Source organism: Hordeum vulgare, chromosome 7H, assembly GCF_904849725.1.
Source record: "Hordeum vulgare subsp. vulgare chromosome 7H, MorexV3_pseudomolecules_assembly, whole genome shotgun sequence".
Classification (NCBI taxonomy): Eukaryota; Viridiplantae; Streptophyta; class Magnoliopsida; order Poales; family Poaceae; genus Hordeum; species Hordeum vulgare.
In genome coordinates, this window is record NC_058524.1 from 627,693,513 (window position 1) to 627,837,691 (window position 144,179).

Below are 144,179 nucleotides of genomic sequence, written 5' to 3' on the forward strand. Positions count from 1 at the left end.
GTGCTTCATCAACATAAACTTATTTGATGAATGCCCTATTTCTGATTATTGAACACGTGTGAACAATCATCATTGTTGGAGTAATCCTTTTGTATAAGGAACTCACTAAGTCGGTTGTACCAAATTTGTTCCGACTATTGTAAGTCATGAGGTGACTTATTGAGTTTACACTATGTATGTTGCAATTCATATTTGGATTCAGAATTGGAATTCCCACGGAGAACATATATATATGTTTGAATCAAGTGACACATGAATATATATGGTCACTACATCTATCAACTGCATAAATAGATGATTTGTGCTGCCATTTGAGACAAGTTATCGGAAAGTGCCATCACTTCTGTGTGGAGAATGGATTTTGGGTATCTGCGTGAACCCTTATGCTACATTCCTTGATATTGACTCACCACCTTGTAGTTCTCAATCCGTTTTTTGGACGAAAACTGGTGTAGGTATTCCTTTTGTGTATACCTTCCTTTATTGGGCAAGGATGTTTCTCCCTGGATTGCATCCTTTGACCGAGCCTAGTCCAAACGAGTGTTTTAACTCTGCCATGGCCATGGTCTTTGGATCTGGAGCTTGTTAAAGGTTGTTTGCAATATGGTGGAGAAGTGTATGTCGACAATTTTAGGCTTTAGTTATATGATTCTCCAGAATGTATATAGTTGGTGAAAATCTTATTTACCCTTGGTGACTCTTCGTGGTTTCCCAATACGGTCGAGTCTAGGTATTCCGATATCCCAGTCATTGTGTGCACTATTGAGCTGGGTTGTGGTGGTTTTCCATCCACTGGGTGTATACTACCCATTTTTGTGTCTATCAACGTGAAGTTGACTTGCATTTACTGATTATGAGGGTTTCTTCCTCAGTTTCCTTTGTTGCTTGCAAGAAGTTGAATCCTACTTTGTGGCCTTACTTCTCCCCCATTGTTTTGAACAAGGAGTTGAGTGGTTTTTGTTGGTACCTCCACTCATTTGGGCGCATTTTTGGCAGGATTATAGGATTTTGTAACACCTTTATAGCTAGTAAATGAATCTGGCAGGTTATTTGCAATGTGTTGCAAATCAATTATTTTCCAAACTTGAAGTTCAGTTTCTTGAGTACGTGGATCAGAGGAGGAAATGCCTTGGGCACTCCAATCGATTTCTGGACATTCTTTTTGGTACTTGATGTCTCCCCCTAATATCGAGAAATGGTCCTCATTGAAGATGCAATCAGCGTGACGGGCTGTGAATAGATCCCCTGTAAGGGGTTCAAGGTACTTGATTATCGACGGTGATTTGTACCCCACATAGATCCCCAGTTTTCTATGTGGGCCCATGGATGTACGCTGCGGTGGTGAGATGGGCACATATGTGGCGCATCCGAATTTACGCAGATGGGAAATATTTGGTAGATTTCCACGTACTAATTGCAAAGGGGAAGTGTTGTGATATGCAGTTGGTCGCAATTGAATTAAGTCAGCAGCGTGTAAAACCGCGTGACCCCAACATGAAGTTGGTAAGTTGCAATTTATTAGCAAGGGTCGTGTAATGAGCTTAATTCTCTCTAAAAATGAGCTTAATTCTCTTAATTAGAGATTCTGCCAATCCATTTTGTGTGTGGACATATGGGACCGAGTGTTGAACTTCAATTCCTAGGGCCATGCAATAATCATTGAAAGCACGCGAGGAAAATTCAGCAGCGTTGTCCATTCGAATTGATTTAATTCGATTTTCGGGATAATGAGCTTGTAATTTAATAACTTGCCTCACTATCTTGACAAATGCATGGTTTCGTGTGGATAATAGGCACACATGAGACCATCGTGTAGATGCGTCAATTAGAACCATGAAATACCTAAAAGGTCAAGACGATGGTTGGATAGGACCACAAATATCATCTTGAATGCGTTCAAGGAATTGTAGTGGTTCCGCTTTAATTTTAAGATAGGAGGGCCTTAAAATGAGTTTCCCAGTAGCACATGCGGTGCACATGAAATCCGAAGATTGTGGGAATTTATCTTCATTTAAGTCATGACCATTGGAATTGCAGATAATTTTTCTCATCGTCCTGATACCGGAATGACCAAGGCGATCATGCCAAGTTTGGAATGCATTGACATTCTGAAAAATTACCTTATACGCGACGTGTGCTACGGGTTTTATGTATGTGTAGTACAATCCAAATGATAAAAAGGGAATTTTCTCAAATATTTGTTTGCCATATCCATTGTCTTTGGTAAAGAGGAGATATTTCTCCTTGTTGTCTTCATGGGTTTCAATGTGAAAACCATTTTTTGCGGATATCTCTATAACCTATGAGGGTACGAGTTGAATCGGGATACAATAAAGCATCCTCAATTATTCTTTGTGTACCCATAGGGAGGGTAAATATGGCACGTCCAGTGCCAACAATTACCGCATCGCGTCCAGCGATTGTTAAAATATTTCCATTTAACTTTTTGAGGGTTTGGAAATACTTTATTTCACTAAGTATAGAGTTTGTGGTACCACTGCCCACAAGGCACATTTCCTCCTCCATTTGGATCGACTCCCGTAGAAATCTATATATTGAAATGTGGAATTTTCAGTAATGAAAACATTTCACGAATATATATAATACAAACAAATTTATTGATATCAAAGTGTTGATACAATATATATTGTGCTTTACAATATAGGCTGACGACAACAACAATAATAATATGTTTTTATTACAACAATAGAACCAGAGATTTGTAAATTTACGTGTACGTAAATTAAAATCATCATGGTTATATTGTAATAAAATTTGCAAAATTGTGAGTTCAAGTGAAGACTTGAATTTAGTTTGGGTTAGACCTCAAACATCTATCACTACATTTTCGAGATATCACCAAATAGACCATCTCGTTTCAAGATATCAACATTTGGTGTCCGTCTCGTTTCGAGATATCACCAAATGAGGTCCATCTCGTTTTGAGATATCAACATTTGGTGTCCGTCTCGTTTCGAGATATCACCAAATGAGGTCCATCTCGTTTTGAGATATCAACATTTGGTGTCCGTCTCGTTTCGAGATATCACCAAATGAGGTCCGTCTCATTTTGAGATATCAACATTTGGTGTCCGTCTCGTTTCGAGATATCACCAAATGAGGTTCGTCTCATTCCGAGATATCAACATTTGGGGTCCGTCTCGGTTCGAGATATAGTCACTTCACAATTTTTTTTGCATACCAATTCAATTCAAATAAAGTCATTTCGTGCCATTTCGGCATTTTTAGACTTAATTGATGATGAGTTGATATTTATTTATTTGCAAGAAAAATAAATCTCAATTGCAAAAACAATATTATTGTACCATTTGTATATGTTATAGGGATTGCAAAATGCAAACACATTGAACATATAATCATTTATCTAACACATCAATACACACAATAACTGAGTACATTATGTAACTGCACGGAGCTGCACAATCTTCCTTTTCTTGGTCCTTCCTTCTCCGGTGATTGCTCTTGGTAGAGCTAGCGTGGCTGATAACGTGTAACTAATGAAAAAGGAATGGAATCAACTCATTTCTTCATTGATCATCAATAGGGTATTTATACATGGATTGCCGCCTCTTAGCAGCGTCGGTTACAAGAGAGAGGACGCCCGTAGGAGGCGTCTGTTGCGTGGAGGCGCCTGTTCGGGGTGAACAGACGTCTATTACACTTGATAGCGTCCGTACGGGACGGTATGGTTTTGGGCAGAAAGTTAAATCCATAGGCAGTTAATATCTAATCCTAACAATATTCACCGAAGTGCTAGGTCATGCTCCGTTGAGGCGGCTAAACAATAATGACTAAAATATTTTACCAGAGTACTAGGTTGTGCTCCGTGGAGATGACTAAACAATGATGACTAATGTATTCAACCAAAGTACTAGGTCTTGCTCCATCGAGGAAACTAAACAATGATGACTAAAATATTTTACCAAGTAAATATGGCGGTAACTAACAACATGATTATTAGAGTGGTCATTAACAAAAGTACCTTGTATTGGTCTAAAGGCTTCGATCAATAGCCCAAAAGGCCAATAAAACGTTCCCATTTTTTTGTCCAAGTCTTCGATCAAAAGGCCAATAAAACGTTCCCATTTTTTTGTTGTTTCTTACTCTATTATTGCCCAAGAAATTGGGAACATTTACTTGTTAGCATCCCTACCAATAGCCCAAAGAAGTTCACGTTGACATGCTCCTTTAAATAAAACCATCAAGATCAATCACCCTTCTGCATGCTTTAAACCCATTTTTCATAGCATTAAAACTGACATATGATTTTTGGAAGATATTTTGATCCATATATTTAGGATATAGTCCAATAAGAATGGTACTATCAGGTGTAGTCCTCTTTCATCCCCTAACAACTTATGTGACACTATCTTCTTTTGCAGCCTTGCACTTTGAATCCTTGATGTTGATACATCAACAAATAAATCCTTCAGAACAATGGCCTTAATGTTGTTAGTCTTTCAAGTGGGGTTGACCCTTAAGGTATGCTCATACCTTCTACCAATGGCTTTTGCAGTTACGAGGCGATTGTCCCTGTTTGGAGAACACAAATGTTCATACTCATATGTTAGAACCTAAAGCATGGAACACCCGCTAGTCTTTGCACCATATATGGGACATGGACATCCAAGCCATCCACACTTATGCCTAATCCTTGCATTCTTTGGCTTTGGGAAAATAACACTCCTAAATGTCAGTAGCCCATACTTTATTAGTGTCTTCTTCATTTGGCTCTTGCTCCCGAAAACCGTTCCTAAACTGAACATGTGAATATCTTCTTTGGGGTTAAACCTGATGTTCTAGCTCTTCCTCCCGACAACATCGCCATCATAATCAGTCTCATCATCATATGAGTCAAAGTGATCGTCCCTATAACTTCATCCACATTTGCAACTAGATCTATTAGAACATCACCAGATGGATTTTCTCTCGGCCCATCTCCTTGAGTTTCTAATTCTCTTCTTAAAATCCATTGATTCTTCTTTCAGTTTCACATATTCATCATCCAAGCCACCATCATCACTTCCTACCGCATAATCCCTATTATCTTCCTCATTGTCAGAAAATGCTGAGCATTGTGGTTCCTATGCATGTTCTAACCATTGGGCGATTGGTTGTTGAGTTGTTGCACTCCCACTTTGTGATCCACGATTGAAGACCTGAGATCTACAAGTAATATGATCTTTTGGAGCATGAAATTCAAAACTCTGTGCCTAAACATGATAATTTTGTCTCAAAACTTGTGAACTTTCTTCTTTGTTTCCTAATGAAATTCCTCTTTGTAGGGCTACTGATCACTTGAGTAATAACACCACTCCCATGTGGTACGAGCACATTCTTAGGGCCAGTTCTTTTGGTAGCTTTTCTGGGCTTCTAGAATAAGTTGCCCCTACCCATCTTATTCTAGAAGCCTAACTAAAAATATATTTTTAGAAAAAAATAAATTTGGATGGGCTTCTAGAATAAGCTGGGTATGGGGAGCTTATTTCAGCTTATTCTAAAAGCCAATAAAAAATTGGTCATTAGTTCTAATAAAAGATGATGGATTTGCACTAACAATATGCACGACTTGTTCTGTGGTTATGGTTGCATCTGGTTTTGCATCTGTTAGAGCATATATCTCCATATGTGGTTTTGGTAATTGATGACAATTCCTATGGACTAATGGTTGCCTTAAGTTACATTTATAGGATTTGTCCATAGGCACTTCTTGAAGTCCATCTGTTGGGTTCAAGGAGTTTATATGATGACCAAGATGGTATTCAAGGTATTATCCAAAGAATGGTCATAGAGACACATGGTTGATCAAGATCTCAGACAAAGAGTAAATCAAGATGATCAACACACAAAACGTACAAGATGTACGGAGAGGGATCAAGTGATCCCATGGTATGGTAAGCATTGTCCATTACGTGTTTGTGTACTAACCCATGGTCTTCGTGAGAGTTCTATGTGGGGTTAGGTGTGTTTCCATGGGCTTGCGTCAAAGGGAAGATCTCATACAACCCATGAAGTATGACGTCAAGTTGTGATCGTCATCAAGATTGCGATGTGCAAGTTCAAGTGGATCAGCACGAAGGTATCATGCTTGAAGCTTGCCGTCCATTATGGTGGCAATGGACTTGTGAAGATATGCTGAAGAGTGGCTCACCCATAGTGAGTATGGGGGAGCAATCAACTAGTCTTCATCAAGCCAACGCAATCAAGAAAGATGGTCCATCTTGAAGAAGCCAAGATCATCATCATCTAGCTCAAGAGGACGAGGTGCAAGGTATATGTTTGCCCTTGATAGGTTTTCTGTTTAGGATATATTGTTGTACTATCAAGGGGGGCTCTCAAGTGAGTAGCTTGATCGTATCGTTCGTTGAGAGCTCAAACCATTTGCATCCTTGCATCATACTTCTTGGTTCTTGTTTGTGTTGGAATTATGCCCTAGAGGCAATAATAAATATAGTTATTATTATAATTCCTGTATCAAGATAATCGTTTATTGTCCATGCTATAATTGTATTGAATGAATACTCATTTACATGTGTGGATACATAGACAAAACACCGTCCCTAGCAAGCCTCTAGTTGGCTAGCCAGTTGATCAAAGATAGTCAGTGTCTTCTGATTATGAGCAAGGTGTTGTTGCTTGATAACTGGATCACGTCATTAGGAGAATCACATGATGGACTAGACCCAAACTAATAGACGTAGCATGTTGATCGTGTCATTTTGTTGCTACTGTTTTCTGCGTGTCAAGTATTTATTCCTATGACCATGAGATCATATAACTCACTGACACCGGAGGAATGCTTTGTGTGTATCAAACGTCGCAACGTAACTGGGTGACTATAAAGATGCTCTACAGGTATCTCCGAAGGTGTTAGTTGAGTTAGTATGGATCAAGACTGGGATTTGTCACTCCGTGTGACGGAGAGGTATCTCGGGGCCCACTCGGTAATACAACATCACACACAAGCCTTGCAAGCAATGTAACTTAGTGCAAGTTGCGGGATCTTGTATTACGGAACGAGTAAAGAGACTTGCCGGTGAACGAGATTGAAATAGGTATGCGGATACTGACGATCGAATCTCGGGCAAGTAACATACCGAAGGATAAAGGGAATGACATACGGGATTATATGAATCCTTGGCACTGAGGTTCAAACGATAAGATCTTCGTAGAATATGTAGGATCCAATATGGGCATCCAGGTCCCGCTATTGGATATTGACCGAGGAGTCTCTCGGGTCATGTCTACATAGTTCTCGAACCCGCAGGGTCTGCACACTTAAGGTTCGACGTTGTTTTATGCGTATTTGAGTTATATGGTTGGTTACCGAATGTTGTTCGGAGTCCCGGATGAGATCACGGACGTCATGAGGGTCTCCGGAATAGTCCGGAAACGAAGATTGATATATAGGATGACCTCATTTGATTACCGGAAGGTTTTCGGAGTTACCGGGAATGTACCGGGAATGACGAATGGGTTCCGGGAGTTCACCGGGGGGGGGGGGGGCAACCCACCCCGGGGAAGCCCATAGGCCATAAGGGTGGCGCACCAGCCCTTAGTGACCTGGTGGGACAGCCCAAAAGGGCCCTATGCGCCATACAAAGAAAAAATCAAAGAGAAAGAAAAAAAAAGGGAGGTGGGAAGGAAGGGAAGGACTCCCACCCACCAAACCAAGTCCAACTCGGTTTGGGGGGGGGAGCCTTCCCCCCTTGGACTCGGCCGACCCCCTTGGGGCTCCTTGAGCCCCAAGGCAAGGTCCCCTCCCTCCCACCTATATATACGGAGGTATTGGGGCTGATTTGAGACGACTTTTCCACGGCAGCCCGACCACATACCTCCACGGTTTTTCCTTTAGATCGCGTTTCTGCGGAGCTCGGGCGGAGCCCTGCTCAGACAAGGTCATCACCAACCTCCGGAGCTCCGTCACGCTGCCGGAGAACTCTTCTACCTCTCCGTCTCTCTTGCTGGATCAAGAAGGCCGAGATCATCGTCGAGCTGTACGTGTGCTGAACGCGGAGGTGCCGTCCGTTCGGTACTAGATCGTGGGACTGATCGCGGGATTGTTCGCGGGGCGGATCAAGGGATGTGAGGACGTTCCACTACATCAACCGCGTTCACTAACGCTTCTGCTGTACGATCTACAAGGGTACGTAGATCACTCATCCCCTCTCGTAGATGGACATCACCATGATAGGTCTTCGTGCGCGTAGGAAATTTTTTGTTTCCCATGCGACGTTCCCCAACAGTGGCATCATGAGCTAGGTTCATGCGTAGATGTCTTCTCGAGTAGAACACAAAAGTTTTTGTGGGCGGTGATGTGCGTTTTGCTGCCCTCCTTAGTCTTTTCTTGATTCCGCGGTATTGTTGGATTGAAGCGGCTTGGACCGACATTACTCGTACGCTTACGAGAGACTGGATTCATCGTTACGAGTAACTCCGTTGCTCAAAGATGACTGGCAAGTGTCGGTTTCTCCAACTTTAGTTGAATCGGATTTGACCGAGGAGGTCCTTGGACGAGGTTAAATAGCAACTCATATATCTCCGTTGTGGTGTTTGCGTAAGTAAGATGCGATCCTACTAGATACCCTTGGTCACCACGTAAAACATGCAACAACAAAATTAGAGGACGTCTAACTTTTTTTTGCAGGGTATGCTTGTGATGTGATATGGCCAACGATGTGATGTGATATATTGGATGTATGAGATGATCATGTTGTAATAGAAATATCGACTTGCACGTCGATGGTACGGCAACCGGCAGGAGCCATAGGGTTGTCTTTATACTAACGTTTGTGCTTGCAGATGCGTTTACTATTTTGCTAGGATGTAGCTTTAGTAGTAATAGCATGAGTAGCACGACAACCCCGATGGCAACACGTTGATGGAGATCATGGCGTGGCGCCGGTGACAAGAAGGTCGTGCCGGTGCTTTGGTGATGAATATCAAGAAGCACGTGATGATGGCCATATCATGTCACTTATGAATTGCATGTGATGTTAATCCTTTTATGCACCTTATTTTGCTTAGAACGACGGTAGCATTATGAGGTGATCTCTCACTAAAATTTCAAGACGAAATTGTGTTCTCCCCGACTGTGCACCGTTGCTACAGTTCGTCGTTTCGAGACACCACGTGATGATCGAGTGTGATAGACTCAACGTTCACGTACAACGGGTGCAAAACAGTTGCGCACGCGGAACACTCGGGTTAAGCTTGACGAGTCTAGCATGTGCAGACATGGCCTCGGAACACATGAGACCGAAAGGTCGATCATGAATCATATAGATGACATGATTAGCATAGGGATGCTTACCACTGAAACTATACTCAACTCACGGGATGATCGGACTTGAGGTAGTGTAAGTGGATCATGAACCACTCAAATGACTAGAGAGATGTACTTTTTGAGTGGGAGTTTAGCGAATAATTTGATTAAGTTAAACTCTGATTATCTTGAACATAGTCTAACTCCACTTTGAATATATTTGTGTTGTAGATCATGGCTCACGCGACAGTCATCCTGAATTTTAATACGTTCCTAGAGAAAGCTAAGTTGAAAGATGATGGAAGCAACTTTGTAGACTGGGCTCGTAATCTTAAGCTAATCTTACAAGCTGGGAAAAAGGATTATGTCCTTAATGCTGCGTTAGGAAATGAACCACCCGCTATGGCTGATCAGGATGTTAAGAACGCTTGGTTAGCACGTAAGGAGGACTACTCAATAGTTCAATGTGCAGTCTTGTATGGCTTAGAACCGGGACTTCAACGTCGCTTTGAGCGTAATGGAGCATTTGAGATGTTCCAGGAGTTGAAGTTTATCTTTCAAAAGAACGCCCGGATCGAGAGGTATGAGACCTCCGATAAATTCTATGCTTGCAAGATGGAGGAAAACTCATCTGTCAGTGAACATGTGCTCAAAATGTCTGGGTACTCAAACCGTCTAGCTGAGCTGGGGATTGAACTCCCGCAAGAAGCTATCACTGACAGAATCCTTCAATCACTGTCGCCAAGCTATAAAGGCTTTGTGTTGAACTACAACATGCAAGGGATGAACAAGTCTCCTGGCGAGTTGTTTGCGATGCTGAAAGTCGCAGAGTCTGAACTCCGTAAAGAGCATCAAGTGTTGATGGTGAATAAGACCACTAGTTTCAAGAGAAACGGCAAAGGCAAGAAGGGCAATTCGAAGAAGAGCGGCAAGCCTGTTCCCAATCCGACGAAGAAACCCAAAGCTGGACCTAAGCCTGAAACGGAGTGTTACTATTGCAAGGGTATGGGTCACTGGAAGCGCAATTGCCCCAAATATCTGGCAGATAAGAAGGCGACCAAAGAAAAATCAGGTATATTTGATATACATGTTATTGATGTGTACTTAACCGGCTCTCGTAGTAGTGCCTGGGTATTCGATACCGGTTCTGTTGCTCATATTTGCAACTCGAAACAGGAACTGCGGAATAGACGAAGGCTGGTGAAAGATGAAGTGACGATGCGCGTAGGAAATGGTTCCAAGGTTGATGCAATCGCCGTCGGCACAGTGTCACTTCAGTTACCATCAGGATTAGTGATGAACTTAAATCACTGTTATTTAGTGTCTGCGTTGAGCATGAACATTATATCTGGATCTTGTTTATTGCGAGACGGTTACTCTTTTAAGTCAGAGAATAATGGTTGTTCTATTTCTATGAGTAACATCTTTTATGGTCATGCACCGAATGTGAGAGGATTGTTCATATTGAATCTTGATAGCGATACGCATATACATAACATTGAGACAAAAAAAAGTTAGAGTTAACAATGATAACGCCATATTTTTGTGGCACTGCCGTTTAGGTCATATTGGTGCAAAGCGCATGAAGAAACTCCATGCTGATGGACTTTTGGAGTCACTTGACTTTGACTCACTTGACACGTGCGAACCATGCCTCATGGGCAAGATGACTAAGACTCCGTTCTCCGGAACAATGGAGCGTGCAAGTGACTTGTTGGAAATCATACATAACGATGTGTGTGGTCCGATGAGCGTGGAGGCACGCGGCGGATATCGTTATTTTCTCACCTTCACTGACGATTTAAGTAGATATGGTTATGTCTACTTGATGAAGCACAAGCCTGAAACATTTGAAAAGTTCAAGCAATTTCAGAGTGAAGTGAAAAATCATCGTGACAAGAAGATCAAGTTCCTACGGTCTGATCGTGGGGGTGAATATCTGAGTTTCGAGTTTGGTACTCACTTAAGACAATGTGGAATTGTTTCACAGTTAACACCGCCTGGAACACCACAGCGTAATGGTGTGTCCGAACGTCGTAATCGTACTCTATTAGAGATGGTGCGATCTATGATGTCTCTTACTGATTTGTCGTTATCGTTTTGGGGTTATGCATTAGAAACAGCTGCATTCACTTTAAATAGGGCACCATCAAAATCGGTTGAGACGACACCATACGAACTGTGGTATGGCAAAAGGCCAAAGTTGTCGTTTCTTAAAGTTTGGGGATGTGATGCTTATGTCAAAAAGCTTCAGCCTGAAAAGCTGGAACCCAAAGCGGAAAAGTGCGTCTTCATAGGTTACCCAAAAGAGACAGTTGGGTACACCTTCTATCTCAAATCCGAGGGCAAAGTGTTTGTTGCTAAAAACAGAGCTTTTCTCGAGAAGGATTTTCTCTCGAGAGAATTGAGTGGGAGGAAGATAGAACTTGACGAGGTTGTCGAACCTCTCATCCCTCTGGATGGTGGCGCAGGGCAAGGGGAAACCTCTGTCATTGCAACGCCGGTTGAGGAGGAAGTTAATGATGATGATCATGAAACTCCAGTTCAAGTTTCTGTCGAACCACGCAGGTCGACGAGACCACGTGCTGCTCTGGAGTGGTACGGTAATCCCGTCTTATCAATCATGTTGTTAGACAACAATGAACCTGCAAATTATGAAGAAGCAATGGTGGGCCCAGATTCCAACAAATGGCTAGAGGCCATGAGATCCGAGATAGGATCCATGTATGAGAACAAAGTGTGGACTTTGGAGGTACTACCTGAGGGTCGCAAGGCTATTCAGAACAAATGGATCTTTAAGAGGAAGACGGACGCTGACGGTAATGTGACCGTTTATAAAGCTCGACTTGTGGCGAAGGGTTTTTCACAAGTTCAAGGAGTTGACTACGATGAGACATTCTCACCCATAGCGATGCTTAAGTCCGTCAGAATCATGTTAGCAATAGCTGCATTTTTCAATTACGAGATCTGGCAGATGGATGTCAAAACGGCGTTCCTTAACGGTTTCCTTAAGGAAGAGTTGTATATGATACAACCCGAAGGTTTTGTCGATCCTAAGAATGCTAACAAGGTGTGCAAGCTCCAGCGATCCATTTATGGACTGGTGCAAGCATCTCGGAGTTGGAACAAACGCTTTGATGAGGTGATCAAAGCATTTGGGTTTATACAAGTGGTTGGAGAATCTTGTATTTACAAGAAAGTGAGTGGGAGCTCTGTGGCGTTTCTAATATTATATGTGGATGACATATTGCTTATTGGAAACAACGTAGAGCTTTTGGAGAGCATAAAAGGTTACTTGAATAAAAGTTTCTCTATGAAGGACCTAGGAGAAGCTGCTTACATTCTAGGCATTAAGATCTATAGGGATAGATCAAAACGCCTGATAGGACTTTCACAAAGCACATACCTTGATAAAGTTTTGAAGAGGTTCAAAATGGAACAGTCCAAGAAAGGGTTCTTGCCAGTTCTACAAGGTACGAGATTGAGTAAGACTCAGTGCCCAGCAACTGATGAAGATAGAGAGCATATGCGCTCCGTCCCCTATGCTTCAGCCATAGGTTCTATCATGTATGCGATGTTGTGCACTAGACCGGATGTTAGCCTGGCCATAAGTATGGCAGGTAGGTTCCAGAGTAATCCAGGAGTGGATCACTGGACAGCGGTCAAGAATATCCTGAAGTACCTGAAAAGGACTAAGGAGATGTTTCTCGTGTATGGAGGTGACGAAGAGCTCGTCGTAAAAGGTTACGTCGGTGCAAGCTTTGACACAGATCCGGACGACTCTAAGTCGCAAACCGGATACGTATTTATTCTTAATGGGGGTGCGGTAAGCTGGTGCAGTTCCAAGCAAAGCGTCGTAGCAGATTCTACATGTGAAGCGGAGTACATGGCTGCCTCGGAGGCGGCTAAGGAGGGTGTCTGGATGAAGCAGTTCATGACGGATCTTGGAGTGGTGCCAAGCGCACTGAATCCAATAACCTTGTTCTGTGATAACACGGGTGCCATTGCCTTAGCAAAGGAACCACGGTTTCACAAGAAGACCAAACACATCAAACGACGCTTCAACCTCATCCGCGACTACGTCGAGGGAGAGGACGTAAATATATGCAAAGTGCACACGGATCTGAATGTAGCAGACCCGCTGACTAAACCTCTTCCACGGCCAAAGCATGATCAACACCAGAACTGTATGGGTGTTAGATTTATTACAATGTAATTCACATGATGATGTGAGGGCTAGATTATTGACTCTAGTGCAAGTGGGAGACTGTTGGAATTATGCCCTAGAGGCAATAATAAATATAGTTATTATTATAATTCCTGTATCAAGATAATCGTTTATTGAGTTAGTATGGATCAAGACTGGGATTTGTCACTCCGTGTGACGGAGAGGTATCTCGGGGCCCACTCGGTAATACAACATCACACACAAGCATTGCAAGCAATGTAACTTAGTGCAAGTTGCGGGATCTTGTATTACGGAACGAGTAAAGAGACTTGCCGGTGAACGAGATTGAAATAGGTATGCGGATACTGACGATCGAATCTCGGGCAAGTAACATACCGAAGGATAAAGGGAATGACATACGGGATTATATGAATCCTTGGCACTGAGGTTCAAACGATAAGATCTTCGTAGAATATGTAGGACCCAATATGGGCATCCAGGTCCCGCTATTGGATATTGACCGAGGAGTCTCTCGGGTCATGTCTACATAGTTCTCGAACCCGCAGGGTCTGCACACTTAAGGTTCGACGTTGTTTTATGCGTATTTGAGTTATATGGTTGGTTACCGAATGTTGTTCGGAGTCCCGGATGAGATCACGGACGTCACGAGGGTTTCCGGAATAGTCCGGAAACGAAGATTGATATATAGGATGACCTCATTTGATTACCGGAAGGTTTTCGGAGTTACCGGGAATGTACTGGGAATGACGAATGGGTTCCGGGAGTTCACCGGGGGGGGGGGGGGCAACCCACCCCGGGGAAGCCCATAGGCCATAAGGGTGGCGCACCAGCCCTTAGTGGTCTGGTGGGACAGCCCAAAAGGGCCCTATGCGCCATACAAAGAAAAATCAAAGAGAAAGAAAAAAAAGGGAGGTGGGAAGGAAGGGAAGGACTCCCACCCACCAAACCAAGTCCAACTCAGTTTGGGGGGGGGGAGCCTTCCCCCCTTGGACTCGGCCGACCCCCTTGGGGCTCCTTGAGCCCCAAGGCAAGGTCTCCTCCCTCCCACCTATATATACGGAGGTATTGGGGCTGATTTGAGACGACTTTTCCACGGCAGCCCGACCACATACGTCCACGGTTTTTCCTCTAGATCGCGTTTCTGCGGAGCTCGGGCGGAGCCCTGCTGAGACAAGGTCATCACCAACCTCCGGAGCTCCGTCACGCTGCCGGAGAACTCTTCTACCTCTCCGTCTCTCTTGCTGGATCAAGAAGGCCGAGATCATCGTCGAGCTGTACGTGTGCTGAACGCGGAGGTGCCGTCCGTTCGGTACTAGATCGTGGGACTGATCGCGGGATTGTTCGCGGGGCGGATCGAGGGACGTGAGGACGTTCCACTACATCAACCGCGTTCACTAACGCTTCTGCTGTACGATCTACAAGGGTACGTAGATCACTCATCCCCTCTCGTAGATGGACATCACCATGATAGGTCTTCGTGCGCGTAGGAATTTTTTTGTTTCCCATGCGACGTTCCCCAACAGTTTGGTGTTTCTCTTTGTGAGTTTTAGAGCTTTTGGTCATCTTCGTGACAATCTCGAGTTCATCGAAAACGGAGTCCATATGCATCTACTATGATGTTTTCGATGTTGGAGTTTTTGCCGGTTCTTCATTCATAGAGGACTCACACCTTTATATCATTGGCATTTTCATATCTGCATGGTCTTAAGATTTCCATTCGGAGCTCGTATGCGAAAGTTATGGCTGTTTCAGTGGCGAGCGGTAGTACCGCTGGACCTAGCGGTAGTACCGCTAGAGTTGGCGGTAGTACCGCTGGCCCTAGCGGTAGTACCGCTAGAGCTGGCGGTAGTACCGCTCCAAGTTTTTAGTACCGTCATCTTTGCGGTTGTACTGCGTCGGACATTTTTGCGAAGACTTTCTTGGCGGTGGTTGGCCCGGTAGTATCTTTGCGCTACCATGGGCTGCAGCCAGCGGTAGTACCGCTGGAGGGTCAGCGGTAGTACTGCTGCAGCCAGCGGTAGTACCGCTGGAGGGTCAGCGGTAGTACTGCTGCAGCCAGCGGTAGTACCGCCGGAGGGTCAGCGATAGTACTGCTGGGCTCGGGATGTAAGTGGGGGTAACGGTCTGATTCCTTCCCCCACTATATAAAGGGGGTCTTCTTCCCCCTTGGCCTCATCTATCTGTTGAGCTCTTGTTCTACCTCCATTGTTGACATTCTTAGAGCTTGTTTACTCTCAATCCCTCCAATGATTCTTGCTTGTTCTTGAGGGAAAAGAGAGAGGAGACCTAGATCCACATCTCCACCAATCACTTTCTCCTCTATGTGAGGGGAACCCCTTGGATCTAGATCTTGGAGTTCTTTGTGAGCTCCTTGTTCTTCCTCTCATATTTCTCCATAGCTTTCGTTGTTGTGGAGGGATTTGAGTGTGAGGGACTTGACCACTTCATGTGTTCTTACCATTGCATTGGTTGCATCGGTTTGAGTTCTCCACGGTGATACGTGGAAGTGAAGTTTGAGAAGCTTATTACCTTTGGTACTTAGTACCCTAGATATTGTTCTTCGTGGATGCTTTGGCGTCCTAGAAGCTTGGTGGTGTCTCGGAGCTCAATCATTGTGGTGTGAAGCTCCGGGCAAGCGTCGGGGTCTCCAATTAGGTTGTGGAGATTGCCCCGAGCAATTTGTATGGGTACCGGTAACCGCCCCCAAGGGTTGCCACGTGTACGGGTTCGGTGACCGCCCCCAAGGTTTGCCATTTGTACGGGTTCGGTGACCGCCCTCAAGGGTCCCTTAGTGGAATCACGGCATCTTGCATTGTGCGAGGGCATGAGGAGATTACGGTGGCCTTAGTGGCATCTTGGGGAGCATTATGCCTCCACACCGCTCCAACGGAGATTAGCATCCGCAAGGGTGTGAACTTCGGGATATATCATCGTCTCCGCGTACCTCAGTTATCTCTTACCCGAACCCTTTACTTATGCACTTTACTTTGTGATAGCCATATTGTCTCTTGTCATATATTTTGCTATCACTTAGTTGTTTATCTTGCTTAGCATAAGTTGTTGGTGCACATTGGTGAGCCTAGTTGTTTGAGGTTTTGTGCTTGACATATTAAACGTTAGTTTTATTCCGCATTTGTTCAAGCCTAAACCTTAATTATTTTAAAGCGCCTATTCAACCCCCCCTCTAGGCGACATCCACGTCCTTTCAGCATCACTCTCTCCTGCTGACTCATTGCCTATCTCATTTTCAAAGTCATTACCACTTTCACTTGCACTTTCATCATCTTGCTCCCTATAATACTCCACATAAACCTTAACAACTCATCGTTTAGTTGTGTATTCATACATATTCATATAGTCAACATCATCACACATAAATAACAAGCCATCGAGTAGTTCTTTACGAGGCACCGAGAATTAAATCTTCATACTTCCTTTGAAAGGTACGTGATCACCAAAAAAGCCTTCCAGTTCTGGAAATGACAACTCGTCCCTTTCCATCTCTGACATTGCCTTATCTCCCCCAACATAGTTTAAACTAGGCCCAGTTCGAACAAATTGGCCACGGGAATGAAACCTCACATTCAGTAGATTGCACGAATCCATGATGATAGCACAGATTCTAACTGCATTGCCACACAATTTTTAACAAATATCAATGGATGGTATAACTCATCGAAACTAAACGCAAGTTCAAACCCAAATTCATTTCACAAACTAAACACCCTAAGAACCACAACTTTTCTTACTCAAACCCTAACTAGAGCCAATCAGTGGAGGGAGATGCAACTACCACAAGATGGAAGGAGGGAGGAAGGGATAACCGACAACTTTTTTCGGATGCCTCGATCTTCTTTCTTTTCTCGTGATCAACCATTGTCAGCCGCCAATGTTTTTTTTAGGTAGTCGGTCGCCATTGTTGCTATGAGGAAGGGGGGGGGGGAGAAGGGGGCAGGAGAGAAGGGCCCATGAGAGAAACAAGGGAGGGAGGTGGCTTGGTGCAGGGTTTTATGAGGGTGATTTTAGGGATTCAGAGGTCAGCTTCATTTTCAGACTTTGGCAAATTCAAGGGTTTTTTCAATCTTTTTGCCAATAAAAAAACTAAGGAATCGACTACAAATCAGGCATCGGATTTTTTACCATGACAAACCAAACGTTTTCTATGGCTATCTGTGTCTGCCGAGGATGCAAGTTTAGTTGGCGAGCACAACAAATCTACCTCAGTTATTTATTTTTCAGAAAGTTGTCGGGCTGTAAACTAAATTTGTCATAAAAAATGTTTGATTTGTCACTCCTAAAAATCTTACGTCAGGTTTTTTTTTACATTACACAAGACCTTTTTTGTAGAATTACAGAAAATTGCCATGCTCGTAAACTAAATTTTCCATCCACACGTCAAAATTTCTTGTGGTAGTAGTAAATAAAATCAAAAGTAATTGTGGTAGTAGTAAATAAAATCAAAAGTTGTTCATCACCCCCTTGGGTGCACCACCACGTGTGGGCGTAACAATTTCCCCTTCATTCCGTTGCTATCCGAACGAAATAACGGCGACTCCGCTCCCGCTAGCGCCACCCAGGGATCTCCCCACTCCTCCATGGCGTTCCCCTCCCTGCCCCCCTCCCCATCGTCGTCGGCGGCGACATGGCGGCGGCGCTCCGGCCTCGTCGCGCTCCTCCTGCTCCTCATCTTCCTCTCCTTCCAGGTACCCCTCCCGTCCGCGCACCACTCACCAGCCCGCACCGCATGCACACTCTTATCCCCTGCCCTCGCCGGCCGCAATGGCGGAATGCGGCGGCTCCCGCGGAACAAAGGGGTTATTTTTCTCCTTCCTTACTTCTGACCGTTCCTCCCGCTTCGGCCCCGCAGGTCGTCGTCCACGTCCCCTCCGTCAGATCGGCGGTCTCCCGGCGGCTCTTCTCCGACCACCGCCACCGAGCGTAAGTACCGCCGCCGCCGCCCGCGCCGCGCTGCGCTTAAATAGATGCCCTAACTCTGACGCTGCTGTGAATCCCCAGCGCCCGCGAGGCCGGTCACCGGAGCTGCCCTGGGTGCGGCGATTTGCAGGTTGTGCCTCACTTCCCAGCACAGGATATTTTGGAACCGTGTGTGTGATTGTGCAATGTGAAACAATGTGGGATTATTTTTGCCTGCGCAGGACGTGGAGGATTTCAACAAGACCATCGCGTACACGGACCAGGATGGCCGGATCAAGCTGTTCAAGGTCACCGCCAAGGAATTCGCGTCCTCCTCGATCTGGGAGAACCCTCTGCTGCCCAGAGATAGCCAGCCGCTTGCTGAACTTGTATGTTGCGAACAAACGTGTGTTTCGCCGTGAAGAAAAATTGCAAAAACTATTTTTAGGTTCTAACTCTCACCGGTGGTTCTTCTTCTTCTGAGTTATGGTAGAAAGAGAGCGCTGAGGAGCAGCCACTGGCCATTGGATCAGAAGCCAACAATCTTTCAAGTTCAGCGGTTTCAGCAACCCAGAGACCCGATCCGATAAAACTAAAGCGAGAGGTCAAACATTATTTGTCTTACGTAGTTGTTCTGTAAGATAGTGGATATTCATTCATCTTTACATCGCAAGTGTTTCTGGTTCACTCCCTAAATTGTTAAACTCCTATTCATTGCTGTCGCCTTGTTGTCAACATCACGGTTCCTGCAGGTATTTCGACGTAGAAGAAAGGAGCAACGGATTCAAGAGTTGCTTCAGATGGACAAGGAGGCTGAGCTCCAGATGCGAAACTTGGCCACAAACAGCTCGAGGAACTTTGATAATAAAGTCAAAGTCAGTTACAATATATGGAGGCAGGAGTTTCACCACACAAATACAGACTCCACGGTGAAGCTCATGAAAGATCAGATAATAATGGCAAAGGTGTACGCCACCATTGCACGTTCCCAGAACGAGCCTGACTTGTACGCATCACTCATGAAGTGCATAAAAGAAAGCAAAGCAGCTATTGGAGATGCACATATGGACAGTGAACTGGATTCAAGGTACTTCATTTAACACCTCTGAAAACTTCAGACTTTTCTTCAGTTTCTTGTTCGCATTGGCATGGAACGATGTAGTATCACCCTCTCTTGTTCTGCAGCGCTTTAGAGAGAGCAAAAGCAATGGGGCATGTGTTGTCTTCAGCTAGAGATGTTCTGTACAACTCTGATGAAGTATCGAGAAGATTGCGCGTTATGCTGCAGTCCGCGGAACTTAATATCGACACTGTGAAAAAGCAAAACACATTCCTGGTTCAGCATGCTGCAAAGACGGTTCCCATGCCCTTGCACTGCCTACATATGCAGTTGATAACCGATTATCATCTCCGTGATGGTGTGATCAAGGAGTATTTTCAAGCTGCTGCTTTGAAGGATGAAGAAGATAAAGCAAAGCTCGAGGACCGGTCACTCTATCACTATGCTATATTTTCTGATAATGTCCTTGCAGCCTCAGTAGTTGTCAGATCAACCGTGACAAATGCCAAGGAGCCAAATAAGCATGTGTTCCACATCGTCACTGACAAGCTTAATTTTGCAGCTATGAAGATGTGGTTCATCAGTCATTCTCCCCTCCCTGCTACTGTCCACGTGGAGAACATCGACAATTTCAAGTGGCTCAATTCGTCTTATTGTTTGGTTATGCGGCAACTTGAGTCAGCTCGTCTCAAGGAATTTTACTTTAAAGCACATGATCCGTCATCTCTCTCTGATGGGAATGAAAATCTGAAGTACAGGAACCCAAAATATTTGTCTATGCTCAACCATCTAAGGTTCTACATGCCAGAGATACATCCCAAGCTTGACAAGATACTGTTTCTCGATGATGATGTTGTTGTGCAAAAGGACTTGACACCCCTCTGGGATGTTGATCTTAAAGGGATGGTAAATGGTGCTGTCGAAACCTGCAAAGAAAGTTTCCATCGCTTCGACACTTATCTCAACTTCTCACATCCTAAGATCTCTGAGAACTTTGATCCACGTGCTTGTGGTTGGGCTTTTGGAATGAACATGTTTGACCTGAAGGAGTGGAAGAAGCGAAACATCACTGGAATATACCATTATTGGCAAAATTTGGTAAGTAATGAAGCAAAAAAATATTGTTATATTGTTGAACTACATTTATCCCACCATGTATGTTATGTCTACGGTGTCATCTTACAACAGTCACTTGTCAGTAGCTTTTATTGGTTTCACTTACTAAGAGAAGCTGTTTTGCAGAATGAGGATCGCAAGTTGTGGAAGCTGGGCACATTACCTCCAGGACTAATTACATTCTACAATTTGACACACCCATTGGATCACACTTGGCATGTCTTGGGCCTTGGCTATGATCCTGCTGTTGACATTGCTGAAATCGAGAATGCAGCGGTAGTTCACTACAATGGGAATTACAAGCCCTGGCTGGACCTTGCCATTTCCAAGTACAAGGCCTACTGGTCCAAGTATGTCGATGTTGACAGCTCACACATTCGGCATTGCTACGCAAGCAAACAATGATTCTGTTTTGGTACTTTTGTGAGAGCGAGTTAGGTAGAGCAGTGATATGTCTAACATTGTTCAGCATCATAATTTTGTCATTCTTGTGCTTAATAATCTAGCCTTTTCTCATGAATCAACTACATGCACAGTGATTTGTAAGTCACAGCATAGTAAATATTCTTCTGTTCATTCGAGGATACAAAAATGAATTGAAAGAACAGTAAATGTTTAACAAGGTAATAAAGAAACCCAACTGTTTATTATCTGGTATATGAATTACAGGCCCAATAAGTGTGGATTAATTATGCGTAAGAATGTGGAAAGAAATGGAGTAATTTTTCTATGCCTTCTGTAAGAAGAAAAGAGAAGCTGATAGTGGAGAATGAACAGGTGTCTGTTTGCGTAGAACTTGTGCTGGAAAAATTTTAGGGGAAAAGGAAGGTTCGGTGCTCGTTCCCTATGAAATAGAACTGAACCTGAAGTTGTTCCCTTTGAAATAGCACCAAACCTGAAGTTGCAGCAAGAAGCTGAGTCAACGAGGGACAGTGCTTCAACAAAGGGGGTTGGAAATGCAACAAAAGGTAACTCTGGAGAACTGAGTCAGTTATGTCTAGTGATGTGCTCATGTAGAACCTTTTTACAGCACCTCATCTGGTAGTGATATTTTTTGTTCGTTAACACAGTACCAGCTCATAGTTTAAATCACAATATAATACAGATTCAAGAATAAATTCAGAGAACCCTTGTTAATCAGCATATGGTAGTGGTTTGTTCATATGATCTGACATCAATTAATCACTGATTACTGAGGTAGGCATCTCTGATAGCATGCATCTCCTCAGCAGCGTCACTTGTTGACATTCTTTTTCTAGGCAATTGCTTCGAGCATAGGGCACCAAGTTGGATGATGGCAGCCAAACACTCCTCGGCTCTGGTTACATTTTCAGTATTAGTGCTATTGTTTGCTTCATCATGCAGCCAGATGTTGGAGTCTGCTATTTTCATGACATTCGCAGGAAGACTTGCTGGGGCTAACCCATCTCTGAACATATCGTCTGTCGGGTACCTTCTTGTAAACATCTCGATCAAGGTGATCCCGAGGCTGTACACATCACCATAAGTTGATACCGAAAGCCCTTCTCCATATTCTACAACGGATTGAAACAGTTCAGATTATAAACAGGTATGCACAGAAGTTATTTCATGAAAATATATCTAATTATATGTGATCATGTGAAGCACAGGGGGAGCATATTCAGTTACCTGGAGCAACATATCCGATGGATCCTCTTATTCCGATGGAGCTAAGGGAACTTGCAGAAGCTTCACTTGTGACTTCATTTAGAATTCTAGCAATGCCAAAATCCCCAACACGAGCCCTCATGTCCTCAGTGAGAAGAATATTGCTTGGCTTGAGATCGCAATGGATAATGGAAGGTTGGCAACCATTGTGTAGATAGTTTAAAGCATCCACGAGGTCAACAGCGATATCCAACCTCTGTGACAAGCTGAGTGTTCTGTTACTGTTTTGGCTTTCAATATCTGGGTGGATCCAGTGGTCTAAGCTGCCATTAGGCATGAGCTCGAAGACTAGTGCTCTGAAGTCTTGGCCTTGGTGATTGATGCTTGAACAACATGTGATGATCTTTACAAGGCAACGGTGCCTAACTCTTCTTAGTGCCTCACATTCATCCTGGAAGCTTTTGTAGGATCCAGATTGCTGCAGATTAAAGACCTTAATGGCCGCAACAAAATTCTCTAGAGTACCTTTGTATACAGTACCATATCTTCCCTTCCCGAGAAGATTGGCTTCTGAAAACCCATCCGTTGCTTTGAGTATGTCGTTGTATGAGACCATTGGAAGGTCACTCATGGTTGTCTGAGGTGACGGTAGTTCTTTCCTCAACCCAGACTTCAATTTTGTGTACAGAAATCCAACTAAAGGAAGAGCTGCAAGTAAGACCAGGATACCTCCTGTTGTAGGGACAATTATTCTCGGAGACTTTGGCAAGCCTTTCTTGGAGCTTTGGCATTTTCGCAGTTGAAGCTGTGGCATTCCACCACATAACTCATTGTTGCCAACAATTGATAGTCCAGTTAAATTCCAGAAAATCCCTTCTTTTGGTATCTCACCTTGTAAACTGTTGAAGGATATGTCGAGGTGGAGCAGCGATGTTGAACAACCTAGGAGTTCAGGGATTGACCCTGATAGATCATTATGTGCAAGGTGCAATTCCTGCAAGCTGGTAATACTGCTCAGGTCCCCTGGGATGCTGCCGTTCAGTTTGTTGTTTGTCAAATTCAGTATGGTAAGCCCTTTTATGTTCTTCAAACTGCGAGGGATGTTTCCTTGGAATGAATTGCGATCCAGCAAGAGGGTTTCAAGGACTACACAGCCACCAATGGTTGCAGGTATTTTACCAGACAGTTGGTTCCCGGATAGAAGAAGCTGCCCGAGATTTACCAAATTTCCAACTTCTGAAGGAAGAGGTCCCTCAAGCAAGTTATAAGACAAATCCAAATATATTGAGATTGATGATAGCATAATTTTGTTCGGGATTGAGCCAGAAAGATGGTTTGTGGATATATCTAGCAATGAAAGTTTGGTCAATTTTCCAATGCTTGATGGAATCGGTCCCTCCAAGCTGTTGATGCCTGCACCAAGCCTAGACAGACTGGTGAGGTTTCCAATGGAAGAGGGGATAAATCCTGATAAGTTGTTAGAACTCAGATATAACTCCTTCAATTGTGTAAGCTTCCCTATGCTCTCAGGAATGGCCCCAGTGAGCAAGTTGCCAGCAAGAACAAGCACCTCGAGACCTATCAAATTTCCAATATCCGATGGGATAATACCAGATATGCTGTTGTTAAAAATATTTAGATGTTGGATGTTTGTGGACAAGTTAGACAATGAGGTTGGTAATTGCCCGGAGAACCTGTTTTGTTCTATAGACATATGCCGCAACATGCTGCAGTTTGTCAAAGAAGTAAGGAACTTCCATTCTTGCTCATTGTGTGCCTCAAACTTGTTCCGAGTTAGGCTAAACCATCGAAGTTCCTGCAATGCACCCAATGCCGAAGGGACAACTCCACCAAATTCATTACTTGAAACATCAAAAAGCTGGAGTACGGACATGTTACTTAGTGATGGAGGCACAACTCCGGTGAATTGGTTGACCCCAAACAAAAAACTTTGCATCCTTGGAAGGCTTCTGCCCATATCAGTTGGTAAATGGCCGTGTAGGTTGTTGCTCATCACACAAAGTCCGTACAGGGATGACTGGTTGTACAGCGAAAGAGGAAGCAAACCTGAGAGGTTATTCATGGCCAGCTGAAGGAACCCGAGATGTGGATTGTTCCCAATGCCCTCGGGAATGGATCCCCCGAGATGGTTAGCTGCCAGGGACAAGATGGTTAACCGGGTGAGGTTCCCGAGTGATGATGGGATATTTCCAGTGAGGCTGTTGTTGTATAGCTGTACAACACGTAGCGACTGCATGTCGCCGATCTCATTAGGTATGCTTCCTTGTAACCCCTTGTTGTCAGCGATTGTCATCAACCTGAGGCCGGTGCAGCGGCTAATGTTGCTTGGAATCACACCGGTGATCATATTCCCTTGCAGGCCAAGGTACTCGAGGCGGCGGAGGGAGCCGATGCTGGGAGGTATCTGACCATACAAGGGGTTGAAGCTTAAGTTGAGCATATGGAGGAATGTGAGATTGCCGATGGCGGGGGAGATGGTGCCAGTGAGCCCCTGGGAGTTGAGGTCCAGAGCGACCATCCTCGACTGGTGCCTCCGGCTGCATGTGACGCCTTCCCATGAGCAGTAGCTGACGCTCCGGTTCCAGGAGGCCAGCACCCCGGAGTGATCGGAAATTCTTTCCTTGAAAGCTGCAAGAGCTCTCTCGTCACCGTCGTGTGCGCACGTCGCCCCCATGGTGGAGAGCAGGAGAAGCACAAGACATCTGAACCCAACGAGGCGCCGTGGCAGCGGTGTACCCCTCCACCACATGGTCTGCTGCGTCGTATTGCTTCTTCGTGCAGTTCTTTTCGCTCTCTGCTCCCTTTCCTTGGTTTGATTCATCGGAGGTACAAGATGATCTGCTTTTCCAGACGCGGAGTTGGCACGGTGTCCACAAAGCCTTTCTCCGTAGTAAAATATAGCAGCACCAACATTTTCCTGTTAGTGACCTCAGGCCGAATTTGATCATTCCCGCACCTTTGTTGACAGCCGCAATGAATAAAACAATCAGTATAATTTTTTCTATGCCCTTCTGTAAGGACAAAAGAGAAAGCTGAGAATGGAGAAGGAAAGAACAGGTGGCCGTTTTTTTTTTTTTTTTTTTTTTGGTGTGATGCTTCAACAAAGGGGGCTGGAAATGCAAGAAAAGTAACTTTGAAGAGCTGAGTCATTTACCAAAAGTTGTGGAAGTTGGGAACATTCCCTTCAGGGCTAGTTTAACAAATCCATTTGGTAACACTTGGCATGACTTGGGCCTTGGCTATGGTCCAGCTGTTGACATTACTGAAATCGAGAATGCACATACGTCATTACAGCAGGAATTACAAGCCCTGGCTGGACCTTGCCATTTCCAAGTGCAAGGCCTACTGGTCCAAGTATGGCAATGTAGACAGCTCGCACATTCGACATTGCTGCGCAAGCAAACAATGACATGTATCACTCTGTCTTCATATTTTTTGACCACGTGTTTTTTAGGTAGAATAATGGTATGTCTAACATAGTTCAGCAACATATTCTTGTCATTCTTGTCTTAATAATCTAGCTCTTACTCATGTATCAACTACACGCACAGTGATTTATAAGTCACAACATAGTAAATATTCTTTTGCTGACTCGAGAATACAGTGGGTGTTTTATGGAATATGAACTGACAGAACAATAAATGTTCAACAAGGTAGTATAGAAACCAAGCTGTCATTATATATGCATAAGAATGTGGAGGAAAATGGAGCATTCTCCATGTCAGAACTCAGAACCATGTATCCTAGAAAGAAAATGCACCCATAAAAAATATATTAAATTATGACCAGTCTCTCACAGTTAAAGGCTGATTGATTTAAGTACAGATTGACTTAATAAACTGATGGAGAGGAAATGTTGTCTTATTTACACCCAAATTACTAAATGCTGTCACAGATGTTGATGCATATAAAGTGCACAATACAGTACAGCTGATAGTTTACATCACAATATACTGGACTTAAGAATAGATTCAGATGATCCAACCGGCTCGTGGTAGTGGTTTGTTTATATGATTTGACATCAATTCATCTTTGATTACTGAGGTAGGCATCCCTGATAAAATGCATCTCTGCAGTAGCATCACTTGTTGACATCCTTTCTCTGGGCAATTGCTTTAAGCATAGGACGCCAAGCTGGATGATGGCAGCCAAACATTCCCGGGCTCTGGTTATATGTTCTGCATCAACACTATTGTTTGCTTCATCATGCAGCCAAATGTTGGAGTCTGCTATCTCCATGACATTCCCAGAAAGACCTGCTGCCTCTGCAAAGTATTGCAGGGTTAACCCATCTCTGAACATATCGTCTGTCGGGCACCTTCCAGTAAACATCTCGATCAAGGTGACCCCGAGGCTGTACACGTCAGGGATAGCGCTTCAATAAAGGGGGCTGGGAGTGCAACAAAAATAACTTTGTAAGATTAGCGGGCACAGAATATTCCATGTGCTCCGTCACCACCTTCAGCAAATGACTTTGCCAACTACTTGAAGATCAACTATCCACATTTGGCGAGTTCTGTGAGCGACAGCTCCATTACTGAATTATTAACTGTTATTATCTACTACTCCCTCCGTTCCTATATATAAGTCTTTTTAAAGGTTTCATTAAAAGACTATATACGGATGTATATAGACATACTTTAGAGTGTAGATTCACTTATTTTGCTCCGTATGTAGTCCTTAGTAAAATCTCTACAAAGACTTATATTTAGGAACAGAGGGAGTACATGTCTAATATCTGCACCCCCAACCAACTTTCAGGCTTGTACAGAGATAATGATACTGTTTAGGAAGGACAACGCAGTTGGTTCACAGCACGCCAGCACCTGGGAACGGTCGGAAATCCTTTCCTTGAAGGCTACCGGAAGGGACTCCCTCATCACCGTTGCCTGTACGAGCCCATCGTCGCTCCCATGGTGGGGAGAAGGAGAAGCACAAATGGCAGCAGCGGCATGCCCGCCCACCGCATGGTCTGCTGCGTTGGGTTTGTTCTTTTCGCTCTCTCCTCCTCCTTAGGTACAAAATCACTGGAGCTACAGGATCTGTCTTCCCAAATAGGAGCCTTTCTCCAGATTAAAATTGCAGTGCCAACCTTTTCCTGCCTGCTGGTGACCTCACCTCAGTCCGAATTCTGGCTTGTTGACCCTGATTAATTGGAGCTGTATCTGGTCCCACATGCATCCATGATGATGTTGAAACCCAAGGATCCATCAAGGCGTGGCGCAATGAATAGACAGCAAGAACTGCCTGACTGGAGGCAAGGATAAGTTTTTGTATGCCTTGTGCGGGAAGAGCAGGTGGCTGTTTTTTGTAGGGTGTCTGTTGGCTTTTCTTATCCAAGGGTGAGCAAGTTGAGTGATTATTCCCAGCAAGAGGTTGGGCAGTACTTCAAGAAAGAGCGCTGGAAATGCAACAAAAGTATTTCCTCCGTTCATAAATATAAGATGTTTTAACTTTTTTGTGAATCAACTGTACATGGACACGTTTTGGTTTTTTATTATTCAAGTGTCAGCAAGTTGAGAATGGAGAAGGGAAGAGCAGGTGGCTGTTTTTGTGGAGTGCCTGTTGGTTTTTTCTATTCAAGGAAAAGGGAAGTTGAGTGATTATTCCCTGAACCTGCAGCAAGAAGCTGAGCCGAGGTGCTTCAACAGAGCGCTCTGGAAACGCAACAAAAGTACTCGTGCCAAAAAAAAGGTCTTACATCATGGGACGGTGAAGAGCCGACTCCAGTGCTTATTTACCCCCCCCTCTGAATCAGCCCTCAACCTGAAACTGCCGCAAGAAGCTTAGCCAACAAAATGGACTGGAAATTCGACAGAGGTAACTTTGAAGAAGCGAGCCAGAAAAGAGAAGTTCATGTCTTGTGATGTTACCATATAGCAACCTTTTTTTATCACTTGATTATGTAAAGAAGTCATTTTTTTTATATACCTGGCAGTGTGGTGGCCGCTTTTGCAATGTTATTATCTTTTGTCGGATTAATAGCTGGAGTCTTTTTTCTTTTTCCCTGAAAAAGTTTTAATTGTATTTCGGAAGATGCCGCGTGGGCAGCACGTTTCGAAGCAATGGCCGGGTGTTGTTACTAATACTCCCTCGTATAGATACATCCTGTTTGAACGACAAGTTAATCACGGACGAACGAACGAACGAACAGGGATAAGAGGAGTATGCTGAAAAGACAAGTTGAAGCTTTTCATGCATTCACGGAAAATATATATATGTTTATCAGTCGCATACTACTTAACAAAAAAGAGAACAAATCTTTTTGCGAAACAAAAATCGAAATCACAGGGAGGGAAGGAAAAATGACAAGCTTTTCTTATAGGCAAAGGAAGAAAAAAAAAACTGGTTGCAACGAACAAGGAAAACAAAAAGCCATACGAAACAAGCACGTACGTACTTCTCAGATGGGCCGAGCTCTGTGTGGGTATGTCGCTCAGACGGGCTGCGCCGTGTCGTCCATTCTGCAGCCCAGCGCCCACGAGCCCTTCTAAGCCGCGCGAGACGAGAGGCAGCTGCTACGCCAAACATTTAGTCCCACCTCGGAAGTTGGCAGGGAGAGAGACCTGTTTATAAGGCGGGGCGCAGCGAACGGTGACACGACCTTACTTGAACAGGATCTGTTCTATAGGCTCGTACCGCTGCATCCTTTACCAATAAGGAGGCAAGCACTTCAGTCTGGTTGATGCATTCTGACCTCTGGGCCAGAGCGTGATTAACGGCCAGGATCACCTGATGGGTGCCCATCCGACGGCTGTAGAGGATCGTTCCTGCCTGGTGCAGGGTGGCCCAGAGGTTGTCTGACAGACTCCACAATCATTTTTTTTCTTTCCTCTGCTTATGTACATCTTTTTTCTTCTAGCTGCGAGATCTAGAAATTAGCTACGCCTTTGTTTATGCAAATCTTGTTTCTGCTGCTTCCTCAATGAATTTTTAGCAGCACAAAATCCCTTTTTCATCTACTAAAACGTCTGGAAAAATAGCTGCACATCTGAAATTATGAGGTCATAACACGGCAGTGACGGTGGCAGGGAAGCCAAACAAAGATGGATCATTCAAAGCTTTTCTGCTTCAGACTGAAGATGAAACACACCAACATTAACCAATCACATTATTGTCTATTATTATTCTCTCTTTTGCACAGACAAAGTATCACAGACGAACCCGGCAACGCCGGCTGACGACACCCCACCATCATCGGTATTACATTTTGATATTCATTTCGCTGCTGCACATTTTTATTCAAGGCTACACGCACACAACGACAGATTCAGTTCATGCTGCACCCCTCCTTGGCTCCGTCGATCGACGCCAGCTGAGGCGGGCGAGCGACTGCCTCCCTCCTCCTTGTCCATCTTACATGTTCGGCTTAATCTTGAGCCGCGACGCCAGCTTCTGCCCGAGGGACGCATCGCACTGCAAACAGCATTGGTAAAAAACATGGTTGGTTTCATATGATCTAGGTACACGCATAATAACAGTATAACAGTGCATCGTCACCCGCTGGCAACTGAGAGTGAATGAACAACACAAGGATGTACCTGTGACCAGTATGAGACCCAGATGCTCTGGATTTCATGGGTGACACGAGCATCCGTGAGCGCATCAACCCACCGCTGGAGGAAACGGTCTTGCCTATGTTTTCATATAAGAAACAACTCGGTTAGCAACGCTGCTTGATTTCTTCTATCCGTCTGAAAAGACTTCAAACAAATCAAACGGAGTATTTGATGAACATGGGTCCCGCATGATGTGTATTTAATGTAGTCTGGGCTTGGGTAACTAGACTTTAGTCAGTACATACTTTACTAATTTGTAGAACATAGTAGACAACACATCAGTTTATGTTTAGACTTAGCCAACATCGGTATACCTTAGTGTTTAAATAAATAAAGCAACGAGCCAACTTAATATATGAGAGGAACCAAAATTGGATGGACAACGAATCAAAAATGCAGATTTAGAACAATATATAACACCCCTATAAGAAAACAATATCTTTTGTGATCTGAAAAGTGGAAATATCTTGCATGGCCACAAACAATATCAACATCTATTGTCCCATCATTTTCTAGTTTTGCCATAAATCAAACTGTGTGAATATGGAGCAAAGCCAAATCATACTTTTACAAAAGAAAAGTAGGCAATATAATCCATTGATTTTGAAATGTGTATATCATATGGTGTAATATTCCTCACTATCACTCATTGCACCATACGGAGATTCATGGTGGAAAATCAACGGTTCGATCCCTAGCTCTAGTTTGTGTGTAAAGATAACTTGTTCTCTTTGTCATTTCCAATGTCGAACCATGGAGGATCAACATGGAATGAAAAAGACAACTTGACTGTGTGTGCCTTGGTCCAAGATGCCAACCCAACCCATATTTATTCCCCTGCCAACTAGTAGCATTTGAGCCCTTAATTGGAATTTAGTCCTTACAAAAGAGTTTGTTGTTGCCAGGTGCATTATATGCCAGTAAAAGATGCAAGTGAGGTGAGTGTTGAAATACACTAGACAACATTGTTCGCTTTCTTAGGTAAATTGTTTATGTGCTTGCAATTAAATATGTATCAAGCAAGGAGGAATCGAGTTAAGAACTAGGTCACTGCACTGATAGCGTACATTGACCCCATGACTAGGCTTATCTAGGCTTCAGACGAGCCTAGACTAGAGACTAGACTAGAGAGGTATGTGGAAATATGTTGCACAACCTTCTTTCTCAACTTAAGCTTCTAGGGGACTAGTTAACATCATGAATTCAGTAGATGCATACCCATTGAAATATTGTACACATATCTCTTAAGCCCTGAGTTTTGGCTTATTTTGATGCACACACAATAAGATTTCCCATGAATTCACATTATTGACATGAGTTTCTCCAATACTCCAATTTAGAGTTGATTTTTTATTTGGAAAGATATATGTGTAAATAAATAACACATGAATCCAACATGGTTGCTTGAATCCATCACAAATTTAGGTAGCCAAATTCAAAGCGATTTTTCTTCCTGTTAGCGAGGCCGACATATGAGTCACTTCCTTTACTATGATTGGTACAAAAAAGCTTAGAGAAATGTATTCAATATATCAAGTCACCATATGGGGGTATATCTGGTTAAGTAATACAGAGGACTTCTAGATATCCTAGTAGTGGAACCGCAATGACGCATCTACACCAACCTGGGTTCGACTTGACGGAGGCGATTAGTTTCGCAATGTCAATTAGTTGGGAATATCGTCTCTTCTTGACTAAAAATGTCACCTCGCTCCTCCCCATCAGTATATGTGACTATCAAATTCACCATATGGGGGAACAACCTAGGAGTTCAGGGATTGACCCTGATAGATCATTATGTGCAAGGTGCAATTCCTGCAAGCTGGTAATACTGCTCAGGTCCCCTGGGATGCTGCCGTTCAGTTTGTTGTTTGTCAAATTCAGTATGGTAAGCCCTTTTATGTTCTTCAAACTGCGAGGGATGTTTCCTTGGAATGAATTGCGATCCAGCAAGAGGGTTTCAAGGACTACACAGCCACCAATGGTTGCAGGTATTTTACCAGACAGTTGGTTCCCGGATAGAAGAAGCTGCCCGAGATTTACCAAATTTCCAACTTCTGAAGGAAGAGGTCCCTCAAGCAAGTTATAAGACAAATCCAAATATATTGAGATTGATGATAGCATAATTTTGTTCGGGATTGAGCCAGAAAGATGGTTTGTGGATATATCTAGCAATGAAAGTTTGGTCAATTTTCCAATGCTTGATGGAATCGGTCCCTCCAAGCTGTTGATGCCTGCACCAAGCCTAGACAGACTGGTGAGGTTTCCAATGGAAGAGGGGATAAATCCTGATAAGTTGTTAGAACTCAGATATAACTCCTTCAATTGTGTAAGCTTCCCTATGCTCTCAGGAATGGCCCCAGTGAGCAAGTTGCCAGCAAGAACAAGCACCTCGAGACCTATCAAATTTCCAATATCCGATGGGATAATACCAGATATGCTGTTGTTAAAAATATTTAGATGTTGGATGTTTGTGGACAAGTTAGACAATGAGGTTGGTAATTGCCCGGAGAACCTGTTTTGTTCTATAGACATATGCCGCAACATGCTGCAGTTTGTCAAAGAAGTAAGGAACTTCCATTCTTGCTCATTGTGTGCCTCAAACTTGTTCCGAGTTAGGCTAAACCATCGAAGTTCCTGCAATGCACCCAATGCCGAAGGGACAACTCCACCAAATTCATTACTTGAAACATCAAAAAGCTGGAGTACGGACATGTTACTTAGTGATGGAGGCACAACTCCGGTGAATTGGTTGACCCCAAACAAAAAACTTTGCATCCTTGGAAGGCTTCTGCCCATATCAGTTGGTAAATGGCCGTGTAGGTTGTTGCTCATCACACAAAGTCCGTACAGGGATGACTGGTTGTACAGCGAAAGAGGAAGCAAACCTGAGAGGTTATTCATGGCCAGCTGAAGGAACCCGAGATGTGGATTGTTCCCAATGCCCTCGGGAATGGATCCCCCGAGATGGTTAGCTGCCAGGGACAAGATGGTTAACCGGGTGAGGTTCCCGAGTGATGATGGGATATTTCCAGTGAGGCTGTTGTTGTATAGCTGTACAACACGTAGCGACTGCATGTCGCCGATCTCATTAGGTATGCTTCCTTGTAACCCCTTGTTGTCAGCGATTGTCATCAACCTGAGGCCGGTGCAGCGGCTAATGTTGCTTGGAATCACACCGGTGATCATATTCCCTTGCAGGCCAAGGTACTCGAGGCGGCGGAGGGAGCCGATGCTGGGAGGTATCTGACCATACAAGGGGTTGAAGCTTAAGTTGAGCATATGGAGGAATGTGAGATTGCCGATGGCGGGGGAGATGGTGCCAGTGAGCCCCTGGGAGTTGAGGTCCAGAGCGACCACCCTCGACTGGTGCCTCCGGCTGCATGTGACGCCTTCCCATGAGCAGTAGCTGACGCTCCGGTTCCAGGAGGCCAGCACCCCGGAGTGATCGGAAATTCTTTCCTTGAAAGCTGCAAGAGCTCTCTCGTCACCGTCGTGTGCGCACGTCGCCCCCATGGTGGAGAGCAGGAGAAGCACAAGACATCTGAACCCAACGAGGCGCCGTGGCAGCGGTGTACCCCTCCACCACATGGTCTGCTGCGTCGTATTGCTTCTTCGTGCAGTTCTTTTCGCTCTCTGCTCCCTTTCCTTGGTTTGATTCATCGGAGGTACAAGATGATCTGCTTTTCCAGACGCGGAGTTGGCACGGTGTCCACAAAGCCTTTCTCCGTAGTAAAATATAGCAGCACCAACATTTTCCTGTTAGTGACCTCAGGCCGAATTTGATCATTCCCGCACCTTTGTTGACAGCCGCAATGAATAAAACAATCAGTATAATTTTTTCTATGCCCTTCTGTAAGGACAAAAGAGAAAGCTGAGAATGGAGAAGGAAAGAACAGGTGGCCGTTTTTTTTTTTTTTTTTTTTTGGTGTGATGCTTCAACAAAGGGGGCTGGAAATGCAAGAAAAGTAACTTTGAAGAGCTGAGTCATTTACCAAAAGTTGTGGAAGTTGGGAACATTCCCTTCAGGGCTAGTTTAACAAATCCATTTGGTAACACTTGGCATGACTTGGGCCTTGGCTATGGTCCAGCTGTTGACATTACTGAAATCGAGAATGCACATACGTCATTACAGCAGGAATTACAAGCCCTGGCTGGACCTTGCCATTTCCAAGTGCAAGGCCTACTGGTCCAAGTATGGCAATGTAGACAGCTCGCACATTCGACATTGCTGCGCAAGCAAACAATGACATGTATCACTCTGTCTTCATATTTTTTGACCACGTGTTTTTTAGGTAGAATAATGGTATGTCTAACATAGTTCAGCAACATATTCTTGTCATTCTTGTCTTAATAATCTAGCTCTTACTCATGTATCAACTACACGCACAGTGATTTATAAGTCACAACATAGTAAATATTCTTTTGCTGACTCGAGAATACAGTGGGTGTTTTATGGAATATGAACTGACAGAACAATAAATGTTCAACAAGGTAGTATAGAAACCAAGCTGTCATTATATATGCATAAGAATGTGGAGGAAAATGGAGCATTCTCCATGTCAGAACTCAGAACCATGTATCCTAGAAAGAAAATGCACCCATAAAAAATATATTAAATTATGACCAGTCTCTCACAGTTAAAGGCTGATTGATTTAAGTACAGATTGACTTAATAAACTGATGGAGAGGAAATGTTGTCTTATTTACACCCAAATTACTAAATGCTGTCACAGATGTTGATGCATATAAAGTGCACAATACAGTACAGCTGATAGTTTACATCACAATATACTGGACTTAAGAATAGATTCAGATGATCCAACCGGCTCGTGGTAGTGGTTTGTTTATATGATTTGACATCAATTCATCTTTGATTACTGAGGTAGGCATCCCTGATAAAATGCATCTCTGCAGTAGCATCACTTGTTGACATCCTTTCTCTGGGCAATTGCTTTAAGCATAGGACGCCAAGCTGGATGATGGCAGCCAAACATTCCCGGGCTCTGGTTATATGTTCTGCATCAACACTATTGTTTGCTTCATCATGCAGCCAAATGTTGGAGTCTGCTATCTCCATGACATTCCCAGAAAGACCTGCTGCCTCTGCAAAGTATTGCAGGGTTAACCCATCTCTGAACATATCGTCTGTCGGGCACCTTCCAGTAAACATCTCGATCAAGGTGACCCCGAGGCTGTACACGTCAGGGATAGCGCTTCAATAAAGGGGGCTGGGAGTGCAACAAAAATAACTTTGTAAGATTAGCGGGCACAGAATATTCCATGTGCTCCGTCACCACCTTCAGCAAATGACTTTGCCAACTACTTGAAGATCAACTATCCACATTTGGCGAGTTCTGTGAGCGACAGCTCCATTACTGAATTATTAACTGTTATTATCTACTACTCCCTCCGTTCCTATATATAAGTCTTTTTAAAGGTTTCATTAAAAGACTATATACGGATGTATATAGACATACTTTAGAGTGTAGATTCACTTATTTTGCTCCGTATGTAGTCCTTAGTAAAATCTCTACAAAGACTTATATTTAGGAACAGAGGGAGTACATGTCTAATATCTGCACCCCCAACCAACTTTCAGGCTTGTACAGAGATAATGATACTGTTTAGGAAGGACAACGCAGTTGGTTCACAGCACGCCAGCACCTGGGAACGGTCGGAAATCCTTTCCTTGAAGGCTACCGGAAGGGACTCCCTCATCACCGTTGCCTGTACGAGCCCATCGTCGCTCCCATGGTGGGGAGAAGGAGAAGCACAAATGGCAGCAGCGGCATGCCCGCCCACCGCATGGTCTGCTGCGTTGGGTTTGTTCTTTTCGCTCTCTCCTCCTCCTTAGGTACAAAATCACTGGAGCTACAGGATCTGTCTTCCCAAATAGGAGCCTTTCTCCAGATTAAAATTGCAGTGCCAACCTTTTCCTGCCTGCTGGTGACCTCACCTCAGTCCGAATTCTGGCTTGTTGACCCTGATTAATTGGAGCTGTATCTGGTCCCACATGCATCCATGATGATGTTGAAACCCAAGGATCCATCAAGGCGTGGCGCAATGAATAGACAGCAAGAACTGCCTGACTGGAGGCAAGGATAAGTTTTTGTATGCCTTGTGCGGGAAGAGCAGGTGGCTGTTTTTTGTAGGGTGTCTGTTGGCTTTTCTTATCCAAGGGTGAGCAAGTTGAGTGATTATTCCCAGCAAGAGGTTGGGCAGTACTTCAAGAAAGAGCGCTGGAAATGCAACAAAAGTATTTCCTCCGTTCATAAATATAAGATGTTTTAACTTTTTTGTGAATCAACTGTACATGGACACGTTTTGGTTTTTTATTATTCAAGTGTCAGCAAGTTGAGAATGGAGAAGGGAAGAGCAGGTGGCTGTTTTTGTGGAGTGCCTGTTGGTTTTTTCTATTCAAGGAAAAGGGAAGTTGAGTGATTATTCCCTGAACCTGCAGCAAGAAGCTGAGCCGAGGTGCTTCAACAGAGCGCTCTGGAAACGCAACAAAAGTACTCGTGCCAAAAAAAAGGTCTTACATCATGGGACGGTGAAGAGCCGACTCCAGTGCTTATTTACCCCCCCCTCTGAATCAGCCCTCAACCTGAAACTGCCGCAAGAAGCTTAGCCAACAAAATGGACTGGAAATTCGACAGAGGTAACTTTGAAGAAGCGAGCCAGAAAAGAGAAGTTCATGTCTTGTGATGTTACCATATAGCAACCTTTTTTTATCACTTGATTATGTAAAGAAGTCATTTTTTTTATATACCTGGCAGTGTGGTGGCCGCTTTTGCAATGTTATTATCTTTTGTCGGATTAATAGCTGGAGTCTTTTTTCTTTTTCCCTGAAAAAGTTTTAATTGTATTTCGGAAGATGCCGCGTGGGCAGCACGTTTCGAAGCAATGGCCGGGTGTTGTTACTAATACTCCCTCGTATAGATACATCCTGTTTGAACGACAAGTTAATCACGGACGAACGAACGAACGAACAGGGATAAGAGGAGTATGCTGAAAAGACAAGTTGAAGCTTTTCATGCATTCACGGAAAATATATATATGTTTATCAGTCGCATACTACTTAACAAAAAAGAGAACAAATCTTTTTGCGAAACAAAAATCGAAATCACAGGGAGGGAAGGAAAAATGACAAGCTTTTCTTATAGGCAAAGGAAGAAAAAAAAAACTGGTTGCAACGAACAAGGAAAACAAAAAGCCATACGAAACAAGCACGTACGTACTTCTCAGATGGGCCGAGCTCTGTGTGGGTATGTCGCTCAGACGGGCTGCGCCGTGTCGTCCATTCTGCAGCCCAGCGCCCACGAGCCCTTCTAAGCCGCGCGAGACGAGAGGCAGCTGCTACGCCAAACATTTAGTCCCACCTCGGAAGTTGGCAGGGAGAGAGACCTGTTTATAAGGCGGGGCGCAGCGAACGGTGACACGACCTTACTTGAACAGGATCTGTTCTATAGGCTCGTACCGCTGCATCCTTTACCAATAAGGAGGCAAGCACTTCAGTCTGGTTGATGCATTCTGACCTCTGGGCCAGAGCGTGATTAACGGCCAGGATCACCTGATGGGTGCCCATCCGACGGCTGTAGAGGATCGTTCCTGCCTGGTGCAGGGTGGCCCAGAGGTTGTCTGACAGACTCCACAATCATTTTTTTTCTTTCCTCTGCTTATGTACATCTTTTTTCTTCTAGCTGCGAGATCTAGAAATTAGCTACGCCTTTGTTTATGCAAATCTTGTTTCTGCTGCTTCCTCAATGAATTTTTAGCAGCACAAAATCCCTTTTTCATCTACTAAAACGTCTGGAAAAATAGCTGCACATCTGAAATTATGAGGTCATAACACGGCAGTGACGGTGGCAGGGAAGCCAAACAAAGATGGATCATTCAAAGCTTTTCTGCTTCAGACTGAAGATGAAACACACCAACATTAACCAATCACATTATTGTCTATTATTATTCTCTCTTTTGCACAGACAAAGTATCACAGACGAACCCGGCAACGCCGGCTGACGACACCCCACCATCATCGGTATTACATTTTGATATTCATTTCGCTGCTGCACATTTTTATTCAAGGCTACACGCACACAACGACAGATTCAGTTCATGCTGCACCCCTCCTTGGCTCCGTCGATCGACGCCAGCTGAGGCGGGCGAGCGACTGCCTCCCTCCTCCTTGTCCATCTTACATGTTCGGCTTAATCTTGAGCCGCGACGCCAGCTTCTGCCCGAGGGACGCATCGCACTGCAAACAGCATTGGTAAAAAACATGGTTGGTTTCATATGATCTAGGTACACGCATAATAACAGTATAACAGTGCATCGTCACCCGCTGGCAACTGAGAGTGAATGAACAACACAAGGATGTACCTGTGACCAGTATGAGACCCAGATGCTCTGGATTTCATGGGTGACACGAGCATCCGTGAGCGCATCAACCCACCGCTGGAGGAAACGGTCTTGCCTATGTTTTCATATAAGAAACAACTCGGTTAGCAACGCTGCTTGATTTCTTCTATCCGTCTGAAAAGACTTCAAACAAATCAAACGGAGTATTTGATGAACATGGGTCCCGCATGATGTGTATTTAATGTAGTCTGGGCTTGGGTAACTAGACTTTAGTCAGTACATACTTTACTAATTTGTAGAACATAGTAGACAACACATCAGTTTATGTTTAGACTTAGCCAACATCGGTATACCTTAGTGTTTAAATAAATAAAGCAACGAGCCAACTTAATATATGAGAGGAACCAAAATTGGATGGACAACGAATCAAAAATGCAGATTTAGAACAATATATAACACCCCTATAAGAAAACAATATCTTTTGTGATCTGAAAAGTGGAAATATCTTGCATGGCCACAAACAATATCAACATCTATTGTCCCATCATTTTCTAGTTTTGCCATAAATCAAACTGTGTGAATATGGAGCAAAGCCAAATCATACTTTTACAAAAGAAAAGTAGGCAATATAATCCATTGATTTTGAAATGTGTATATCATATGGTGTAATATTCCTCACTATCACTCATTGCACCATACGGAGATTCATGGTGGAAAATCAACGGTTCGATCCCTAGCTCTAGTTTGTGTGTAAAGATAACTTGTTCTCTTTGTCATTTCCAATGTCGAACCATGGAGGATCAACATGGAATGAAAAAGACAACTTGACTGTGTGTGCCTTGGTCCAAGATGCCAACCCAACCCATATTTATTCCCCTGCCAACTAGTAGCATTTGAGCCCTTAATTGGAATTTAGTCCTTACAAAAGAGTTTGTTGTTGCCAGGTGCATTATATGCCAGTAAAAGATGCAAGTGAGGTGAGTGTTGAAATACACTAGACAACATTGTTCGCTTTCTTAGGTAAATTGTTTATGTGCTTGCAATTAAATATGTATCAAGCAAGGAGGAATCGAGTTAAGAACTAGGTCACTGCACTGATAGCGTACATTGACCCCATGACTAGGCTTATCTAGGCTTCAGACGAGCCTAGACTAGAGACTAGACTAGAGAGGTATGTGGAAATATGTTGCACAACCTTCTTTCTCAACTTAAGCTTCTAGGGGACTAGTTAACATCATGAATTCAGTAGATGCATACCCATTGAAATATTGTACACATATCTCTTAAGCCCTGAGTTTTGGCTTATTTTGATGCACACACAATAAGATTTCCCATGAATTCACATTATTGACATGAGTTTCTCCAATACTCCAATTTAGAGTTGATTTTTTATTTGGAAAGATATATGTGTAAATAAATAACACATGAATCCAACATGGTTGCTTGAATCCATCACAAATTTAGGTAGCCAAATTCAAAGCGATTTTTCTTCCTGTTAGCGAGGCCGACATATGAGTCACTTCCTTTACTATGATTGGTACAAAAAAGCTTAGAGAAATGTATTCAATATATCAAGTCACCATATGGGGGTATATCTGGTTAAGTAATACAGAGGACTTCTAGATATCCTAGTAGTGGAACCGCAATGACGCATCTACACCAACTTGGGTTCGACTTGACGGAGGCGATTAGTTTCGCAATGTCAATTAGTTGGGAATATCGTCTCTTCTTGACTAAAAATGTCACCTCGCTCCTCCCCATCAGTATATGTGACTATCAAATTCACCATATGGGGGAACAACCTAGGAGTTCAGGGATTGACCCTGATAGATCATTATGTGCAAGGTGCAATTCCTGCAAGCTGGTAATACTGCTCAGGTCCCCTGGGATGCTGCCGTTCAGTTTGTTGTTTGTCAAATTCAGTATGGTAAGCCCTTTTATGTTCTTCAAACTGCGAGGGATGTTTCCTTGGAATGAATTGCGATCCAGCAAGAGGGTTTCAAGGACTACACAGCCACCAATGGTTGCAGGTATTTTACCAGACAGTTGGTTCCCGGATAGAAGAAGCTGCCCGAGATTTACCAAATTTCCAACTTCTGAAGGAAGAGGTCCCTCAAGCAAGTTATAAGACAAATCCAAATATATTGAGATTGATGATAGCATAATTTTGTTCGGGATTGAGCCAGAAAGATGGTTTGTGGATATATCTAGCAATGAAAGTTTGGTCAATTTTCCAATGCTTGATGGAATCGGTCCCTCCAAGCTGTTGATGCCTGCACCAAGCCTAGACAGACTGGTGAGGTTTCCAATGGAAGAGGGGATAAATCCTGATAAGTTGTTAGAACTCAGATATAACTCCTTCAATTGTGTAAGCTTCCCTATGCTCTCAGGAATGGCCCCAGTGAGCAAGTTGCCAGCAAGAACAAGCACCTCGAGACCTATCAAATTTCCAATATCCGATGGGATAATACCAGATATGCTGTTGTTAAAAATATTTAGATGTTGGATGTTTGTGGACAAGTTAGACAATGAGGTTGGTAATTGCCCGGAGAACCTGTTTTGTTCTATAGACATATGCCGCAACATGCTGCAGTTTGTCAAAGAAGTAAGGAACTTCCATTCTTGCTCATTGTGTGCCTCAAACTTGTTCCGAGTTAGGCTAAACCATCGAAGTTCCTGCAATGCACCCAATGCCGAAGGGACAACTCCACCAAATTCATTACTTGAAACATCAAAAAGCTGGAGTACGGACATGTTACTTAGTGATGGAGGCACAACTCCGGTGAATTGGTTGACCCCAAACAAAAAACTTTGCATCCTTGGAAGGCTTCTGCCCATATCAGTTGGTAAATGGCCGTGTAGGTTGTTGCTCATCACACAAAGTCCGTACAGGGATGACTGGTTGTACAGCGAAAGAGGAAGCAAACCTGAGAGGTTATTCATGGCCAGCTGAAGGAACCCGAGATGTGGATTGTTCCCAATGCCCTCGGGAATGGATCCCCCGAGATGGTTAGCTGCCAGGGACAAGATGGTTAACCGGGTGAGGTTCCCGAGTGATGATGGGATATTTCCAGTGAGGCTGTTGTTGTATAGCTGTACAACACGTAGCGACTGCATGTCGCCGATCTCATTAGGTATGCTTCCTTGTAACCCCTTGTTGTCAGCGATTGTCATCAACCTGAGGCCGGTGCAGCGGCTAATGTTGCTTGGAATCACACCGGTGATCATATTCCCTTGCAGGCCAAGGTACTCGAGGCGGCGGAGGGAGCCGATGCTGGGAGGTATCTGACCATACAAGGGGTTGAAGCTTAAGTTGAGCATATGGAGGAATGTGAGATTGCCGATGGCGGGGGAGATGGTGCCAGTGAGCCCCTGGGAGTTGAGGTCCAGAGCGACCACCCTCGACTGGTGCCTCCGGCTGCATGTGACGCCTTCCCATGAGCAGTAGCTGACGCTCCGGTTCCAGGAGGCCAGCACCCCGGAGTGATCGGAAATTCTTTCCTTGAAAGCTGCAAGAGCTCTCTCGTCACCGTCGTGTGCGCACGTCGCCCCCATGGTGGAGAGCAGGAGAAGCACAAGACATCTGAACCCAACGAGGCGCCGTGGCAGCGGTGTACCCCTCCACCACATGGTCTGCTGCGTCGTATTGCTTCTTCGTGCAGTTCTTTTCGCTCTCTGCTCCCTTTCCTTGGTTTGATTCATCGGAGGTACAAGATGATCTGCTTTTCCAGACGCGGAGTTGGCACGGTGTCCACAAAGCCTTTCTCCGTAGTAAAATATAGCAGCACCAACATTTTCCTGTTAGTGACCTCAGGCCGAATTTGATCATTCCCGCACCTTTGTTGACAGCCGCAATGAATAAAACAATCAGTATAATTTTTTCTATGCCCTTCTGTAAGGACAAAAGAGAAAGCTGAGAATGGAGAAGGAAAGAACAGGTGGCCGTTTTTTTTTTTTTTTTTTTTTGGTGTGATGCTTCAACAAAGGGGGCTGGAAATGCAAGAAAAGTAACTTTGAAGAGCTGAGTCATTTACCAAAAGTTGTGGAAGTTGGGAACATTCCCTTCAGGGCTAGTTTAACAAATCCATTTGGTAACACTTGGCATGACTTGGGCCTTGGCTATGGTCCAGCTGTTGACATTACTGAAATCGAGAATGCACATACGTCATTACAGCAGGAATTACAAGCCCTGGCTGGACCTTGCCATTTCCAAGTGCAAGGCCTACTGGTCCAAGTATGGCAATGTAGACAGCTCGCACATTCGACATTGCTGCGCAAGCAAACAATGACATGTATCACTCTGTCTTCATATTTTTTGACCACGTGTTTTTTAGGTAGAATAATGGTATGTCTAACATAGTTCAGCAACATATTCTTGTCATTCTTGTCTTAATAATCTAGCTCTTACTCATGTATCAACTACACGCACAGTGATTTATAAGTCACAACATAGTAAATATTCTTTTGCTGACTCGAGAATACAGTGGGTGTTTTATGGAATATGAACTGACAGAACAATAAATGTTCAACAAGGTAGTATAGAAACCAAGCTGTCATTATATATGCATAAGAATGTGGAGGAAAATGGAGCATTCTCCATGTCAGAACTCAGAACCATGTATCCTAGAAAGAAAATGCACCCATAAAAAATATATTAAATTATGACCAGTCTCTCACAGTTAAAGGCTGATTGATTTAAGTACAGATTGACTTAATAAACTGATGGAGAGGAAATGTTGTCTTATTTACACCCAAATTACTAAATGCTGTCACAGATGTTGATGCATATAAAGTGCACAATACAGTACAGCTGATAGTTTACATCACAATATACTGGACTTAAGAATAGATTCAGATGATCCAACCGGCTCGTGGTAGTGGTTTGTTTATATGATTTGACATCAATTCATCTTTGATTACTGAGGTAGGCATCCCTGATAAAATGCATCTCTGCAGTAGCATCACTTGTTGACATCCTTTCTCTGGGCAATTGCTTTAAGCATAGGACGCCAAGCTGGATGATGGCAGCCAAACATTCCCGGGCTCTGGTTATATGTTCTGCATCAACACTATTGTTTGCTTCATCATGCAGCCAAATGTTGGAGTCTGCTATCTCCATGACATTCCCAGAAAGACCTGCTGCCTCTGCAAAGTATTGCAGGGTTAACCCATCTCTGAACATATCGTCTGTCGGGCACCTTCCAGTAAACATCTCGATCAAGGTGACCCCGAGGCTGTACACGTCAGGGATAGCGCTTCAATAAAGGGGGCTGGGAGTGCAACAAAAATAACTTTGTAAGATTAGCGGGCACAGAATATTCCATGTGCTCCGTCACCACCTTCAGCAAATGACTTTGCCAACTACTTGAAGATCAACTATCCACATTTGGCGAGTTCTGTGAGCGACAGCTCCATTACTGAATTATTAACTGTTATTATCTACTACTCCCTCCGTTCCTATATATAAGTCTTTTTAAAGGTTTCATTAAAAGACTATATACGGATGTATATAGACATACTTTAGAGTGTAGATTCACTTATTTTGCTCCGTATGTAGTCCTTAGTAAAATCTCTACAAAGACTTATATTTAGGAACAGAGGGAGTACATGTCTAATATCTGCACCCCCAACCAACTTTCAGGCTTGTACAGAGATAATGATACTGTTTAGGAAGGACAACGCAGTTGGTTCACAGCACGCCAGCACCTGGGAACGGTCGGAAATCCTTTCCTTGAAGGCTACCGGAAGGGACTCCCTCATCACCGTTGCCTGTACGAGCCCATCGTCGCTCCCATGGTGGGGAGAAGGAGAAGCACAAATGGCAGCAGCGGCATGCCCGCCCACCGCATGGTCTGCTGCGTTGGGTTTGTTCTTTTCGCTCTCTCCTCCTCCTTAGGTACAAAATCACTGGAGCTACAGGATCTGTCTTCCCAAATAGGAGCCTTTCTCCAGATTAAAATTGCAGTGCCAACCTTTTCCTGCCTGCTGGTGACCTCACCTCAGTCCGAATTCTGGCTTGTTGACCCTGATTAATTGGAGCTGTATCTGGTCCCACATGCATCCATGATGATGTTGAAACCCAAGGATCCATCAAGGCGTGGCGCAATGAATAGACAGCAAGAACTGCCTGACTGGAGGCAAGGATAAGTTTTTGTATGCCTTGTGCGGGAAGAGCAGGTGGCTGTTTTTTGTAGGGTGTCTGTTGGCTTTTCTTATCCAAGGGTGAGCAAGTTGAGTGATTATTCCCAGCAAGAGGTTGGGCAGTACTTCAAGAAAGAGCGCTGGAAATGCAACAAAAGTATTTCCTCCGTTCATAAATATAAGATGTTTTAACTTTTTTGTGAATCAACTGTACATGGACACGTTTTGGTTTTTTATTATTCAAGTGTCAGCAAGTTGAGAATGGAGAAGGGAAGAGCAGGTGGCTGTTTTTGTGGAGTGCCTGTTGGTTTTTTCTATTCAAGGAAAAGGGAAGTTGAGTGATTATTCCCTGAACCTGCAGCAAGAAGCTGAGCCGAGGTGCTTCAACAGAGCGCTCTGGAAACGCAACAAAAGTACTCGTGCCAAAAAAAAGGTCTTACATCATGGGACGGTGAAGAGCCGACTCCAGTGCTTATTTACCCCCCCCTCTGAATCAGCCCTCAACCTGAAACTGCCGCAAGAAGCTTAGCCAACAAAATGGACTGGAAATTCGACAGAGGTAACTTTGAAGAAGCGAGCCAGAAAAGAGAAGTTCATGTCTTGTGATGTTACCATATAGCAACCTTTTTTTATCACTTGATTATGTAAAGAAGTCATTTTTTTTATATACCTGGCAGTGTGGTGGCCGCTTTTGCAATGTTATTATCTTTTGTCGGATTAATAGCTGGAGTCTTTTTTCTTTTTCCCTGAAAAAGTTTTAATTGTATTTCGGAAGATGCCGCGTGGGCAGCACGTTTCGAAGCAATGGCCGGGTGTTGTTACTAATACTCCCTCGTATAGATACATCCTGTTTGAACGACAAGTTAATCACGGACGAACGAACGAACGAACAGGGATAAGAGGAGTATGCTGAAAGACAAGTTGAAGCTTTTCATGCATTCACGGAAAATATATATATGTTTATCAGTCGCATACTACTTAACAAAAAAGAGAACAAATCTTTTTGCGAAACAAAAATCGAAATCACAGGGAGGGAAGGAAAAATGACAAGCTTTTCTTATAGGCAAAGGAAGAAAAAAAAAACTGGTTGCAACGAACAAGGAAAACAAAAAGCCATACGAAACAAGCACGTACGTACTTCTCAGATGGGCCGAGCTCTGTGTGGGTATGTCGCTCAGACGGGCTGCGCCGTGTCGTCCATTCTGCAGCCCAGCGCCCACGAGCCCTTCTAAGCCGCGCGAGACGAGAGGCAGCTGCTACGCCAAACATTTAGTCCCACCTCGGAAGTTGGCAGGGAGAGAGACCTGTTTATAAGGCGGGGCGCAGCGAACGGTGACACGACCTTACTTGAACAGGATCTGTTCTATAGGCTCGTACCGCTGCATCCTTTACCAATAAGGAGGCAAGCACTTCAGTCTGGTTGATGCATTCTGACCTCTGGGCCAGAGCGTGATTAACGGCCAGGATCACCTGATGGGTGCCCATCCAACGGCTGTAGAGGATCGTTCCTGCCTGGTGCAGGGTGGCCCAGAGGTTGTCTGACAGACTCCACAATCATTTTTTTTCTTTCCTCTGCTTATGTACATCTTTTTTCTTCTAGCTGCGAGATCTAGAAATTAGCTACGCCTTTGTTTATGCAAATCTTGTTTCTGCTGCTTCCTCAATGAATTTTTAGCAGCACAAAATCCCTTTTTCATCTACTAAAACGTCTGGAAAAATAGCTGCACATCTGAAATTATGAGGTCATAACACGGCAGTGACGGTGGCAGGGAAGCCAAACAAAGATGGATCATTCAAAGCTTTTCTGCTTCAGACTGAAGATGAAACACACCAACATTAACCAATCACATTATTGTCTATTATTATTCTCTCTTTTGCACAGACAAAGTATCACAGACGAACCCGGCAACGCCGGCTGACGACACCCCACCATCATCGGTATTACATTTTGATATTCATTTCGCTGCTGCACATTTTTATTCAAGGCTACACGCACACAACGACAGATTCAGTTCATGCTGCACCCCTCCTTGGCTCCGTCGATCGACGCCAGCTGAGGCGGGCGAGCGACTGCCTCCCTCCTCCTTGTCCATCTTACATGTTCGGCTTAATCTTGAGCCGCGACGCCAGCTTCTGCCCGAGGGACGCATCGCACTGCAAACAGCATTGGTAAAAAACATGGTTGGTTTCATATGATCTAGGTACACGCATAATAACAGTATAACAGTGCATCGTCACCCGCTGGCAACTGAGAGTGAATGAACAACACAAGGATGTACCTGTGACCAGTATGAGACCCAGATGCTCTGGATTTCATGGGTGACACGAGCATCCGTGAGCGCATCAACCCACCGCTGGAGGAAACGGTCTTGCCTATGTTTTCATATAAGAAACAACTCGGTTAGCAACGCTGCTTGATTTCTTCTATCCGTCTGAAAAGACTTCAAACAAATCAAACGGAGTTGGGACAACGTACCTGGCAGGGTCGAAGGACCGATATCTCTCACCAGCCTGCTTGAAATTGTTCTCCTTGTCGATAATGCACTGCAGTTCCAAAAGTACAAATGTAGCAAAACCATTTGTTAAACACATGGTGGGCGTTTAATCCCCGGAGTATTTAAGTCACCACTCTTAACAAAATAGCTGGAAACAGTTCTAATGGGCTCAAGGGCTGACGAATGGCTGTGGTGAGACAAGAATTCTGACATTCCAAGCTGCATACCTTCTCCCGGCAGCCAGATAGAACACGCGGAGGCATAGGGTACTTTTCAGCATGACGAGTAGGATCAAACCTTGAAGGGAAGTAGTTCACCTGAAAATCAAGCAAAATACATGTAAATGCAGTGAAGTTGAAACATAACTACACATTATTTCTGTCAATTGGAGGAAGTACTGCATCATGCATGCAGAATGGGATGAAAAGCTCTAAAGAAGAAAGTACCTCCTCATCCCTGTGAATGAAATTCATTAAGCCATCATGATGGTTGTTGTGGTGAGCACATTTCGGGGCATTCACGGGGAGCATCAAGTAGTTTGGACCAAGACGGTGCCTTTGGGTATCAGCATATGAGAAGATCCTTGTCTGGAGCAGCTTATCATCAGAGTAGTGGATTCCAGGGACAGTGACTGCTGGGCAGAAAGCAAGCTGTTCATTTTCCGCGAAGAAATTGTCAATGTTCTTGTTCAGTACCATCCGTCCAACTGGTTGCAGTGGGATGATGTCCTCTGGCCAGGTCTTGGTGACATCAAGAGGGTCAAAGTCAAATCTATCCTCGTGATCAGCATCAATGGTCTGGATGAAAAGCTTCCATTCTGGGTAATTCCCAGCTGCAATAGAATCAGTCAAGTCCTTTGTGGCATGGGTGTGGCAGGTGCCTCCAACAGTAACAGCTTCATCATCCAAGAGGCACTTCACACCACATGTAGGTTTCCAATGGAACTTAACCAGGTGAGCCTTTCCATCCCTGCTGATTAAGGTGTAGGTGTTGACACCAAAACCGTCCATGTGCCTGTAGTTGAGTGGAATGCCAACATCGTCAAATAGGAAGGTGAACATGTGCAGACTCTCCGGGTGGTGCGAAAAGAAGTCAACTACTCTCCAGTTCTCCTGCATGTTGGTCTTCGGACTTGGCTTGAAAGCATGGACCATGTCAGGGAACTTCATCCCATCTCGGATAAAAAACACAGGCATATTGTTCCCAACAAGGTCAAAGTTACCCTGAAAATGCATGCCAGCAGATGTCAGTCAAACTTACAAATTGACTTAAAAGGTCTGCAGCCATAATTATCCACAAGTGCAGCCGATAAACAGTTTATTACATAGAAGGGAAAATAAGGCAGGGCAAAGGATTCAATCCTTATAAACAGTGTCAGATTTTATACTACTACATAAGGGAATATGTGCTATGGTCTCAACTTGCAAAGCAGCCAGAATTTTAGTGCTTAAAAGGCTTGGACAAAAAGGCATTATGGCGAATTGACATGCTACTGGAAGATAAACTGCTCGAACGTGATTGTACACGGCATAAAGTAGCTTTAACAACAATCTCATCTCAAAAGGAAAAACATGAAATACGACATTAAGAATGATCATCAGTACCTCTCTGGTGTAGAACTTCACTGCAAAACCACGTGGATCCCTGAGGGTCTCAGGGCTTCCACGCTCATGCACAACGGTAGAGAACCGGACAATAACCGGGGTCTGAACCCCAGGAGCCCGGAGAAAGTCAGCACATGTGAGCTGAGAAACATCATGAGTCACCTCAAAGAACCCCTTTGCACTGGCTCCCCGTGCATGAACAACACGTTCAGGTATGCGTTCCCGGTCAAATTGTGCAAGCTTTTCAATCAGATGGTAATCCTCAAGGAGGATAGGTCCTGTGAAATGAAGAGTTCATCATCAGGTCAAGGCACAAATTAATTAACCATGGGAGAAAGATAAGAAAAGGAGAAGCTTCTGGGCATAGCTACAGAAACAAAAGAGGAAAAATCACACTGGAAAACTTCAGATAGCTTTTACCATCACTTTCATGAAAATCGGGAATTTGCTACGACAAACAGCCATGTTTGGAGTTTGGAATTCCAATCGCTTTCAAAGTTGGGGAGCTATTCTGAACAATCAAACTTTGGTTTTGGAACCAGTTTAGAAGCTTGGGCTATGCTGAACATAGATGAAGTGTTGTTGTACGATTAATGTGTTTTTGTGAGTACAGAAACCGCTCCTACCTTACATCAACATCAGGTTAGTGCCAAGAGCAAAATCTACGTAAGAGTAACGGACCACCGCGCGGTCCAGACAGATCGCAGTCTTGGAGCCTCCAATCATCTCACATGATGGGATAACCACTATGACTGGACGGCGACATGGCATGCCGTGTGAAAAAGGTGTTGCTTGTTATCTTCCCCGTTGAGCAACCCTATGGCACGACGGCGACGGGCGAAAAATATGAATCCTTCTTGTATGTTTGCTAGAAAAGTTTTTGTGAGGCTGGACCGCGGAGAAGGGCACGTTGTGAATGAAGCTAGTACAAATTCATTCAAGCGCTTGCAGGAACCAAAGCTAGGCCGGTAGGTGAATGTAATGGACGGGTACAAACGGTGGAGCAAGACAGAGCAGGAGGATGAAAATAGGCGGTCGTATCGAATATGCTAGCAGTAGCAGAAGATGTACAAGGGCATGTGAATTGACAGCGCAGATCCAGAGAGAATCGAGGCGAGCACAGGATGGATTTCAATTTCGCTACCAGAGCAGAGAGAAGCGATCTAAGGTAAGCTAAGGTGAGCATAGGGCGGAGGGGATCGGCAAGAAGAGGAGATGGGGGTGGGGGTGGGGGTTACGGACCTCGGTGTCCGACGGTGAGGGCGTTGTTGTTGTTCCAGACGGGGGCGCCGGAGTTGGTGGTCCAGTAGGCGGAGTTGGCCCCGCTCGTGGGCCGGTGCTGCGAAGAAAGCAAGAAAAGCGAGCGGTGAGATGAGCGAATCGGCGATCTGGTCCGGCTGGCGGAACCGGATCGCTGGGGGGAAGAAGGGGAGGGAGGTAGTACCTTGTAGGGATCCATGGCCGGGGCCGGCGATCGATCCGGGCGGTCGCTTGCGTGTCCGGACGGGGACGGGGGAGGGTGGTGTGGTGGGCGATAAGGTCGAGAGGGGAGTTGGCGAGGAAGAAGGAAGAAAGCTGGTGGAGGAAGGAAGCGGCGGGTCGGGTCGGGTCGGGTCGGCCTTTTGTAGCTGTTGGGCCGGTTCGCGCCCACCTTATCAGCTCCGGTGGCCGGCGGGCCGGCGGGTGGGCGGGGCCCGCGCGCAGCCGCAGTGCGCCGTAGACTGCGCGATTGGTGGTGGTGTCCGTCACGTACTCCTCCTCAGTTTGCTTGCATCATCGCGCCGGATGGGGATGGAGATGGAGATGGAGGATGGAGGCGTCGGTTAGAGATGGATCATGGATATTTCTTTATTTATTTCCTCTCTCGTCTCGTCACGTCACGGCACGGCACGGCGCATCAGATGGATGTAGAGATCGGCGCCGCCGGTGGGCATCAATCTGGACTAGTTCACACCACATGGATGGGCTCTTCTCTTCTCTTCTCTTCTGGGTCACGGCCCATCTTCCCTGGACTGTCAAGGGGAGTCCTGGAACCACTAATCAAAGCACATCCGACTCAACGGAACAAGGACACCCTCCGTACCTACATAACTATAGTGGAGTTCTCTCCAACTACAAGTAAAATGTTCAGTGAACTTACCGTCCGTCTATTAGGGTGTAGGGATGAGTCACTAAACCTGAGTTCGTTTTCAAGTCGTGCCAATATTTCCCTTTCAAAAAAAAATCATGCCAATATTTTTCTTCTTTGTAGAAGGCCTAAGGCATATGCCCCGAAAGCCCATGGAAGTGGTAATTAGGCCATAAGTTCAGTTTAAAAGGTTTGCGTGGCTTAATCTCTTTATTACATGCATACTTTCTACTCCCTCCCTACCTACATAACTATAGTGCACTTCTCTCCAACCACAAGTAAAATGCCCACTGAACTGATCGTCCGTCCCGCAGGACCGTTGTGCTCCGACGATTGCGAGGGCGATTAGGGTTCTGGTTGTCTGCTTCTCGTTCCCATCCCCTTCCGGCAACTATTAATCCCAGGCGGCTTCAACCACAACCCATTCACATCACAACCTTCTGCGCAATCCTAGGGCGCGCGGTCGTAATACACCTTCAACCCTAGGCGGTGGCGTGGTGACAGGAAGATGCAGGGAGTCGGGAATATGGTGCGTACACTGAAGCTCTCGGAGGAGGAAAGGAAGTGAGTCAAGATCATGATGCCAGCAAAAGAGAAGGGGAACAACTCGGAACCACTGGCTGTTGGCAATGTGTTGTCGGAGATGCCAACCCATCCGGATGCAATCAGCCTATCACTTGGTCGTGTCTGTTTGTGACAGCCCGAGACCGACGCCCCAGAAGATTTCCCCTTTATTTCCGTTTCCGTCGTGTGGTTAGTTTTATTTGTTGCATCATCATGTAGTTTGCATCATGGCATCATGTCATCTGTGCTTGTCTGGTGTGGCTAGTTGCACCTCATTGTTTGAGTGTGAGCGCATGTGTGTATGTGTCTTAGGGCCTTGCAACATGATTGGGTGCAACAAGTTCAAGCTCGTAACCCCTGTGGCACCATGTTTTCAAACTCCTTTCCTTCCATTTAGTTGAGGCAGATTTAAAAGTTCATGTTTTGGTTCAAAACAAAATGTTCCTCCTCTTCAAAATTTCTTTGTATTAATTGTGGGGTGCAACACTCATTTATTTGAATTTTTTTTCCTTTTGGTTTTATTCAAAAACAGAGCCCCATTTCATTTAAAAGTAATTTTTTTTCCTTTTTCTAAAAATGTCCCACTTATTTTCTTAAACTTTGGCAACATTTTAGATGCCCAAATGTGTTTCTATTTTTGTTTTACTCCTTTTATTTTATCTTCTGGATTTATTCAAAATCCATTTATTTTATTTTTGCAAAAACATTTCCTTTTAGTTTCAGAGAGAGAGGAGAAAGCGGAGTGGGCTTCCTGGCCCATCTCCTTTCTTTCTCTCGCGAGCCCACCTCCCTCTTCTCTCCCCCTCGTCTCGATCCGTCTCCTCCGCCCTGCGTAGCCTCGCCCGATCCCCTCGTCGGGCATCCCAGCGCTCAAGTGGCTCAAAGCGGAGTTTGGTAGCTATGCATAGCATGCTCAAGGTTAGAGTTGGAAAGGAAGGAACAGAGGAGGGGAGAACCATAGGAGCTATGGATTCAGCCGATCAAGTGGCAAGTCTGGTAGTGGAAGTGATAGCTTATCATGGCGTAAGGAGGGGGACGCAATAATGGTGGAAAGGAGGGGGTCACAGAGAAAGGAGACGAAGTAACATACCCTCACAAATTTGCGATAGAACCTACCAGGTGAGGGAACTCAAAAAAGCTCACTATGGAGGCTGCGGCTTTACAGGAGGTTGTAGGTCAGGAGAAGACAGGGAAGGAGTCGGAACAGAGTGAAGGAGCAGGTGGTGGGGACAACAAAAAAGCTATGATAGATGATAATACCCACCTGTTGGTGATTGAGATGCAGCAGAAGGGGGACGGGAGCTAGTCTGAGAAGCTGGAGAAGGGGAAAGGTCAGGGAGGTGATGGTAACAGGCAAGTTCAGGGGATGAAGAGGTACAAGAAAAGTCACAAGGAGGAAGGGAATGGAACGCCTGGCAACCGAAACCGTGAACAAGTGCTTGGTCAGAAGAGGAGCAAGGAAGGAGAGACTGATCTCATGTCAGAGGCAAAAAGATGGAAGACAGAGGGTAGGGGACTAGTGGTGGGGGAGGCTACGGTGATTAGTGACAACAAGGAGGACAATAGCATATCGGCCAGGCTACAAGTTTGTAACTGCTAGGGACTCGGGAATGGCCTGACAGTTCAATCTCTTCTTGAACTAGGAAGAGTGGAAGATCCTGACATTTTGTTTCTGTCAGAGATAAGGTTGTATGAAAGGGAACTAGAGAGTTTTAGGTGGAAGTTAGGGCTCGCTAACATGTTTGTGTGGAACCCGATGGACAGAAGCAGGGGGGTAGCTATGTTCTGGAGGTGGAGAATAGATGTGACACTTAGATCATACGGAACGAGAAACATGGATGTCGATGCTAAGGAGGAAGATGGCTCGGTTCGGCGACTAACAGGGATGTATGGAGAATCAAAATCTGGGAGAAATAAGGAAACATGGAGGACATTAAAACTCCTCAAGCAATAACATCAACACGGGCGGTCGTGGCTATGTTTGGGTGACTTTAATGAAATCCTCTAAGAAGTGGAGAAAGGGGAGGTGCCCCTAGAGCGCAACACATGATGGATGGTTTTAGGGAGGCTTCGGAGGTGTGTGAGCTATCGGATCTGGGCTTTGAAGGCGATATATTCACATGGCGAAACCACACCACGAGTGTGAACACCTACATCTGCGAGAGACTGGACATGGCTACTAGAAATGAGGCATGGAAAATGAAGTTCCCTCCGCAGAAAGTTGTGAATCGGCTGCCCGGTCACTCTGACCATAGACCAGTCATTATTCAGACACAAGGTGATGATATGGGTGGATGAGGGGAGATAGAGGATTCATATTTGAAGCTCGTTGGCTGCAAGGGGAGGGCTGTGAATATGTCATACAGGAGGCGTGGGAGAGAAGCTGGGTGAGTAGAATATCGAATTCACTCACCACCATGGCCGCCGCCGCCGAGAGAGGGCTCCTCCGCCGTAGCCGCCGCCGGAGCTGAAGAATGGAGCGCGGGCAGTTTCGAACAGTTCTGGTCGGGCAGTTTGACGGGATGCGGTGCTAATTAATTTGGGTCCAAATTAGTTAAGACATGTCTTAACACAAGTTGGACTAGTTGACTAAGGTTTTAACGCATGTGTGGCCGTGAGCTATTTTCTCCCTTCAAACCGTCGCACGAGAGATATTTCATCGAAAGATGTCGCACTGCTTCCAATTAGATGGAAAGATGTCGCATCTGAGCTATTGGCCCGTGCAGATGCATGGCGCCGGCGATCCAGACGAGCGCCGCAACGTGTACCTGGCGGAGCTAGAGCCTAGAGGGGATATAACCTAATTAAATCATGGTCCAAAAAGCATGTCAGTCCATATTATGGTCCAACTATAGATGCAATTTTAATATGTGACGCGCGTTGCGTCAAAAAGAAATACTGTGTTCAGAAGAAAAAAAAAGGAATCATGGGTACAAGACGGGTTCCCTTTTCTTTCAGGAAAGAAAAGGGAGTCTCCCCCGTCGACGGCTCCCCTCCGCACGCAACCTCGGTCGTCGATGATGAGGAGATCGTCCAATCCATGCATGTGGATAGTTTTTAGACTATCGTGGTTTAGATTTTTAAATTGTTCATCATCATGGCTTTGGTGAAGGTAATGGCTGCACAACATAAAATTTCTTTAGATCCTACTCCGACAAGGCGATCTATCCTATGGTTGGGGATAGATTTTAAAAACTATTCTGTTCAATCAAGGATAGAGTGGGAGCGGTGGTATCTTCATGGTGGACCCGTGTCCTTGGATTTCTCCGTTGTGACGATGCTTGGTCTAGCGCCGACACACAACTTGAAAGGTAGTCCAGGACCGGATGTAAATCGTGGTCTGCATAGTCACGAGCTGAAAGATGGTGGTTCGTGGATGAAAGATATTGTTTTCTCCTCCGACATCTTAGTTGTGTGCGGGTGCTAGATCTGGAGTTTGATGGCGTTCCGGGGTGTCGTCTCGGTCTGATTCCTTCATAGATAATGGTTTCGTTTCTGACGAGCCATATTGAAGGTCCGCAAAGTTGCATTTCAGAGATGAAGCCATGGTGAGCTCGAGTGTGAAAATGATCCGTTATTGTTTTTCTATAAATAACTATGTGTGTAAATGCTGGGCATATTAAACGTTGGGGATATACTTATGCTCACGAAGATGTGTCTTAGTACAGTTATTTGGATGTTTGTGTCTTCCTATGGAGAGCCCAAAAACATCAAGGGAATTTGCTTCTAAAATCTGTTGGATTTAATTTACATGTAACACAAAATTAAACACGGACATGGCAGAAAAGTGTCTCTTCCGAAAAAAGGGTTTCCCCCGCTTTGTATTACAAAGCAACAAACCGATACAGTCAACAACAGATGCTGGGGCGGAAGCAGCACAATCACACCCAAAAGAAACTCCAGGAAGGTCCGGCGGAACCCACAAGCGTCGCCGCGTCGGTGTCGGCCAGGCCGACAGGGGTTTCCCCCGATCCCAACCTTCACCTCGGATGCTCCAGAGCCTGCCACCAAAGCGAACACCATCTTGCGCCACCGCGGTCATGAAGCCTCCACGCCGTCTCACCACGGCACCATGAAGTGAGGCCTGCACAGCGGGGAATAGGAGCCGGGACTAGGGCCACAACACCGTCGGCACGCGGGAGGGTACAACCTCCACTGTCGACGACGACAGCCGACCGGGCACAATAGCAGGAGCATACCAGGCCCGTGGGCCCACAGGCCCGGTCGGGCTCTCCACGCCCGTAAAGCTCCCGCCATCGCGCTGCAGCAGGCGTGCCTTCGACGTCGCCGCCCCACGTCTGAGCTGCTCCTCCTCCTCACCACACAGACGTCGATGAAGCCACATCGGGAACCGGCCCGCTAGGACCCAGATGGCCCCCACAGGGCCTAGATTTGGGCCGGGGACGCGCCACCGGCCAACCTGCGTCACCACGCCGTCTCATCGCCAAGGGGCAACACCACCACCTCACGCGTCGCCGGCCACTGCTGCCGGGTCGCCGGACCGTCGTCGAGCCGAGGAGCACCGCCGCCCCCCATATCCCGGGCAAGGAGGCGCGCGCGGGACCTGCCGCCGCCAACACCACCCGGCCAAGCGCCGGGGGCGGCCGTCGGCGGCGGCAGGAAGGGAAGGAGGAGGAGGGAGGCCGAAGAGGGGCGGAGCTCGCGCCGCCCCGGCCACCTCCCGGGGAGGCGGCCCGGGACGGATCCGGGAGGGGGACGGGGGGGGGGGGGGGGGGGGAGGGTGGCGGGGACGGACGACGGATCCGGGAGGGGACACCACTTTTCTCAGTCGTCTCGTTCGAGCTTCAGAAAAGTGTCTCTTGTCAGGTTGTTCTAATGTTTCAGGGATTTTTTTCTCATTTGGTAAAACCCAGTGGCGGAGCTAGCATCCAGACTATGGATGTAAGTATTTCTCTAAAACTCACAATTTTACTAGGGTTTTAAATTTAATTATTGCATATGTGTAGGTATCTTAGATAGTTAGTCAACGTTCTTGCCAAAATAATGGATGTATATTTGTACACCCAAGTACCCAAGCCTAGTAAACCACTTCGTCCCTATAGCAACTAATGGCCAGTTTGGCCCAAGAAAAACATGTTTTGTTGACTCAGCTCTACGGACGAACATTCTCTAGTATCGGAATTATTAATTTCCCTGAGAAATATCAACACATCTTTCACATATTTACCATATAATACTCCGTATCACTTACAACAAAATTCAGTGCCAGCAAATGAAGGAAGTAAAGTACATCTCCTTCATTTCTCTATTTCTTCAAGTTCCTCAATTGATGAACAATATTAACTGTCACAAATATTTCACTTCTGTATGTACACCATCTTCATTCCAGTTAGAAACTTACCTCACAGCCATCTCTATGTAGATTCTTATCCCATGAGTCTACATAGCTCTTATCCATCTCTTTCCAAGACCAAGGCAATTCAAGAAAAAAACCATCATGAGATTTACTATGGAGTTGAGTTCATCATGAGATTTAATTCCACCGTGCATAATCCTTCTTCTACGATTGGCACTTCCGGGCAAGCTGAATCAGAGAGTTTGCCTTCCTCTGTGCTCTGCTCGTGCCGCTCTTGGCAATTTCCGTGAGATGCTCCTGGAGGCCGAACCCGAGGGCGTGCACCATAAGGGCATTATTACATGATCCAAGCTCGAGGATAACAGACAATGCACACTCCTTGTTCTTGGGCGTCCCCTCTTTGATGATCCGCACAAGGGTCTCGACGAAACTCTCTGTCCCAATCGTGGCCCGACAAGCAGAGTTGGAACCAAGCAGGAGGAAGATAGAGAGGGCCTCATCAACCATACTGAGCTTCGCGTCGTCGAGAATTTTGAGCAGCACGGGGACAATGCCGGCCTCAATAGCTCTTAACTTGTTCTGGTGGTTCAGCAATAGGTTGAAGATGGCGGTGTTAGCGTCCTTCTTCCCTCTGATCGTGCCATTCTTGAGGAGGTTCACCAACGGAGGCACACCTCCCAAGGCCCCTATGACCACCTTGTTCTCGTCCACCATGGACAGGCTGAAGAGCGCGGCCGCAGAGTTCTCCTGCCCCTCAACACTGCCGTTCTTGAGGACTTCAATGATTAATGGGATGGCATTTCCCTTGGCAATCAACACCTTGTTGGCCTCGTCGATCGAGAGGTTGAGCAACGACGTGACCGTGTTGTCCTGGATCTTCTTGTCCGGGTACTGCAGGAGGCCGACAAGGGCCGCGATGCCACCACTGTCAGTGATGAGTGTGCGGTTCTCCGGGCTCTCCTTGGAGAGCGACCGGATCTTCTTGACGGCCTTGCGCTGCACGTCGAGGTTTGGCGATGACAGGTCCTTCACCAACGACGGGATGAGTACCTCCTTACTCACTTCCTCGACAGGAGGTTCGTCAGCTCTTGTCTGGATCTCTACCTTGTTATTCTCACACCACTGCAGGATCAAGTTCTTGAGAGCAAAATTGGGCGCCAGCGACAGATGCGCCAACGGCTGCTGCGTCTTGGGACACGTTCGCTGCCCCGCGTCCAGCCACTTCTGGATGCTTCTCCTCTCGTAAGTCTGCAGGATAATTAGAGCATTCAGATTATGATGGGCTGATCGCCAAGATGAAGAAGAATTCCCCACACAATCGTGTGCGACTAAAATGTCCTGTACGTAATGAGGAGCACGGACCCGGCCGCTGGCGATGATGACGGGGTCGGTCATGATCTCGAGGGAGATGGGGCAGAGGAAGTCGTTGGGGATCATGAGGGAGGGGCACTTCTCCAGGTACTTGGGGATATGGACCTCGCCGAGGATGTTCTTCTCGTCGATGCCAGCAACGTCCTTGAGCTTGTTGAGAAGCTCGATGATCTGCTCTGTGCTCTCGGGTTGCTGCCCGTTGCGCTCGTTGATGAGCTTCTTGATGGCCATGGTCTCGGCGCGCAGGTCGGCCAGGCTCTGCAGCTCGAGCTTCTTGGCCAGCCGCTCCAGGATGACCCTGTCGGCGCTGCGGTCCTCCTTGTCCTGGAGCACCACCAGGAAGTCCATGGCGAGCTCCATGTCCTGGGTGTCGGCCCTCTTCTTGCTCCGCTTCAGCTGCGCGTTGATGAGCTCCACCTGCACGCGCATTGGTCGTTTTAGTTGGTTATTAGAGATCAGACGCAGCATCCATCCATCAACAGACCCACAATTTAACTTCTTGCAGGCGGGGTGCGTCGGAAAACGTACTTGCTCCTTGACCTCGTCGGAGATGCCGATGTCCGAGTAGGGCATGCCGTCCAGGGCGAGGTTGACCTTCTCGTAGACGGCCCGGAACCTCCCCTGCACGGCCTCGCTCTCCAGCGACTGCACGCGGCCATGAAAACGAAAGACGAGTCAGAAAAATCCGATTCTTTTTTGACGGCGGGAGAGACGCGGGCCAAGACTAGAGGGGAATACGGACGAGGAAGATCTTGCTGCCGTCGTGGCAGCAGCGGAGGAGGCGGCGGGCGGCCTGGAAGGCGCGGCTGAGGAGCGCGAGGCGGCGGTAGGCGTCGTCGGTGAGGGGGCGGGGCGGGGAGGCCTCGCGGAGCTCCTCGATGAGCGGGAGCACGAGCTGGAGCCAGCGGAGGAGGGTGAAGCACTCCTTGCGCTGCGAGCGGCGGAACTCCTGGAACGCGCGCGCGGCGCCGACGGTGGCGAGCAGCTCGTCCAGCAGGTCCACGTCGGAGAGATGCCGCCCCGACGGCTCCGGCGGGTCCGGCTCCCCCGCCGGCCGCGCCCCGAACATGGACGACAGCATCGGTGGGCAGGCACTGATGCGGAGGGCGGGAGGCGAGAGCTTGGCGGGGGTAGGAAATGGCGATGGATCAGGGGAGCGGAGGGGGATGAAGGCCGTTGTTTTGGCGGGACGACCTCCTGAATTCCAGGAACCCAACGACTATATAGGCTTCTAAAATAGCAAACATGAAGACGTCACCCAAAAAGACTTGTGGAGGACGAGCACCTCGTACGACTTTATCCCAGCCATTCACATGCAATCACACAGATTGATATTCTTGCCATTCCAATGAATAAAATGAAGCATGCATGCATGCATTTCAAAATATAACATTTAGCATTGATTAGATGGACCAAAAGTGGGGTATAAGTTGCAAAAGAAAAAAATACCGATAAGCTCGTCTTTGAATGAGGTTTTCTAGTTTGTGATTAAAATTGTTTTCTTAATATATTGAACACAGTGCAGTACGCACATACATTCGTCCATACGAACGCACGCATGCACACTATAACGTACGAGCATCTTCGAGAGACTGGATCAGCACATCATGTTGAGATTGAAGTAGTCGCCACATACACCTTCATAGTTGATGAGAACGTCTTCTTCCACTGAACGTACATCGCTGAAAGATCTTAAATAAATCCAGAAGAACGCGTGCGGGCTCATCGCCTCTCGTGCGGAACGTATTGCCTTTTGCGCATTCTACCCCCGCTTAAACGATTGCTATTCCCCGCTTTTTCGACTCTTCCTCTGTCAAAAGTGACCTAGAAGCTAAACATTAAGTCTGAGACATGAACTCTGGTGGGGAGAGGATACAACTGTCCGCCTAACAATCCAATAACAAGTTGGTTTACATAAATGGCATATAGTTAGCCTCTTTGAATGCAAAAATGCTTATATATATGAGGTGCTAAGTGCTTTAACTGACTTAACAACTCAAGTCTCTGATGCTTATCTTTTTGTTGCTATATAAGATTTCCTCATTTGATTAGTTCTAAACTCGTAATTATGTTTTCACCTAGGTACACCTACTTAGCATTATTCTTTTCTTGGGCCACCAAACTACTCTCTCCATTCATAATTAACTTGCCACGTCAAATTTCATCATCAAAACAAATGACTCTCTACAATATTTAGCACCACCCTTCTCTAGATGATATACACATTATAGCGTGTTATATTTGAAAATAACATTTTCGCATAGAAAATGTTAAATAGTGTCTTATATTTAGCGCCACCCTTCTCTAGAACTATTCAAAGTGCACAATTTTTTTCAACATCCAGAACATTTTAAAAGTTGAATAGGGCCAACAAATTTTATTTAGAATACAAAAAACTTTTTGAATCATGTGAACATTTTATTCAACCTATGAATTTTTTATTTTGCTTATTTTACTTGCTACCATGTTAGGAAATATGTTTAAATATTGAAAAATAATTGGACCCTCTTCAATACAGAATGTTGCCTAAGAAATGATGGCCATTTTCAATATAGTTCGGTAATTTTTTAAATGAATCATGATTATTTTTTCAATACACGTTAACATTTGAAACAAAGTATGGTTCTTGCTAAAATACCAGATGAAAATTTTATAAATAAAATTTCAAAACTTAATACATGATGGGCAGTTTTTACACACGACGTTTTTGTAAATACATAATGAAAATTTTCAGTACACAATAAATATATTTTTAAAATAAACCTTGCGTAATTTTGATTACATAAATAAATGTTTTAATGCACGATATGTCTTACTTAGATACATGATGAATATTTTAAAATTACATGTTTATCATATTATTTTTCATACAAGATGAATATTTATTGATTACACGATGAACATTTCTTAAATGCAAGATGGGCTTATTTTAGTTAGAAGTTGAACAATCTTCAAACACACATTGATCATTTAAGAAATATAAAAAACATCAAGAAACAAGATTCATATTGATTATAAGTAATTTAGAAATAACACAAGTATATTTTTAGCAGCGAAATTTTCGCACAAGTATCTTTTTGAAAAGTTAATATATATCTGTTATATAATAAAAATTCGTGAATAATTTAGAACATGCAGGAACATTTTCCTTGTTTAAACACGCGATATTTATATATTTTACACACACAAAATGATGCAAAGGGAGGGGGTACAACTATGTGCACTCCGCATTCTAGTAAAACATAGTAATGAGCTAACCAGGTGGCACCCTTGCATAGCTTTGGGGAAACATGAATCCTATTTGGTGCTTCAGCTGCTGGTTACAATGTGCATGGTTTTGTTGAGCAATACATTGAGGAGATCAGCTCCTGTAAGTCTTCTACGGCACCTCAAACCCCCACGGCACAAGCAACTTGCCGACGGGTTCCACATGCTATGGGGTTTTCAAAACTAAATGTTGATAGGGTGGTTTCAAAAATACAAATCTTGGAACGATCGGTGTGATCTTTAGTAACAATGAAGGTTCATACTTGTGGGCCTCCACCAGAGTTTTAAAAGGTGTGAATGATCAGACAACTATCAAAGCCTTAGCATGCGGGGAAGCTTTAGGCATTGCAAGTGATTGACTGCAAACACAGGTCGTTGCCGGTTCGGACTATAAAGAGATTGGTGCAAACATCATGGAAGGAAATGGAGGGAGGCATGGACACACCATGCAAGAAATTCAGATCACGTCTTCGGAGATTCCGTCTTGCCCTTTCTTGTTTGAAGGAAGGGGCTCAAATATTGGGGGACATAGCCTAGTTTCAAACACACTTAGTCTCTTTGTAGGTCACCATTTTTGGCTCCGGCAGCCCGCTGATTTAAGCCGTATCCCTTGAAACATTGTTAATCAATTAATAAAGTGTGCGGTTAGCCTAAAAAACTTGTTAGTTATGATGCAAACGCCAGGACTATATCTCGCTTATAGGGAGATGTATTCCCTGCACATTGAATGTTTTTCCAAGCTCGCTACGGTATAGGGCAGCCCGTTCGTTCGCACTCATTGCACCCGCTGCGTTTGATCCATTCACTTTGCTAGTTCGCTTCAGTTTTTTCTCTCTCGGTTTTCTATATTTCTTGAGTTGCATTCTTAGGTGTTTGGTTTTTCTTTGCTTTTATTGTTTTCACCACTATTCTTCGTTTATTTATTGATAATCACTTTTTCTTTTTTTCTTTTTCCTTTATTTTATGTGTTTCTCTGTTTGCTATTTTCTTTCTTTTTATTTTTTTCTTCACCAGCTTTCTTTGTTATAAATTTGGTTTTCTTTTGTTTTCACTTGTTTTATTCCATTCTTCATTATACCTTGGGTTTCTTTGTTTCTTTCTTGTTTTTCTTTGCCTTTTCTCTTTATTTCTTTTTTTGTTGGATTTCATTGGCTTTCCTTCTTGCTCAAGATATGTTAACTTTTTTGGAGTGAACACATACATTATACATTTTTAAATACATAATTGTTTTTTTGGCATATTTTATGTCTATTTTTTTCATTCACATTGGAGTTGTTTTTGCATATTTCTACTACATTTTCCAATATACGGTTAACATTTTTTGAATAAAGATTAACATTGTTCGAATACATGGTCAAATTTTTATCCATACTCATTTTATTTATTCTGATGCTAGATTAAGATTTTTTTAATACAATATTAACATATTTTGAGTACATGATCATCATTTTATCAATACATATTAAACCTTTTCAAATGCTTAACTATCATTTTTGAAATACTAGATAAAGAATTTAAATAATGATCAACAATTTTTCTATTCACGTTTAACATTTTCAAATGCTTGATTAACATTTTTGAAATAATGGATTAACAGTTTTTGTATGCATGGTCAATATTTTTTATACACATTTAAAATTTTCAAATGCAATATTAACATTTTTCTAATACATGGTAAAAGTTTTTTATACACATTAAACATTTTCCCAATGCTTGATTAAAATATTTAAGTACAAGATTAATATATTTTTCAAATGCTTGGTTAACATTTCTTAAATATTTGATCAACTCTTGTCATAGACATTTTTAGTTTTTTTTGGTATTTTTTTTGTATACATGGGAAATACGTTATATATACACATTTGAAATTTTTGAAATGCAGGTCAACATTTTTCGCAAATGTTTGTATGCAAAGTGTTTGTTTAATATATGTATTTAAAACATTTTGAATTATAAACAAAAGTTAAAATTAGTTGAGAAACAAATATATAAAAAAGCGAGGCAATGGCCTCCTGTGCGTCGGTGCCCTTCCATCTTTCGCCTCCCTTCTAACGAGACTTCCCCCCATCTCGCTAGAAGCTGCGTGGCATAGCTGCGTCCTCCTTCTCCACTTGGGCATGGTCCATTTTACTTCTTTTTCCTTGTTCGATGGAAGCTAAGCCGTTTCATTTTTCCTCAGAATCGGACCCTGCAAGTTTTGTGCATCTTCTACAAGCTTCTGGGTAGTTTTTGGACAGCGATTCATTGTAGTTTTCTTTTATTTTTTTGGTTTTATGGATGGTTTTCATTCTGCATTTCCTTTTTCATTTATTTGCTTTTCTTTATTTTCTTTTTTCTATTTTACTTTTTCATTTATTATATTTTTACTTTTCCATCTTTAAATAGGCGACCTTTTCAATTTCTAAAAGTTTTAGGAAATTTGTGAACTTTTATTCCAAATTTGTGAACCTTTCTTTTAAAACACAGGAAGTTTTTCTGAATTCGTGTATCTTTTTACAGTTCTGTGAACTATCTTGAAATACATGAATATATTTGAACGACACTATTTCCACATTTATGATGCTTTTTGTAAAATCTATGACAATTTTCAGATGCATACAAAAAAATTCAAATCGGTGATCTTTTTCCTAGTCCATGAACGTTTATTTTAATCCCGGTCTTTTTTAGAATTCCTGATTTAGCTTTAAAAGTCAATTTTTTAAAAACTTGTTAAGTTTTTTCTCCAAATCTATGATATTTTAAAATTCATGAATTATTTGAATTTGTGCACTTTGCTTTGTAATCCATTAAAAAAATTGAAGTCATAAATTTTCGAATTCATGAACTTTTGTTTTGTATCGTAATTTCTTGAAACCATTTTTTTCTCGAAAAGTCAATAAAAGTTATTGTGGACCAAACAGGGAAGTCAATTTCAAGAAAAGACTAAATAAGGATTTCTCTCAACAAGTAATGAATGTGATTGTTTGGATTTCATTTTCGACAGATTCAACTATGGACTTATTGTGTTGGCACAACTGCTTCGCTGAGGAAACGACTGTACTGAATGTTAGTTGTTTGGCAAGATAACTGTGAAAACGACCATGAGCTGGTGAAAACGCTATGTTTCAGGTGGAGGGGGATAGGTTGCGCCTGCGGCGGTATTTATGACAAAATTACGACCAAACACCAAAGTTAGAGTGGATAGGGAATAACTTTGGTTGTGAACTACACGGAGACATGGTTTGGGCTGTTATAAACAGGAAAATAACCCAAAACAGTTTTGAGTTGTGGTTCCACATCCGTTCTAAAATAGTTGTCTGTTTCAGCTCCAGCCTGTTTGAATCCACAAATTTCCCCTACAGCTGTTGTAAAAATCATTTGGTTGCATTGACACAGAACAATTTATATTTGCAAAAACACAAACAAAAGAATATCCAGCTCTATCTTGTTTCTTGATACCATTCAATACTGCATACAATCAAACCAATGTCTGTCCTATTGTGAAATGGCGGAAATCAAACAAGACTTCTAAAAGGAAATTAGGATGCTATAGATGGTGCTAGATCTACTCTCTAGGTAGGTGGGGAGGCTGACGGAGGAGCGGTCGGAGAGGGACTACGTAGGCGTAGCATTTGTAATACATACTAATCAACAAGCCATCGTAATAAGAGAAACATACCTTTGTTTATTAGTAGGTATGTAGATATAGATATGGATGACGAAACCTGGCTCCAAGTTCGGAAGACGTGTAGACTTGTGAAAAAATAAATACTAAAAACTCCTTTGATTGAAAGGACTTGCAGGATTTTTGGAGAACTAGAATTCTTTGGAAGTTTTAATACGTTGGTCGTTTGATTTGTAGGATTGGATTTTATAGGATTTTTTCCCAATAAATCATGTGTACTACAGTTCATAGGAAATCTAGCAGTGACTCCAACCTCCTTTTACAATTCTTTTGTTTTTCCTCTATCATCAAACATTCTTTTGTTTAAATTCCTGTGGTTTGCTAATCCTACAGGATTCAAGTGGGCATACTACTTTAATCCTATATTTTCCTATTCACGCATTTTGAAATACCTGCTAATCTTAGAGACCATAAACAAAAGCTTCTTCTTTTCATCGGTACCCTGTACAAATGTAGATTTTCTTCATGCTGCATGCATTGCATTGCATACTCCATCGATGTATCCTACTCCCTCCGTTCCTAAATATTTGTCTTTCTAGAGATTCAATTATGAACTACATACGAAGCAAAATGAATGAACTTATACTCTAAAATATGTCTATATACATCCGTATGTAGTCCGTTGTGAAATCTTTAGAAAGATGAATATTTAGGAACAGAGGTAGTATTTTGCATGTACTTAGTTCTTCCTCCGCCTCAGTCCTTTCGTGAAAATGAGGTCCCTTTTTTGCTTCTCCTTTCCAACCTACGGCTCCACACAACCATGATAGGATGAGGATGTGCGTTGACGTCATGTATTCGACATGCAACTCCAGAACGAAAATGTAGTAGCGACCCAACATAAGGAGAAACTTCACACATAAGCTGATTTTAGGACTTAGACTTGACGCTAATAAACATGGAAATGGGGCACCTACGTTATGCATCTTGCATTTGCATGCCTGCTATCTTAATCGCCAAAGACATCCAATGCTCTTGGCAAGCATTGCTTGTTTTCTTCCCCGTGTTGCAAATTTGAATTGCAACTTCACAAGAGCCAAAGCACAAGTTTCAGCAGATGCGAACATCAAACCTAGAGGAGCAACGACACACAGCTCTTGCCCAAACAAAATAACATTTTCAAGTGCGAGATTGTGAATAACGGACCCACCATGAGAATTTAATGGGAACAACAATGACAATAAAATGTCAGCATCATATTCTGTAATGCTGCTGCAAGCATGCAACCATTCAAAAATGTCTTGCGGACTCTTTAGCATGGCAATGTTTCATCCATATTATTACTAATGGTTTCAAAAACTCCCCTTTATTTTCTACCATGCCTGACCCCTCACCTTTACATCAATCATAAGTTCACACCCATCCAGGTTCAAGCTCCCAAGGTTCGCGGCGCGGTGGCACCGATGCACGGAGTGTTTGCTCTGCAAGCATAGTTCGATGTCAAATGATGTTTTTGCGTTGCAAGCATAGTTGAACGCCAAATTAGATACAACACTCTCGGTTTCATAATATTGTACGCTGAAAATAAATAAAACCAGTTATAGATATGAACGAACTTTTCAGAAAAGAAAAACTTGACTAGTGTCCCCATTTCTATCTAAGACACCTTCTACAGAGTTGCCCTACTAAACACTAGACTACCAAAATACAAAAATCAAAGTTGCATGTACCTTGGGAGACTCCATAAGATAATTCTACGATGAACATGTGGAAACATGCTTCAAAAGTTAGTAATAATTGATACTAACATTTTTTATATGGGAGTCAACTATAAGATAAGTCTTTGATGAACATGGGTCCCGCATGATGTGTATTTAATGTAGTCTGGGCTTGGGTAACTAGACTTTAGTCAGTACATACTTTACTAATTTGTAGAACATAGTAGACAACACATCAGTTTATGATTAGACTTAGCCAACATCGGTATACCTTAGTGTTTAAATAAATAAAGCAACGAGCCAACTTAATATATGAGAGAAACCAAAATTGGATGGACAACGAATCAAAAATGCAGATTTAGAACAATATATAACACCCCTATAAGAAAACAATATCTTTTGTGATCTGAAAAGTGGAAATATCTTGCATGACCACAAACAATATCAACATCTATTGTCCCATCATTTTCTAGTTTTGCCATAAATCAAACTGTGTGAATATGGAGCAAAGCCAAATCATACTTTTACAAAAGAAAAGTAGGCAATATAATCCATTGAGTTTGAAATGTGTATATCATATGGTGTAATATTCCTCACTATCACTCATTGCACCATACGGAGATTCATGGTGGAAAATCCACGGTTCGATCCCTAGCTCTAGTTTGTGTGTAAAGATAACTTGTTCTCTTTGTCATTTCCAATGTCGAACCATGGAGGATCAACATGGAATGAAAAAGACAACTTGACTGTGTGTGCCTTGGTCCAAGATGCCAACCCAACCCATATTTATTCCCCTGCCAACTAGTAGCATTTGAGCCCTTAATTGGAATTTAGTCCTTACAAAAGAGTTTGTTGTTGCCAGGTGCATTATATGCCAGTAAAAGAAGCAAGTGAGGTGAGTGTTGAAATACACTAGACAACATTAATATTGTTCGTTTTCTTAGGTAAATTGTTTATGTGCTTGCAATTAAATATGTATCAAGCAAGGAGGAATCGAGTTAAGAACTAGGTCACTGCACTGATAGCGTACATTGACCCCATGACTAAGCTTATCTAGGCTTCAGACGAGCCTAGACTAGAGACTAGACTAAAGAGGTGTGTGGAAATATGTTGCACAACCTTCTTTCTCAACTTAAGCTTCTAGGGGACTAGTTAACATCATGAATTCAGTAGATGCATACCCATTGAAATATTGTACACATATCTCTTAAGCCCTGAGTTTTGGCTTATTTTGATGCACACACAATAAGATTTCCCATGAATTCACATTATTGACATGAGTTTCTCCAATACTCCAATTTAGAGTTGATTTTTTATTTGGAAAGATATATGTGTAAATAAATAACACATGAATCCAACATGGTTGCTTGAATCCATCACAAATTTAGGTAGCCAAATTCAAAGCGATTTTTCTTCCTGTTAGCGAGGCCGACATAGGAGTCACTTCCTTTACTATGATTGGTACAAAAAAGCTTAGAGAAATGTATTCAATATATCAAGTCACCATATGGGGGTATATCTGGTTAAGTAATACAGAGGACTTCTAGATATCCTAGTAGTGGAACCGCAATGACGCATCTACACCAACTTGGGTTCGACTTGACGGAGGCGATTAGTTTCGCAATGTCAATTAGTTGGGAATATCGTCTCTTCTTGACTAAAAATGTCACCTCGCTCCTCCCCATCAGTATATGTGACTATCAAATTCACCATATGGGGGAACATTTGATTATATTAAGGACTCCAAGATAGCCTTGAGGTGGATTCTAGTGGTACATCTCTATGGTTGTGGCTTCGATTCGTGGGAGCCGGTTAATTTCGCAATGGTGATTATTTAGGCTTATCATCTCTCTTGGACACAAAATGCCTAATCCATCCTCTTTTTGGGTACATGTGACTATCAAAGTCAACACATGGGGAGCATGAAAAAACAAAATACAGATGACTTCGAGTGATGGAATTGCAATGGCACATATTCATCGTCCTGGGTTACACTTACGATGTAGGTTGTTAACTTTGCATTTTCAATTATTACGTATGTCGTCTCCGCTTGACACAAAAGCGTTTAAAATTCCTCCCTGTTGGCACATGCCATTATGCAATACTCATTGATTTTAGAGTAGGCAATACAACATATATGACCATAGATGATGCGTTGGGCACATCCATCTTGACCTTCGATTTGACAAATGTGGATAATATTCAAGGTCAATGATTATCTCACCACCTATTATATTAATTTAAGTAAGAGAGGAGCTTAGTTACCTTTCTAGTCGCTTGTCAAACAAGTGGACACAAAAATACTAGTTAACATTTCGTGCCCACCAACAGGTAGAGACAAAGCATAGGAAGAAGGTGACACACTAGAGTATAGAACCGATACCAACTACTACAAAATGAATTAAAAGAACCATTTCGGGAAACAATTTCTTGACAAATATCTTCATTAACTAGCCTTCGACAACTATTTGCTCCATGTCCATTGGCCTTTGCAATATAGACCACATAGCTTGTCCATAAAGTGTAAGTCCATCCAAATCCCAATGACCATTAATGAGGTGGATTTGAATCACATGTAGGATAGTTGATGTATGTTGAATCCTCTATTCAAAGTTCAACAAATTATCAAGTTGTGTCTCCTTTTTTACTGGTCTTTCGAATGTGGCTTTAAGAAATAAGACAACTCAAGAATTGATATATGCAGTTTGTTCTGAAGAATATCTTTATCCTTGAACCACTCTATCTAGATAATGATACAAGTATCTCTCAATCACGAGAAGCATATCCCAATAGTAGTGTCAGATTAGGGTCCTACGCCGAAGGTGAAGGAAACTCCAGCAAGAAATAAATGAGATGGTATGTTATGCATACTCATCCTCGGTTACGCTTTGCATACATGGTTCCCTCCAGTTTCATCTTGTATGGAAGATCATCCATATGTTATAATTAAATCTTCACTAGTCTTGGTCTATTGGTAGTAATAGGAAGTAACTCAAGCAACATGTTGGGCGTTTTTGTGCTTCCTACGAGCCTCCTCCATTTCCATATTATCTCACTAGACAACTAGATGCAAGTACACCACCATGTTGGATGTTTTCATGTTCGCCTATACCCTCTCCATTTACACCTTGCCTCAGTAGAGTATTTTAGATTCTATTATAGGAAAATATCCTCATATGGTTATGACTACCCTCCCACCAGAATATGCACCGAAGAGAAGTTAATACTGTATTGCACTGGGTGCTTCGTGTCTGGTAAGGTGCCAAGTTATTACATACATATATATACAATTATTAATCGCAATCTAGTTAGGACATGAAGTTAACATCGATATATGACAACGTGGCTCCTCGAACATATTGTGTGGGTGCATAGCATCAGTTCACATCCACCAAACATGTAACTTCCATATCGTTTGTACCTCCTCTTAGCCGTGTTTTTATCCATTTTTGTTGGTCATGCAGGTCAAATAATGCAGTTCATTTTGAATCCAAACATGCATTCCAACCTTTTCTCATACAACCAATGGTGCCAACGGATGAGAAGAACAACATAGAAGATATATGATCTCATGGACCAATACACCTCGTAAACTATTGTATTTTTACATGACTCAAGACCTAGGTCCATTTTTAATGTTTCACAAAGCTTTACCAGATGAATAAATTCTTTTCAAACAATCCAGATATTAAACTCATCATGGGAAATTAATAGAAAAGCCATTATGAGTGGCTAGAGTGATCATGAGGTAATATGCCAACTCTCTCCCTCAAGTTAGCAATTTTGTGAGTCAATTGCACAAAAAATATGAAGCGGGAAATTCAAAACTTCCTCACGAGCCTTTCCATCATTCAAGGGATAGGTATATTCTTCCGATAATATCTTACACGACTATGCTTCTTGCCAAGAGTTCTTCTGGCTGATAGAGGAATAGTTAAGCTGCCTCCAGCCATTGTGAATGTGAAAACTGATCATGTTGTGCCATGGGTAGTTCCTCCAGCTGCACGAGCGGCTAAACCTTCTCGAGCTGCTCATCCTTAGGTGGTGGCTCATTTAGATCAAAGTTCTGATTGTTCATCAAGAAGACTTCGACCCTTGCAGGTGTCTTTTTCCCTGCTACCAAGCTCCCCATTATTTCACTCTCAACCCCACCTAAATAAAACACATGTTAGGGCTAAATGATATGTCTCCATGCACAGGAAATCACTAATAAAATAACAAAGAAACAAATGTGCACTACGCTAGAATTCTGATGTAGTTATTGATCAAAAGTGGTGGGCCAATAAAGGTAGTCAACAGTGGTAGTTAACACAAATGACTGATGGGATTGTTATGAATCCGACTATAACCCACGACGGAAAAGGCAATGGAGATGGGCCCAATATCTGGTCCAATAATGATGCATTTTTACCCGTGCCGGAGGACTGTAGGAGGCTAAGCATATGACTTGTTAGTCAGTATAAAACCGACCACTTACAAGACCAAGCCACAGCTCAACAATGACTAAATATTTACCTAGTCATTTAGATCACAACTTAAAAATAGTAGTTCCACCCGATAAGCTCAATATCCCTTCATGCTAGCATTAGTTTCTTCTCTAGATACTAGTACAGTTCTCCTTCGCGATATATACTCCATGGGCACACACACACTTCCATTGTTAACCCATCATCACGTTGTACCCCTTCCCCTCGTCAAAAATAATCCCTTCAAGCAAGAAATAGTGTGCTGCCTACACCTCCTCAATGGTGTCATCCCTATGGATTCTGGCATTGGTGTTGGGAAGACACCGGCTCAAGTCACTTTGCCACCCTCCCCAAATGATGATGATGTTTACTTCTGCCCCGGTCCTTGTGCTGTACGACTCAATGCTCACTAGGCGATGATACACCATATCCACATCAAGGAGGAGCAGCTTCAAGTGGTAGTTAATAACCCATTGTTTGTAGGTGTGGATTGGGTTTGGCCCAAGACCTGATTTATTTCCAATTTGATAAAAATTGGCGGGCTCTTGACAATAATTTGTTTGTTACTTCTCCAATAAGTTTAGACTACTAATGGGTGTTGAACCCGTCACCGTTCAGTGTTTCTAAACCATCACCAGTTGGGCATTATAGAGTAGCATGGAAAGTTCTGGAATATTTAATCTACATAGAGAAAGGGTGGAGAGAGAGGTAGAGATATAGCATGAAAAGAGGAACTTATAGAGGGAGAATCATCATGTAGTATGTTCCTGTTTGAGGTGGAACAACATACTGTAAAATGCCTAACGGGAACATGAAGTTGTTCTGATTTGAAAATACAAAACAATGATAGGATTCCTTAAAACTGTGGTGCGGTGATGACTTTTCCTCATGCATTTACTCGCCTTGTTGTTTCCTCTTTTGGCATGACAATCGCAGAGCGGATGAGTCATGGATTGAGGACTAGTGACGCGTGTGACCGATGGATCGATGATGTGGGAACTTTCGAAGTCCCCGATAGATGGAAATGCTTCTGAGGAGGTAGAAAATCTATTGGCACATCTAGAAGTCCTAAACATGATGGAAATGGAATCAACATGTTTAATATTTGAGGATCAGGATTCTAGACTAACCGAGGCCTACTTGGTAGTCGGTGGTTGGAAAGGTGTGCTCACTCCAGCCAATCAACATCAGTACGTTCGCTATGGCTATGCAGGAGGTATAGGGACTCTATCAAGAAGCATAGAAAAAGCACATTGGCAATAATATCATCGTCTTGAAATTCAACTACTAAGGACTCTGGAAGCACACCCTATTTAATTGGCCATTGTAATTTTGTTTTAGTGCGGTATTTGTTTTTAATTATCATGATGGTAAAACCAAGCCACTAGTCATAGTGTTTTATATGATGGATCCATGGCTGATAATTACTAACCTTCCCCTAAATAAATGACCGGGCACTTTTGGGAAGGCTCTATGGAATTAGTTTCTTGAGGTGTCAAAGGTTGGTATGGAGAAGGATGGATTTTCTGGGGGAAACTTCTCAAAGATAGAGCTAGAATTTTAATATGTGATCTGTTGGTCCTAGGTTTCTCTCTCCACTATACAACGAAGACAAGGAGGGGACTTGGTTTGATTTCCAATTTGAAAAGGTATCTCATGTTGATGGGAGTTTTCTCAGGTTTCTCTCTCCACTATATAACGAAGACAACGAAGACAAGGAGGAGACTTTTTATCTTATTGTGGTAGACTATATCATGTTGATGGGAGATTTGAACCGCATGCTGGTTCCTCATCCCATGGGATCAATGCTTCAGGGCGCCTCTCGAGTATATCTCCTCACAAAAAGAATTATGCTAGAAGCTAACATCAAAAAGCAGGAACATCAATTTTGGGAGCACTACGTCAACCAAGGGTGACTATGATTGCATGGGGCTTGTAGCGATGCATGAACTCCCAACCAGGCGAGTGCTATATAGTGATTATACACCCTCGGGTAACTCTCGTACTCGCAAGGATCCTCGAGATTATCATGCAGTGGGCAACTCTCTAAGCAAGAGATAGTGTACAAAATACTAGTGTAGACAAGATCAATGACATGATTTTCATTTATAGAATAATCTGCTACATAAGAGGGGGAATGAGAAAAGGAAGGTTCTTGTAGTAGGACATAAAAAATTATATGGGAAAGGGTGCAAGGCAGTCATGCAAAGATGACCCATCTACCTCCAGGAAACGTAGATTAGGCACTTCTCTGTGTAAGACAAGTTAGGGTGATGGTGATCACCAAAGGCGTCACAAGGATTATCACCTAAAGCTACTATATAGGAAGAGAGACTGAAGCAAAATTTGGTAGCTAAGCGAGGCTCCAGGATACTGGTTCCTAATGATACATTTATATATGACAAATGAAACCTCAATAATGTACAACTAGGAGATAACTTGAGGAACTTCACACAAATGGAGCTCTTTAGAAAGAGCATAACCATCAAGAGATTTTAAAACCTTTGTTTTAGTAGCTACTAGTCGTACACACTGACAACAAAAGCGAGGGTGATGAGAACATTTAGGTACGTGTGGATAGGGGCGCATGCAATGATGATTTCATGCAGTACTTTTAGGATAGATAGATTGAGCATGTTCTCATAGAGGATAAGTCCAGTACCATAAGGAATCAGAACAAGGCACAAAACTTTAGGGAGATTTGGATGCTTTGTAAAGGCATGGAAGCTTTACCGGAAGCTTAACAATGCCATCAGTGATATCCAACATTGGAGTGGCTTGGTTTTTTTTTTTTGAAAGAAATGGGTCTCCCCCTGCCTCATTTTATAGAAACGAAGCAGCCAACATCCACATTACAACTCAAACACTACCAGCAAATAAGAAAATCAAAGGACCTTGGTTTTTGTTTGGTACTCTGTGAGTTCACTATGCACAAGGTCCAGCTTCAGGATGCAAAGAAGGATGTTGGGTTCTAGATCCTAATGGAGGTCGACGACATTGAGACGTAGCTTCATGTGATTCATGCACATGAAGAAATAATGTATATGAAAGTTTCTCAACGGGAATGGCTCAAGGCCGGCTATCAAAGCATGTAATACTTTCCAAACCTGGCTTCATATCACAAGTGAAAATAACTATTCGAGCCCTTGTGAGGGCGGATGGCAAAAGATCTCCTACAGATGATGATATGTCGAATAAGTCGAGCGCGTGATTTCTACACGCGTTTTTTTTGGAAGGCACTAGTGAAGTTGACCTCATCTTAGATAAGATCTAACTATGTGTGACTAAGGATATAGGGGAGAGGGAGTTCGTAGACATGTGATAATGTCTACAACGTATCGATAATTTATGAAGTATTCATGCCATATGCACCTATGTTTACAACACTTTTATATGTTTTTGATGCTCTTTATATGGTTTATTTAGAACTAACCCGGATTGACGTTGTTTTCAGCAGAATTATCGTGGTTTTGTTTTTGTGCAGAAAATGAAATTTCTCGGAATCGCCCGAAACTTTTTGACGGTTTTTTATGGACGAGAAGACACCCGGGGGACTAAAGAAGCAGGCCAGAAGAGCCACGAGGAGGTCACCACCCACCACGGCACATAAGAGGGGTCCGAGGTGCCCTTGTGTCTTGTGCTCACCTCGAGGCCCATCTTCGCGTGAAACCAAGGCGAAAAATTCCTATAAATACGGAAACCATCAGAAATAACCCTAGAAAAGAAGTTATGCCGCCACAATGCCTCTATATTGACGAAAAACCAATCTCCGTTGGACATCTTCATCATCCCGGTGGAGGCCATGACGAGGAGGGATTAATCCACCCTCGGGGCTGACGGTTTGTACCAGTAGCTATGTGTTCAATCTCTCTCTCTCTCTCTCTCTCTCTCTCTCTCGTTCTTGAGATGGCATGATCTTGACGTATCGCGGACTTTGTTAATATAGTTGGATCATATGGTCTTCCCCCTCTATCTTGTTGTGATGAATTGAGTTTTCCCTTTGAGATTTCTTATCAGATTGAATGCTTTTATGGATTTGAGAACACTTGATGTATGTCTTGCTATGAATACTCGTGGTGACAATGGGGTATCATATTGATTCACTTGATGTGCGTTTTGGCACTCAACTTGCAGATTCCCGAGGTGGCATTGGGGTAATCTATGCATAGGGATTGATGCATGTTTTTGTCCTACTTTCTCCAGTAGAAATTTTGGGGCACTCTCTTTGAGGTTCTTTGTGTTGGATTGATTATTATGAATCTGAAATTGTTTGATGCGTATCGTATAATTAACTCATGGATACTTGTGGTGACATTGGAGTATCTAGCTGACATTAGAGTTGGTTGATGCGTATCATATGGTGTTATTTTAGTACGAACTCTTGAACAAATCGATCGGAAAGGATATCTTATTATCTTAGTACGGACTCTTGGATAGATTGATCGGAAAGCATATCTTTAAGGTGGTTTCGTACCCTACAAACAATTTCTTCTTACGTTCTCCGCTAGATAAGAACTTTGGAGTGATTCTTCGTTGCACATTGAGGGATGGATATGTGATCCAATTATATTAACATTGTTGAGAGATTGCACTAGCGAGAGTACGGACTATAGGCCTTGTTTTCAAGCATTGCAATACCGTTTGTTCTCACTTTTGTCACTTGCTACCTTGCTATTTTTATATTTTCATATTATAAAAATATATATCTACCATCTATATTGCACTTGTATCACCATCTCTTCGCCATTGTATTGGGGTGTTTTGGGGGCACAAGAGATTTCTTGTTGGAATTATGCCCTAGAGGCAATAATAAATATAGTTATTATTATAATTCCTGTATCAAGATAATCGTTTATTATCCATGCTATAATTGTATTGAATGAAGACTCATTTACATGTGTGGATACATAGACAAAACACCGTCCCTAGCAAGCCTCTAGTTGGCTAGCCAGTTGATCAAAGATAGTCAGTGTCTTCTGATTATGAACAAGGTGTTGTTGCTTGATAACTGGATCACGTCATTAGGAGAATCACGTGATGGACTAGACCCAAACTAATAGACGTAGCATGTTGATCGTGTCCTTTTGTTGCTACTGTTTTCTGCGTGTCAAGTATTTATTCCTATGACCATGAGATCATATAACTCACTGACACCGGAGGAATGCTTTGTGTGTATCAAACGTCGCAACGTAACTGGGTGACTATAAATATGCTCTACAGGTATCTCCGAAGGTGTTAGTTGAGTTAGTATGGATCAAGACTGGGATTTGTCACTCCGTGTGAACGGAGAGGTATCTCGGGGCCCACTCGGTAATACAACATCACACACAAGCCTTGCAAGCAATGTAACTTAGTGTAAGTTGCGGGATCTTGTATTACGGAACGAGTAAAGAGACTTGCCGGTAAACGAGATTGAAATAGGTATACGGATACTGACGATCGAATCTCGGGCAAGTAACATACGGAAGGACAAAGGGAATGACATACGGGATTATATGAATCCTTGGCACTGAGGTTCAAACGACAAGATCTTCGTAGAATATGTAGGATCCAATATGGGCATCCAGGTCCCGCTATTGGATATTGATCGAGGAGTCTCTCGGGTCATGTCTACATAGTTCTCGAACCCGCAGGGTCTGCACACTTAAGGTTCGACGTTGTTTTATGCGTATTTGAGTTATATGGTTGGTTACCGAATGTTGTTCGGAGTCCCGGATGAGATCACGAACGTCACGAGGGTTTCCGGAATTGTCCGGAAACGAAGATTGATATATAGGATGACCTCATTTGATTACCGGAAGGTTTTCGGAGTTACCGGGAATATACCGGGAATGACGAATGGGTTCCGGGAGTTCACCGGGGGGGGGGGGGGGCAACCCACCCCGGGGAAGCACATAGACCTTGAGGGTGGCACACCAGCCTTTAGTGGGCTGGTGGGACAGCCCAAAAGGGTCTATGCGCCAAGAAGAGAAAATCAAGAGAAAAGAAAAAAAGGAGGAGGTGGGAAGGAAGGGGGACTCCCTCCCACCAAACCAAGTCCAACTCGGTTTGGGGGGGGGGGAGTCCTCCCCCCTTGGACTCGGACGACCCCCTTGGGGCTCCTTGAGCCCCAAGGCAAGGTCCCCTCCCTCCCACCTATATATACGGAGGTTTTAGGGCTGATTTGAGACGACTTTTCCACGGCAGCCCGACCACATACCTCCACGGTTTTTCCTCTAGATCGCGTTTCTGCGGAGCTCGGGCGGAGCCCTGCTGAGACAAGGTCATCACCAACCTCCGGAGCGCCGTCACGCTGCCGGAGAACTCTTCTACCTCTCTGTCTCTCTTGCTGGATCAAGAAGGCCGAGATCATCGTCGAGTTGTACGTGTGCTGAACGCGGAGGTGCCGTCCGTTCGGTACTAGATCGTGGGACTGATCGCGGGATTGTTCGCGGGGCGGATCGAGGGACGTGAGGACGTTCCACTACATCAACCGCGTTCACTAACGCTTCTGTTGTACGATCTACAAGGATACGTAGATCACTCATCCCCTCTCGTAGATGGACATCACCATGATAGGTCTTCGTGCGCGTAGAATTTTTTTTGTTTCCCATGCGACGTTCCCCAACAGTGGCATCATGAGCTAGGTTCATGCGTAGATGTCTTCTCGAGTAGAACACAAAAGTTTTTGTGGACGGTGATGTGCGTTTTGCTGCCCTCCTTAGTCTTTTCTTGATTCCGCGGTATTGTTGGATTGAAGCGGCTTGGACCGACATTACTCGTACGCTTACGAGAGACTGGTTTCATCGTTACGAGTAACTCCGTTGCTCAAAGATGACTGGCAAGTGTCGGTTTCTCCAACTTTAGTTGAATCGGATTTGACCGAGGAGGTCTTTGGATGAGGTTAAATAGCAACTCATATATCTCCGTTGTGGTGTTTGCGTAAGTAAGATGCGATCCTACTAGATACCCATGGTCACCACGTAAAACATGCAACAACAAAATTAGAGGACATCTAACTTGTTTTTGCAGGGTATGCTTGTGATGTGATATGGCCAATGATGTGATGTGATATATTGGATGTATGAGATGATCATGTTGTAATAGAAATATCGACTTGCATGTCGATGGTACGGCAACCGGCAGGAGCCATAGGGTTGTCTTTATACTAACGTGTGTGCTTGTAGATGCGTTTACTATTTTGCTAGGATGTAGCTTTAGTAGTAATAGCATGAGTAGCACGACAACCCCGATGGCAACACGTTGATGGAGATCATGGTGTGGCGCCGGTGACAAGAAGATCGTGCCGGTGCTTTGGTGATGGAGATCAAGAAGCACGTGATGATGGCCATATCATGTCACTTATGAATTGCATGTGATGTTAATCCTTTTATGCACCTTATTTTGCTTAGAACGACGGTAGCATTATGAGGTGATCTCTCACTAAAATTTCAAGACGAAATTGTGTTCTTCCCGACTTTGCACCGTTGCTACAGTTCGTCGTTTCGAGACACCACGTGATGATCGGGTGTGATAGACTCAACGTTCACATACAACGGGTGCAAAACAGTTGCACACGCGGAACACTCGGGTTAAGCTTGACGAGCCTAGCATGTGCAGACATGGCCTCGGAACACATGAGACCGAAAGGTCGATCATGAATCATATAGATGATATGATTAGCATAGGGATGCTTACCACTGAAACTATACTCAACTCACGTGATGATCGGACTTGAGCTAGTGTAAGTGGATCATGAACCACTCAAATGACTAGAGAGATGTACTTTTTGAGTGGGAGTTTAGCGAATAATTTGATTAAGTTAAACTCTAACTATCTTGAACATAGTCTAAGTCCACTTTGAATATATTTGTGTTGTAGATCATGGCTCACGCGAAAGTCATCCTGAATTTTAATACGTTCCTAGAGAAAGCTAAGTTGAAAGATGATGGAAGCAACTTTGTAGACTGGGCTCGTTATCTTAAGCTAATCTTACAAGCTGGGAAGAAGGATTATGTCCTTAATGCTGCGTTAGGAGATGAACCACCCGCTACGGCTGATCAGGATGTTAAGAACGCTTGGTTAGCACGTAAGGAGGACTACTCAATAGTTCAATGTGCAGTCTTGTATGGCTTAGAACCGGGACTTCAATGTCGCTTTGAGCGTCATGGAGCATTTGAGATGTTCCAGGAGTTGGAGTTTATCTTTCAGAAGAACGCCCGGATCGAGAGGTATGAGACCTCCGATAAATTCTATGCTTGCAAGATGGAGGAAAACTCATCTGTCAGTGAACATGTGCTCAAAATGTCTGGGTACTCAAACCGTCTAGCTGAGCTGGGGATTGAACTCCCGCAAGAAGCTATCACTGACAGAATCCTTCAATCACTGCCGCCAAGCTATAAAGGCTTTGTGTTGAACTACAACATGCAAGGGATGAACAAGTCTCCCGGCGAGTTGTTTGCGATGCTGAAAGTCGCAGAGTCTGAACTCCGTAAAGAGCATCAAGTGTTGATGGTGAATAAGACCACTAGTTTCAAGAGAAACAACAAAGGCAAGAAGGGCAATTCGAAGAAGAGCGGCAAGCCTGTTGCCAATCCGACGAAGAAACCCAAAGCTGGACCTAAGCCGGAAACGGAGTGTTACTATTGCAAGGGTATGGGTCACTGGAAGCGCAATTGCCCCAAGTATCTGGCAGATAAGAAGGCGGGCAAAGAAAAATCAGGTATATTTGATATACATGTTATTGATGTGTACTTAACCGGCTCTCGTAGTAGTGCCTGGGTATTCGATACCGGTTCTGTTGCTCATATTTGCAACTCGAAGCAGGAACTGCGGAATAGGCGAAGGCTGGCGAAAGATGAAGTGACGATGCGCGTAGGAAATGGTTCCAAGGTTGATGCAATCGCCGTCGGCACAGTGTCACTTCAGTTACCGTCAGGATTAGTGATGAACTTAAATCATTGTTATTTAGTGCCTGCGTTGAGCATGAACATTATATCTGGATCTTGTTTATTGCGAGACGGTTACTGTTTTAAGTCAGAGAATAATGGTTGTTCTATTTCTATGAGTAATATCTTTTATGGTCATGCACCGATGTGAGAGGATTGTTCATATTGAATCTTGATAACGATACACACATACATAACATTGAGACCAAAAGAGTTAGAGTTAACAATGATAGCGCCATGTTTTTGTGGCACTGCCGCTTAGGTCATATTGGTGTAAAGCGCATGAAGAAACTCCATGCTGATGGACTTTTGGAGTCACTTGACTTTGATTCACTTGACACGTGCGAACCATGCCTCATGGGCAAGATGACTAAGACTCCGTTCTCAGGAACAATGGAGCGTGCAAGTGACTTGTTGGAAATCATACATACCGATGTGTGTGGTCCGATGAGCGTGGAGGCACGCGGCGGATATCGTTATTTTCTCACCTTCACTGACGATTTAAGTAGATATGGTTATGTCTACTTGATGAAGCACAAGTCTGAAACATTTGAAAAGTTCAAGCAATTTCAGAGTGAAGTGGAAAATCATCGTAACAAGAAGATCAAGTTCCTACGGTCTGATTGTGGGGGTGAATATCTGAGTTTCGAGTTTGGTGCTCACTTAAGACAATGTGGAATTGTTTCACAGTTAACACCGCCTGGAACACCACAGCGTAATGGTGTGTCTGAACGTCGTAATCGTACTCTATTAGAGATGGTGCGATCTATGATGTCTCTTACTGATTTGCCGTTATCATTTTGGGGCTATGCATTAGAAACAGCTGCATTCACTTTAAATAGGGCACCATCAAAGTCCGTTGAGACGACACCATACAAACTGTGGTATGGCAAAAGGCCAAAGTTGTCGTTTCTTAAAGTTTGGGGATGTGATGCTTATGTCAAAAAGCTTCAGCCTGAAAAGCTGGAACCCAAAGCGGAAAAGTGCGTCTTAATAGGTTACCCAAAAGAGACAGTTGGGTACACCTTCTATCTCAAATCCGAGGGCAAAGTGTTTGTTGCTAAAAACGGAGCTTTTCTCGAGAAGGAGTTTCTCTCGAGAGAATTGAGTGGGAGGAAGATAGAACTTGACGAGGTTGTCGAACCTCTCATCCCTCTGGATGGTGGCGCAGGGCAAGGGGAAACCTCTGTCATTGCGACGCCGGTTGAGGAGGAAGTTAATGGTGATGATCATGAAACTCCAGTTCAAGTTTCTGTCGAACCACGCAGGTCGACGAGACCACGTGCTGCTCCAGAGTGGTACGGTAATCCCGTCTTATCAATCATGTTGTTAGACAACAATGAACCTGCGAATTATGAAGAAGCAATGGTGGGCCCAGATTCCAACAAATGGCTGGAAGCCATGAAGTCCGAGATAGGATCCATGTATGAGAACAAAGTGTGGACTTTGGAGGTACTGCCTGAGGGCCGCAAGGCCATTCAGAACAAATGGATCTTTAAGAGGAAGACGGACGCTGACGGTAATGTGACCGTTTATAAAGCTCGACTTGTGGCAAAGGGTTTTTCACAAGTTCAAGGAGTTGACTACGATGAGACTTTCTCACCCGTAGCGATGCTTAAGTCCGTCAGAATCATGTTAGCAATAGCTGCATTTTTCGATTATGAAATCTGGCAGATGGATGTCAAAACGGCGTTCCTTAACGGTTTCCTTAAGGAAGAGTTGTATATGATACAACCCGAAGGTTTTGTCGATCCTAAGAATGCTAACAAGGTGTGCAAGCTCCAGCGATCCATTTATGGACTGGTGCAAGCATCTCGGAGTTGGAACAAACGCTTTGATGAGGTGATCAAAGCATTTGGGTTTATACAAGTGGTTGGAGAATCTTGTATTTACAAGAAAGTGAGTGGGATCTCTGTGGCGTTTCTAATATTATATGTGGATGACATATTACTGATTGGAAACAACGTAGAGTTTCTAGAGAGCATAAAGGATTACTTGAATAAAAGTTTCTCTATGAAGGACCTAGGAGAAGCTGCTTACATTCTAGGCATTAAGATCTATAGGGATAGATCAAAAACGCCTGATAGGACTTTCACAAAGCACATACCTTGATAAAGTTTTGAAGAGGTTCAAAATGGAACAGTCCAAGAAAGGGTTCTTGCCAGTTCTACAAGGTACGAGATTGAGTAAGACTCAGTGCCCAGCAACTGATGAAGATAGAGAGCATATGCGCTCCGTCCCCTATGCTTCAGCCATAGGTTCTATCATGTATGCAATGCTGTGCACTAGACCGGATGTTAGCCTGGCCATAAGTATGGCAGGTAGGTTCCAGAGTAATCCAGGAGTGGATCACTGGACAGCGGTCAAGAATATCCTGAAGTACCTGAAAAGGACTAAGGAGATGTTTCTCGTGTATGGAGGTGACGAAGAGCTCGCCGTAAAAGGTTACGTCGATGCAAGCTTTGACACAGATCCGGACGACTCTAAGTCGCAAACCGGATACGTATTTATTCTTAATGGGGGTGCAGTAAGCTGGTGCAGTTCCAAGCAAAGCGTCGTAGCAAATTCTACATGTGAAGCGGAGTACATGGCTGCCTCGGAGGCGGCTAAGGAGGGTGTCTGGATGAAGCAGTTCATGACGGATCTTGGAGTGGTGCCAAGCGCACTGAATCCAATAACCTTGTTCTGTGACAACACTGGTGCCATTGCCTTAGCAAAGGAACCACGGTTTCACAAGAAGACCAGACACATCAAACGACGCTTCAACCTCATCCGCGACTACGTCGAGGGAGAGGACGTGAATATATGCAAAGTGCACACGGATCTGAATGTAGCGGACCCGCTGACTAAACCTCTTCCACGACCAAAGCATGATCAACACCAGAACTGTATGGGTGTTAGATTTATTACAATGTAATTCACATGGTGATGTGAGGGCTAGATTATTGACTCTAGTGCAAGTGGGAGACTGTTGGAATTATGCCCTAGAGGCAATAATAAATATAGTTATTATTATAATTCCTGTATCAAGATAATCGTTTATTATCCATGCTATAATTGTATTGAATGAAGACTCATTTACATGTGTGGATACATAGACAAAACACCGTCCCTAGCAAGCCTCTAGTTGGCTAGCCAGTTGATCAAAGATAGTCAGTGTCTTCTGATTATGAACAAGGTGTTGTTGCTTGATAACTGGATCACGTCATTAGGAGAATCACGTGATGGACTAGACCCAAACTAATAGACGTAGCATGTTGATCGTGTCATTTTGTTGCTACTGTTTTCTGCGTGTCAAGTATTTATTCCTATGACCATGAGATCATATAACTCACTGACACCGGAGGAATGCTTTGTGTGTATCAAACGTCGCAACGTAACTGGGTGACTATAAAGATGCTCTACAGGTATCTCCGAAGGTGTTAGTTGAGTTAGTATGGATCAAGACTGGGATTTGTCACTCCATGTGAACGGAGAGGTATCTCGGGGCCCACTCGGTAATACAACATCACACACAAGCCTTGCAAGCAATGTAACTTAGTGTAAGTTGCGGGATCTTGTATTACGGAACGAGTAAAGAGACTTGCCGGTAAACGAGATTGAAATAGGTATACGGATACTGACGATCGAATCTCGGGCAAGTAACATACGGAAGGACAAAGGGAATGACATACGGGATTATATGAATCCTTGGCACTGAGGTTCAAACGATAAGATCTTCGTAGAATATGTAGGATCCAATATGGGCATCCAGATCCCGCTATTGGATATTGATCGAGGAGTCTCTCGGGTCATGTCTACATAGTTCTCGAACCCGCAGGGTCTGCACACTTAAGGTTCGACGTTGTTTTATGCGTATTTGAGTTATATGGTTGGTTACCGAATGTTGTTCGGAGTCCCGGATGAGATCACGGACGTCACGAGGGTTTCCATAATAGTCCGGAAACGAAGATTGATATATAGGATGACCTCATTTGATTACCGGAAGGTTTTCGGAGTTACCGGGAATGTACCGGGAATGACGAATGGGTTCCGGGAGTTCACCGGGGGGGGGGGGGGCAACCCACCCCGGGGAAGCCCATAGGCCTTGAGGGTGGCACACCAGCCCTTAGTGGGCTGGTGGGACAGCCCAAAAGGGCTCTATGCGCCAAGAAGAGAAAATCAAGAGAAAAGAAAAAAAAGGAGGAGGTGGGAAGGAAGGGGGACTCCCTCCCTCCAAACCAAGTACAACTCGGTTTGGGGGGGGGAGTCCTCCCCCCTTGGACTCGGCCGACCCCCTTGGGGCTCCTTGAGCCCCAAGGCAAGGTCCCCTCCCTCCCACCTATATATACGGAGGTTTTAGGGCTGATTTGAGACGACTTTTCCACGGCAGCCCGACCACATACCTCCACGGTTTTTCCTCTAGATCGCGTTTCTGCGGAGCTCGGGCGGAGCCCTGCTGACACAAGGTCATCACCAACCTCCGGAGCGCCGTCACGCTGCCGGAGAACTCTTCTACCTCTCCGTCTCTCTTGCTGGATCAAGAAGGCCGAGATCATCGTCGAGCTGTACATGTGCTGAACGCGGAGGTGCCGTCCGTTCGGTACTAGATCGTGGGACTGATCGCGGGATTGTTCCCGGGGCGGATCGAGGGACGTGAGGACGTTCCACTACATCAACCGCGTTCACTAACGCTTCTGCTGTACGATCTACAAGGGTACGTAGATCACTCATCCCCTCTCGTAGATGGACATCACCATGATAGGTCTTCGTGCGCGTAGGAAAATTTTTGTTTCCCATGCGACGTTCCCCAACATTTCTTGTATTTGATTACAGGGTTGTTTGAGAGAGACCATCTTAAACCTGCACCTCCCACGGATTGATGAACCTTAGGTCATCCACTTGAGGGAAAATTGTTGTTGTCCTACAAAACTCTGCGCTTGAAGGCCCAACATAGTCTACAAGAACAAAGTGTGTAGTAGACATCAAGCTCTTTTCTGACGTTGTTGCGTGGGAGGTTAGGTAAGCGGCACTCACATCCCATCAACAAAGCTCTTTTCTGGCTCCGTTGCCGGGGTGGTGAGTGCTTGAAGGTATATCTTTAGATCTTGCAATTGAATCTTTTAGTTTCTTGTGTTTCACTACTTTGGTTTTATAAATAGAAAATAAAATAAAATGGAATTGAGGTGGTCTCATATTGTACATCTTTATCATGTCTTTGTGAAAATGATGGAAAGGAAAATTGTGCTCAATTGCTAGGGGAAGAATATATGAATATGCTTAATCTGAATTCCTTCAATGATGAGCATGATAGTAATATTGTTAGTATGAATTCTCTAAATATCCATGATGCTAATGATATGCAAATCCACAAGCTTGGGGATGCTATGTTTGATAAAGATGATATTTTTAGTCCCCCAAGTTTTGATGAGAAAATTTATTATGTTGAAAGCATGCCTCCTAGCTATGATAACTATATTGCTGAAAGTGGGTTTGGAAGCGTGTCAACTTTAGGTACTAATGATCCCACTATTTTGGAGGGTGTTGAATATTTTCATAGAGATAAAAGTGGATTTGGAGAGGTCATGACTTTATTTAATGATGAGTCCACTATTTTGGAAGAGGTTCTAATTGATTATGACAACAAAGTTGCTATCTATGATGATTATGGTGATGACATGTATGCTATAAAGAATAATGATAACCATGAAACTTGTCATCATGATTTTAATTTTCAATTGGATTATGCTTCACATGATACCTATTTTTTTGAGTTTGATCCCACTATTATGAATGAGAAGAAGTTTGCTTATGTGGAGAGTGATAAATTTTCTATGCTTGTGCATCACGAAAAGAATGTTGTATGTGATAGTTATATTGTTGAATTCCTTCATGATGCTACTGAAAATTAATATGAGCGAGGAACATCTGCTTGTAGGAATTGCAATAATATCAAGTTTCCTCCCTGTGTGCTCAAAGTCTTGAAGTTATGCTTATTTTGCCTTCCTATGCAAGTTGATTCTTGCTACAATAAATTGTTTTCTTTCAGGATCTCTATGCATAGGAAGTGGGTTAGAATTAAATGTTCTTTCCATGTGATCCATGATGCTCTCTTGCATGTTTCAATTACTACTCTTTATGCGAGCATCATTCAAATAATCATGCCTAGCTAAAAGGCATTAAAGAAAAGCGTTTGTTGGGAGACAACCCAACCCTTTTACCTTATGTTTTTGTGTGTTAACATGATTAATATTCTGTATTAATCATGTTTTATAGCTTTTATTTCAATAAAGTGCCAAGTAAAGCCTTTGGGATAGTGTGGATACTTGCTTGTTTGAATCTGTGCAAAAACAGAAACTTTTACGTCCAGATCAGAATTTCTCTGATTTTACTGGAGTGTCCAAAAATTATGAAATTTTAACACAGATTAGGTATGCAAATTATGTATGTTTTACTAATTTTCAGAAGTTTTAGAGTCAGTTATGTATGGTTTTAAGGCAGATTTTCACAGACTATTCTGTTTTTGACAGATTCTGTTTTTCGTGCATAGTTTGTTTGTTTTAGTGTTTCCATAACTTATATTGAGTGATATAAATTATGGGAATGATATAATACAGTAGGTATTATGTTAGAATAATTATGAATCTTGTCTTGGCAGTACCTAAGCGAATGATCTATATTTTTCATACTAACCTATCTCATGAAGTTCCGTTAAGTTCTGTGTGATTGAAGTTTTCAAGTTTTGGGTGAGATACCAATATGAGGAGAATAAGGAGAAATAAGAACCTAAGATTGTGGATGCCCAAGGCACCCCAAGGTAATATCCAAGGAAGACTCAAGCGTCTAAGCTTGGGGAGACACCCATATGAGGAGAATAAGGAGTGAAAAGAACCTAAGCTTGGGGATGCCCAAGGCACCCGCAAGGTAATATCTAAGGAAGACTCAAGTGCTTAAGCTCGGGGATGCCCCTGAAGGCATCCCCTCTTTCGTCTCCAACATTATCGATATATCTTACTTGGAGCTATATTTTTATTCATCACATGATATAAGTTTTGCTTGGAGCATCATTTCATTTTGTTGTTCTATGTTATATGTTATTTATAATCTTGTTTTCCAATAAAAAGCTCCAAGAATTGCCTTTTAGTATGCTTGAGTTACATGTTTGATATGTGTTGTGTAAAAACAGAAACTTTTGCTATAGTGTTTGAATTTTCATATTTTACTGGAACATGGAAATGTTGTGAACGTTTTACACAGTGTCGTCAGACAAATTATTTATCACGTCCTAAATTTTAAGAATTTTTGGAGATGCATAAGTAAACTTTTTAAATAAATTACTACGGACTGTTATGTTTGGATGGATTGCTGACGTAGTTTTGTTATCTACTTATCCTGTAGTTTCCATGGCTTATATTGGTAGATATAAATTGTGTAAATGATAGTATACAGTACATAATATTTGAAAATTATCAGGCAACTTGTCTTGGCAGTACATGAAGTGTTTATTATTCCTATGTGTACTAACCTATCTCACGAGTTCTTTTCAAGTTTTGTGTGGATGAAGTTTTTGAGAAGATGTGAAACCGTGATATGAGAGGATTGAACGAGACACAAAATCTCAAGCTTGGGGATGCCCAAGACACCCAAGTAAATATATCAATAAGTCTCAACCATCTAAGCTTGGGGATGCTACGCATACCACCTCTCTTCATCAACAAATATCGGTTAGCCTATGTTGAGCCTAAAATTATATTTGTCCACATGATTTGTGCTATTCTTGGAGTGATATTTTTATTTTTCTTGCTGTTTAATAAAATATTCAGATCTGAAAATATTTATTGAGAGAGGGAGTCCACACATATCTACTTAATTGTTTGACTACTCATTGATCTTCACTTATATCTTTTTGAGAGTAGTTTGATATTTAGTCTTGATCTTCACTTATATCCTATGAGTAAATTATTGAATGAATTGAATAACATGAAGATGTTCATATCATGCCTAGTAGTAGCTTCACTTTCGATTTAGAAAGTGAAATCTTTTGAAGCTTGGCAATCACAGTATTGGTCATACAAGCAATTCATGAATGATTAGTATAAGGAAGAGAACTTTGACGTACAAATATATTACCTTGGACATCATCTATGATTGTGAATACCCATTAATTATTTTCAAACTTGAGAAAGTAGTTGAAGTTGCACAAGGAAGACAACATAATGAGTTATGGTTGTGTATATTTGCATAGAAGTTATATTGTTATGGATCCTCCAACATGTGGTGCTTGCTTAGGATCTTTTGCTAGCCAAAAATTCGTACTAAGTAGAAATACTACTTGTGTTAGAATTATGCCCTAGAGGCAATAATAAATGTATAGTTGTTATTATAATTCCTGTATCAAGATAATAGTTTATTATCCATGCTATAATTGTATTGAATGAAGACTCATTTACATGTGTGGATACATAGACAAAACACCGTCCCTAGCATGCCTCTAGTTGGCTAGCCAGTTGATAAATGATAGTCAGTGTCTTCTGATTATGAACAAAGTGTTGTTGCTTGATAATTGGATCACGTCATTGGGGGAATCACGTGATGGACTAGACCCAAACTAATAGACGTAGCATGTTGATCGTGTCATTTTGTTGCTACTGTTTTCTGCGTGTCAAGTATTTGTTCCTATGACCATGAGATCATATAACTCACTGACACCGGAGGAATGCTTTGTGTGTATCAAACGTCGCAACGTAACTGGGTGACTATAAACATGCTCTACAGGTATCTCCGAAGGTGTTAGTTGAGTTAGTATGGATCAAGACTGGGATTTGTCACTCCGTGTGACGGAGAGGTATCTCGGGGCCCACTCGGTAATACAACATCACACACAAGCCTTGCAAGCAATGTAACTTAGTGTAAGTTGCGGGATCTTGTATTACGGAACGAGTAAAGAGACTTGCCGGTAAAACGAGATTGAAATAGGTATGCGGATACTGACGATCGAATCTCGGGCAAGTAACATACCGAAGGACAAAGGAAATGACATACGGGATTATACGAATCCTTGGCACTGAGGTTCAAACGATAAGATCTTCGTAGAATATGTAGGATCCAATATGGGCATCCAGGTCCCGCTATTGGATATTGACCGAGGAGTCTCTCGGGTCATGTCTACATAGTTCTCGAACCCGCAGGGTCTGCACACTTAAGGTTCGACGTTGTTTTATGCGTATTTGAGTTATATGGTTGGTTACCGAATGTTGTTCGGAGTCCCGGATGAGATCACGGACGTCACGAGGGTTTCCGGAATGGTCCGGAAACGAAGATTGATATATAGGATGACCTCATTTGATTACCGGAAGGTTTTCGGAGTTACCGGGAATGTACCGGGAATGACGAATGGGTTCCGGGAGTTCACCGGGGGGGGGGGGACCCACCCCGGGGAAGCCCATAGGCATTGGGGGAGCCACGCCAGCCCTTAGTGGGCTGGTGGGACAGCCCACAAGTGCCCAATGCACCAAGAGAAGAAAAATCAAGAGGAAAGAAAAAAAAAAGGGAGGAGGTGGGAAGGAAGGGGGACTCCTCCCACCAAACCAAGTCCAACTCGGTTTGGGGGGGGAGTCCTCCCCCCCTTGGCTCGGCCGACTCCTTGGGGGTCCTTGGACCCCAAGGCAAGGCCCCCCTCCCTCCCACCTATATATACGGAGGTTTTAGGGCTGATTTGAGACGACTTTCTCACGGCTGCCCGACCACATACCTCCACGGTTTTTCCTCTAGATCGCGTTTCTGCGGAGCTCGGGCGGAGCCCTGCTGAGACAAGGTCATCACCAACCTCCGGAGCACCGTCACGCTGCCGGAGAACTCTTTTACCTCTCGTCTCTCTTGCTGGATCAAGAAGGCCGAGATCATCGTCGAGCTGTACGTGTGCTGAACGCGGAGGTGCCGTCCGTTCGGTACTAGATCGTGGGACTGATCGCGGGGCGGATCGAGGGACGTGAGGACGTTCCACTACATCAACCGCGTTCTCTAACGCTTCTGCTGTACGATCTACAAGGGTACGTAGATCACTCATCCCCTCTCGTAGATGGACATCACCATGATAGGTCTTCGTGCGCGTAGGAAAAATTTTGTTTCCCATGCGACGTTCCCCAACAACTTGTGCATCCAAAAACCCTTAAACCCAGTTTCTTGCGATGAGTGTCTACCATACCTACCTAGGTATCGAATAATATCCTTCAAGTAAGTTGTCATCAGTGTATAAAGCAATAAAAATTGCTCCTAAATATGTTTGATCTTGTCATCAAGGGAAAATAAGCAGTGTACAAACTTGTGATGGTAAAGTAATAAAAGCGACGGACTGCATAATAAATGTTGCTATCATAAGTGGCAATATAACGTGACGTTCTTTTGCATTAATCGATTGCACATCCAAAAATAAAAAGCGCATGACAACCTCTGATTCCCTCTGCGGAGGGCCTATCTTTTACTTTTTGAGTATTTACTTTTATGCAAGAGGCAATAATATGCATTCTCATTTCAACCTCAATTATTCTCTAGTTGGCAAGCATCATGTGGTGGGGAAAGATCTAGCCACATATGGCCAGTCGAATATATTTGATCATGATTTATTATTCTTGAAAATTATCTCTATAATAAATGAGTTGGGAGGCGAAACATTAAGCCCCTATCGTTCTCTATGTTCAATGGATGCCATTTGTTCTAAGAATATTCTTTGAGTACTAGCAATCATGGAAGATTATATGATGATTGAGTATGTGGAGCTCTTACTTAGACGTTGCTGAAAATAATTTGAATTGCAGTTGTTTGGTGACTAAGAAACATAGGTTGTTAAGTTTCAAGAGAATTCATTATTTGAACCATAACATGTGAATTGGTTGCTACTTTAACATGAGAAGTTTTATGAGAAAGAATTGTTGTTATGATGCTAGGAAAAGTGATTGAAATTATCATTGATCAAACTTATACACTTTGCTAGTATTCACACTTCATAAATTATTTCTTTTATTATTTACCTGCTCGAGGACGAGTAGGAATTAGGATTGGGGATGCTGATACGTCTCCAATTTACCGATAATTTATGAAGTATTCATGCCATATTCACCTATGTTTACAACACTTTTATATGGTTTTGATACTCTTTATATGGTTTATTTAGAACTAACCCGGACTGACGCTGTTTTCAACAGAACTACCGTGGTGTTGTTTTTGTGTAGAAAATGAAAGTTCCCAGAATCGCCTGAAATTTTTTGATGATTATTTCTGGGCCAGAAGACACCCGGGGGGACCAAAGAAGCAGGCCAGAAGAGCCACAAGGAGGGCACCACCCACCACGGCGTACCAGAGGGGGGCGGGCTCACTAGTGTCTTGTGCTCACCTTGATGCCCATCTTCGCATGAAATCAAGGCCAAAAATTCCCATAAATATAGAAACCATCATAAATATTCCTAGACGAGAACTTCCGCCGCTGCAAGGCCTCTATATCGATGAAAAACCAATCTGGAGAGAAAACAATACCCTGCCGGAGAGGGTAGATCATCTCCGGTAGCGATCTTCATCATCCCGACGGAGGCCGTGACGAGGAGGGAGTAGTCCACCCTCGGGGCTGACGATTTGTAGCATTAGCTATGTGCTCAATCTCTCTCTCGTGTTCTTGAGATGACACGATCTTGATGTATCGCGGGCTTTGTTAATATAGTTGGATCATATGGTGTTTTTAACTCTCTATCTTGTTGTGATGAATTGAGTTTTCCCTTTAGATTTCTTATCGGATTGAATACTTTTATGGATTTGAGAAAACTTCATGTATGCCTTGGTATGAATACTCGTGGTGACAATGGGGTATCATATTGATTCACTTGATGTGCGTTTTGGCACTCAACTTGCGGATTCCCAAGGTGACATGGATGCATAGGAGTTGATGCACGTTCTTGTCCTACTTTCTCCGGTAGAAATCTTGGGGCACTCTTTGAGGTTCTTTGTGTTGGACTCAATGTTATGAATCTGAAATTGTTTGATGCTTATCGTATAATTAACTCATGGATACTTATGGTGACATTGGAGTATCTAGGTGACATTAGAGTTGGTTGATGCGTATCATATGGTGTTATTTTAATACGGACTCTTGAATAGATCGATCGGAAAGGATAACTTATTATGTTAGTACGAACTCTTGGATAGATTGATCATAAAGGATAGCTTTAAGGTGGTTTCGTACCCTACAAACAATTTCTTCTTATGTTCTCCGGTAGATAAGAACTTTGGAGTGATTCTTCGTTGCACGTTGAGGGATGGTTATGTGATCCAATTATATTAGCATTGTTGACCGATTGCACTAGCGAAAGTACGAACCGTAGGACTTGTTTTCAAACATTGAATACCCTTTGTGCTCACTTTTGACACTTCCTATCTTGCTGTTTTTATATTTTCAGATTATAAAAATATATATCTACCATCCATATTGCACGTGTATCATCATGTCTTCGCCAAACTAGTGAACCTATATAATTTGTCATTGTATTGGGTGTGTTGGGGACAGAAGAGATTTCTTGTATTTGATTGTAGGGTTATTTGAGAGAGACCATCTTCAACCTACACCTCCCACGGATTGATAAACCTTAGGTCATTCACTTGAGGGAAAATTGTTGTCGTCCTACAAAACTCTGCGCTTGGAGGCCCAACATAGTTGGCAAGAACAAAGTGTGTAGTAGACATCAACATGATGGATGAAGAAATTGCGAATGTGCTATTCCAAATTGGACAGATGATATCATTGGGCTAGACGACCTTTCGACTATGTTGTACAAATTTTTGTAGTCATTGCTAAAAAGGATATTGGCAAAGTAACATGGGATTTTTAATGGATTTTGGTACAGTGAAAAAAAATCAATGAGACCGTTCTAGTCTTGATTCCAAAACTTAACTCACTAGAGTTAATTTCTCAACCCAGATAAATCTGCTTATGTAGCACACTTTACCATATTGCTTCAAAGGTCCTCGAAAATAGAATGAAAGATGTCTTACCGATAATGATATTGCTGGAGTAAAATGTGTTTGTTTCAAGTTGGCTTATAACATCCGATGTGTCATTGGAATGTTTTTATTTGTTGCAAAATGGTACATCAGTGCTACAAAGTTGGGGTTAACTTGTGTTGCAAGGTCATGGTTGGTGTTTTAACTTGTAAGACCGGCCACCGATGCATTTTCACTAGCCTACCATGGCCAAAGTGGTGGCCTCCAAGTTGGTCTATTGTTTATAAATATGCTTGTATAGGGTGGTTACATTAGACTATAGGGACAACCAATTTGGGGGTTGATTGGGCTGTAAGGTGTGATAAAATCGAATGGCTCGGAGATGAGTGTAACCTAGGAAGAGTCGGATGATGCATGCCACTGATACGTTGGTTCATGCGTATATACATTGTCGATTTCCAATGATTAGTTGCAATTAAAAAGAGAGCGTCCGATCCCTACTATTTTTGTATAGACATGCTGGAATGTTGCAACATTTTCACGTGGTTTCTCAAAATAAAATAGAATTAGATTCAACATACTAGTTTCTGGAGGAAATGAATGAGCTCAGTCTAGCACCACATGCCCCACATGCCCCACGACTCTCTCTTCACCTTATTACTTCACTTTCTTTCCACCACAGGTAGATCCACCATTCGACATCCTTTCTCTATGACAAATTGATAGTGTGGTGGGCTAGCACCACCACCGGCTGAGTGTTGTGACTCTCCGTCTATCGATGTTGTTGCAATCTCATGAGGTCAGCCACCACAACTGCAAGGGCAAGGGACGGTTCTTGTGTCACACTTCTGCAAGCCAGATCTCAACAATGGAGCATGACGATAAGGGTCACTATCCTAAATGAGACAATGCGCACTATGCTGTGAGACCGCAAGAGTGCTCGTCAATGTTGCATCTCGACATCTGATGTTGCAAGGCAGAAGTTTCTCGTGGTGCACCAAACGCATACTTTTGTCTGTTGCTACAACCATCTCCTCATTGGTGCTCCAAGTACGGACGAAGTTGCAGAGAATGCTCACATAATCACTGATGTTAAAGGATTAGCCACCACACTTCCTAAATTTCATAGCTCACAGTGGTGCAACCATAGGTTCTCGTTGGGGTTAATTTAGCCAACGACTGGTGCTGCAATCCATGGCCCGTGCTGCAAGGGTGGGAGGGGTTCACATCAAATGCCTTGGATGTAAGACAATGCTGCTAGGACACCACCTTGCTCGTGCTCTGTAATAATGCTCGTAGGAAACGCAAGTGACATCGCAGATGATACAGTGCACATATGTCAAGTTCTACAAGGGGTTGACACAATCGTCTGTTGCAATGATGATGGAGATGTTGATACTCAGGTTTTTCAGATGTTATGGAAGAAGATGTGTTCCGCTCTCTCTGCTCCTGTCTGGTGTGACCTAATGCCCCGTGTGTTAGTTCTAATGTGAAACACTCTCTCTAATAGAATGCATTGAGGCCCTCATGTTTCTCTCCGGGGTGACAGGAGTGGTGCTTGCATCGTGCACCAATGGGCCACCTCCTCCATGCTTCTCTTCCCGGTCGCCGCCGGCCGGAGTTGTTGGGCAAAGCCATGTGCAGCTGGTGGTGGTGGCGGGATCTTATTTTTCCTCCGCCCTAGCCTCGTCCTTCTTCTTCCACCTTAGTCTGGTATGCCATCACCGGGCAGTGCTCCTCCATGTCTGTTGATATCCTCACTTGTCTATGGCAGGATGGATAAGATCGCGAGGGCCAGGGGTCATCTCATCCAGCCCATGGATGTGAGGTATGGCCTAGAGCTGTCCCTGCCCAAATATGGGGTTGGACTTGGGTCGCCATCTAGGTGGGTGACCACGGTCGGTGCCCCACGTAGTGCGGCATGCATGCTGGACTAGCGGCGTGAAATGACTATCAAAAGGTTTTCATGAAAATTCCTCCTTTCAAATCCGATGGTTGACTTCATGGTGAGATACAAATTATGGAAGATGGCTTGACACAGAGGGATAGTTTCACAATAGCGCTGGTATCACATCGCATGTAGTTGCAGTGATTGCAGAAATGTGGTAGCGACAACACATGAGTGACATTGATGGTGGTTCTACTCGAGTATCCAGTCTAGATCTATGGGGTCAAAGCCTAGGTTGGACTCGAGTTGATTATACCTAGGAATGATGATGTTTTTAAGTCGTTACCTTGTTAAAGACATTGCTCATATATGGTCGACTAGTTCTTTAGGGTGAAAACCTAGATTCTGACCTTGGATAGTTGGATACGTGACGGAGGTGCTTGAGTGCCGCTGCTTTCCTGAAGGCGTTGTTGTTGAAGAACCTCGTCGTCTGTGTAGAATCATGAGATGGTTGGTGCAGATATGGTCAATGTTTTAGTTTGCCAACCGGAGATCTAATCTCCTTGTTTTTTTCTTTTTTCTTTCCAACGCATAGTTTTGGTCTTATACGACTTTCCTATTTTTGGTGTGTTATTGTGTGGGCGTGTTGGTGTTGGTAGAGTGCAGTTTAGCTATGGAGAGGTTGGGTGTGTGTTCATTGTTTTTGTATCCTCTTGACGACATTTTGAGTTAATAAAGTATATACTTCTTCAAAAAATGTGTCAGATCCAATAGGAATAAGTTTGTTGACACATAAAACGTTCCAAAAAGAGAAATGATTTATGTATGGTCCATGGAAGACGTGTGCCGTGGTGGGGTCCATGCAACACCACCCCTTCCTTAGTTTATCCTTTCGATCTATCACCCATCACCACACATTTGCCCCCAACCTCTATTTGTATCATCTTCTAGGTCCTGCCATGTGGCGCGCCGTCTCCCTCGGCTGCTTATATGTCTTGCCCTCCCTTGCAGAATACCACCATGGGGTGCAACAAACGGATCCTTGTGTCATCCCTCTCCTGGATTGCTACAAGGGGTCCCTCACCTACCTCCTCCCATCACCTACCTATTACCATCCTTCTCCACCGAAGACTCGGTGCCGCGATTGATGGGTTTTTGCCGAGCAAGATGTAAATGTATAACGAGACCCTGCTAGAACCGGTGACAGAAAAAGCTACAATTGGTCGACAGCTTCCCCTTGACAGCGAGATCGTCTGTGCTGGAACTAGTAGTGGAAAAGATGCAACCAATAGATGGAGGGGAAGCTATTCCTGGACGACGAGCTGCAATTGGTCAATGGTGTGGCATGACCTCCTAGTAGCGAGCTGCAACCATACAACAAGTGTGCTGGAACCTTACAACAACGGAGCTACAACCATTCCATGATGGCTGAAAATCATGGTACTCATGCTCTAACCTCTTTATGGTGAGGAGGTTCAACCACAAGCCACACACGGCCCAATTGGTAGATCTCAATTGCGTCGCTGATAGTGAGATAGTGGGCTTGAGTTAGGAGTGCTATGATATGGGCGCGGTTGGGTGTGGGAGGAAATACCTAGCAAAAACATGCGCTTCGAGGGTGATCAAGAGCCGCATGAGATGGACATGAAGGACAAATGAATCGTGCGGCTGCAAAGGTTTGAATCAAACGGCTGAAAAGGGCCTGGCCGAAGCTTTTGTCTAGGCGACCAATGGCTAGTACTGGCCAAAAAATAGTTTTCCCTGAATACCCTTGAGAGCGTATCTTTGCATTCATAGGATAAAGAAAGCTGAGGGTCGAATCATGGTTGCGTAAACAAGATGGCGTGACCATGATGCTCAAACAAGCGGAAGACTAGGGGCATGTTCAGCCCCATACATACGTTCATGTTATAGGATAATATTGTAAAGACCTTTAGCTCCAGCAATGGACCAGGAGCAAGCATCCTCCTTGATCGCAGCAACAAGTGATGAGGAAGAAGGCACAATTTTGTTGAAGATAATGGCATTGTAGTGGCGCCACAAGGCCCAAGTAGTAAGAACGATAAATGGTGGTCAATCCTCGTCGCAATGCAGAAGGTACTGTGAGCAGAATCCTGGATAGCCAAGCGAAGAATCCCAAGGACTCATATGGTGCGGGGATCATAGGGAAGCACCAAGAAAGGATTTTGTGCCAGGTAACACATGCAAAAAACGCATCCCAGCAAAATGTGATGCAAGGTCTCGGGCTCGTGGGAGCATAGGACGCGAGAAGGCTCATGTTGTTAAATTGTGATCCAAATTCTACCGTATTGGACTAGACGTAGTATAAACGGTGTGAGCCTTTGCGTTGGTACCGACGCGTACGAGTACAACTCGTTTACTTGTCCTCCAAGGACTCTCATGTATTGCCCCTCATATATACTCCATGTAGTCGCACCTAAAGACGGCATGTCGTCTCGTGCTTGTAATACTCCTCCTCATAGTGATTGCGTCTTCGTGCGTCCGTGGTTTTCTCCCGCAAGGGTTTCCACGTAAAAATCCGTGTTTCTCGTGTCTCGTTGATCTCGTTTTATCTAACACATGTGGCAAACCACGACGGGTGAGGTGACCGGCTGATCCACACTTGTTCATGGAGGCCAGATAGATGAAGAACTTGACTGACAGGGGGCTCCAGTCTTCCACACCAAGCACCATTGCTCGGACGTCGTTGAGCCAAAGAATAGGGCGTTATAGCACGAGGATGAAGAGTAGACCCATTCTTGGTCCACTTACAACGAATTGTATCCAGCTGTAAGATAAGAGCAATCTGCTGCAATCTTTGCCAAACGTCGACATACTCGATGATGACGTAGGCCCGAGCATACCTTGGATGTCCTGTATCCAGGTGCTTCGTATAGAGAAGCGGCGGCCGTGCAAGAGCGATGCCACTGGCTGGGAATAAGGGCCACCAGGCTAGGAGCAATGTCGGAGATAGAGCTGCCCTGGAGCCAAGAATTTATCCAGAACTAGCTGGAGTTGCCGTTGCCAACCGTCCATGTCGTGGATACGTGAAAGAATTGGAGACCCTCTGTTAGGCAATAAGTTGCGGCGAGGTGTCGAACGAGCCGGGCGCGTGTATGGGCGCGCGCCGGGCACGCTGGACGCGTCGGGTCCGCGACGTAGGTGTGCGTGGGTGCGTGTAGGAGATGCATGGGCATGTCCATGCAGGTGTGGCGTGTGTGCGTGTTGTCCGTTGGCGCAATGGGCGCGGGGTGGACCGTGTCGAGGCGCTGGACCTGGTCGCACGGATCGCGTGCGTGCGCGGCGGAAGCGCGGGCCGGGAGCGCAGGGACGTGGGGGAGTGGGCGAGGAGGGCGCGTCGGGGGCGTAGTGTGGGGCGCCGATGGACGTGGATATAAACCCCTCGCACCCCGTGTGTTGTAGCTAGAGGAGGGTGGACTGAGTACGTGCTCAGGGAAGAAAGAATACGCCGTTCGTGCGGCGGGGCGGAGTTCGTGCTCCGGGAAAAAATACCTGTGTTCTGTGTGCTCTTCTTCTTCCTCCTCCTTTTTCCTTGTAGTGCCAGAGAGAGACAGAGAGGGGAGTGCAGCAAGAGAGAGGAAGAGGAAGGCCACGGCTCCAACATTTGGCATCAGAGCCAGAGGTTCGGGAAGGGCGCGTGAAGCTCGCCGGTGATGGCGCTCGTCCCCTACGGCGGTGGGTCGGGGACTTCGCTGTCGACGCCGGTCCCGATGCTCACCGGTGGCAACTACACCACCTGGGCGATCAATGTTGAATCAAACCTCGACGCGGCCGGGCTGTGGGAGGCGGTCGTGCTGCTGGAGGACGCGGCGGCGGCGGTGATCGCGAAAAAGGACAAGCCGGCGCGGGCGTATATTCTCGGGGCGCTCGCGGAGGATCTCTTGTTGCAGGTATCGTCAAAGAAAACGGCGGCGGAGGTCTGGGCCAGCTTGAAGGCTCGGTTTGTTGGAGCAGATTGAGTGCGAGCTGCTCGGCTGGGCACTCTCCGGGGAGAATTCGAGCTCCTGCGCATGGAGGAGGGCGAGACGCTGGATCAGTTCGCGGGAAAGCTCGGTGGCATGGCGGCGCGATTCGCAGGGCTCGGTTCAACGCTCGAGGACGACGTGCTGGTGAAGAAACTGCTCGATTCCGTGCCGGACCGCCTGTACGCGGCGGTGGCCGGAATCGAACAGTTCTGCGACGTCTCCACCATGGCCTTCGAGGAAGCGCTGGGGCGCCTGAAAGCGTTCGACGAACGTTTGCGTCGATGCGGACAGGGAGGTGGCGCGAGGGAGGAAGGCCAGCTAATGCTCACGGCTACGGGCGCGTGAGCGGCGTCGGGGCGGTGCGCATGGAGAGGACGACGACGACGGGGCGCGCAGCGAGGCATCGGGCTTCGGTGGAAACCGGCGCGGCCGCTGCTACAAGTGCGGTGAACGCGGGCATTTCAAGCACGAGTGCCCCCAGTGGAAGAAGGCGCCGACGGCGGAGCATGCGCTGCTAGTCGACGGTAACGTCGAGGACGCCGGTCTGCTCTGAGCCGCGACTAAGGCCGCGAATGTTAGGCAATAAGTCGCGGCGAGGTGTCGAACGAGCCGGGCGCGTGTATGGGCGCGCGCCGGGCACGCTGGACGCGTCGGGTCCGTGACGTAGGTGTGCATACGTGCGTGTAGAAGATGCATGGGCGTGTCCATGCAGGTGTGGCGTGTGTGCGTGATGTTCATTGGCGCAACGGGCACGGGGTGGACCGCGTCGAGACGCTGGACCTGGTCACGCGGATCGCGTGCGTGCGCGCCGGGAGCGCGGGCCGGGAGCGCAGGGACGTGGGGGAGTGCGCGAGGAGGGCGCGTCAGGGGCGCAGTGTGGGGCGCCGATGGACGCGGATATAAACCCTTCGCACCTCGTGTGTTGTAGCTAGAGGAGGGTGGACTGAGTACGTGCTCAGGAAAGAAAGAATACGCCGTTCGCGCGGTAGGGCGGAGTTCGTGCTCCGGGCAAAAATACCCGTGTTCTGTGTGCTCTTCTTCTTCCTCCTTCTTTTTCCTTGTAGTGCCAGAGAGAGACAGAGAGGGGAGTGCAGCAAGAGAGAGGAAGAGGAAGGCCACGGCTCCAGCACCCTCGAGGTCAGTCGACGGATGGAGATGTGACCAGGGCCGAGAGTTGTTCGTAGCATGCAACCAAAGCCATCGGACACATGAAGGTATCCCAGTGTGATGGAGGTTGCGAATCCCTAGTCTGCCTAGCTCCAGAGGACGACAAACTCACGCCCAGCTGGTAAGGCAGCACGCGGCACATGTATCCTTACTACCGTGCCAAAGAAAGTCATGGATGATCCGATTCACGACCATGTCTAAGAGAATGTGCTCCGGCATGGTGGTCAACACCTGTCGAACCAGGGCCAGGAGTTCGCCACGCGAGAGGAGAGCGGCCTTCCAAGTTGCCAATTTGCTCACAATTTTGTAGATGAGGGGCATCACGTGTGAAGGGGGCACCTTCCTAAGTGAGAGGGGGGCGACCATGTAATTGTTTGGAAGACCGTAACTGGACAAGCCAAAGTCGTGCCAATGGAATTCGAGATGTTGGTGGAACACTGGATCGGCGCGGCCAGACACCTAGCAAAATTTGTGCGAAGGCCCGGGGTGGTCCAAAAGAAATCCAGGAGCTTGCTGATCGTGATGAGCTTGAAGATGTCAAGGTGGCGGAAGATAACCACATCATCCATGAAGAGGGAAACACTACAAGCAGACTGTCGCTTTGTCAATCATCGGATGATGCGTGTGGTGACCGCATTGTGCAAGAGCATTGATGACCAAAGTAAAAAAAGCATTCCGAAGGCCCTGATGGTGGGCAATAGGAGGGCCTGGAGTGTCATTGATCATCACCTGCGTGGAGGCCGTGAAGATGAGAATGGACACCCACTCACACCATCTTTGGTCCAAAACGCAAGTGTTGGAGGATCTGGGGAAGGAAGGGCCAAGAGACAGAGTCGAAAGCACGTGCGATATCCAACTTGAGGAGGATCCGGGGTTGCTTGAGCTCATGGAGCTGCCTCACCGTTTGTTGAACAAGGATGAAGTTGTCATGCACACAGCACACTCCTTGTTTGCAAACTGCGTGTCGTGGCCTTCAGCCGCACGAAGAAGCGCTGAAACGGGTCAGAATCAGGCGCCACACAGAACCCCAAGCTCCTCAACAATCTGTTGGAAGCCATCCAAGCTGGGCCAAAACCTCTTCAAATGATATTACGGAGATTTTTTTAGCCATTGCATGTTTCTACTACAGTTCATATGGGGCCGTTCATATGTATTCCACGCTACAATACACATCATGTACTGTACATGGGCGCGGAGGCAAAAAAATTCGAAGGAAAAGGCGCATATGTATGTATTCCAAGCAGGGCGATACATTTCTCGTAATCGCTGCCAGGGCTCGCGTTTGTACGTGTGGCTAGTGACAAAACAAACTAGGTGGACAAAATCAAGCTGGTAAAGGCGAGCCCGGCCAACGTTAATGGAAACAAACATGTGCAGCTTCAGTCCAATCTCAATATACTAATGATGACAAAGAAACTAGCATGGACAGCCTAGCATACATGGATCCGCGATTACTGACAAATAAAAGCAGTATGGGGTACTTACCAATCGAGCTCGACGCCATCTGCTTCCCGTCCATCTGCCAGATGAGACCGCAAACGATTAGAAAGGCCAAGGGCGTACACATGAACACATCACGTGATTATTGCACATATACATAAGATAATACAGCAAGCACTAGTGCTAATTCACATGACTAGAGTAAAGATTGTCAGTAACTCCAAATCATTAGGCACCGGTTAACTTCGAATCAGTATGTAGCAGCAAGGGCTTACCATCACGTCGCCGGAGACAGCGTTTGCACGCCGGGGCGGGGGCGGGGCTGGGGGCGGGGCCCCGGGCGCCGGGAGCGCAAGCACGACGAAGTAACCCTCCCGGGACTCCAGCTCCTCTCTGTTTGTGGCCGGAGGCGGGGTCGGGTTTTTCGTTCGGCGTTTACGCCTGGATGCCCTGGACTTGCGCTCGCGGGCCACCGGCGCAGGCGTCTGCTGGGCAAGCACCGGCCCTTTCCCTTGCTTGACGGCGGGGGCGGAGGCGGTGGCAAGGGCGTCGGCCGTGAGGCTCTGCTCCTCCTGATCGGCTGCGGGCATGGCGTTGACGCCGGCGCTAGACATCACGGCGGATCGGTCGAGCAGACGAGCAGAGTGGGAAGATGAGAGCGGGATGAGTAGAATGTGAGCGAGCAAGACGCAAGGAGTAGAAGCGTGGGCTGCGTTTTATGAACTGAAACGGATGGCACGGGGCAAGGTGGGGACCGCGTGCCCGGCTAAGGATTTAATAGTAATATATTCTTCTTATATTTAGGAAAACAGGTAATAGTAGTATTTAATAGTAGTATATCCATCTTTGATTCTTTGGTATACCACTATTAAATATTTTTATATTTTTTGTTATATCTTTGGTATACCACCATTAAATACTCTTATTTTTAGTATATCTTTGGTGTACTATTAAACATATCTTTGGTATACTAGTATTTAATCGTAATATTTTATATTTAGGAACAAAGATATACTACTATTAAATATTATTATCAATGTTACTAAATACAAGAATAGATGTAATATTATTTAATAGTGATATTCTTATAGTATTTTCATATTTTGGAACGGAGGTAATAGTATTTAATAGTATCATATCTTTGATATACTACTATTAAATATTCTCATATTTATGGTATATCTTTGCTGTACTACAAATATATATTTTGTATATTATCATTTAATAATAATATTTTTATATTTAGGAATGTAGATGTATATAGTACTATTTGGTAGTGCATTTATTTGTTTCAGAGGGAGTACACTATTACTAGTCATGATTTAGTTCCCTTGTAAGTTAATGTATTCCCCAGTAGAATTGAACCGAAATGGAATACATTAATTGAATAGGGAAGAATTAATGTAATGCTAGTAATTTTTCAAAGAAAAATATACCGTCTCATTATAGCCAAGCATTAATATATAGCTACTGGGTAAAATAAATCGAGTGATACTCATCTTCCTCCTAATTTAAACTGGATTTCTTTAGACTCGATTTATTGATCAAGATAAAAATATATTGGTAAACAATAAATAATTTAGATGGAACGGTTACCACTCTATTCATAGTTCTTGAAGGTGCAGAGACCAAAACGGCGTTGTACAATCAGGAGGCACACTAAGCCATGCTTTTCATAGCTCATGCCGATAACCTTATACTTAGCTAAGATGTAAGTGATATAATTCGCCTCCCTATGAACCCAAGTGGCCTTGGATTCGACAAAAGATTGGAGCTTGCCCTTCACTTCTTCAACCACCGGACCAAGGGGAGATTGATCCTTCCCTTCAGAGTTGAGCTTGCTCACCTTCATCTATTGTCCGGTCTTCAAAACGATGATATCGACTTCGAATTCCTTCACCAGTGCGATGACACGGAGACATGGTTGTAACTTCGCCGCTCTAAGTTCAGCTAGAGTTGGTAAATAGGGCATGGTCCTACAATGAACACCCCTTCATGGCCTCTCAGGATCGCCCCTCCTCCTTTTTCCCTGTCTTTATTATTGGCCCATACACCATCAACATTGCTTTAGATCCATCCATGCTCTTGCGGATGCAATCGTTCCTACTGCCGAGCCACAACCTGTATGTCCTCCTATTGGCATGCATGTTGCCATTGCTCCACATGAAATATAGTTTTTCAGTCACCATCTGGGCTCACATGTTTTACCAGCGTAACTCGCGTCGTTCCTCGCCAATCAGATATGACCAAAACCTTGAATCATCTACTACTACAGATCTGAGTACTATGGACACCGCATTACTGACTGGCCCCTGGCCACACATCAGTGATAAGCACTATCACTGATGGGTCTTCAGTGGCGTGTTAGTGATGAGGTATAGCTCTACTAGATACTTATCCGAGATGTGCTTGAAATTTATCAGTTAGTGATCGTGTGTTCAGATGGCCAAAATGAACGGATGTTTGTCACTGATGGGCTGCCACATTAGACCTATCTAATTTATTATCACCAAACAATCGCTATTTATATGTTCTCCTATTATTTTGCACTATTTCCGGCCATGGATCAGTGCCAACACTGCAATATCTCACACCCTGTGGCCACCAAGCACGACTGAAGCAGCTCCCATGCCTTCCCGAGGGGCGCTCTCTTGTCGAGCGTCACATTGAAGGTCATGGTGACGTAGTACTCTCGTGTCTCTGGTTCCGTCTAATTCACCCCGCCATTAAACGTCGGGTCTGCTACGATGTCTTGTGAGAACATATACGTGCATTTCGTCCTTGCTCTTCGGTCACAATGGCGATCATGGTGGTGAGCTCCGCTCCTTCTAATATTAAAGAACTTCTAGGATTTTCTGTGTGACCGATCTTCACACAGATGTAAATTTTTTAGGGTTAGTTCATGTATTTGCTTATTGAAATTTATAAGAGTTCCTATATTTAAACCCAAATTTTCTAGCATTTGATGTATTTGCAATTATAGATTTTTATAGCGTTAGCTATTTCTAATAGAATTCTGATAAGAATTTAGAGTTCAATGAAATTACTCTGATGGTGTAGAACTATGCACTTCTTAGTAGATAGATGATGAAACTTGTTACATTTACACATATAACTATGCCATTGCTTGCTTTGACTACTATGTTTTGAAGAGTGACTTAAGTTGTTTAGCTTATGCTAGTGAGCTAGTGAAACCAGTTATATCTTTGATGTGGAAAATAAGATTAGTTATGTTATCTGATGTTTATATGTTTCTCAACAAAGCAGGTATGCCTTTTATGCACGAATATTGCTTTTGGCTCCCGAGCTCATTGAAGGCCTTTAAATTCAAACTTCAAATTCAGTAAAAATTCGTATTTTAATATTTCAAAAAATTCTGAAAAAATACATAGATATATGAAGGTATAATACACAAGTGTGTAAATTTTCAGAACAAAATACGTTGAAATGAGGGCTGTGCAAAAAAGACAAATCTGAAACCTTTTAACACATGTTACTATTCATCATTTCAAATCATGAATTTGTCTTTTTTGTACAGATCGCGTTTCAAAGTATTTCGACCTGAAATTTTACACGCACACGAATCACATCCTTATTTAGTTGTATATTTCTTTCAGATTTTTTGGAACTAAAATTTTCGAATTTTGAATTTTTCAAACATTTCGGCCTCCATGGCTCCCGGGAGCCAAAACGCCATTCTCTTTTATGCATCTATATATAAGTTGAAAAACTATATAACAGTGTTCTTTTGATAACAACATCCATTTTAGTTGCACTGCACAACAGATCGGTGAACGTAATCTGGAGTTGGAAGGGCGATACTCCAGTAACTATTCTTTTTCGCAAGCAGTTGGAAGGGTGATACTCCAGAAAAGGTGAACATAATCTGGACGAACTTAAAGAGTGTTGTCTGTTTTCAACACACCACTATCCAAGTTGATAACAAGATGAACTAATTGCTTTTTTTTTAATGTTTCCTTGTTTGATTTTAAATAATAGAGCGATGAATATCTTATGTGATTGTCCGGCCAGTTTTTGTTCTATGTTGAGTTTTATTTGTGTTGCACTACAAAAATGAAGATATTGAATGGTGGTACAACTTTATATATTGGTGTATGCGCCGACTGGTTTTATCGGTACTTGCTACACTGCCCATTGGATTTGACATAGATTCATGAGATAAGTATTCACGTCATCTCCTACCTATTGACAGCCCTTTAGTTTGCTATATAAGAGGGGCGGCGGATAGACTGCTCAAGATGATGAGTAGTTTAGAAATATTCAAATTTACTATATGACCTGTTATGCCAAATGGCACATAGACCAACTACAGCCTGAAAATTAAGCGACCTATATAAAACATAAAATGGAAGTCAATTAACTCATTGAAGAGACCAACTGACCAACTACAACTCGAAAGTTAGGTGTACTATTTGAAACGTCTGGACATGAAGCAAACTTTTTGAAGAGACCAACTTGAGTCATTGGCGCAAAGCTAAGGACACTTACGGACGGACCCGATTGCACCCGCGGTCATTGGATAGGACATTGGTCCGAAAACATGGCCGGCGCTCCACTACAGGATGGGGAATGTTCTGTTGTGAGTTGTGACAGATCAACGGATGTGGTGCCTTCCTCCCACAGCGTGCAAGGCGACTGATCCCTCATGGGGGATCATTCAGATGATTCTTAGAAGCCGCCGCAATGATAGGTCGATAGGCCTAGCATCAGTACCTACGTTGGCTATCTCATACTTTGCGGTGTCTGGCCAACGGATGGTAGCTTAGCACACGGCAATCTATTATTCGGCACAGCCTAAGAGCAATTGATGACGTACGTTATTTAGAACATTGCCTATTTAGATATTGGCTGGATATTTACGACTGTATCGCCTAGTGTTGGTTTAGGGCCTGCTATAATGTCAGGAACAGTAGTGAGGATTGTATCACCTTGTTGACTATGTGCATCATGTTATGCCGAGACCGGGCATTCTTTCAACACGGTTGTATTACCTTGACAAATTAATTGAGTGAAATGTCCTTTACCGAAAAAAAATATAACATCGGGAAGAACGCAACGGCCTTTGCGCATGCTCTCTACTTCATGGTTGTTACACGATGTGACGATGAGGGGCTTTGGCTGAGCATAACCCAAGCACGTACATGTGTCTGGACATGGACAGTCTCTCTCTCCTGGGATCGTATTAGCTAGGCTCATGTATCATATACATGGATGCGTTTGTGAGATATGCGGGTTTTTTTTCTCAAGCATATACGCTTAATTTTAATTTTCAAGATGGGATAATATATCATGCATGTGCACGAGATCAGTTGGTTGTCAAGTAACTCAGTATTTCTTACATCTACATCCAATGTGTTGCCATTTTGTTATCAAATCCATTTGATTAAGAATAAATTGTTATATAGTCTTTGATAGAATTCTCAACATCTAATGACTATGATCTGCTATAATACAGGTCTAGAAAATGAATCTCTTCATGTTTTTCTTTTATGTCATATTTTCTAGCATATCTTTCTTTTCACTAGCACGAAAGCCGTTGCGCGTTAGCGCAACCATTTTCTATATGGTTTGCAACCCATATTGTAAATTAACATTTATGCTCCACCCAATAAATAACATGCTTTTGGGATATGTTGACCATATTTTTATCTTTTTAACTAGCAATATTTTCTTAGTAGATATTCGGTCAGCATACTAATCTATTATATTATTGAAATGATTGCCCGATTAAGTATAATTTTAACGGCTGGGATCAAAAGTTCAGAAGGTTATGCAAAATATATAGCGAGTATAAAAACTCCATCATTGACACATGCATGTTGAGTCCAACATGCATACATACAAAGCTGGACCACTACCAATTAGAAAGGAAAGCATGTATTCTTGCAAAAAAAAAAGGAAAACATATAGGAAGATTTAATGAATTGTGTAAAATATAGCAATTAATGAATTACAAACTTGATACAATTTTTGATATAGCAAAAAGGTCATAAAAATAGCACACTAAAATCTGAAAAAAAAAATGCAGGAAATTGAACAAACTAGCTCTGTGTTTCAGTAGTGGCTGACGAAGAGAAGTACCAGCCACTGATGACTTTACTACATGTTGCGGGAATTGTTCTGTGGCCCGACATTAGAAATGTTGTCAAACGACTAAGCTGGACCAGAGTAGGCAGCAACTCCCACTCGGCACTGGTTTGTAAATTTTGGTAGCGGGTACATTAATTTTTTCTACCCGCCATTGATCATAGGCCAAAATATAAGTGGAGCTGTATAGACTATGCACGCCAGCAATGTGACCCAACCTATAAATCTTTCTCCAGTAGTGAAAAAAAAACCCTAGGAACATGTTATTGCTTGTGAACCACCAACGAAAGAAACATCTCAAATCAGATACAGAATAGTCTGTTGTTAAACTTTTTGTGACGCCAGCAATGTTACAGATCCATGTGCTCAGTTGGCACATATACCCGCCTCGCAAAAAGGAAAAAAAGCTGGCACATATACCCAATTGTTATGGAGTTGCTGGCTGACTAAGAAGATCATATCAACACAGTTAAAAAAAAGATCATATCAAGATTGAAAGTATAATGTTAAATCTAGGCTTAAGTAGGAGTAAGATGACTATTTTGGCAAGTACTTTCTTTTTTGTTGCTATTCATACAGGGCTATGATAGCAGGATATATTTGTTGCCATTGTTTTTTCCCTGGCAAACAGTTAATATATATATATATATAGAGGTCTGTGTGTTGATAATGCATTGAAATGCCAGGCTAGCTGGTAGTTAAATGTAGCAAATTAATACGTAGTATGGCGACCTCGCCGCGTTTCTGCAGAATATACGGTATTAATGCCCCGCGCGAGCCTCGTTTCCTTTGCCTGTTTCTTTCCATTCTCCGTTTCTCCTCCTCACGCGCGTACACTTGTCTCTCCTCTCCCACGCATCACCCAACAAGCATCGACCTCCTTATGGCCGACGCCGGCGTTGTCAACACCGTGCCCTCAGCAGAGAACGCCGAGGAGGAACAACCCCTCCCCGCGCCGGTCCCCGTCCCAGCCGCCGACGTTGGGAAAGGCGAGAAGGCACCCGTCCCAGCCGCCGACGTTGGGAAAAACGAGGTGCGGCCGTGCGTGGTGCTTGCCCTCCAGGCGGCGACGGCGCCACCCCTGGTGGCACCCAAGCCCAGGAAACGCCGCCAGGCCAACCCCGCCCCTGCACCGGCCGCCAGCAGGCAGCGGTTGGAGTCCCACGTCGCGGCGCATGCCCTCCCGACGACGCGGGTGCCACCGCCTGTCTCCGAGAACCACCTGGTGAGTCATAGTCGCCTCCCCTCCCTTGCTGTGGATCCTCGTACGTACATGGCGATTGCTAGCAGCTCTCCATCCGCTAGCTAGCTGTCGACCGTATTTGGAAGTTATTAACCATCTACCAAATGATTTAGCACTAATGCTTCTTCTGGTTATGTGAATTACTACAGTTGTCCTTAATGAATTTCCTAATGTGTATGTATGTAATGGAGTATTACTATTAATTACCTTGTCTAATCGCTTGCAATTTGATCCTGATGCTAAGCAGCCGGGCAACATTCCGTGGAGGTATAGACATACATCGGGGTGCGACGCATGCGCGTTAGGTACGTACGCACCTATACTTCATGCTATTACAACTCCAGATTGTTTGCTTTACGAGCTAGTGTGTGTGTGTGTGTGCATGCATCCTTCGCCCTTGGGTACAAGCAAACAAGCTGTTTTTTGTCATTCGTCAGTTGTCTCGTTCGGAGGAACGTGTTCCGAAGGACAAGGTGCCATGCCATGCCATGCCATGGATGCATGTTAAACTAGCAGACAAGCTGCCAAAGTACCGTATGCATACGGCATCTTGTCATCCGGTTATTGTACAAGACTTTATCCAGCGTCTGGGCGGCAATTTCCCCTAAGCATGGACGGCCCTATAACTATTTTAGTTTCTCGCTAGCGTCGTACCAAGAACCTCGGTTGTTGCCCATGCCCAAGGGCTTCGGCAGGGAGACCCCCTCTCTTCCATGCTCTTCATGCTTGTCATCGATACGCTCAACTTTCTCCTTCATCGGGCCACGGACTCCTGTGCCCTTCGGAGACTCGTCAGCAGACACGGCTCGAACTGGTTCCGACCTATTGACCATCAAGGCGATCCTTCACACCTTTGGCGTGGCCTCGGGCATGCATATCAATCAACTACAGTGAATACTCTATCACCCCGATCCAGTTCTTCGAAGACATGACTACCACCATGGGCACGACCCTCTCTTGCCAAGTGGCTCCCTTTCCGATCAAGTAGCTCGGCCTCCCGCTGTCGGTACATAAGCTGCATCACTCAAGGTTACTACCCTCATCAACAAGTTGGCGAAGAAGCTATCCACTTGGCGGGCGTCCCTGCTTACCCGTGGCGAGAGGCTAGCCCTCGTTCAACACGTGCTCACCGCGATACCGGTCCATCTTCTCCTTGCCATGGCGATCTGCCCTTCCATTCTCAAGCAAGCCACAACGCTTATCCGTGACTTCTTGTGGCACGGGCGAAAACATGCTAGAGCCGGGAACTGCCCGGTCAATTCGCTGCACCGACATTGCCATGCACGCCCATTGGCTTTGGCCATAGGCCACCAATCCGCAACGACCATGGAGTAACTTACGCCTGCCGTGCGAGACCGAGGTTCATCAAGTTTTCCGCGCATCCACAACCTAGACCCTTGGTAGCGGCAAGAGCTGCAAATTTTGGACCGACCACTCGCTTGATGGAGCATCCATCGTGATGTCAGACAAGAAACAACCATCTTGCCTGCGACGCCATCCTGCAGTGTGCTTGGATCCTTGATATCCGTGGTGCCCTTGGGCATATGGCTACCATGGAGAATATTGACATCTGGTGGCCCCTACGCAACATCTCGCTCAGCTAGGAGACCAACATGATCCACTGGCGTTGGACTGAGAACAGGACCTACTCCGTGAAGTCCTGCTACTTGACACACACCCCCTTCTGGAAACTAACATGGAAAAACGGTGACCCCACTGGTGTCAAGAAGCTCATGTGGATCGTCGGCCTTGAGAGATGTTGGATGGGCGAGCGCCTTGCCCAACACGGGCTTCCTCAATCGCCGACTTGCATCCTCTCTAACTAGGAAGAAGAATCCATCCACCATTTCCTCATTGCATGTGTGTTCTCCCGCACCATCTGGCATGATATTCTCCACTGGTGCCGCCTCACTATCGTACTACACCTTGACGGCAGGAAGGCCCGCACCACCACCACCACCCCCCGAAGCCAAGGTCATTGGCACGCTCGCAACCCTCATCTTGTGATTCATATGGAGACACTGGAACGCTTGCGTTTTTGAGTGTGCCACACCCACTCATACCGACCTGGTTAGCTATATTCAGGAGGAAAGGAAGCTCGCGCCTAGGCGAAAGGGGGTGATCGAGGGCTCAGTAACATTTTACATGTAATACAAACTCGCACTGTCTCTCGGATGAGCAGCCTACTCTCTGCTCCCTAGCATCCTCGCCAACGCCTGACCGTGTACACTGGGTGAGGATTGCTACTGTGTAATCATTCCTTCCCCTATCAATAAAATGATACTCAACATGCGTATTGACGAAGAAAAGAATCGTAAGAAAGCACTGGTGTTCATAGCACTGTTCAACAAGTTGTCTCGTTTGAAAGTTAGAACTATGCGCACGTTTTTCTCCCATTAATTAAGTTTTACTAGCTACAAGGATACCAATCAATTAAAAGGGAAGAATTACATATTTTCGGGAAGTATTAGACTGGTCATAGTGGAAGTAACTCAGCTAGTAAGATAACACATCTCAAGGCAAGTTTTCTTACGTGGCCTTATAACCATGTGAACCGTCTAATCGGCCTCGCTGTCCCTTTGCGCTGTTAGAATTGTGTCGAATATTGTGTACAAGATAGCTAGGTTACAGTTGGACTTGTAGTTGTATTGTGTTTAGATAGGATATGGAGTCGTGTCTAAGCAGGACACTTGTATCCTAGGCCTTTTATATATAGCGGGGGTAGACACACGATGTAACCTATGCCAACATAATAGCACATGCATGCGGGGGAGCCGTCGGCGTGTGCCGGCGTCCGGGCGGCTGGGATGCGGTATTGTGACGGTGTCACAGGGAGGAGCACCCATAGTCAGGCCCCGGGGATGTAGCCATGATGGTGAACCTCGTTAACAAATCTCGGTGTCATGCTTGTGTGATTGCTTGATCCTCGATAGATCAACTATGTGCCTCAAATTGTTGGGTTTAGTCCCACATCGGTTGTGGGAGGAGAAGTAACACGACTTATAAGGGTGAGGGTGTTCCCTCCTAAAAGGCTAGTCTTTTGGGGAGAGAGGGCCCAAGGCCTGTCATAAGTCGGTGTTGCTCTCCGGTTGGGCCTGTTGACGCATGTGGGTCGGAAACGCTGGTGTTAGCGGACCCCGGATTGCGTAACATGCGCCGCACGCCCCCGCCCTCTCCCGTATCGCCACCCCAACAATGTAGTTTGGGCCGCCCATTATCATAGCCATGGTCACTGAGCTCCGGCAAGGATAACGCTCATCGTTGTTGGCGGCGGTGTGGCCAGTCGCAGCAACCCGAAGACCGCGGTTGCAGCACTGGCGTGGTAGGGTGTAGCACTGCTGGCCCGAGGGCGCGAAGCGGTTAGATGAGCAGCATCACCCGACTCGGAGGTCGCACCATGCGATGGTTGCAGCAGCCCGTCGATGTGAGTTCCAGCAAATCTGGACGCACCCACCACGCGACTGGCCGAACGCAGGACCACACGGCACCGGGTGCAGCTTGTTATCTTGGCGGATGCAGTCTGTCATGCCCTCTTTGCATATTTCGGCCGTGCTGAATGCCACTCCGTCGGGTGCCAGTTGTAGCTCGCCATTGTGTCGTATGCAACTCCATTAGGTGTTGGTTGAAGTTCACCACCATGTAGGATGTAGCTGGCAACAATTCCAGCATGATGTCCTCAAACTTCTGCTGGTAGTACGTAAACCCATGATTACCCTTAATAGGGTGGCCAACATGGTTGGAAGTACCAGATGCAGATCACATGAGGAAGTTACGAGGTTTGGGCCTCCCGTAAGGAGTAACAACCTGCATCATGTTTTGGACTGTATTCATGATGGAGTACCTTGTGCAAGGTTTGCAACAGGGGATGAAATATGAGACTACTAAGAGTATGTTTCCGCCAGAGTAGATGATCTCTAGCCTACTACCCCCGCCTTATATAGACAATGGGGATTTGGTGTTTACATCGCGATCTAACCGACCTTAGGCTACCACAATTCTTTGATTGTTTTCCCTGCCCGAGGATTTGGGTCTCCTCCTATCATCGAACCCCTTCTGGCACGCGGCCCTCGTGGCAGACCTGCTTCCCGGGCTCCTATTGGTCAGTCACCCTTACTGCATGGCATCGTCAAGAGCTCCCGAGTGCATATGGATTTGGTGTAGCGTGTCCTCTAGGAATGAGAACCTGGGCGGCCTCCTTTTGCCCTCATGAAAATCTCCATGTTTACAGCTCCCACCATGTCAGAAGCTCCATGGACGCGTGACCTTCTGGCCTGATCCATCGAGTTCTTCGGGCTTCGTGCATTATTTTGAGGGCTTCTCCTGCGCCTTTCGGTAGACGCCCCTTGATGTGACGGGGATCAAGGTCACATGTTCCTTGCTTCCGCTACTTCTTTTTTTAGACAAGCTTCCGCTACTTCTTATGATACACTTAGACCGGAGGGAGCCCAATGTCATGTTCAACCAAGCCATAGAGAACGGTTTTGCTCTAGTCCAGGGCCCAAATAACATTACAATGATAGGTTTGCATATGTCCCTTGCGTTGGCGCTCCAGGTGTCTCCCCTTCTTTCGCGCAATCTTCAGGACATGTGTCCTCATTTCATGTCGCATGTACATCTTTATTAACCTAGGAAGATGAGCGCAAATAGCGTGTCTCCGTTCCTTGACCCCTTACAATTCAACCACCGCTGCCAGCGGAAGAACATACATCCAAGACAAATGTGGCGAGAAACTATGGTGTGGTGGCTGGTGAATGAGATGCCATGATGGAGAGATCCATTAACCTGCACGCACCTCCTTCAACCAGGAAGATTGTCTACCTCGTGTGCCATGGAGCTGGAGGCCATCTACAACCACATACAAACATTTTGCAAGGTTTGGTCACCCAAGAATTTCCGCCCCGTCGATGACTTTCTCTCATGGCTCGTCATGCATCCCATGGATAATATACTGAATCCTCTGAGTTGGGTATTGGTCGTCCACGTGTAACTCATTTTCTATAGCCTATCTCTCCCGCCATACCTCTTCGTTCGATGAATCCTCGCCTATTATGGCTATCATCTACATAATTTCACACTAAATGGGGTGCGACATCTTGTTGGGCTCATTACCTTATGCGAGTGCTTCCATCGAACATCCCCACACTTTGGTTGTGGATTATAAGGAGAATGACATGATAGCAGGTGGTTGGAGAGGCATATCCAGCCACTAGCCTAGCGGGAATATCAAATGTATGCTTATAGAGGCAGAGCCACCCGAGCCGTCCCAATAAGCATGTGATCTCATAGTCCGAGTTGAGGTTACACATGCGCTTCATGGTCCAAATATTTCTTCAAGCGAGATTTTCCTGGAAGCCACGGTCGAACCTTTTCATTACACCAACCCTACGAACAGGGAAAGTGAGGTTTATGACTCCGACCGTTAGCCGCTTTCAGGTGGATAATATTTTATTCCTATCCTATGCATAGGGTTTGAAAGTTTTTGTCTCGGAGCCACCTCAACCTCATCATGAAGTCTCTCAACGGCGTTTTCATGCATGCCCCGTTAGTGCGCTGGAGGCCTCAAAGGAGGTAGGGATGGACTTGTTAGTTCCTTCCGTTGGAGCGTTAGAGCCGCCAGCTCTCCTAGTTTTTTCGTTCGGCTATTCCTCGGTTGTGAGACATATCAGTACTGGATCAGACAGATGAAAAAGTCCCTGATTCCTATAGTGGGAGTCCGTCTTTTGGTGTGGGTGGTGTGAGAATGTCACCTGGCTAGTTTGATCTCCTGGTGCGGGGTCTTGGAACACGTCACCTTGGCGGTTCCAGCATGGTGCCTCTACGACGTGGAGCTTGCACCTTGGCATGGCAGCAATCACTTTCGCGTCGTCGGTCGACCTTGTCGTAACACACTATGACAACCGTAATGCCATTGTTGTGAAAAGTCTTAGCACTGCGATCCAAGCACTGGGGCCTTGTAGCACCATGCGGCCCCATCGCATCTAACAACAAGCTTCATGGCCAATCCCATCAGCATCTAGGGTCGGTTGTAGCACTTACAGTCGCTGGTCCTAGCAAACCTTCTCACCGACGTGGCTTGTCGCTACCGTCAAAGCACAAAAAGTCATATGGTCCATGGCATCTCGATGGGAGGAGGGGACGAGCGATGGGAGAAAGAGAAGAGGTGTAGTTGAGAAGGCGCGTGAATTGACAAGTGCGACCTAAAGAGAGCTGTGCGGGAAGAGTGACCGTAAAATGGACGCAAATCTAGTAAAGACACAATGCTTGACATGCGAGGGGATCGTTAGATCGGGACCATTTGCGGAAAAAGGCTTTCGCCCCACTTTATATGTAAAGCAACCGCCATCAACATGTCGGTACAAACGCACGCCACCACAACACATGCACACACCCACGGCAAGATATAGAGGTATTGAGCGCAACAACACCACCCCTAGCACTACAAGAGCAACGGGGGAACTCAACGGCTCCCTCAGGAAGGTTATGACACTGGAGCGCCGCCACCGCCCGATCCAAGGATCAGAATTTCCCCTAGAGCACCAGACGGGTAATGAGAGCCGCAACGACGCCTTCAAGAAGGGACTGATCTTCGCCTCCGCTAGTGCGTCCGAAGATAGAACATGTTTTCACCCCGGTCAATACTCACCACCACCGAACGCCACACCCCAGCTACCACGTCGTCCACATGGCCATGCTCATCGGGCAACACCGAGCACGGGCTCTGCCCATGAGCACCGCGCTACCATCCCCAAGGCCGTCGCCCGCCATCCAAGACCCTCACACCACCGCACCTGAGACACGTCGCTACCCCAACAAAAGAGACGAGGGAAAGGAGCCACCTTTCGTACCCCTGGACCCTAGTGCTGAGACCCAAAGGCCGGCCAAAACTGGCCTACATCGACTCCACCTGCCGTACCGGTCACAAGACGAGCTCGGTCCTGCACCACCGTGCGCGAGATGAGCTCGGTCCTGCTGCATCGAGCGTGAGACGAGCTCGGTCCTGCAGCACCGGGCGCGAGACGAGCTCAGTCCTGCTACTCCGAACGCAAGACGAGGGATGGACCGTAGCTAGGAGAGGTCCAGCTCTTCGGCGCACGTGCCCCACCTGTGCCGCCACGAGGTCAGGTCTGGCCGAACCGCCGCGACCACCGTCCTCGACCTCCGGCCCGCACCACCACCATACCGCTGCTGGCCCACTATCAGCCCATGCCGCCCACGGCCCGCATCGCCAGCCTCAGCCATCCGCCCGATCTAAGTCGAGCTCGGCCCGCCACACCACCGAGACCACCACATGCCGCCACCCGAAGGAGCTCCGTTGCGCCAACGCAACCCAACAAACGTGGCGCCCAGACCCGTCGAAGCCGGCTCGGACCAACCCCCACACGCGAGGAGGCGAGAATTCCCGCAGCCGCCGGCACCGGCCGAGCTTCACTCGGAGAGCCTTGTGGCGGCGGAGGAGGGGAGGAGTAGGAGGGAGGTGTTGCCCGGCGGTGGCTAGGGTTCCCTTCACGTCGCCTGCGGGGGCGACGCGGGAGGGCTCGGTCGGGACCATTTACCAATTACTTTGTTGCGTTACAATCAAGCCATTACATGTCTTATGGAAAAAAACATTCAAATGTCCTTTGCATCTTTGCTATGATTAAGTAGCCATGTGAACTCGCCCAAAACTTAATTAAGAAATATGTAAGAGGTGAGGCTAACACACTCTACCAGTGAGCAGGGTCCGAGTTGCCTGCTCGAAAAATGAGGATTTGCTATTTTTCGTACTTTCCAATTTTGGAAGCCATTCATTTCTTGCAATTTTAAAAAGGATTACTAAAATTTTGAAACAACAACCTAGATTTCAACTTTATGGAATCTGGACTTCCAGCTTTCAAAATGTCTAACTTCCAATATTTGGGAGTTTTAAACTTTTGAGTCATTTCAACTTTCAAAAGTGCAAATTAAACTTCGAGACTTGAAATTTCTAAATGTTAAACTTTGTGCAATATTAATCTTATAGAATTACGGAAAAAAACGGAAGAACAATGTTGAAAACCAAAAGCACACACATAGGTAGGGCCAAATAGAAGAAAGTAAGAGATAAGAATTAGGTTTCCATCCCCCTCCCACTACTCATCTCGCACATGTGGATGCGCACTCCAGCGAATGGGATTCATGGTCCCCCCCCCCCAACACACACACACACACACACACACACTCCTCGACGAAACTAGTCCGCTCCCTATGTCATGATGATATGTTGTTATGTTGTCACGACCATGGGTGGAATCCAGGGGATTGCTACCATTTCCATCTTATATACGTTAGGTTACCTATGGTGACATGTTACACTATTTTGCATCTAGCCATGCTACTTTGTTTGAAGTTTGGAACCTTTTTAAGATAAGTTTTGGTTCTATTCTAGTGTGTACGCCATTAGCTAGTTTTTTTAATTACATAACAATTGTGAATCTACACAAATTATATGGAGTATATTTTAATAGTTAATTATTAATGCGTCCTAACAGTCCTTGGTATGTCCATACCACAGTCAGTTCATGTGCCTTCTAGGCATGTCATGGCTAGTGTGATGTCCTACTTCGAATAGGCCCATTCTGCATGGTGATTCTTATACAATACAGCCTGTCTTCCAAGCCACGTAATCTACTCATATCTCTCTCCCTCTCTCAACCTCTCTCTTTCTCTCTCTCCATCCATCCCTCCTCTCTCTCTCTCTCTCCATCCATCCCTCTCCCTCCCTCCCTCCCTCCCTCTCTCTCTCTCTCTCTCTCTCTCTCTCTCTCTCATGACACACATTATCTTGCCATACTTCCGACACTACACTAGAAAACCATCCTATAATGACGGGTCCAAAACTACACATTAGCGGGTGATTCGTCCCCCATTCACTAGTCTATAGTTAGTGAAGAGTAACATGCAATTTTTGTCATGTGCCCATTAATGGAGGTTTAAAAAAATCCATGAAATAAGCCAAGTACCGGGACAAATACATGACCTATCAGCAATTTGTCCATGTACATGTCACTGCCTTACTCTATGTCATTCATCATAGCGTCTGATAGGGATCCATGTACTTGATATCATGGTCATTCAACCTCTACTGCTGGATTCTAATATTCATTGATGTGATTTGTGGTGTGTTGTTCAAACAAGGCATGGAACTGGGATCTTGACAAAGAAAAAGGACTCCGGGAAGGCACTCGAAGAATACTAGAATCACGGGATATAAATGGAGAAGGATGTCCACCAGAAGCAACACCCTCGATCGGTAATCACTGATCCGGTCGACTCGGTGTTCAGTGAAGAAGTTGAGACCATCATCATCTAGGTGGAAGAGCGAGGTGGAAAGGCATGCTCCACCTCCTGGACCATCTCAAGGATCACTTGGAGGTGACGCCATGCAGACCGAGTTAGAGAAGTGTACTGGTGGCTAGATAAGGAATTAGTGTTACAAGGAAGGGATTGTTTTTACTTATCATCCTGGGCTAAGCTTTTCTCGTGGCGTGGTCTAAATGATTGGCCAATGATTTAGGCACTCACGTTCTATGACTTGGGTCTATTAGTGGTGGGTTGTGGTATACCACCTATAGTTCACATGTTCAGTATGTCATCGGTGTCCTTCAACACTTTGGCCACTCAAAATGGATTTTCTAATCAATTTTCCATATTTGTTTTTATATGTTGGTTGTTTGAACTAGAATATCCATATGGCAACTTGTGCAACATCAGTGCCAAATCTATGTCTTGAGGTACATGAGAATACAATAGGTCAAGAATTGTGTTGGCCCATGAGAAAATATCTCATTTATGTTGCTCGCCATGGAAGATGGCACCATGGGTAGTGTGAGATAAGGTGGGCGTGCATGTTTGGTTTCCAAATAAGTTGAAGAGTTGGACTTGCATGACCGGCTATAAAGGGAGAAATAACATGAGTAAGTGGAGTCAAATAAGATATGAATGTCACCAATTGGATGGATGTGAAAGGTGGCTATGTGACCTATGTCGAGAGTTTGATCCTTCGTGTAATTCAAACCCACATCCTACATCAACATTGGGATCAATTGCGGCTACTACTTCATTGTGAAGCTAAGTGGTCTAAGTTGCAAAGGCCAGAGGACACTGAGCGAATAGTTGTCCATATGGCTCTGCACCACTAATTTAAGGGTTACAATATGCATGACACGGAAAGACATATGGTGATTCTTGAGGTATCTTATCTAGTAAAGCTGATAAAGATAGGAGACACCAAAAGAATATTATTTTGAGATTCAAATGGAGGGTTCTAATATACATCAATATCCTTCATATAATTCAAACTCACATCCTACATGATCATTGGGCTTCACCCTGGCTACTACGTCATGGTCAAGCTAAGTGGTCTATGTTGCAAAGGACGGGGAACATGGAGCAAAAAGTTGTCAATGGCTTTGTATCAGATTCAATTGTTAAGGAACACATGTCCTCACATGGGTTGATTAATTTGTTATGTAGTAGGTGTATTGGTTATATATGGTACTATGTAATCTTGCTTTCACACTTTGTGCCTACCGTTCAGTGTGTGCACGTTTGCTACTTCTGTAAACTAATATCGTTATGTGGTTTATTTGACCAAGACAATGGAAAGGGGACTAAACTCCAATTGCATTTAGATGAACATAAGTTTAGTCCAGGTGATCATTAACCTTCAATATTACCCACAATTTTTGAACCATAGGTCGAGTTGAATCCACCCCATGCATCATATTGTCACACATGGTGTATTACCTACTCTAAACAAAAATGAGTATTGCATAATGACATGTGCCAATGGGTACGAATGGTAAGGCCTGATATTTCAAGGGGACGGAACATGCCCTAATAATTATGGAATTACCCACCTTCTACCAAAAATCTAACCCAAGTCGGTGAAGATGCAGCATTGCAATTCTACAACTCCAAGTCGTCAGTATTACATAATTGAATGTACCCTATGGTGTAAACTTGGTAATGACATGTACAAAAAAAGAGGAGGGATTTTGCATTTCGTGTCAAGGAGAAAACAATTATCCCAAACAATGAGACATTGCGAACTTAACTGCCTCCATCTCGTCGAATCCAAATTGAAAGATGTGCCATTACAATTCCGCATCAATGGCATTTCTAAGTTCTTAATATTACACACTAAAATGTGCCCCATATGGTGACTCTGATAATCACATGTACTAACAGGGAGGAGCGAGGTGACACTTTGTGTCAAGGATAGTGGATGTGCCCAAATAACTATAATTGTACTAAGTGCCCCCATCGAGTTGAACAAGACCGTAAAAATGTACCACTTCAATTCCACCACCAGGATATCACCAAGTCATCTGTATTTCATAACCAAATGTGCACCACATATATTAACTTGATATATTGAACACATCGGCTTCCCTTATGGGAAGCGTAGCCATTTTAAATTTAGTGTAAAGTTTACCTTGCCAATTTTGGCAACCGGAATCCATGATGGATTCAAGCAACCATTTAGGCGTTGTGTGTTATTCATGTCCATATATATTTTGTCAAGCCGAATCTTAATTGGCTTCTTTGAGACACTCATACCAACATTATGAGTTTATAGGAAAGCTAATTATGTGCATTGAAATAGGACGAAACTCATGGCCTAAGAGACATTGTACACTAGTTGAGTTGGTCCATTCAATGGGTATGCCCTCTGTTGAATTCATGAGGTTAAAAAGCAGTTCCGCAAAAGCTTATGTTAATGAAGAAGCTTGGAAAATATATTTCAACACATGCATCATGTCTAGGCTCTTCTAAAGCCTAGATGAGCCTAGTCGTGGTATTCATGTAGGCTTTTTATTAATGGTGCATTGACAGGTCCTGAAGTTGACTCCTCATGTCCTTGATATCATATCAATTTCGAAGCACCTACTACCTTTGTGCGGTTTATTGGTTTTATTTTGGATCAAAGTTTGACCATATAAACTAACTAGCAAAATATAATTTGTATGTAACAAAAATGATATCATTGGAAACTTCGTTCAAATACAAATCTATCAATATAAATTGTATGTCATACAACTTATATTTTGCTAACCAAATCTAAGGTTAAAGTTTAGTACAAAATACGAAGGGAGCTAATTAACCTGGCCGGTGGTAGTAACTAGTAAACTTATAGCGGCTAAACAATTGTGGCCGGTATATTTAAAGAGTCGCCTAACGTCCATCTTTTAGGGGCGAATAAGGCATTGGGTCGACAACAAACTTTTCGTGAGTAAATTCTAATGGAAATATATAATTGAGTAGCAATTTCTTATGTCAAAGATATTTCGCCAATGAAAATATGGAAACAAATGCTACTAGTTGGCCCTGAGAAAATAAAATGGGCTTGGTTGTTGTCTTGAACCAGAGCACACACAACCAATCACACAAGTTCTCTCTTTCCTCCCATGTTGGTTCTCTGCGGCTTGACATTGGTAAACAACAAGTCATCTTCACATACCGCGTAGAGCGAGGGGTGGAATACCCTACAACACCACATACACCCTTTGATTTTCCAATTTGAATGTCCATATGGTGCAATGGATGGTATCCGGAAAGATTAGCGCACATCGTATGCGTTAATAAATTGGTTATCGTGCCTACAAGGACGAAAGATTATGTCTTCAGGGAAAATTATCTCACAATTTGTTGTGTTTTGATGTCAAAGCAATCTTTGTCTTTGCTATGTGTATAAGTAGTTTGAAATATATTTTTGAAGAAGTGTTAGCAATCAGCTACTGATAGGCACTACCTTTTCTTTTTCTTATGGGATTTTTGTTATTGCCTTATTAATCATTTTATTCATGGCATAATTGGAAAATCGTGCGTCACGTTGACCGTGCTGGTTGCTGCCAGTCGAGATGTTTTCACTTTGGAGATCACGTACGCGAAGTATTGTTTTCTTGTAGGGTCAGCATATATTCTTCCAACTCTGCACTTGCATTTAGTTGTCCATCTAAATTGGGTTTCTTCCGTAGTTTCTGTTTGTTTGTGGATGCATTTATCTCATAGCAAATGTATACTCCGTTAGCTGAGCCTAATCATAGACTGGTGTGCTTACCGTGTTATGCAAATTAGTAAGCTCTGTACTTAACAAAATGAAGTTACGGAAGCCATGTTGATATTAGAATTATGTTTTAGTTTCCCACAAACCAGAGGGTATCAGTTATTTCCAACTTTTGATTCATGCTACCACGTTTTCATCTTAGAATTATCTAATATGTTTAGTGAGATTATTTGCATGGCTTGGTAGTATGAGTGTTTAATTACTTGATAACTTGAAGTAGGACTAGGTATCACTTTGTAGCGGATGGGGATACAGGTGGGGAAACTAGTCGAAAATTTCTTTTTGAAAAGTTTGTTCATATCTATAACATCTGTACTTCTTTTCGATGTAAAGTGTTGTGAAACCTGGAGTATTTCATGTCATCTGACATTGGACTATATATACTTGCAGAGCAAGCGCACGCTGGAAGACCCTACATTAGGGCAAGGGGAAGGCCCAGACCACGCCGCGCTCCTCGTTGCGAGCTTGAATTTGGACGGTGGTGATTTATCTAAAGGTTAAGGGATCAGCCATGGATACTGAATAAGTCAAACAATTAGTTATAATATGGCTAAAACATTGCCATGATTGCAATGGAATTACAAAACACGATGTTGACATTTTGATGTCCATTGCTGTTCTCGTTAAGTTTCTCGTGGTGTCTCAGTGATTGGCAGTTTCGCACTGGGAACTATTGTTTTGTTTTGGTAAACGTTGTGTGTCAATGCTCCTGCAGGTTTGCTGTTTGCATCTGGTTGAAACTTGAGGCTTGGAACTGGAAGTTGCCAACTTGCCATGCAAATTTGCAATGATGTGCAGTAATTAAGCAATGCTTTCGGAGAGCATTCAACGTAGGAGATGACTTAGATAGCAGGCTGCAAGATGCAGAACGTATAGGACACATGTAAGGTATTCAGGTCCAAGTGTTGAACTCATATTGGGTACTTCTTAAGTTCTGTCTGATGTTGGGTCTGTTGGAACTCACATCAAACACGACGAACACGCACACAAAAAAACGTTTAGCCAAAGGCACATGCTGTACTGAACCAGATGAAAGTAATACAAACATAGGTGCGATACGCACCTATTAGCCATCAAATCCTTTGTGTTTCGTCGAGTTGTGAAAGTCTAATCGATTAAGCTTCCAGCCATTGGTACGTACTCAACTAGCTAGCTTTGTACGTGAGTATCCATCCACCAGCTAGTGTGTTTGCTTGCTCCTTATGGCTGCATAGTACGAGATAGTTTCGATGGAAAGTACTCGTCGAGTCGGGCCTGTATCCAACAATTGGTATCGGAGCTTGGTTTATTGACATGATTTTCGGAAAGCAATCGAAGAACCATGTCGAACCCGGGCAAGGAGATCGTTGTGGCAGCAGCGGGAGCACCGATGCCGATGGTGTGGGTGTCGCAGTTCCCCCGGATGGATCGAGAGGACTACGCACTATGGGTGATGAACATGAAGGTCGCGATGGAGGGAGCGGAGTTCTGGAAAGTTGTCGATCCCGACGACGCCGAGTACACGAAGGATGCAGCGAAGTACCAAACGGATCGCCGGGCGTTAACGGCAATCTACTCCGACATGACGAAGGATGTGTTGCAACACCTCGTCGAAAAGAAATCAGCGAAGGAGGCATGGGAGACCATCAAGATCCTGCACCAGGTCATAACCGTGTCAAGGAAACACACCTTCAATCACTCATGAGAAGCTACGAGTGCCTGAAGATGAAGGAAAGGAGACGGTTGATCGGTTTGCCTCCCATCTCAAGACCCTCGTCAACGGCATATGCGGCTATGGTTCATCTCTAGAAGAAGTTGCGATCGTCCGACGATTTTTGCACGCCGCGCCGGCACGCTACATCCAGATCGTCACGTCAATCGAGCAATGTCTCGACCCGAACACTCTCACAGTCGAGGATCTCGTCAGAAGGTTCAACACCCATGACGAGAGAATTCGTCTCAGTTTTGAGGACGCGGAGGCGAGTGAGCACCTGATGTTGATAAAGGCGCAATAGATTGCCCTGTCAAAAGAACAACAGGGCGGATCCACGAGCAACGGCAAGAAGGGGAAGGGGCAGCAGCCCGGCAAGAAAGAACTTCGCCGACTCGGACGACGAGGATGAGCGTGCACCACCGAGGAGGAAGTTTGACATCAGGAAAATAAGGTGTCACAAGTGTGGCCTCCTCGATCGCTTCAAGGCTAACAACAAGGAAGCACCGAAGCAACAGGCGCTCATAGCCGAGGAAGGAGACGATGGGGATATGATGCTGATGCTTGAGCTAGTGGACGAAATGGATCTAGATGATCTTGTTCAGCTGGAAACGGGACCGGCGAGTGCATTTGTGTTAGTAAACCCAGGCGAAGTCAGGGCGTGAGAAGACCATGATGCAAGGCGTGACGGCGTGGTCGTGCTAGAACCAGGCGAAGTCGTGGCGCCAGAGGACCATGACACAAGGCGTGACGATGTGATCGCGCTAGAAGAAGGTGACGGCATAGTGCCATAAGACCATGACACAAGACGTGACGGTGTGATCACGCTAGAAGCAGGCGAAAGTGTGGCGGCAGTGTGATCACGCTAGAAGCAGGCGAAAGTGTGGCGACAGAAAACCACGACGTACACCGTCTTGATGTGGTCATGCCAATGAAATGACACGACGCGCGGCGAGATGTGTCATTACCAGACGACGATGAGGCGGGATGTGAGAGTGAGGTGTTGCAAGAAGGCGAAGATGTGTCGCTGGACCAACACAATGGACAGGGAGCTGTGTTACAATCGTCTGTTTCCTTAGATGTTTCGGACGACGGCGCGAGAGGAGACGTGTCAGGGAGCTCATTTGAACTGGGTGACGTCCCACCAACAAGCGCTGCAGCACCTCCACAAACACAACGAGCAGCGCGTCCGGCGCTGGCACCGGCGCTACAGGCGACAGCCGTGGTGCGTGTGGCACGCACTCTGCGCCTGGCAGCCCAGCCAAGTGCTCTGGAGGCAGCGACGGGCCAACACTAGGCTCTCCTCCAAGGAGTTTTTCCCATGAGGCAGAAGTGAAGCCTGTTGGAATTAACCACGATAGCTTTATCCGGCTCCGACAGGTACAATCACCATGTAGGTTATGACTCGTATTGCTAGCTATTGCTGCTATATATATGCGTGTAATCTACCCTTATAATCTCAGATCGATAGATCAAAGCAATACAATCAAAGACTCGATACGAGCCTCTGGCAATCAACTCGCGTCAAGTATGTTTTAGCCTCGTGTGTTCTGGCGACTCCATCGAAGCTAGCTAGCCAGGATAAAATCCATCCAGCTACTAGGCTGCTTGTTTGCTCTTTGTGTCGTAGCGTACGTACAAGTGTTAGTACTACGTGAAGTATCCATCCACCAGGCAGCCTGCTTGCTTGCTCTTTGTGTGCTGCAGCGTATCAGATCAGCGTACAAGTGTTAGTACTACGTGAAGTATCCATCCACCAGGCAGCCTGCTTGCTTGCTCTTTGTGTGCTGCAGCGTATCAGATCAGCGGATCGCCGCATTGACGACGGATCAGTGCCAACAATTGATATCAGAGCTTGGTTTATTGGCGTGATCTTCGAAAAGCAATCGAAGGATCATGTCAAACCCGGGCAAGGAGATCGTTGTGGCGGGAGCTAAAGCACCGATGCCGATGGTTGGGGGATCGCAATTCCCCCGGCTGGATCGAGAGGACTACGCACTATGGGCGATGAACATGGAGGTCGAGATGGAGGGAGCGGAGTTCTGGGAAGCTGTCGATCCCGGCGGCGCCGAGTACGCGAAGGGCGCGGCAAAGTACCGGACGGATCGACAGGCATTAACGGCGATCTACTCCGCCATGCCGAAGGATGTGCTGCAACACCTCGTCGGAAAGAAATCGGCGAAGGAGGCATGTGAGACCATCAAGATCCTGCACCAGGGTCATGAACGTGTCAAGGAAGCACACCTTCAGTCCTTGATGAGAAGCTACGAATGCCTGAAGATGGAGGAAAGCGAGACGGTTGATCAGTTTGCATCCCGTCTTAAGACCCTCGTCAATGGCATACAGGGCTATGGTTCAACCCTAGAAGAAGTTGCGATCGTCCGACGATTTTTGCGCGCCCCGCCGACACGCTACATCCAGATCGTCATGTCGATCGAGCAATGTCTCGACCTAAAGACTCTCACAGTCGAGGATCTCGTCGGAAGGTTCAAGGCCCACGACGAGAGAATTCGTCTCAGTTTCGGCGACGCAGAGGCGAGTGAGCACCTGATGCTGACAAAGGCACAATGGATTGCCCTGTCAAAAGAACAACAAGGCGGATCCACGAGCAGCAGCAAGAAGAAGGGGAAGGGGAAGCAGCACTCGGTGAGAAAGAACTTCGCCGACTCGGACGACGAGGATGCGCCTGCACCACCGAGGAGGAAGTTTGACATCAGGAAAGTGAGGTGTCATAAGTGTGGCCTCCTCGGTCACTTCAAGGCTGACTGCGAGGAAGCACCGAAGCAACAATCACTCATGGCCGAGAAAGGAGACGATGGGGATATGATGCTGATGTGCGAGCTGGTGGATGAAGAGGATCCACGTGATCATGATCAGCTGGACATGGATCCGGTGAGTGCATCTGTACCAGTAAATCCAGGCGAAGTCATGGTGCCAGAAGACCATGATGCACGGAGTGATGGCGTGGTCACGGTAGAACCAGGCGAAGTCATGGCGCCAGAGAACCATGACACAAGGCGTGACGGTGTGATCGCGCTAGAAGCAGGTGATGTCATGATGCCAGAGAACCATGACACAAGGCGTGACGGTGTGATCACGCTAGAAGCAGGTGATGTCATGACGCTAGAAGCCCATGACACAAGGCGTGATGGTGTGGTCGCGCAAGACACGAGCAAAGTTATGATGCCAGAAGTTCATAACACAATACGTGACGGTGTGGTCACGTTAAAAGACGGCGAAGACGTGTCGCCCGAAGATCGCATCACGCGGCGAGCTGCGCTCGGACCAGATGACCACCACACTCGTCGAGCTAGACTCGGATCGGACGGCACGACAGAAGAATGTCGGGCGATGCTTGATGTGTCAGCCACGCGCACTGTGTCGAGGGAACGAGGCGCTATGCAAGACGTGCCACGAATGCTCGTACCAGTCTCTACAAGTGACCTTGCGAGCAAGGAGGCGACCGACACGTCAACGAGTTCATGCATGCAGGTGGATAACACAAAGTTCGAGTGCCATGCAGCAAACCGGCTAGAGGAAGGCGTCCTGGAAATAACGCAAGCAAGGCCGACAGTAGTGGCAGCCACCACAATCGATGGAAGCAGCAACGGCTCAGCCTTTGCATGGTCTTGTGCTGCTTTGAAAGGCGTTGGTGGGACATCTCGAGAAGTACATGCACGTGAAGAAATGCATGACTACGTGGCTGGTTCATCTGGTGAAAATGCAACCAGCTCGAGAGAGTCTGAAATGCCAGAAACGAGAAGTTTGGCAACTTCAGAAGATGTGTCGTTTCTTCCGAAAGCACTGGACACAGAAGAAAGGCCACATGAACCAGTGAAAGCGTTTCAAATAAATTCGGTGAAGATGAAAAGTAAAGGGCAACTATGTTTGCAGATCGAGGAACCGAAATTTTTTGAAGACGCAAATATGGAAGAATGTTGGAGTTATGCTATGGATGAAGAGTTGAGGTCGATCCGAGACAACAAAGTATGGGAGCTCGTGGATCTTCCCAACGGACATAGTGCCATAGAGCTCAAGTGGGTGTACAAAGTCAAGAAGGATGTCGAAGGGAACTTGGTGAAGCATAAAGCAAGACTCGTGGCTAAAGAAAACGTGCAAGACCAAGGTGTGGAAATCAAAGAAGTGTTTTCTCCTGTTGCAAGGATGTATTCGATGAGGCTACTTATTGCTCTCGCGGCTCAAGAATCTTGGAGGATACATCACATGGATGTGAACTCCGCGTTTTTGACTGGGGAGTTAGAAGAAGAATTGTATGTGAAGCAACCACCGGGATACATCAAACAAGGAGAGGAACACAAGGTATTGAAGCTACATAAGGCGTTGTACGGGCTACGACAAGCTCCTTGGGCATGTAACATCAAGCTTGGCAGTACATTGATTTTTCTTGGATTTGAGAAGAGTCCACTGGAGCATACGATGTATAAGCGAGGTAAAGGCAAGGATCGTCTCTTAGTGGGCATCTATGTGGATGATCTCTTGATAACTGGAGCTGATGAAGAGGTGATTGCAAACTTCAAGCTACAAATGAAGGAGCTATTCAAGATGACTGATCTAGGGCTCTTGTGTTACTACCTTGGGATCGAGGTACAACAAAAGTCGAAGGAGATCACATTATGCCAGGAGGCATATGCAAAGAAGTTACTTGAAAGTTGCGGCATTAAAGATTGCAAGCGAAGTCATGTTCCGATGAAGCCTCGATTTATACTAAGCATGGACAGTGAAGCACATGCGGTTGATGCAACGGAATATAGAAGTGTGGTCCGAAAGTTGAGGTATCTCACAAATAAAAGACCGGACTTGGCATATTCTGTTGGCATAGTGAGTCGCTTCATGGAAGCACCCACGATGAAATATTGTGTAGCTGTGAAAAATATACTCGGGTACATCAAAGGAACAATAAACTTTGGTTGTGTCTATTTGAGAGAGAAGAAGGAGATGCTGGAGCTACTGGGCTACAGTGATAGCGACATGTGAGGAGATGTTGACGACCGTAAAAGTACCTCGGACGTGGTATATTTCTTGGGAGGAAATATAGTGAGTTGGCTATTACAAAAGTTGAAAGTGGTCGCATTATCCTCACGTGAAGAAGAGTATATTGCAGCTGCAACCGCGGTGTTTCAAGGTGTGTGTCTAGGAAGGCTACTCGGTGACCTCAGAGGTAAGGAACGAGTGGTGCACAACGTTGACGACAAGTCTACAATCTCTCTCTAGAAGAATCCAGTGCGTCATGATAGATGCACAGACATCGATACGAGGTATCGGTACCTACGGGAGTGCGTGGAAGAAAGCAAGATTGACGTCAACTACATTTGCACTGACGACCAGCTTGCAGATATCCTGACCAAATATTTGGGACGACAGAAGTTCACGGAGATGCGGGGAAGGATCGGCGTCCAAGCTGTGAAGTGAGGACATCGTGTTTAGGGAGGTGATTGTTGGAATTAACCACGATAGCCTTGTCCGGCTCGGACAGGTACAATCACCATGTAGATTAGGACTCGTATTGCTAGCTATTGCTGCTATATATAAGCGTGTAATCTACCCCTGTAATCTCAGATCGATAGATCAAAGCAATACAATCAAAGGCTCGATACGAGCCTCTGGCAATCAACTCGCGTCAAGTATGTTTTAGCCTCGTGTGTTTTGGCGACTCCATCGAAGCTAGCTAGCCAGGATAAAATCCATCCAGCTACCAGGCTGCTTATTTGCTCTTTGTGCCGCAACGTACGTACAAGTGTTAGTACTACCTGAAGTATCCATCCACCAGGTAGCCTGCTTGCTTGCTCTTTATGTGCTGCAGCGGATCGCTGCATTGACGACGGATCAGTGCCAACAAAGCCATGCGCAGCACAAGGCGCTAGTGGCCCATCTCGAGAAGTACATGCGCGTGAAGAAATGCATGACTATTTGGTTGGTTCATCTGGTGAACATGCAACCAGCTCGAGAGAGTCCGGATTGCCAGAAAAAGGAAGTTTCGCAACTTCAAGTGATTTTTCCTCGTCTTCGACAGAACAGGTGACAAGTGAACATTTGCCGACACCAGTACATCTTCGACCAATGCGCGATTTGTATCCAGTGAAAGCGATTCAAATAAATTCGGTGAAGATGAAAAGTAAAGGGCAACTAAGTTTCCACATCGAGGAACCGGAAAACATTAAAGACGCGAAAATGAAAGAGTGTTGGCGTCATTCTATGGATGAAGAGTTGAGATCGATCTGAGACAACAAAGTATGGGAGCTCGTGGATCTTCCCAACGGACATAGTGTCATAGAGCTCAAGTGGGTGCACAAAGTCAAGAAGGATGCCGAAGGGAACTTGATGAAGCATAAAGCAAGGCCCGTGGCTAAAGCAAACGTGCAAGAGCAAGGTGTGGAAATCAAAGAATTGTTTTCTCCAGTTGCAAGGATGGATTCGGTAAGGCTACTTATTGCTCTCGCGACTCAAGAATCTTGGAGGATACATCACATGGATATGAACTTCATGTTTTTGACTGGGGAGTTAGAAGAAGACTTGTATGTGAAGCAACCACCAGGATACATCAAAGAAGGAGAAGATCACAAGGTATTGAAGCTACACAAGGCGTTGTACGGGCTACGACAAGCTTCTTGAGCATGGAACATCAAGGTTGACAGTACATTGATTTCTCCTGGATTTGAGAAGAGTCGACTAGAGCATACGATGTATAAGCGAGGTAAAGGAAAGGATCATCTCTTAGTGGGCATCTATGTGAATGATCTATTGATAACTCGAGCTGACGAAGAGGTGATTGCGGACTTCAAGGTATAAATAAAGGAGCTATTCAAGATGACTGATCTAGGACTCTTGTGTTACTACCTTGGGATCCAGGTACATCAAAAGCTGGAGGAGATCACATTATGCCAGGAGGCATATGCAAAGAAGTTACTTGAAGGCTGTGGCATTAAAGATTGCAATCCAAGTCATGTTTGGATGAAGCCTCGTCTTATACTAATCAAGAAAAGTGAAGCACCCACGGTTGATGCAATGGAGTATAGAAGTGTGGTCCGAAAGTTGAGGTATCTCACAAATACAAGACCGGACTTGTCCTATTTCATTGGCATAGTGAGTCGCTTCATGGAAGCACCCACGACGAAACATTGGGAAGCTGTGAAAAATATGCTCAGGTACATCAAAGGGATAACAAACTTCGGTTGTGTCTATTTGAGAGAGAAGAAGAAGGAGATGCTGGAGCTACTTGATTACAGTGATAGCGATATGTTAGGAGATATGGGTGACCATAAAAGTACCTCGGGTGTGGTATATTTGTTGGGAGGAGATATAGTGAGTTGGCTACCGCAAAAATAGAAAGTGGTCGCATTATCCACCCGTGAAGCAGAGTATACTGCAGCTGCAACTGGGTGTGTCAAGGTGTGTGCATAGGAAGACTACTCGGTGACCTCACAGGTAAGGACCCGGAATGAGTGGTGCTCAACGTTGACGACAAGTCTACAATTTCACTGTGAAAGAATCCAGTGCGTGATAGACGCAAAGACATCGATACGAGGTATTGGTACCTACGGGAGTGCGTGGAAGAAAGCAAGATTGGCGTCAACTACATTTGCACTGATGATCAGCTTGCAAATATCCTAACCAGGTATTTGGGACGACAGAAGTTCGTGAAGATGCGATGAAGGATCAATGTTCAAGCTGTAAAGTAAGAACATCGTGTTTAAAGGGGGATTGTTGGAATTAACCACGTTGTCCAGTCCGACTTGGACTTGAAACCGTCATCGTGTAGATATATGATTAGTAGTTACCTGGGTTAGCTACTATATATACGTATAGATACCCCTGTAATACCGAACCAGATCAAAGTAATATAAACATAGTTGCGACAGGCATCCATTAGCCATCAAATCTTTTGTGTTTCGCCGAGTTGTGCTAGTTCTAGTCGATCAAGTTCCCGATGGCTGACTGTTAGCTAGCTAGCTTGCCTCACGTCAAAGGACCAAAAACCATCCAGTAGCATGCTTGCTAGCTTAGGCTAGTATTGTACGTTTACGTTGCGTCTTCGTCGACCGACGGCTCGAAAAGTAATCGAGCTTCTTCGTGCGTGTATTGCCGGAAAGTACACAGCAACAACCGTCTATGTCGGATCTGGACCAACACATGCCATGCCTTTTTTTTTTCTCGTGGCCAAAGCAAACCTTGCACGGGGTTGTTGAGGTGAAATTCGAGGACCATCCCAAAATACCTCGAGCACATAACATACTCACCACCACGGTGTGCGGTGGGACTCCGCCCGACAGAATCCAGACGGCCAGATCCGCCAGCATCAGTAGCTGGTCCTTGTAAGCGTGGACTTCCTCCTCCGTGGTTTTGGAGGAAAACCATTTCCCCATGGTCTTGGGGTTGTCATGCACCGACTTTTCATCACTCTTTGAGGCGGCCCTCTTAGGTTTCTTGTACCAGCATTGGGGGATGGTTTCTGACTGGGGCCACAACTCTCCTGTCACTCCTACTTTTTGGCCATTGGCGACACAGAAGGAACTTTGGAAAGGAGAAGATAAAAGTAATGTGGCGGCGCGCGCTTGATAAGGCTTGAGGCAAAGGTGAACTGAAATGGGCGAGAGCGGGAGAATAAGAAAGCATTTCCCTTTTCCCTCGTTATACCCGGCCTAAAACCAAATTGACGGGGCCCATAGAGCGACACGTGCCTCGCATCCTCTGTGGTTTCCTACTTTGCGAGGCGGAAGTGCGAGATTTATGACATCATCATCGTCAAAATGCATGATTCGTCGGATACGCTTGAACAACTTTTCAAGGAAACCACGGTCTGATCGGAAACTAAAATGTCACATGGGTGACAAGGTCTAGCGAGACAACAGCATAGGCCTCTCCACTTGGTGACTTCGCCGCACTCGAGGGCTAATGATGGCGTCATACATCAGGTGTGGCTCACCCAAGGGAGCCCTGCCTCGGGTTTTTCCTGAGGCTAACAAGGCCCAAGACAAGGGGAGCCCTAAAAAGGGCGCTAGATTATTGCCCTCGAAGAGTAGGTCGGTGACGGCCTTCATTGCATATGTCATTATGTAAGCCTTAGTCTACCATGTATATAAGGAGAGGCTAGGAGGCTCTCATTCCCCTCTTTTTTCAGATAAAAACTCTCGGTATCAATCTCACATACTTCCTCCGTCTCAAAATTATTGTCTTAAGTTTGTCTAGAAATGTATGTATCTACATATTAAAATGTGACCAGATACATTCATATATAAACAAATCTAAGACAAGAATTTTAGGATGGAGGGAGTACAATATAAACCTTTCGCATGAGGTATTCCTTCCCATGAATAACCAAACAATTAGGCTGCTGGGTATTACTCTTCAGTGGCATGAATCTAGATAAACCCCTCGTGTGACCCTTTATCTAAGACTTCCAGCTACGCTTTGACTTTATCCATGGATCTAACAATATTTTTCACTATCAAGCACAGTGATAACAAGCGCACATGAACTCATCGTCGATCGTGAGATCAAGCTCTCGCTGGCGCACGAGCTGACCACTGTGGTAGACAATGGTTGGTGTGAATTATCATTTAGATGATATATATATATTTAAACATTGTCTGATTTATAATTCATGATTCGTTTGAATATTTCAGTCGAAAAAAATCCGTAATTTCTGAGATACTCAGAAACAAAAAAAAAACAAAAAAAAAAATCGGTGACCAGAAAGAAATACCTTGGCAGGAATCCATCAATTCGCTCCTCCACCTAAAAAGCAGTCAGGTTGGGGATCGCTCGTGTACAACTCGGACGGATCAAATCAATCCCCGGAAAGAAGTCGTGCTCGTATCTCCCTCGAATTCCGTCTATATATATGATCCATCCATGGCGTTGCGCAAGCCGACTGAACTCAACGCCATGACGGGAACAATTTTCGTGTGCTTCGGCACGAGGACGAGACGACCTTCCAAAGGGCGGCAGCTGGTGGCAGCGGCGGCGGGCCAGGTCGCACGGTGGGCGCGCCGATGCTGCTTCTCGCTCCCACGACGACAGAGGGCACCAGCATCACCGGTGACCGAACAGCTAGACGCTCATGGCGACAATGACGACGACAAGGGCCGGGACTGCTGGTCCGGGCTGCCAGAGGACCTGCTGCTCGACGCCATGGCGTTAATGGAGGTCACCGACGTTGTCCGTGCCGGGGCCGTCTGCTCTTCGTGGCGCTCAGCTTACGCTGAGTTCCGCCGCCTCCGCCTTCCAGCGAAGCCCAACCCACCGCCCTGCCTAATGCACGCCAACGCCGACGGTGCTGCCGCGATCTACTCGCCGTCCACCGGTGCCACCTTCCCATGCGGCGGTGGTGGTAACGGCTTCATCACGGGCGGCTCGGCGCACGGGTGGGTGTTCGCCGCAGACGCGGCCACGGCCAACCCTTGCCTGCTCAACCCTCTCACCGGGGAGCGGGCCGCGCTCCCGGCCGTCGCCACCCTCGCGCGCGTCAAAGGCACCTTCTTTGACGACGACGGCACCGCCGTGTACGACGTCGACCACGCGTTCGGCGGCGGCGCCCCAGACATGCAACTCGTCACGGCACGAACGGTCCGCAACTGGATGTTCCGCCACGTCGCCATCTCTGCCGCCGGCGTCGTCCTCCTGGTGCACATGCCGCACGGGGAGGCCTCCTGTGCCAGGCCAGGGGACGAGCGCTGGACCTCGCTCTCCTCCCAGCTAGAACACGACGCCATCAGCGTTGTGCACAACGATGACGACGGCCTTTTCTACGTGCTATGCCGAGGCAATGGGAGCATCATCTTCGCGGTGGTCGTTGATGGACCGGGGTCGCCGACGGCATGGCCCATGTCGTACCTGTGCAGATTCTTTGATCGGAGGCACACTCACTACCTCGTCTTCCGCGACGGCGAGCTCCTGGTGCTGACAAGGCACCTGGTGCTGACGAGACCGCGTGAGGGCGAGAAGGATATCTCCACCATCGGCATTTCTATCGAGAAGGTTGGTCTCGGTAGGTCTAGGTTGGTGAGCATGGCCGGCATTGGGGAGGACTATGCCTTGTTCCTTGGATACGGATCGCCGATTTGCCTTCCGGTGAAGGAATATCCCATGTTGCGGCCTAATTGCGCCTATCTTGCCGACGACAGCGAGCAACACTTCCCGCCGATCACCCGACGAGACGTTGGCATCTGGGATTTTAAGAGCAGGAGCATGAGCAAGTTCAAGGACCTACGCCCTTGGCTGGATAACCAGCCCCCTATCTGGATCATACCATCTCTTTACTAGCCGACGACACGGGCCGACAATGAAAACAAGGAAAAACAAGAATATTTGGGCCATTGTACGAAGCCATATCCTCGTTCGGCATTGGAAAGGGAGGCCTATAGAGGGCCAATTAGAAATCGGAGGTTATGGTGGGATTGTTCTAATGATCTATCGGTTATATATTATTAAAGTTTGAAAACTCCCATCTATCTATATAGTTATTTCTTGAAGAACATCCTAATGTCAAAGAAGTTATAATAAACAATTCCTTGCATCAATTACTTGATCAAGAAGAAATAATAGACTACGGGCAGAATATCATGACCTGCATACAAGCAAGTCAAGTTGTTCAAAAGAAGGCAAAATAAAATTTCACATTTTTCCCTGGAATGTTGTCACAGGTAATGAAGTAGGGACAATTCTCAACACCCGCTATCTTTAGGTTAGCATCGTGAAGAAGTTTAACAAGAAAATATCGAACAGTCTAACTGAACCTACACCTAAACCCAACTATCTCACACCCCCGGCGCATTTTGCCGACATATCTCGTTTCTGGCCCTTAGATGCGTTATCTTCTTTGGTTGTTTAGATATATGAAAAGGTTGTTTTATTTACGGGAAGTGTTGCTTGGATTTATTTAAAGTTTGCTTGGAATTACTAAATGGTTGCATAGATTTAAGAAAGGGTTGCTTAGATGTATACATGATTTATTCCTATTCAATTTTAAATTATAAAATGCAGTTCTTTATTTTATTAATCTAGGATCCAGAATAAGTAGTTTCTGTTTGATCCATATCTTCTTTGATTCATATTATAGTATATGAATACCCTCTATACATATGGAATAATATCTACCGGAAATCGAATGAGTTGATTTCTATTTTGTATTCTATACTATGTTTTCCATGATCTGTATTTTTTCTGTTCCAGTTGTCCGAAGGGTTGCTACTTCAGTAGAAAAACTAAGGGCTCGCTTGGATTGTCGGATGAGTCTTTAATACCGGTGTAATTGATACAGATGTCGAGTCATCGTTTCTATTTCAGTCATAATTTACACTATGGCCGGTAATATACACGTGTAAATTAAAACCGAGTGTATAAGTATACACCAATTCCAAGCAGGCCCTAAGATGTGTGGTTAACTGGGCGTTTTCCCCCGTCCATTTGGCTAACCTCTATGCTAGAGCCTGCCGGATAAGAGTCCTCCTCAACGGTGCCTTAAGCACCACTTAGCATATTAGCGCTCACGCACATCCGTTTCGTGGACCGTTCCAACAAGGAGCGAGCGCCAACTCATGAGCGCGCAAGTTTTCCCGATTCTCTAGTCCCTCAATTCATAGTTGACCATCGACTACTTAAGAAAAATGCGAAAATTCAAAAAAATAAATAGTCCACAAGTTCGAAAAAACCTCAGGTTCTATAAAGTTGATGGATTTGAAAAAAGATCACAAACTCGAAAATTTACATTAGTTCGAAAAAAAGTTTGTGCTTTGAAAAAATTTTGCAGATTTCAAAAAGGTCGCAAACTTGAAAGACTTCAGAAGTTCAAAAAAAAATCATGCATTTGAAAAAGTGCACGAATTTGATAAATTTTCAGTGTCAGTGGATTTGAAAAACTTTGACATATTCGAGGGAAACAATGTTCATGAAATGAAGGAAAAACGTTCATGAAATATTCATGGATATGAGAATAAGTTCACAAATATGAAGAAAGTTTTCGAATTTGCAATTTTCACGCATTTGAAAAATAAAATAAATGCACAAAGAAAAAGTACACTAAAAACCATCCCAAAACTTGTTGGGTCGCTTCTAAAAAACGAAACAAGCCATTTATATTTGTGCGGTGGAAGATGGAAAAAATGCAAAAATACCGCGAGTCGTGGATGACACGGAAGTTTCCTCAATCTCGTGGGTACGGTGTACAACCTCTGCAGAGTGTAAAACTATTCGAATAGCCGTGTCCACAGTCAAGGGACAGTTGGCTGGTGGTGCTTTAACTACGTCCAGTGGTTTTCGCATAAACCAAATGTGTGTGTGTCCAAGGAATTATGTGAAAGAGTTGATATGACCAAGTTTGATGACTTGGCATATTGCGTGAATCCGAAGTGTTCAACCCACAACGGAGATGTTGATATCTGTAACCTGTTCTTCTAAATACCATCTAGCTTATGATGTACATCCATCTATGATCATGTTAAGCTGCTATCCACCAATATTGCATAGTACTTGTTACCATACCAACTGCAATATTCATATTATGGGCTGTTTGCGAGTACATTCAAAGTACTTATTGGCTTGTCACTGGTTATTTCATTGACCAGGTAGGAGAGATCAGGATATGGAGAAGAGTAACTCGGTGATGTTCTTGCGAGCTAGGACGCTTTCCAGTCAGAATGACTGTAGGTTAAGACTGATGGCATGGGTTCACGCTTCGACCAATATTTTCGCTAGTGGTCAAGTTTGTTGTGTTGGCCCTCATGGTCATATATATGTAAGACTTGACCGCAATGGTCATTTATTGTAACAAACGGTATGTATGAATGTAAGACTCTATTTATTACGGATATGGTGGGGGCTTTAATTAGGCAATGGTTATTAGCCGACAATGATGTTAGACTGTATAGTTCTCTGTATATATACGTGTATATTGTAACGTATCATTGGTACACCATCTATAAATATATGTGATAGGCCATCCCTAGAGGGTTGAGCCAGTTCCCCCAAACCCTTCGTTTAACATGGCATCATACTAGGTTAGGGTTTTAGGTCGCCACCTCTCTCCTGGCCGCCGCGCCGTCGCTAAGCCTCGGGCCGCCGCCGCCGCTGCACCGTCCCGGGCCGCCGTTGCTACCGCGCCTCTCCGGCCGCTGCGATGACGACCACCGCCACCGCTTCCGCCTCCGCCGGCTTCCTCCCGGCCTCCCTCGCTGCGCTCCTCTCTCGCCCGACCGACGCCGCTGCTGTCGCTGCTCCGATCAGCACCCGCAGCGTCGGCTCCATCTTCTCGGCGGCATCGTTCTCGCCACCACCACCGGCTGCCGCACCTCCGGTGCATGTGCTGCCATTGGTTCCCTCCTCGAGGACCCCCTCGGTGCCCGCTATGGTCGCCGCCCTCCCGGCGCCGCTGGTAGCCGCCTCCACGCCACCTGCCACGACGCCCGCCATGGAGCCCTACCTCGACGCCAACACTGCTCACCCACCGCCGCTGATCGGTGCCTACGGGGCTCCGGCGCCGGTGACAGCTGTCTTCACGCCGGGGAGTCTGCCTGCGCCGTTCCAGTTCGGCCACCTCATCACCACCAAGCTATCTTCGGATAACTACGTGTTCTGGCGTGCGCAGGTTCTTCCACTCCTTGGGAGTTATTACCTCCTCGGCTACGTCGATGGCTCCTATCCGTGCCCTCCTGCGGTCGTGGACAGCGTCAATGGACCCGTCTACAACCCCGCGCATCGCGTCTGGACAGGGCAGGACCAGGCGAACCTCTCGGCTATCCAGGGGTCGCTTACCCCGGAGGTTGTCGGGATGCTCGTCTTCGCCAAGACCTCTCACGAGGCCTGGACTATCCTGGAGCGCTCCTTCGCGTCGCAGTCGCAGGCGCGTTCCAGTGCTCTCCGTCGCCAACTTGGCGAGTGCGAGAAGCTCGATGGCACGGCCACTGCCTTCTATCACAAGGTCAAGTCCATCGCCGACACTCTGGCCTCCATTGGCCAGCCTCTCACCGACACCGAGTTCAACTCCTACATCGTCAACGGTCTTGACGAGGAGTATGATGGCCTTGTGGAGATCATCAACGAGCGTGGCCACACATCTCCGATGCCGGCGCACGAGCTCTACTCGCGTCTCCTTCTCACCGAGCAGCGCGTGGAGGCGCGCCGCACTCGTGGCCGAGGTCTTTCCTCGGCAAACGCCGCCTACAAGGCGGGTCGCGGCGGTTCGGGCACTGGTGCCCACTCGGCCCCCTCGGGCAAGGGTCCCCCTGCGCCGCTCCTCTCGGCCCCCCCTCCTGCATCGTCCCCTGGGGGGGTCGTCCTACCCGGGAGTGCCAGCTCTGTGGACGTGCGGGTCACTATGCCTCTAAGTGCCACCGCCGCTTCCAGAAGAGTTTTCTTGGCCTCTACAATGACGGCAAGGACTCGCGCAACAATGAGCGTCAAGCGCAGTTGGCTGATAAGCCAGCACCTCGGGAGCAGCAGGGACACACGCAGTCCTATCCCGTCGACCCCCACTGGTACATCGACACTGGGGCTACGGATCACCTCACCAGCGAGCTCGGCAAGCTCCACTCTCGTGAGACCTACCACGGCACCGACAAGGTTCACACCGCCAATGGAGTAGGTATGCGCATCTCTCATATTGGTCAAGCATCTCTTCTCACTAGCCATGCAAATAGGAGTCTTCAACTTCGTAATGTCCTTCGAGTTCCTGCTGTGACGCGTAATCTCCTTTCTGTTCCTAAGCTTAATGCTGATAACAATGTTTTCTGTGAATTTCACCCCTTTGATCTTTTTATTAAGGATCGGGCCACGAGGGACGTTCTTCTTAGCGGACGGCTATGCCAGGGTCTCTATCGTCTGGAGCATCCTGGCGTCTCTCGGGTTTTTAGTGGAGTTCGTGTTTCGCCGTCACAGTGGCATGCTCGTCTTGGTCATCCTGCCACTCCTATCGTCCGTCATATTTTGCATCGTCATGAGCTTCCTAGCATGTCTAGTAATAAAGATGTAGCAGTGTGTGATGCTTGTCAGCAAGGGAAGAGTCATCAACTTCCTTTTTCAGCATCTAGTCGTGAGGTCAAACATCCTCTTGAACTTGTCTTTTCAGATGTATGGGGTCCTGCCCAGACTTCTACCAGTGGTCATAATTATTATGTCAGTTTCATTGATGCTTAGAGTCGCTTTACTTGGCTTTATCTTCTTAAGCGTAAATCTGATGTGTTCCATATAGTTGTTCAATTTCAAAAACATGTTGAACGCCTTCTCAAGCATAAGATTGTTCATGTGCAGTCAGATTGGGGTGGCGAATATCGCAACCTTGATTCCTTTTTCAGCTCGCTTGGGATCGCGCATCGTTTAGCATGTCCACATACACATCAGCAGAATGGTTCTGTCGAACGTAAGCATCGTCATATTGTTGAGAGTGGTCTTACTCTTTTGGCCCATGCTTCTGTTCCTTTTCGGTTTTGGAGTGATGCTTTTACCACCGCATGTTTCCTCATCAACCGTACTCCTACTCGTGTTTTAGACATGAAGACTCCTATCGAACTCCTTCTTAATGAACAACCCGATTATACCTTTTTTAAGGTGTTTGGGTGTGCTTGCTGGCCACATCTACGTCCCTACAATAAACGTAAGCTGGTGTTTCGTTCTAAGAAGTGTGTTTTCCTTGGCTATAGTTCCCTTCATAAAGGATACAAATGTCTTCATGTTCCCACAAATCGTGTCTATATATCTCGGGATGTTGTGTTTGATGAACATGTGTTTTCCTTTGCCAACTTACCTGTGTCCACCCATGAGTCGCCATCTATGCATTCATCCTCTCTTGCCTCTGACCAATTTGATGATATTGCATATGCTCCTATTTTGTTACCTAACCATGGTGCAGGTGTTGGTAGAGGTGCTCGTCTTGAGCTTCTGGACGAGCCTGCAGCGGCACCGGCTGCTGCCGGTCGCGACGACCGCGGTTCCCTGGCGAAGCTGGTTCGGTCGGCCCCCCTCTCGGTGCCGGTGCAATCGGCGGACTCGCCTGCGCCCGGGCTGCTGCCGCTGGCCTCTCGGCCCGTGCCACCCCCGGCGAGCCCTCGCCCCGCCTCGCCCGTGTGGCCGTCCTCGCCTGCGTCACCGTCGCTACGCTTGTCGGCGTCGTCCAGCCCCTCGCCGGCTGGGCACCCGTCACCGCCGCCCAGCCCCTCGCCGGCTGGGTTGTCTTCACCGACGCCCAGCCCTTCGCTGGCTGGGCCCTCTTCACCGACGCCCAGCCCCTCGCCGGCTGGGCCCCCATCACCGCCGCCCAGCTCCCCGCCGGCTGGCCCCTTGCCGGCTCCTGTGGCTGCTCGCCCACACACGCGCAGCCGCAGTGGTGTTGTCTGCCCTCTTAAGCGCACCGACGGCACTGTTGCGTGGTATGCCTCTTGCATGGCTGCTGCTTTTGCGGATCCGTCCTCGGAACCGCGTACGTATCAGGCTGCGATGACTATTCCTCATTGGAGAGAGGCTATGGAGCAGGAGTATCACGCTCTTCTTCGCAATGAGACGTGGACTCTGGTTCCTCCACCCCCTAGGGTCAACGTCATTGATTCTAAATGGGTCTTCAAGGTAAAAAAGCATTCTGATGGGTCTATTGAGCGCTACAAAGCGCGTCTTGTTGCTAGGGGATTTCGGCAGCGCTATGGTCTTGATTATGAGGACACTTTCAGCCCTGTGGTCAAACCTACTACTATCAGGCTTCTTCTATCGATTGCAGTTACTCGAGGTTGGTCTCTCGGTCAGCTTGATGTGCAGAATGCTTTCCTTCATGGCTTATTGGAGGTGGAGGTTTATATGCAACAACCGCCTGGTTTTTCTGATCCTGATCGTCCTGATTATCTATGTCGTCTTACCAAATCACTCTATGGTCTGAAGCAAGCACCCCGTGCCTGGCATGCCCGTCTTGCGACAGCTCTTCGTGCTCATGGTTTTGCACCATCTATTGTTGATTCATCGTTATTTCTTCTACAGAAACCTGAGGTCACTATGTACTTGCTGGTTTATGTAGATGATATCATTCTGCTCAGTTCTTCACAGTTTGCTGCTGACGCTCTTGTTCGTGCTCTTGGTATTGATTTTGTTGTCAAAGATCTTGGGAGACTTCACTACTTTCTCGGTGTGGAAGTGGCTCCTCGGGATGATGGTCTTGTTATGACACAAAAGAAGTATTCATTAGACTTGTTGCAGCGAGCTGGGATGCTTAAGTGCAAGACGTCCACTACCCCTATGTCTACCACTGACAAGATCACTGCTGTTGATGGTGAGCTTATGTCCTCTGCTGATGCTACTATGTACAGGAGTATTGTTGGTGGTCTTCAGTATCTGACGATCCCGAGACCAGATATCTCTTTTGCGGTCAACAGAGTTTGTCAGTATCTTCATGCACCCCGTGACACTCATTGTTCTGCTGTTAAGCGCATCTTGCACTATGTACGACTTGCAGTGTCCCATGGGCTTCACCTTCGGCCGAACCCTACCGGGGTGCTCTCAGCGTATTCCGATGTGGATTGGGCTGGCAGTCCGGATGACAGGCGATCCACGGGGGGCTATGTTGTGTTCTTTGGCTCCAACTTGATCGCCTGGAGTGCTCGGAAACAGGCTACTGTGTCACGTAGTAGTACTGAAGCTGAATATAAGGATGTGGCCAATGCCACTGCAGAGCTCATATGGGTACAGTCTTTGCTTCAGGAATTGGGGATTTCACAACCGGAGCCTCCTATACTTTGGTGTGATAACATTGGTGCTACATACCTCTCGGCGAATCCGGTATTCCATGATCGAACCAAACACATCGAAGTTGACTATCACTTTGTGAGGGAACGACTTTCTCAGAAGCTATTACAGATCAAGTTCATCTCTTCAAAGGATCAACTTGCAGACATCTTCACCAAGCCATTGCCTCTACCATAGTTTGAGGCCTGTAGGCGCAATCTTACTCTCCTAGATTCTTTAGGGAGTAGTTAAGATTGAGGGAGGGTGTTAGACTGTATAGTTCTCTGTATATATACGTGTATATTGTAACGTACCCTTGGTACACCATCTATAAATATATGTGATAGGCCACCCCTAGAGGGTTGAGCCAGTTCCCCCAAACCCTTCGTTTAACAAATGAAAACAAGGAAAAACAAGAAGATTTGGGCCATTGTACAAAGCCATCCTCGTTCGGCATTGGAAGGGAGGCCTATAGAGGCGTCGGCGGCGGGTGAAGGACATCTAGAGCTTGTCTCTATGGTGGTAGGCAATGCTTAGTTGCCGGATGGGGACCTACATTGCCTACATCGAGCTTGCGGTGCATCCATCCAACAATGGGTTTATCCTTCGGGCCTGACCGGTTCGGCATCGGTGAACCTCTTGAGCCATGGACTACGGTCGCCATTAGAGGGTTTTCATGCGGGTTCCTCTCTCCAGATCCGATTGCCGTCGGTGGCTCGTATTGTCGTGGTTGCAGGATTCAACCGAAGGGCCTCTTTTGTGGGGTTTGGCTGCCCTCATGCGGGCCAGTTTGCCTTTGGTGGTGAGGTGCATTATCTATGGATGGCGGCAACGGCAGTGGTGAGGTTTTAACTCAGTGCATGTAGATGATGAGATTGCGGAAAGTGGTGATGACAACACATGATTGACTTTGATTGGGTGGTGCTTGTCGAATACCCCGTCTCAAACTTTGCGTGAAAACCCTAGGTTTGACCCGGGCTGGTTCTACCTGACAATGACGATGAGTTGATGCCATTACCTTGTTAAAGATATTGCACGGATATACAAGGACTTGTCCTTCAGGGTGGAAGCTTACAATCTGGCCTCTCTGGTTGGATCCGATGATGACGGCGCTTGAGTGTCATTCTCTTGGTGAATGTATTGATGTTCGAGGCTCCTCATTGTACTTGTGATGTCAAGACACATTATGTTTATAATATCCATTTTATATTTTATTTTGAGTTAATAAAATCTACATTTTGTCAAACAAGAAAAATTGTAGGCAGCCACACACGTGTTGTCTTGAGCGGGTACGAAGATTTGTTGTGGGACATCTTTCTATTTATTGTTGTTGTAGGACGCCTCCATTCGCCTTTGTGTGTCCCTCTGATCACAAGAAGAGCACGAGAAGCATGCCACGAGGCGGCGGAGCCAAAGGATTGAGTAGCCGATCGATATGTTGATGGGCTGGCGTACACCCGGCGATGCTGATGGAGGCATAGGTATGGAGGATTTCGGTGCTCGCAACGCCGCGACAGAAGAAAGGGATCGGGACTCGGGAGTGAAAACTTGAGAGTCATATATATTGGCAGGCTCGTCACCCTTGCACATGTTGCCCCGCTGGATAGATTGTGACATGTTGCTCATTATTTGGAGTTATTTGACCTTATTTAAACATTTGATGAGTTGTGTAATTAAGCTGCAGGTCTAAAAAAAGTTCTTAGATGGATGGCATTTTTTACTCCTTGTAATAACTAGCTTATGATTTTTGTGCCAACCAGAAGTTAGTATTTTTGCTGGCATAATGCAGCTGACCCAGATATAAACCTGGGAATGCTCCAGGACCAGTTAGTAATCGGACAAATATACCAGTTGTTGGCAGAGTCAAACTTAACTCGGACGCTTCGGTCCTGGGTGCCACGGTGAAAGTGCGTTATATCGACTAGAGGGGGTGAATAGGAGATTTTTAGAATTTCATCACTGAGGAAATTCCTTTTGAGGAGATTCCTCACTGATGACTAACTTACAGTGGAAACAGTAAAGGATCAGAAGTGCATAGTTTCACTACATCAGTTTTTCAGAGTGAAGAATGTGAAAACATATTGCACAGTGAGCAGGCACGCAGAATACAGATGAGAAACAACTAACGTGAAGAATTTGGGGTTGAGGAAATTCGGAGA

The 144,179-nt window shown here is 45.1% G+C and overlaps 5 protein-coding genes, 3 long non-coding RNA genes and 3 other non-coding genes across 12 annotated transcripts; 5 read left to right on the plus strand and 6 right to left on the minus strand.

Moving 5' to 3' along the window:
• Positions 1-18,026: 18,026 nt before the first annotated feature.
• Positions 18,027-21,141, plus strand: LOC123407149 (probable galacturonosyltransferase 3). The gene is made up of 8 exons (XM_045100219.1): positions 18,027-18,178; positions 18,343-18,413; positions 18,492-18,540; positions 18,632-18,778; positions 18,883-18,993; positions 19,142-19,476; positions 19,575-20,547; positions 20,692-21,141. Exons 1-8 carry the CDS (start codon positions 18,071-18,073, stop codon positions 20,968-20,970), a joined length of 2,073 nt encoding a protein of 690 aa, XP_044956154.1. The 5' UTR covers positions 18,027-18,070; the 3' UTR covers positions 20,971-21,141.
• Positions 21,142-21,232: 91 nt separating this feature from the next.
• LOC123407148 (probable LRR receptor-like serine/threonine-protein kinase At3g47570) lies at positions 21,233-32,869 on the minus strand. Its single transcript, XM_045100218.1, has 2 exons — positions 31,538-32,869; positions 21,233-23,136 (listed from the first exon to the last, which is right to left on the minus strand). Exons 1-2 carry the CDS (start codon positions 32,850-32,852, stop codon positions 22,208-22,210), a joined length of 2,244 nt encoding a protein of 747 aa, XP_044956153.1. The 5' UTR covers positions 32,853-32,869; the 3' UTR covers positions 21,233-22,207.
• On the plus strand, positions 28,815-29,025 carry LOC123414557. The gene has a single exon (XR_006614493.1). It is a non-coding gene; the product is annotated as a small nucleolar RNA U3 (small nucleolar RNA).
• On the minus strand, positions 29,314-30,128 carry LOC123407153. Its single transcript, XR_006612549.1, has 2 exons — positions 29,757-30,128; positions 29,314-29,631 (listed from the first exon to the last, which is right to left on the minus strand). It is a non-coding gene; the product is annotated as an uncharacterized LOC123407153 (long non-coding RNA).
• A 4,345-nt stretch (positions 32,870-37,214) lies between the features above and the next one.
• Positions 37,215-37,425, plus strand: LOC123414558. The gene has a single exon (XR_006614494.1). It is a non-coding gene; the product is annotated as a small nucleolar RNA U3 (small nucleolar RNA).
• Positions 37,426-37,713: 288 nt separating this feature from the next.
• On the minus strand, positions 37,714-38,528 carry LOC123407151. The gene is made up of 2 exons (XR_006612548.1): positions 38,157-38,528; positions 37,714-38,031 (listed from the first exon to the last, which is right to left on the minus strand). It is a non-coding gene; the product is annotated as an uncharacterized LOC123407151 (long non-coding RNA).
• A 7,085-nt stretch (positions 38,529-45,613) lies between these two features.
• Positions 45,614-45,824, plus strand: LOC123414556. Its single transcript, XR_006614491.1, has one exon. It is a non-coding gene; the product is annotated as a small nucleolar RNA U3 (small nucleolar RNA).
• Positions 45,825-46,112: 288 nt separating this feature from the next.
• On the minus strand, positions 46,113-49,996 carry LOC123407150 (catalase isozyme 1). Its single transcript, XM_045100220.1, has 8 exons — positions 49,820-49,996; positions 49,618-49,714; positions 48,376-48,653; positions 47,218-47,994; positions 46,999-47,088; positions 46,753-46,820; positions 46,556-46,649; positions 46,113-46,430 (listed from the first exon to the last, which is right to left on the minus strand). The coding sequence occupies exons 1-8, from the start codon at positions 49,832-49,834 to the stop codon at positions 46,371-46,373; spliced, it is 1,479 nt and encodes a 492-aa protein (XP_044956155.1). The 5' UTR covers positions 49,835-49,996; the 3' UTR covers positions 46,113-46,370.
• A 6,215-nt stretch (positions 49,997-56,211) lies between these two features.
• Positions 56,212-58,847, minus strand: LOC123412255 (U-box domain-containing protein 15-like). The gene is made up of 4 exons (XM_045105203.1): positions 58,498-58,847; positions 58,284-58,400; positions 57,747-58,172; positions 56,212-57,632 (listed from the first exon to the last, which is right to left on the minus strand). The coding sequence occupies exons 1-4, from the start codon at positions 58,834-58,836 to the stop codon at positions 56,589-56,591; spliced, it is 1,926 nt and encodes a 641-aa protein (XP_044961138.1). The 5' UTR covers positions 58,837-58,847; the 3' UTR covers positions 56,212-56,588.
• Positions 58,848-70,006: 11,159 nt separating this feature from the next.
• LOC123410968 lies at positions 70,007-101,261 on the minus strand. The gene is made up of 2 exons (XR_006613148.1): positions 101,227-101,261; positions 70,007-70,496 (listed from the first exon to the last, which is right to left on the minus strand). It is a non-coding gene; the product is annotated as an uncharacterized LOC123410968 (long non-coding RNA).
• Positions 101,262-108,096: 6,835 nt separating this feature from the next.
• On the plus strand, positions 108,097-122,509 carry LOC123413509 (translation initiation factor IF-2-like). 2 transcript variants are annotated; one of them, XM_045106443.1, is made up of 3 exons: positions 108,097-108,514; positions 108,780-108,837; positions 122,010-122,509. In XM_045106443.1, exons 1-3 carry the CDS (start codon positions 108,173-108,175, stop codon positions 122,102-122,104), a joined length of 495 nt encoding a protein of 164 aa, XP_044962378.1. In that variant the 5' UTR covers positions 108,097-108,172; the 3' UTR covers positions 122,105-122,509. The 2 variants fall into 2 exon arrangements, with proteins under 2 accessions (XP_044962378.1, XP_044962379.1); XM_045106444.1 differs by lacking the exon at positions 122,010-122,509 and adding an exon at positions 117,686-118,196.
• The last annotated feature ends 21,670 nt before the right edge of the window (positions 122,510-144,179 follow it).

What these genes read in the sequence shown, in the direction of transcription:
- LOC123407149 (XM_045100219.1), top strand. Translation starts at nt 18,071, where the DNA reads ATGGCGTTCCCCTCCCTGCCCCCCTCCCCATCGTCGTCGGCGGCGACA. An exon ending in TCCGACCACCGCCACCGAGC is followed by an intron (nt 18,414 to 18,491) that starts GTAAGTACCGCC and finishes GTGAATCCCCAG; the next exon opens with CGCCCGCGAGGCCGGTCACC. An exon ending in GACAGTGAACTGGATTCAAG is followed by an intron (nt 19,477 to 19,574) that starts GTACTTCATTTA and finishes CTTGTTCTGCAG; the next exon opens with CGCTTTAGAGAGAGCAAAAG.
- LOC123412255 (XM_045105203.1), bottom strand. Translation starts at nt 58,836, where the DNA reads ATGCTGTCGTCCATGTTCGGGGCGCGGCCGGCGGGGGAGCCGGACCCG. An exon ending in ACGGCAGCAAGATCTTCCTC is followed by an intron (nt 58,401 to 58,497) that starts GTCCGTATTCCC and finishes GGCCGCGTGCAG; the next exon opens with TCGCTGGAGAGCGAGGCCGT. An exon ending in TCATCATCGCCAGCGGCCGG is followed by an intron (nt 57,633 to 57,746) that starts GTCCGTGCTCCT and finishes ATTATCCTGCAG; the next exon opens with ACTTACGAGAGGAGAAGCAT.
- LOC123413509 (XM_045106443.1), top strand. Translation starts at nt 108,173, where the DNA reads ATGGCCGACGCCGGCGTTGTCAACACCGTGCCCTCAGCAGAGAACGCC. An exon ending in CTGTCTCCGAGAACCACCTG is followed by an intron (nt 108,515 to 108,779) that starts GTGAGTCATAGT and finishes GATGCTAAGCAG; the next exon opens with CCGGGCAACATTCCGTGGAG. An exon ending in GTGCGACGCATGCGCGTTAG is followed by an intron (nt 108,838 to 122,009) that starts GTACGTACGCAC and finishes ATATACTTGCAG; the next exon opens with AGCAAGCGCACGCTGGAAGA.
- LOC123407148 (XM_045100218.1), bottom strand. Translation starts at nt 32,852, where the DNA reads ATGCAGTCGCTACGTGTTGTACAGCTATACAACAACAGCCTCACTGGA. An exon ending in GTCAATCCCTGAACTCCTAG is followed by an intron (nt 23,137 to 31,537) that starts GTTGTTCCCCCA and finishes CTGAACTCCTAG; the next exon opens with GTTGTTCAACATCGCTGCTC.
- LOC123407150 (XM_045100220.1), bottom strand. An exon ending in TCATTCACAGGGATGAGGAG is followed by an intron (nt 47,089 to 47,217) that starts GTACTTTCTTCT and finishes CTTGATTTTCAG; the next exon opens with GTGAACTACTTCCCTTCAAG. An exon ending in GGGTCTCATACTGGTCACAG is followed by an intron (nt 46,431 to 46,555) that starts GTACATCCTTGT and finishes TGCTGTTTGCAG; the next exon opens with TGCGATGCGTCCCTCGGGCA.